The sequence below is a fragment of the Daphnia magna genome, linkage group LG9, assembly GCF_020631705.1.
Source record: "Daphnia magna isolate NIES linkage group LG9, ASM2063170v1.1, whole genome shotgun sequence".
Lineage (NCBI taxonomy): Eukaryota > Metazoa > Arthropoda > Branchiopoda > Diplostraca > Daphniidae > Daphnia > Daphnia magna.
Genome location: NC_059190.1, coordinates 6,723,785 through 6,867,963, shown reverse-complemented (window position 1 = coordinate 6,867,963; position 144,179 = coordinate 6,723,785). Strand labels below are relative to the sequence as shown.

At 38.5% G+C, this 144,179-nt stretch overlaps 7 protein-coding genes across 12 annotated transcripts; 3 read left to right on the top strand and 4 right to left on the bottom strand.

Moving 5' to 3' along the window:
• The first annotated feature begins 4,347 nt into the window (after window positions 1–4,347).
• LOC123475837 lies at window positions 4,348–6,238 on the top strand. Its single transcript, XM_045178926.1, has 6 exons — window positions 4,348–5,032; window positions 5,104–5,211; window positions 5,271–5,499; window positions 5,573–5,796; window positions 5,854–6,028; window positions 6,093–6,238. The coding sequence occupies exons 3-6, from the start codon at window positions 5,361–5,363 to the stop codon at window positions 6,206–6,208; spliced, it is 654 nt and encodes a 217-aa protein (XP_045034861.1). The 5' UTR covers window positions 4,348–5,032; window positions 5,104–5,211; window positions 5,271–5,360; the 3' UTR covers window positions 6,209–6,238.
• Window positions 6,239–17,243: 11,005 nt separating this feature from the next.
• On the bottom strand, window positions 17,244–20,042 carry LOC116933299 (protein ALP1-like). The gene is made up of 2 exons (XM_045179099.1): window positions 19,004–20,042; window positions 17,244–18,926 (listed from the first exon to the last, which is right to left on the bottom strand). Exons 1-2 carry the CDS (start codon window positions 19,348–19,350, stop codon window positions 18,530–18,532), a joined length of 744 nt encoding a protein of 247 aa, XP_045035034.1. The 5' UTR covers window positions 19,351–20,042; the 3' UTR covers window positions 17,244–18,529.
• An 11,324-nt stretch (window positions 20,043–31,366) lies between these two features.
• On the top strand, window positions 31,367–89,049 carry LOC116933298. Of its 3 annotated transcripts, none has more exons than XM_045178753.1 (6): window positions 31,371–31,640; window positions 37,310–37,445; window positions 49,691–49,866; window positions 57,515–57,709; window positions 64,715–64,972; window positions 88,827–89,049. In XM_045178753.1, exons 1-6 carry the CDS (start codon window positions 31,485–31,487, stop codon window positions 88,875–88,877), a joined length of 972 nt encoding a protein of 323 aa, XP_045034688.1. In that variant the 5' UTR covers window positions 31,371–31,484; the 3' UTR covers window positions 88,878–89,049. The 3 variants fall into 3 exon arrangements, with proteins under 3 accessions (XP_045034690.1, XP_045034688.1, XP_045034687.1); XM_045178752.1 differs by lacking the exon at window positions 88,827–89,049 and adding an exon at window positions 84,699–85,126 and having other exon boundaries at window positions 31,374–31,640; XM_045178755.1 differs by lacking the exons at window positions 57,515–57,709; window positions 88,827–89,049 and adding an exon at window positions 84,699–85,126 and having other exon boundaries at window positions 31,367–31,640.
• LOC123475743 (protein MON2 homolog) lies at window positions 42,128–43,197 on the bottom strand. Of its 4 annotated transcripts, none has more exons than XR_006651038.1 (4): window positions 42,998–43,197; window positions 42,786–42,901; window positions 42,500–42,712; window positions 42,128–42,420 (listed from the first exon to the last, which is right to left on the bottom strand). XR_006651038.1 is itself a non-coding variant. In XM_045178756.1 (4 exons), the coding sequence occupies exons 1-4, from the start codon at window positions 43,087–43,089 to the stop codon at window positions 42,241–42,243; spliced, it is 540 nt and encodes a 179-aa protein (XP_045034691.1). In that variant the 5' UTR covers window positions 43,090–43,197; the 3' UTR covers window positions 42,128–42,240. The 4 variants fall into 4 exon arrangements, 2 of the variants coding, with proteins under 2 accessions (XP_045034691.1, XP_045034692.1); XR_006651039.1 differs by having other exon boundaries at window positions 42,786–42,884; XM_045178756.1 differs by having other exon boundaries at window positions 42,500–42,713; window positions 42,848–42,901.
• An 8,376-nt stretch (window positions 89,050–97,425) lies between the features above and the next one.
• LOC123475742 lies at window positions 97,426–97,965 on the bottom strand. The gene is made up of 2 exons (XM_045178751.1): window positions 97,718–97,965; window positions 97,426–97,653 (listed from the first exon to the last, which is right to left on the bottom strand). The coding sequence occupies exons 1-2, from the start codon at window positions 97,942–97,944 to the stop codon at window positions 97,434–97,436; spliced, it is 447 nt and encodes a 148-aa protein (XP_045034686.1). The 5' UTR covers window positions 97,945–97,965; the 3' UTR covers window positions 97,426–97,433.
• Window positions 97,966–112,246: 14,281 nt separating this feature from the next.
• Window positions 112,247–113,462, top strand: LOC123475651. The gene is made up of 3 exons (XM_045178646.1): window positions 112,247–112,253; window positions 112,325–112,762; window positions 112,891–113,462. The coding sequence occupies exons 1-3, from the start codon at window positions 112,247–112,249 to the stop codon at window positions 113,460–113,462; spliced, it is 1,017 nt and encodes a 338-aa protein (XP_045034581.1).
• Window positions 113,463–118,815: 5,353 nt separating this feature from the next.
• LOC123475650 lies at window positions 118,816–119,352 on the bottom strand. Its single transcript, XM_045178645.1, has 2 exons — window positions 119,101–119,352; window positions 118,816–119,037 (listed from the first exon to the last, which is right to left on the bottom strand). The coding sequence occupies exons 1-2, from the start codon at window positions 119,350–119,352 to the stop codon at window positions 118,816–118,818; spliced, it is 474 nt and encodes a 157-aa protein (XP_045034580.1).
• Between the last annotated feature and the right edge of the window lie 24,827 nt (window positions 119,353–144,179).

Sequence of the window (144,179 nt, the reverse complement as noted above, 5' to 3'; positions counted from 1 at the left end):
CGTGTGTTCTTAAGTTCTACGCATTGTATGTGTTTGTAGTTGCTTGGATCAACTCCCTGTCCTAAGTCAAGCTTTCCCAATCGGTAATTATTATGTTTGTATGTCCTCATAGCATGCTAACTCTATCTCTTGTCACTTATGTAAGTTCGCCCAAGTCTAGTGTCCTTAGAAGCATTTGTGTGTGGTCCATCAGTTTAGGTGGTAACTTTCCTGCCAGTTATGCCACCCTAGGTAAAATGTCCTTTTGTTCTTTCTTATTTGATTGTTTGTTAACCCTTCTTTGTGAATATAGACACCACATATATACACATCTGAGCTAACCGACATTCTAATTGGCCAGTCATTCGTCTAACCGCTCCCTGCTTACAACAGTGGAGCCGAATTAGACAAGCTCCTGAGTTCCCTACCTCTAGCTACGAAACAGAATATGTCGGGATCGTCAAGCAGATGTTCGGTTCGTGGTACTGTGGCACTAAGGACATTATGTCGGCGACGGCGGGAGATATGACAATAGGCTCCAGCCCACTGCTGTAATGGTGCCTTCAATGCTTGAGTGACTGGGCCATCCTCTTGGTGTTCAGCCGACTGCAGCAAACTAGCATAGAAACTAATTAAAGGTGTGGCTATGTCCATTACCTTAAACTGCGCTGACAGCCACAACTTCTCCGCCGCCTCAACCGATTTTAGTTTTGAGCCATTCTTTACTCGGTGGGCCATCCAATCATCAAAGACCGGGGGATTCAGGCTGAACGAATCCTTTTCAAACTCCAGCTTATAGTCTCCTTGGATTGTCTTAGACTCTGTCGTGGATAGGCCATTTGAGATCCACTTGGTTAGGTCTCGTATCACCTGCTACGACACGACGGCTTTGGCAAGAGCATCAACCTTGCTTACCGTCGGCAATACTCTTTGTCTCCATGGGACAACCAAAGAATCGGAAGTGGACTGCTTGTGCTCCGTCGGGCCTTACAAGAAGCTAATTGTTGCAGTCTTGCTGAGCGTCTCTCGGGAGAAAGATCGCGCTTACGCTTCCCCATGCACTTTCTTGAGTCGCGACTGTTAGGCGGTGAACGGGAGCGTGATCTGCGAGAGTACGTACTTGGAGAAGGCTGCTGCACCTCGGCGGGTGAGCCCGGCTCATCGTAGTAGTACCGACGGTGGTAGTAGTACCTGCTATACTGCTCGTTTTGACGATCTTCCTCTTCCCATCTACCGATAACGTCCAACCCTTCCTCGATGTCTCCAACTACGCCTTCCATTTCTTCACCCTGCTGTGCTGTGTTTTCCAAAGGGAAAGCGTTGAGGGAAACTTGCATCTCGTCCAAGTACGAAGCCACACAAGAGTTAATTGACGGGGCGTATGAGCCCCCACGTGGTGTTGGACTTACAACTGACTTCGACTGTCTCAGAGCTAAAAAAAGGTCTGAGGTATAGTGGCACGGAACAAGGTCAAAAGTAAATGTCTTTGAAGAGCTGGCAAATAAAAGGTCTACACCCTTAGGGGCGAAACGTAATGTTTTGCATGCAATTTTATTTAAGTCTATGGAAATGCCTAAACTTCCTGTGGTGTTAATTCATGCTAACCTTTAATATAAATTTAGGGCTTTTGCTGCGTTTTCAATCCACGCTGGAATGTATACACTTTGATGTAGAAGGTAAATCGTATCACATTACAAAACCAATCAACACACTAATCCATGAGGTAACTTGTTTTAAGCGGCCGTGATTCTACGATGGCTTTCCTTTTCCAATTTCACAAGACTTTCCCAAAACCGAGGATTCAACCTCCAAGTGTACCGCTCTAGTATTGCGGCAGGTTATCAACCAAACATAAAGATTTACTTTGCGACGGTAAATGGTGGTGTTGCACGGGTCGAAATAGTCCAAATCCACAGGAATGAAGGGACGCTGGAACGGAATGAGCCGATGACGTGGAAGCGTGGCCATTAAAGGAATGCAGGGAGTTGCTCTATGACGTTTCCAATTGAAGCAATTGTGCAGATACTTCTTGATGGCCAGTCGTCCATTAATGATCCAATACTGAGACCTAATGGAGCTGAGCAATCTTTTTGGAGATGGAAGAGACAGTAGATCATGCTCTCTCATGACGATTAAACGCGTGAGTGGATGATCGTCAGAAAATTTTGGGGCGTAGTTTAAGTGACTTCCCACTCCTAATATACCTTCCTGATCCAGATATGGTGATAAGGTTATCAGCGTCAAACTCAATTTTAATGGTCTTTTGGTTTTCAAAGCCTCGATTTCTCCGGAATATATCTTCAATTGAGCAGATTTGATGTAATGATTAGCAGTGCGCTGAATGTATTTAACACCAATGGACGATTTGTCATGATCGAGCGATTTCAATTTCGATATAGAAATAAAACAAAGAATCCAAGAAACAACTCTCATCACCAAATCATAGTTGGAATTTCGTTCCAAAAGTGAGCGGAGTCTATTTTATTTAACGGGGCCGCAAATGAGCCCATTCCAGTTGGTGGCTGATACCTTCTGATCTTCGACAGAAGGTTCTGAAAGTTTTACGGTTATCGGCCAGGCGTCTTCGTCCTGATGCAGAAAGGCTGGGCCATTCAACAAACGATTTTTTCCATTATTTCCTCCAGAAATAGTCTTCTACTGCATTCATCAACTGGGACGTGTCGTCATTCATTCGGTTGAGAATGCTCTAAGATTTCAGATATTCGATTAGTGACGAAAGTCTGAAAACGACAAGTCTTTGAGGCTATCCACTAGAGGACAGTTTTAGAGTCGTACCAATAGAACATTCGATCGATTTTTATACGAATAATCGATTGAACAAACTTTGCAAGTCGCAGTGCAACAGCTGCTCCTTAGTGCTCTAATTTCGGAATGGTAAGCGGTCGAAGGGGTGCCACGCGGGACTTTGAAGCGACGAACTTCAGGTGACGAGATCTTTGTAGTAGGTTACTCGCAGATATACTACAGAGCCAAAACCTACGGTGGATGCATCGCAAAAGGCGAGCAGCTTAATATCTTTGATGTCACGGGAAGAAGTTAGAGCTCGTGGGACCTTGAACGGTTTGAGGTGTTTGAGGATAGTAGTCCAATTGTTCCATTGTTGTTGAATTACCTCGGGAATCCCAGTCAACCCCGACAAGCCACAATTCTTTTAGCAACCGTTTGACGCTTAAGATCACTGGTTATTAAAATCCCATTGGGTTCCCACACAGCACAGCTTCCTCTTGGGACCCTCCCAATAGGCTCTTGGCCTCCCAAGCTTTTATTAGACCTCCCAATGTTGTCCTGAGGAAGGTTATCGGATATGCGTATACGGCATCATTCGTAAAATTTACGCTGTTCTATTTATAATGTTTTCAGGATGCCTTTTGTATGGTAAGATTTTATCAGTATTTCTAAATTTTCGCTTGATTTGCGAAATTTTTTTTTTTGTTTTGGTTTCGTTTATTTGAATTATTTCTTAATTGTTTATCTAATTTGGGCATGGCTGTATTTATTTTGAGCGCTCTCATTTATTTCTCTACAAATAGCATCCACCACATCACTTTGCCATCCGTAATCCAGCTGTATAAGCAGCATCGTGTTGTGAGAACTGAAATCGTTTGATGTGCTGGCAACACGTAAAACGATCAATCACTCTTTTTTCAACCTTAGCCGCTATTGTGGCGGTACGGGATAGTCCCAATTCCGACCGCTAGGTGGCGAACGATAGAAGACGCGTTGGGGAAGGAGAGACCGGCAGTTGGGCGCGAGACGTAGAGCAGAGCAGGCAGAAGAGCATCGTCCTCCAACATTTCAGTTTTGTTTCTTTTGTGTTTTACCTTACCGGATTTGTGCCGTCAAGGTGTGGAATACACTACATTTGCGAGTGATCCAGCCGAACAGTGACTTTATCTTTAATTTCTTGCCATCCGGCGACATTTGGTGTCAGAAGTGGGATCGAGTGCTCGCTTCCCGTGGCTGCGACGGCGTGGTGACCCCTTGCTAAAACTGATCATTCGGCTTTATCGGAAAACATCCAGCTTGCTGAGGCAGATTTCAACATCCATCGACATTCTCCGGAAGAAAATCTTGTCGCTGAACGTGGTCCATCGACATTCTCCGGAAGAAAATCTTGTCGCTGAACGTGGCATTTGGGTGTTTGGGAGCGAATTTCATCCCGATTTGCTGGATTTTGTGGCGGATTCTTCCCATCCTTGGCGCCAAACCAACATGGCGGATCGGTGAATAGACATTTTTCGTTGCATTTTTTTTGTGTATTTTTCAATTGCTGCTGGTAATTCGTCGAGAGGACGTTTCCAAGTAGATTTCAGCCTTTTTTTTTATTTATTTATTTATTTTTTATTTTATTAATTTTTTTTTTTTTGGCTTTGTGTTGTGTGGGGTATTTTGGCGCGCTTTTTCTTTGTGTGTGAAACAACAGCGGCTGGTGTTGCAGTGGCTGACGTTTATGCGTCGCTACCGCTGACATCCCTGCTGGTTGTGCAGAAGGGCATTTTTGTAAACCAACAACGGCTAGTGTTGCAGTGGCTGACGTTCATGCGTCGCTACCGCTGACATTCCCGTTAGTTGTGCGGAAGGGCATTTTTGTTGTTATACAACAGTGGCTGGTGTTGCAGTGGCTGGCGTTCTGCGTCACTACAGCTGACATCCCCGCTGGTTGTGCGGAAGGGTAATTTTGTTATACAACAGTGGCTGGTGTTGCAGTGGCTGACGTTCTGCGTCGCTACAGCTGACATCCCTACTGGTTGTGCGGAAGGGAATTTTTGAATAAACGAAAGCGGTTGGTGTTGCAGTGGCTGACGTTCTGCGTCGCTATTGCTGACATCTCTGACGGTCGGGAATAGAATAATTTGTAGACCAAAAATAAATAAATAGATAAAAATAAATTGGCAGTCATTTTATTTCGTTCTTTGTCGAGTTCGCCTTCTGGATATCGTTTTCTTCAACTGAAAAGTGGATTACATCTTCTCGTGGATTTAGTCAACTATTGCTGCATTCTGGAATTGAATTACCTGATATTCTTGCCTTGGTAATTTATCTAAAATATCAATATAAGTAGTGAAAATTCCTCTTGGCATTGCAAAACTATTCTATCATCAGGATTGAAATTTGAATCTCGTGGCCGTAACTGTACAGTCTACTTAATTCTCCATGCTCTACTCACTCTGAACTCTTGTTTTGTCAGTGCATTGATGCTCTAAGTTAGAGGTAAATTAGTTTAAAAGAATTACAGTCAAAATTTGTATTAATTTTTTTTTTGTTATCAGTGTTGCAGGCTTGCAGCATCATAGTTTCAAAAAACAACTTGGTCGTCAACGTCATACGTCAACATCAATTTATTCAAGGTAAATTTGATAATGAAAAGGGTTAATACTGCTAGCAGCACATCTCAGGCTCACATAAGGAGAATGCGTCGGGAGGCAAATCAAAACGTGGAGGTTGCTAATTTGTCTCAGTTTGAAGTTGAACGTGACATCAACAGTATTTGTGAACCAGGTGATTTTTTCAACAATTTCTTTATTAAAACTGAATTTAATGTAATCCATTTTTTGGTGCTTCATCTTTTAAGTATTTCAAGACTACACTAAAAGAAGTTTGGAATTTTTAAAAATCCAATTTCGAGAAATGACTGCAAAAATCGACGATCTTTTGGACTCGAGACCGAAACCGTGTATTTGTACAATACAAAGAATCGAAGAAAATGAACAGCAATTCCTTTTGCCTTTGGATTCGTTCGATGCTATTGAACATCTTGAAAATTCAATGAAGGACCAACAATCTCGACAACAAATGGTAACAGTAAATATTCAGTTTTTATTATTTCCGTTTGCAACCTTTAATTTTTTTCAGATCCTTTTGCTGCTCCGTGTCGGTGGAATAAATCTCCAGAAAACGGTTTATGCAATAATGGAAAAGTTATTCTCATACGAAATTGGAACTAAGTTCACTTGGACGGGAAAATCCTCAAAAGGAATCGAGAAAGCTAAATTTTCTGATCTGAAGAATATCTATGCTGCAATCTCTGGTAAAGATCGATAAAGATAAATTTATTCTGGCTTAATAGTAACAAATTTTGCAATGTACTACAGGTGCCGTCCTCGGTAACAAAGACCTTGCTGGTGATGAGAAAACTACAGTTAAAGTGCAGTATCAAGTAACCGAGTGGCTTCGTCACTGTCAGCAGAATTTGAAAAGTCAAATGTAGTTGATGAATAAATAAAACATTTGAAAAATGTGTTTTGTTTATATGTTTTCATTTTATCATAACAATTATTGCTGAAAATCGGAGCTGGGTACGGAATACTAGCCGGTATATATATGGTTAATTTGTTTCATTATTGGAGGTTATGGGGAGATCCTCGGGAAGGTGAGAGAGGTACTGAGGAGGTTATCAGGAAGCCACCAGGTAACCAAAAAGATGGTTTTTAGAGGAATTTAGGAAGCTCACAAGAAAGACTGAGGAGGAAATTAAGAGGATCTTGGGAGGTCCTGGGGAACCAAATGTGCTGTGTGGGTTATACAAGGTCCCATCGCACTCAAGGATAAAACAACTCGTATCACCAAATCATAATTGGAATTTCGTTCCAAAAGTGAGTGGAGACTATTTTCTTTGGTGGTGCCGTAAATGAGCTCAATCCAGTTGGTGACTGATACATCTGGATCTTCGACCGAAGGTTCTTGAAGGTTGACGGTTATTGGCCAGGCGTCTTCTTCTTGATGCAAGAAGGCTAGGCCCATTAATTAACCGTTATTTTCCATTTATTTGTCTGAAAATCGTTCTCTACTGCATTCATCAGCTGGATTTTCGATACCTGGTACATGGCACCATTCAGTCGATTGAGAATGGTCTTCGATTTCGGATATTCGATTAGCGACGAACGCCTTTGATGCTATCCACTGAAGACATTTTTATTGTCGGACCAATAGAAGATTCTATCGATTTTGATACTGTAACAGATAACTTGGTTAAGGAATGTATTCGATTATCGACAGCTTACTCACACACAGCATTACACAGTAACTGCACAAACAGCAATAACAACTAGTCTGAATCACAACACTGGACTGCCCTTCTGGACGGCCATAGACGGGCTTTTGAGTCCCCTGACATCCGGCCAGAGTGGCAAAATCCATTGACATTGCACATTTACATATCTTAGCATCCGACGCTAAGCGACAAAGTACATAGGCGCTACAATAGGAAGTATCGATTGATCGAATTTCGCAATTTGCAGTGCCAAAACTGCTCCTTAGAGCTCAAATTTCGGAGTGGTAAGCGGTCAGAGGGGTGCCACGTGGGACTTTGAAACGATGAAATTCACTGTGACGAGATCGTTTTATAGTAGGTTACTCGCAGATGTACAGTATCCTGCACAAAAATCCGAACACCGATTTAATTTTTTAAAGCCACCTATTGGCGGGGTAAAGGGTTTTTGGTTTGTTTTTCTTTAAGAGGGAGGGTAGACGGGGTATGGACACATAGGGCATGGTTGGGTAAGTCTAGACATCTTTTTAAGCCTTAAGGTATTACGCTTTAAGGCAAGTAACAGGTTGGGACATTTTTGCAACCCCCAGGGTGGTGTGTTTTTTTAAACGACAGTTGGAAATGTTGGACTTAGGCTGTGTTATATTCTATACCCAAATGAATTAGATAGCTGCCTGTGCACAATGTTGTCAATACCGATGGCATATGTGTAGAGGCTCTGATTGCGACGCCGTAGATCAGTGTTCGATTCCCGATACGGAATTGCGAAAATATTTGGTATCGTTATAACATTCTTCATTCGAATTTGCTGGTAATATTAATTACTTTAAAACGAAGGGGTTTATTATTTTTTTAATTATTAAATATAAAAAAAAGCACATATTGCTCGATAAAAATTTGTTTCATATATAATCGATAATTTCTCTTAAGGTAACCACAATTATTTAACACCTCATCTGGAATCGAACACCGATCTCCAGCATCACACTCAGAAACGCTACACCTACGCCATTGACAACAACGAAAATTTTCACAGGCAGCTGAAACATAAGCTAAATTGTTTCGGTAAGAAACATTACTAAGCCCAAGCCCTAAATTTCCAACTATCGTTTAAAAAAAACACAACCCTGGGGGTTGCAAAAATGTCCCGACCTTTAACTTGCCTTAAAGCGTAATACCTTAAGGCACTTTTTTTAAATGTCTAGACTTACCCAACCCTGCCCTGACGTGTCCATCACCCCGTCTAACCTCCCCCTTAAAGAAATACAAACAAAAACCCCACTACCTTGCCAATAGGTGGCTTTAAAAAATTAAATCGGTGTTCGGATTTTTGTGCAGGATACTGTACTACAGAGCAAAAACCTACGGTGGATGCATCGCAAAAGGCGTGCAGCTAAATGCAATAGATGCAGCTTAATCGCTGCATTTCGTTTACGGTAGGTTTTCTTCGAGTACTAGGTTAACGCCATAGAAATCGTAAAGCGGAGCGATCTTCTTTCTTCTCACCAACTTGAAGAAACATTTGTTGATTATACCCTGATAGGGCCACCGGTTTCTCTCGAAAGAGTACAAGAGTAGCACCTATGTCGTTGATATGGCTTGGACCCTTTAACAACTTCATTAAAGGCGACTCCTTCATACTTGGCAGAAACATCGAAGACTACTCTATCCTTTTCGGGTCTGCGGGGGTTAACGACCCCATGATAGAAAAGGTACCAGTTTCTTCCAATGGTACCCTCCAATTCACTTTCTTTGAGAGACCGAACGAATCTTTTACCCACATAGTCATCGACTACGACCGTGTATCTCTCAACAAAGTTCAAATTTTGCGCAAATTTATTTTTGATAGGAAAGAGGCGACGCAGCTCTGTTTTGTAATTCTCGGGTAGGACAATGTCTTCTGAAATATATGGCAGCTTGACTTCATACCTGGTTCCATCGAATTTAATCGTTGCCTTCAGTTTCTTTCTCGCTAATTTGTCTTCCGACCATTCTAACGATTGAGCCGGAATAGGTATTGGAAAATTTTCCGTAACTACGGGCTGATGTCTAGTGATGTTTCGTTAGTGTGTTTTCCAAACGTTAGCGTTATCCGTTAAGTTCACGATGTCTGATTTTTTCACGTTACGTTAACGCATCAATTAACGCGTTATTAAAATGTCCCCGTTAACGCAAAATTTACGTTATTTTACCGTTATTTAATGAAAAAAATTGGCACTATCAAATCAGTGATTTGATAGTGCCATTTTTTTCAACTTTTTAGTTTAGTTCCATTTTTTTTTTACCGTGATTTGAAATCACGGTCTTGATTACTTATATTGAAATTGCAGTGATGTTTCGTTAGTGTTTTTTCCAAACGTTAGCGTTATCCGTTAAGTTAACGAACACCAAAAAAGGTCCGTTTTCACGTTATCCGTTATCGTTAACGAAACATCACTACTGATGTCTTTTCCGTGAAACGATCCAAAGGAGACATTCTTTGCATTCCCTTTGCAATTAGGCAGTTTAGATACACCCTCTCGAATTAAGTTAACGGTGGCTCCTGGGCAATTAATCCTTCTTCTTTTCTTTCTGGCAGTTTTTTGTGAAATGCCTTTTTTCGTTGCAATTATAACAGCGAAACGGAATTTTTTTTTTCGGCTTCTTCCACCATTCCCACTTTTTGCCTTCTTTCTCCTTCTTCGAAGGTTCTCTTGCCTTAGGCAGCTCGTCCCTCACTTCCTGAATCCTGAATCTTCTGCAGCTCCTTTACCTTTCCAACTGCCCCAACCACTGGCTCCCCCCTCTATACGTGGTCTTCGTAGCTACTTTCATAGGCTGTTTTGACGTCGTCCGCGTGAAGTCTCGCCTCTTCTAGGAATTCTGCCGCTTCAAGAACAGCGTTTTGAGCCCGAACAGCTCTCTGAGGTGCACTGGCTGGTCGCACTCCCTGTCTTCTTGAGTCCCCCGGTCCTCCCAGTGTTTTGGGTGGGCGTTTCTCGCCTCGAGACCTACGATCCTTTTGTAGGCCACACCCTCGAGTGACACGACAATAGCCGTTTCTTGATCGCTGTTCGTTCAACGATTGTGCCAACCAATCCTTTCGAATAAGTCTATCCACTCAATTGCGTTCTCTTTTGAAGTGCATCGTAGCCTTTCCGGTTCCTTGAAGTGGAAGATGGGCTTTCCGCCATATCGTCTAATAACGGATTGCAATCTAGTATGGTGCCCTCCAGAGACTGTCGTCTGGGCAATTCCCTGACGCTGAATCCGCCTATTCCTTGTCTCTCTGCTGCCGCTTCGTGCCGAGTGCTGAACGCTCTAGGCCTTAGGCCTTCCCACTTTTTTTTTTCTTTCCACCTCGTCGTCCCCCTCCTCCACCGGCTGTATGCTGTCGGTAACTGACGATCGATCGCTGACCCCCAGGGGTGTCGGCCGATAACCTCTTCCTTCGTCACCGACCCCTGCGTCCCAAGAAAATTTGGGTCGTTCAACTTCGTCTTCCAAGACTGCCACGCTTGATCCCTTCTAACGGTCTCCGCTTTCTACTGTCCCTTTTCCGATACCCTCTTCCTTAACCGATACGGTTTGTGCGTCGATCACCTGGACAATAAGCACTAGCACCTGTAGGATAAGCAACCCGCGGTCGTCGAACGTTGTCTGTCGTTTCTGCGATCCATGATCGCGATCGACAACCTGCACTTCCTATCGCTCCTTGTCTATGCTCTGGTTCGTTCGTTGACCCTTTTTTTGTTCCCTACCTCACGAGCACCTTGGCACTGCTCGTGTGCCTCCACCGGCTCGTATCTTTCTCTCGTCACAGCACTCTTTGCTTTCGGATTGCCATAATCCTGAACGCCTTTTGCGTCCTCGAATTCCTCATCCTGTGGTTGGGAATCGGACTGGAATTGTGACGGGTCTGGGACTTTTTGCGGTAGGGAAACATCTCTCTGGTCAACCACGTACCTTTCTGCCCCAAAGGGAGGTCTTTCATTTCTCCAGGAGGGCCTTTCAAACGGTCCTTTGGCCAAACTGATGCTGTGTTTTCTGCTTGCACTCCCGTCGAAGCTCGTGCTGCTGCCTTTGAGATGTAACTGGTCTGAATCATGTATCATAGGCTTGAATCTCCTTTGCCTCCTCCTCAGCTGCTCGTCTTTGGCTTCTTTCCTCGTCGTCTAGTATCACACTTCTCCTGTGTGACATTCAAACGAGGATCCACTGCGATCCCACTGTCAATTACACGCTCTCTCAGACCGTCGCTATGGCTTCGTGCGCAACAAGAAAAATTGAGAGAGCCGTTAAATAGTAATTTGAGTTTTAGTGACACACGTAGTGCCACAAGAATTCATGGAAATAGAGGGGGGTGTTCTTAATCATTTGGTGGGTACTGTATGTCAGACAAATGCATGTCTACCATAAAGTAAGAATTAGCAGACCAAAACCGGGAAAAGTTTAGTGCCACTGCAATTTTGGAAGACGGGTGGTTTTTAAAGAAACCAGAGGAGGGGGAAGGGATAGCTACCCCCTGGTTGTATCGAAAACCACCCGTCTTCTAAAATTACAGCGGCACTAAACTTTTCCCACCGTTCAGAGGGACAACATATTTATGGAGTCAAGTGTACTATTCTGATGCATTACAATGCCGACATGCCCCATGTTGACAGGTATTAACTTGTTTCAACCCGGGGTGTATTAAAAAAACAATATTTATTACTCATTTATAATCCATTAAAATAAATCTATTGTTAGCGTTCAATAGAGAACGAAATTTTTTATAATATTCATATTTTTTTTTTATTATATAGGTGAACAGCGGTTGAAGAGTAATTAGTTTTCGCCATTTAAGTGTTTTCTGTACACTAAAGAGCAGGCTACTCTAAAATTCAAGTAGGGATTTTAACGTACTGAAATCTGAAAAAAAACATACTTTTATTCGTTTTTACCTTACTTCAACTGAAATTATTATATTTATCACATTGAACATACTTAAAAAATTTGTAAAGTTTTTAGATAATTGTTTTTAAAGGAATTAAGAAGCCTACCTCAAATTTTTGTGAGGAAACAAAAATTGTTTCTAAGTTCTTATTCGAATCCAATCCAATATAAATAGCAAAACAAGGGATTATTGTAACTAATATATGGCTGAGTGGTTATAGCGGCTGGATAGTGATAGTGTTGTATATCGGTCAAGAGATCAATCCCCACAAAGGGAGTTGAAATAAGACTGATTTTTCTTCATTTTTAAGTGTACTTACATATTTAAATATGAAACTCGAAATTAAAGATAAGTAGGAGCAAAATTTAAGTACGATAATTAAATAAGTAGAATTGGACATTTCTTAAGTATGAAAAATAGATACTCTACCAACGCTGTGTACCACGATATAATTGATAAAAAAACGCGCAACAATTGTGGATTTGACAAAAAAATGTCATAATTTTCTATTTACAAAATTTTTTACTATAAAACTATAAAATTTTACTCAAACGTGCGCACGATAAACAACTTTAACCACAAATTGTTTCAATAAAATCTCTTGGACACAATTTTTCTAAATTATTAATTGTCTACTTGCTCTCCTGCCAACTAGCCCAAATCTCCCCTACATACAAAGTGATATCTTATATATCGAAATAATTGCATGACAACGTGCAATTTTAGTTATTTTTTCTACATTTTCTCTTCGTTTGGTAAACATTCGGTGATGAAATTAAACACATAGTGGTATAGGGAAGCATTTTTTTAGTTCAAATAATTCAAAAACATGCACTATATTCTAATAGAGTAAAGAAAAACGCGTCGTTCGGCATAAAAAAATTTAATAAAGGATTTTTTGAAGTATTTTATTTATATTTTTGGAAACGCTGGTATTAACATGGCGTTTATGGGGAGAAAAGTGGTGTACCTAATCATGTGAACGATACTTTAGCGCCCTGTGTGTAACTCCTACAATTTTTTCATGTTAAGATAACTTTTGGAGCACTTTCTCTTGTGATAGAGAAAAAAATAAAAAAAGAATTAGTCATTTCCAGTAAAAAGTTATTTAAGTTTTCCTGAGACCCGTAGCGCCATAAGAATGCCCTAAAAAAACGGGTGTGTACCTAATCGTTTGGTGGGTACTGTATGACAAAACTAATATAGGGGAGTTTAGGTAATGGCCCCTAAGACGGCGAAATCTAATTTACCAATTTTAGGTTAACTTTTCAGAAAACACCCCCAAAACGTGTTAAACAGGATTAGGGGTTATGAGCCCCAAAATTTGTGGGTTAACTAACAAAAAAAGGGTGCAACAATAAAAAAATTATTAAAAGAGTTTGGTGGAATTTAAACGCGGGACCACTGCGTGTTGATTTTGGTATAGTCAAACGCTTCAACCACTCAGCTATTATAATATATTAATTAGAATTAATGGTTGGAAACATTGTTACTGAAAACAAATGTGTCACTAAAACTAAAGGTAAACCCGGGTAGGAATTTTATCTAGGTCCAATGTTGTTGCCGATACAGAATCGGCCATTGGTTCAGGATCAGAATCGCACATCGGCCCGGGTCATTTCCAACTTGAGTCGCCAAACCTTGTCCATTTCTGCTATGCCAATATTACACATGTATTTTGGTAGAACACCGGCAAGCAGTGTTGATCCGGGATTAATTTATTAATATTGGCATAACAGAAATGGACAAGGTTTGGCGACTCAAGTTGAAATGACCCGGGCCGATGTGCGATTTCGATATGCAGCCAATAATGGCGCAAAACAACATTGGACCAACATTCAACATTCCAACATCAAAAATTAAATAGTAGCCTAAAACAAAACAATAGCTTTATTCATCGTAACATAAAGTAAAGACAGACCTAGCCGGATTTGCCGGATTTGAACCCTAGACCACTGTACAACAACTTCATCTTTCAGACGCTTTATCCACTTAGCTATTTCTATACATATCAAGTAATATGTTTTCCGGAGTAATTCCGGAATTTGGTTAAAAACTTAGAAAAAATTTCCCAGTGAAAACCAAAGTTAGTTTAAATTTAGTACGTGGTTACAGTTTTATTATTTTTACTGATTATAGATACTAATTTACACAACAATCATTTGATTTTCATGTTTAATCGTTAATTTAGACTAAAAGTTTCAAAAATACAACAAAAAATTTAATTAAGAATAACAAATTTAAAAAGCACACCCGGGTAGGAAACAATACTGACCATTCTGTTTTCTTCATCCGATGTTGATTTTAGGTCGGTTCACATCGTAAATGCGTTATCAGTTACATGAGATTGGTCCATGGTTGGAAAAATATTGGAATGTGGTTTTCCAAAAACCAAATCAATTCCATCCTGGGCCATTCTTAGAAAGTTGAGTTTTAACGATGCATGTATCCCGCTACTAAACCAATGTCGATACAATTTCGAACCTTTGCTGTTGTTCGATATCGACTAGCCAATAATAATCCAATGTCCAAAACCCAAATTTCAACGATGTATATATCCCAATATTTATCCAATGTCAATACAATTTCGAATTTTTGATGCTGTTTGATATCGAAATGCCAATAGTACCCCAAAGTCAGAAATTCAAGTTTAAACGATATATATATCTATATACTAATCCAATGTTGGTACCATTTCGAATTTTAGCTGCTGTTTGATATCAAAATGCCACTAGTACCCCAAAGTTAGAAACTCAAGTTTAAACGATATATATATCCATATACTAATCCAATATTGGTACAATATCAAATTTTTGCTGTTGTTTGATATCGAAATGCCACTAGTACCCCAAAGTCAGAAACCGAAGCTTAAACGATACATATATCCATATACTAATCCAATGTTGGTACAATTTTGAAGTTTTGCTGCTGTTCGATATCAAAATGCCACTAGTACCCCATAGTTAAAAACTCAAGTTTAAACGATATATATATTCATATACTAATCCAATGCTGGTACAATTTCAAATTTTTGCTCTTGTTCGATATTGATTAGCCAACAGTAAACCAATGTCAGAAAACGATGTTTATCTCCCGATACTAATCTAATGTTGAAACAATTTCGAATTTTTGCTGTTGATCGATATCAATTTGACAATACTAAACCAAAATTAGGAAAAAAAGATTAAATGATCTATATATTCCGATACTAATCCAATGTCGATACAATTTCGAATTTATGTTATTGTTCGATATATACCCGGGCAGAAAACAACATTCGCCAAAACTAATCCGATGTTCGTATAGGCTTGGATTGATGCACAAAAATACAAGCTTTCTATTGGCAAGCCAATGCTCGGCCAATGATGGAATTCTGCACTTATATCAGTTATCGAATGACGAGACTAGGTAACATCGTAGGACCTATGTTAAAAATTCCTCGCTAAAATTAAACCCGGTTCCAAAAACCAGTTCCAAACACAGGGTGTTTACCGTTCCCCGACTTCTACCCCAAGACTATACATATATACATACATACCAATAATATTATCGTTAAACAACAACGAAAATTCGTATCGCATCGACATTTGGTTGGTATCGTGGTATAAAGATCGTTTAATCTTGTTTGTCCAATATTGGCTTATAATTGGCTAATAAATATCGATCAAGAGCAAAAAATTGAAATTATACCAACATTGGATTAGTATATTGATATATAAATCGTTTAAACTTGGGTTTTTGACTTTGAAATACTATTGACCTTTCGATATCGAACAAGAGCAAAAATTTGAAATTGTACCAACATTGGATTTGTATAGGGATATATGAATCGTTTAAACTTCGGTTTCTGACTTTGTGGTACTAGTGGCATTTCGATATTGAACAGCAGCAAAAATGCGAAATTGTACCAGCATTGGATTAGTATATGGATATATATATCGTTTAAACTTGAGTTTCTAACTATGGGGTACTAGTGGCATTTTGATATCGAACAGCAGCAAAACTTCAAAATTGTACCAACATTGGATTAATATATGGATATATGTATCGTTTAAGCTTCGGTTTCTGACTTTGGGGAACTAGTGGCATTTCGATATCAAACAGCAGCAAAAATTTGATATTGTACCAACATTGGATTTGTATATGGATATATATATCGTTTAAACTTGAGTTTCTAACTTTGGGGTACTAGTGGCATTTCGATATCGAACAGCAGCAAAAATTCGAAATTGTATTGACATTGGATAAATATTGGGATATATACATCGTTGAAATTTGGGTTTTGGACATTGGGTTATTATTGGCTAGTCGATATCGAACAACAGCAAAGGTTCGAAATTGTATCTACATTGGTTTAGTAGCGGAGTACATGCATCGTTAAAAATCAACTTTCTAAGAATGGCCCAGGATGGATTTGAGTTGGTTTTTGAAAAACCACATTCCAATATTTTTCCAACCATGGACCAATCTCATGTAACTTATATGTATGACAGACGATTTTAAAAGACGGATAAAATTATAGCATTTAGAAAATAAATAGAAGAAAAAATTTAAAAAAATTTTTTTTGAAAAGAGGATTTATTTAATTTAAACAAACTGACTAATGAAATATGTTTAATATTTCGTCCACCAACCGTTAGCTTCAAAGCGTAATTGAAGTCTTTTTGTCATTTGCTAATTTTTTACGATAAGCGTCTTTTTCAGAAAGATTTGCCAAGCGGTCTGTGCATGGGCAAAAACTTCTTCTTTGTTTCAGGATTCTTTCGCGTCCGTCGAAATCACACAGCTTTAAGCTGGGTCTACACTAGCAGTTTTTACAGACAAATTACGGTCATACAGACATACAGACTCGATACAGGCATACGGAAAGCTTATTCCGTTCAATCTACACTAGCTATTTTCCGTAACCGTATGCCTGTATGCCTGTAAGAAAAAAAGTTTGAAATGATTCAAACTTTTTCCGTAAGTGAGAGTTTCCGTAAGCTGAAAAATAAGGTTCAACCAATGGAGAATAAAGCATATATTTTCAAATACCTTTTATTAGTACAACCACACATGACTGCAACATTGTCTGTTGATGTTCGTCTCCCACAGTCCTCGTGCGTACTTAAAAACTTGAATTTGAAATACGGGAAATCAAAAACATGGGGCCCAAACCATCTCCAAACAAGGAGAAATCTCAAAAAAAAATAACCGAAAAGTAAATACTTGAACTCTATTTGTTGCTTTATCTCAGTTTATGTGGAATTTTAATATTTTTTAGACTGAAACTCGAAACAAAAGACATGGAGAGGTTCATTTCATGTGTGAAAAATCATCCTGTATTGTATGATAATACTACATTGAAAGATTACAAAAACGGACAAATTCAAGCACAAGCCAGGGCAACAATTGCAGCACAATTTAATTGCAGTAAAAGCACCATTATAATAATGCATATAAAATGTTGGTTAAAAGTACTCGTGGTCCTTTTATTGTTGCATTCACAGCCCCTGCTGAGGTGAAGGATACATGGAAATCGTTCAAAGATAGGTGCACCAAAGAAAGGTGTTGAACAAACAGCCACCAAGTGGATCACATGCAACTCCTCCAACAATTCCTTCTTGGTTGTACAAACAAATAGTGTTTCTGTACAAGCACATTAAACAACGACAGTATATGATGCTAAACCTTTGTTTGAAGAATTTGATTATTGGCATTAATGTTATCAATATATTCATCAGGCGACAATCAAACTGTGAGGATACCAGTGATGTATCAACAGCTGAATGTGCAAATGTTGTACGGAAGGAAATGACACATGTGGTGATTGAAATAAACATAGAAGACATTGAAACAGCACCTGAAGGTTTCCAGCCTGACGAAATAGATACGTTCAGCATTTCTGAAGAGTATGCGCAGAACTCAGCAGCGCCCGATGATGAAGGTTCATACAATTTCTCCTGACAACTAGTGTTCATGCAGAGTGAATAAAAAGCTAATATTTTCATTTGAAATAGGTGATGATTGGGTGAATGACATGTCCACTAGCAATAGTACAACGGGTGATACCAATTCCACTGCGTCCGAAAGCAATGTAGCAGATCGTGATCGTGATGTCTTCAAGACGCCATCTCCAGCTTATAATAAGAATCCCACTTCATCAGGAAATGGTTAGTTGACGGTTGCTATAGTCATACACAGCGGCGACAAAATACGATACTTAAAAAAGGCCAGCCTACTAGATCTTTTTTTCGTACTTAATTTCTATAAGATACTTAATTTTTATAGGCTACTGAAAAATTCAGTAACTTGAGGTTAATTTTTGGAAAAAAGACATAGCTGTGCTAGGATTTGAACCATGGACCTTTAGATTCACTATCTTATACTTTAACACTGCGCCACTTGAGTTGTTCATGAAACACACGCTCCTGCGCGTGTGAACACAGATATACTTTTTTTCAAGAAAGCTTAATAAACTTTCAGCAACAACCTAATAATATTTTCATAAAGAATTCTCAAGGTTATTATACTCATGTGGCACACTATACTCATTTAGCTTAAGAAATAATAAATAACTGGTGGTTTACAAGAAAACACGTATTATTAGAATGGTTTGGACAAGCTGATTTAGCAACAATTATTTGTTAATTATCACATGGATCGAATCCATCATTATCAACTGCAGCATTTTGCCATGGCACGGCGCCCTCCTCCGAATTAAAGTAGTTTTTGAAAGAAACGCGGAGGGGTTTTGCTTCATGACTAAAATTCATACAAGTTCTGGAGGGGATTGATTGAAGCCCACCTTCCTCGGAACGCCAACCACCTTCGATCAACGTGCCATCGGCATTAAAATGATCAGCATACCCTCTACTAGCGTATTGTTGATCTGTTTCAATTAAATAGTTGTGCAACACAATACACGCTCTGGTGTAATGCTCAATGTTTTCTGTTTTAGCAATGATGGGCTTGCGAAATAGTTTCCAGCGGCCTGCAAGAATGCCAAAAGCATTCTCAATTACCCTTCGTGAGCGTGACAACCTATTAATTATTAAAAAAATTCAGTCCTACATATTCCAGAGAATCATAATGATTACCATACTTCACTTTAAACGTACCTATAATTAAAAATACGTTCATCCCTAGGCATCGTTCCTGTACACCGACCGGCAAATGGTTTCAGCAAATACGGCTTCAATGGAAATGCATCGTCGCCCACAATGCAATGCAGCAGGATCGTATTTGAATACGGAAGTTTGCATGACGGTGGGATTCCAAGAGTATCTTCAGCGAGTTTCTTGGAGATGGTAGATGTGTTGTACACATTTTTATCGCCTTCTCTGCCAAAGGCTCCCAGGTCAATCATCTTAAATTTATACTGCGCATCGCATATGGCCATTAGAATAATGCTATGGAATTGCTTGTAGTTGAAGTAGTCTGATCCTGCATTTGGTGGTGCCTGCATAGCAATATCCTTGCCATCAATCGCTCCAATACAGTTGGGAAAATTCCAGACTTTTGAGAATTTAATAGTAATCTTTCTCCAAATACTAGTGTCTGGAACTTTCAAATAGTCGGGGTGCTAACACCTTGTAAATTGCGATTCCAGTGTCTACTACAATTTTGCAAGCTGTGCCGTGTCCCACGCAATTACCGGCAGCTATTGTCTTCAGATTATCACCTGTTGCATAGTAACGCAGTGTAATTGCTAATCGTTCCCTTGAGTTTAAATATGTTATTAATACGAGAAATTCGTTAGTTTTGAAGTTACAGAGCATTACCAACTGATATCGGTTTCCTAATTCTTGTGATCTGCTTATTGACAAGACTACTATTACTAATTTTGTCAGCAAGAGCGTTGAAAGCTGTAGGACTCATTCTACACTCTCAATTTTTGGCTTCTACCTTTTTCCTACTTTTCAGCCACTATGCGTAGTAGAACGAAAAAGGTAGAGAAATGGTAGAAAATTTTGTTTACTTTTAGCTAGTAGGGGAATGGAAGATGATCTACCATAAAGTAAGAATTAGCAGATGAAAACGCATAATCACAACAAAAATGGAGGGGCGATTCCCAAGTAGATATTGCACTTTTCGTTGGAATATAACATAACAAAACTTGGGAAGCAAACAAACTTTCTTCTGATGACTTAGGGGAGGGTGGGGCTAGTTGGTAAAATTTTTTTTATTTCTTCTCTGGTTTCTTTAATTTTTCATATTTTGACACCCAAAAAATTGTAAAAGAAAGCTCAGATAACCAGCTTTCTCGTGCTATTTTTTTATTTGATCTACGTTGAAGAATTCATATCGAAATAAACGTTCAAAAAGCTAAAAAAAATTTGCCTACATGCCCCACTAACGGGGTAAGTTGGCAGTGGTAGTGGGGTAAGTTGTCCCCATGTATTTCAAATACGGATTTCAGTGAAATGTTGATGTTGTAAACAAACTAGAATAACATTACAATAAACAAAAATCCTATAGTTATTTTAGAGTGGGAAACTCAGAAATAAGTTGTGATAACTTACATAAAGATTAATAGCCTTAAATGCAAAAAATTTAAAAAAATATACATAATTCAGGCAAACATTTCACAGGTGAACATCGTATAAAGTGAAACACTTAAAATTTGCCAAATTTTGGCCTCTAATGCATACCACTGTTCACACTTTTTCCTCTATTGAACTGTAGCAGCGGATTTGTTTTAATAAATTATAAATGAGTAATAAATATTGTTATATGAATACACCCTGGGTTGGGGCAAGTTGATACATTGCAACATCGGGCATGTCGGCATATGCATTTTACATGCATATCTATATTTTATTTTTATTTTTTGCACTTAAGGCTATTAATCTTTATATCAGTTATCACAACTTATTTCTGAGTTTCCCACTCTGAAATAACAATAGAATTTTTCTTTATTGTAATGTTATTCTAGTTTGTTTAAAACATCAACATTTACCGGAAATTCTTATTTGAAATGCCTGGGGCCAACTTACCCCACTACCACTGCCAACTTACCCCGTTAGAGGGGCATGTAGGCAACATTTTTTTAGCTTTTTGAACATTGATTTCGATATGAATTCTTTATCGCAGATCAAATTAAAAAAAAAACGAGAAAGCTGGTTATCTGAATTTTCTTTTACAACTTTTCAGGTGTCGAAATATGAAACATTAAAGAAACGAGAGTAGAAAATAAAAAAAATGGTATCCACTAGCCTCACCCTCCCCTAAAACGATAAATTAAACAAGCTGCTAGACTTTAACAGTGAATCATTACTCAAAACAACTCATAAACCATTTTTAATATATCTTTTTTCTTTTTCGACAGAACACCGAAAACTGGGTGTTATAATTACTATTTTTTGGGTAGATTTTTCTGTATTCCGTATAAGGTTTACATGTTTTAAGTAGGACATACCTGTTTTGTGAGGTTTTTCATACTACATTATACCCCTTTTTGTATGCCCTACCAGATAGTAGGGGTTGTTAGGGGAGAGTGGGGCTAGTTGTCAGGAGGGCAAGTTTGCAATTCCTAATTTAGAAGAATTGTGTGAAAGAGGTTTTATTGAAAAAATTCGTAGTCAAAGATGTTTATCGTGCGCACATTTGTGCAAAGTTTTATAAATTTATCCCAAATAGTTTAGGAAATAGAAAATAACGAAATTTTTTGCGTCAAATCCACAATAGTTGCGTGCTTGGTATTCATCAATTTTATCTTTTCTTGGTATGCATATAATTTTTTTAAAATATTAGTTTTATAGAAAACTGTGTCCTCTATTGAACTGTAACAATGGATTTGTTTTAATCAATTATAAAGGAGTAATAAAAATTTTTATATGAATTTACCCCGGGTTGGGGCAAGTTGATACATTGCAACATGGGGCATGTCGGCATAGGCATTATACATGCATATGTATAGTACATGGCCTGTCAAAATGTCAGGGAATTGCAAGTCGAATTTTTGCTAGATATGACTTATGGTGAACAGTAGTATGCATTAGAGGCCAAAATTTGGCACATTTTAGGTGTTTTACTTTATACGATGTTCACCTGTGAAATGTTTGCCTGAATTATGTATATTATTTTTTATTTTTTACATTTAAGGCTATTAATCTTTATGTAAGTTATCACAACTTATTTCTGAGTTTCCCACTCTAAAATAACTATAGGATTTTTGTTTATTGTATCGTTATTCTAGTTTGTTTACAACATCAACATTTCATTGAAATCCGTATTTGAAATACATAGGGCCAACTTACCCCACTACCACTGCCAACTTACCCTGTTAGTGGGGCATGTAGGCAAAATTTTTTTAGCTTTTTTTACGTTGATCTTGATATGAATTCTTCAACGTAGATCAAATTTAAAAATGGCACAAGAAAGCTGGTTATCTGAGCTTTCTTTTACAATTTTTTGGGTGTCAAAATATGAAAATTAAAGAAACCAGAGAAGAAATTTAAAAAATCGTACCAACTAGCCCCACCCTCCCCTACTTGTTTTTTGCAAAACAAACCCACAGAAAAATGTAAGCATTTTTAACATTGTAAAATTAAATTGGCGTATTTATTCGAGTATTTATAGCTTATCGCAACAAGCAGTTCTTCATCTCAAGGCGAAATAATTTCTGCAAAGAATCTTATGGTTTTGAGAACTTAAGCTGTAAGCGTTTTGCACTGTACACTTACCAGATGGGACCGACAGTCAGGCAACGATCTCGTGTCTTTAAAAGCTATAAAAACAGAAAACAACTTGCCCCAGGTTTCAAGGTTAAACTCGCCTCACCCAAGGTTGCCGTTGAATAATCGATATTATGGATCTAGCTTTGGATTTTAACCGGTTTTGCATCACATTTTTATTTACTTAATTCTCCATACACGTTTGGTTCATTCGGTTAAACGTAAATCCATCCACTGCATCTACTAACTGACCATAGTTCTTGTATAAAACGTAAAGATTGAATTACCTTGCCCACAGAGTTATTTTTCCTGATGTGGAGATACTACCCTTTTCGTTGTTGTGTGCCAGTTCAACTGGCTATATCTATCGCATCTGTGTTCTATGTTTTATATCATATTTATGCTTTTAAGCTTAATTTCGATCCTGTCAAGCATTCATTGATCATGGAAGAATCGCATAGCCAACAAGTAAGTCTAGTTAACGGGAAAAAATCTTAAAGATTTAAAATTTAGCACATAAAGCTCGAAAACAAGGTGTCTTTGACTCCCAAGTTAACTACAGAAAACTTATTTTGATTCAAAATTAAGCGTATGAGACGCAAAACTGCCTCCTTGAGGTTATATTCTACACAGCTGTGGAGTACTTATTTTTCATACTTAATAAAAGGCCAATTCTACTTATTTAATTATTCTATTTAAATTTTGCTCCTACTTAACTTTAATTTTGAGCTTCGTATTTAAGTATGTAAGTACACTTAAAAACGATAAATGTTAGTCTTTGATTTGGATTCAACTCTGGACGTCTATGCAACCCGATCGCTAGTCAGCCGGTCTAACCACTAAACTATATATTCATATTAACAACAATTACTTATTTTGGTATGTATATTGGGGATTCGAACAAGAACTTAGAAAATTTGTTTTGTTTCCTCAAAAAATTTTAGGTAATTGAGAAATGTGAATGTGTGAGGTAACGTAGGCGACGGGAAATTGAAATAAAAGTAGGCCTATGAAAGCACTTGCTTTTCCATAAAATACTTAAATAAAATTTTTTTTTACAAATAAGTTTGTAAATAAAAATAAAGTTCGTTGTCTTATGGCACTTTATTTTTTAAAAGTACTTAATTCCTTTAAAAACACTTATCTAAAAATTTACTATTTTTTTAAGTACGTTCAATGTGGTAAGTAGGGGAGGGTGGGGCTAGTTGGTACAATTTTTTTTATTTCTTCTCTGGTTTCTTTAATTTTTCATATTTTGCCACCAAAAAATTGTAAAAGAAAGCTCAGATAACCAGCTTTCTCGTGCTATTTTTTTATTTGATCTACGTTGAAAAATTCATATCGAAATCAACGTTCAAAAAGCTAAAAAAAATTTGCCTACATGCCCCACTAACGGGGTAAGTTGGCAGTGGTAGTGGGGTAAGTTGGCCCCATGTATTTCAAATACGGATTTCAGTGAAATGTTGATGTTGTAAACAAACTAGAATAACATTACAATAAACAAAAATCCTATAGTTATTTTAGAGTGGGAAACTCAGAAATAAGTTGTGATAACTTACATAAAGATTAATAGCCTCAAATGCAAAAAATAAAAAAAAATATACATAATTCAGGCAAACATTTCACAGGTGAACATCGTATAAAGTGAAACACTTAAAATTTGCCAAATTTTGGCCTCTAATACATACCACTGTTCACCATAAGTCATATCTAGCAAAAATTTGACTTACAATTCCCTGACATTTTGACAGGCCATGTACTCTATACATATGCATGTATAATGCCTATGCCGACATGCCCCATGTTGCAATGTATCAACTTGCCCCAACCCGGGGTTTATTCAAATACAAATTTTTATTACTCCTTTATAATTGATTAAAACAAATCCATTGTTACAGTTCGATAGAGAACACAATTTTCTATAAAACTTATATTTTTTAAAAATTATATGCATACCAAGAAAAGATCAAATTGATGAATACCAAGCACGCAACTATTGTGGATTTGACGCAAAAAATTTTGTTATTTTCTATTTCCTAAACTATTTGGGATAAATTTATAAAACTTTGCACAAATGTGCGCACGATAAACATCTTTGACTATGAATTATTTCAATAAAACCTCTTTCACACAATTCGTCTAAATTAAGAATTGCAAACTTGCACTCCTGTCAACTAGCCCCACTCTCCCCTACAGATAAATTTTACTTCCCCCTTTAAATTTGTTATATTTTATTTGCTTTTATACAACTATTTCCACTTTCGCTTTTTTAATTTGTTATTGAACATTAACATTTTCTTTGTTATTTTGAAATATTTGGGTTAAATTAGCGATTAAAAATGAAAAAGATAGAAATTTTAGTTTAAAATCAATATATAATTATTAAAAGTAGGATTTAATTATTAACACATACTCAAATGTCTTAAATGTAAACATACTTTAGTTTTCAGTCAGAAGTTCTTAACTGAATAGCAAGGAAATGTAACATATGTAATATATTCAAATGGCTAAGCGGTTAAGGCGCTCGACTGCAAATTCTAAAAATGTATGGTCATGTGTTCAATACCCACAAAAAATTTCTCTTTTTTTCCGTTTTAGTCAATGGTAGACTAGTCTACCATTGCAAATGGTAGGCAGATGGTAGAGGATCTACTTTACCCTACTTTTAAAAAATCGACGGTTTTCCGTTCAAATGGTAGCAACTTCTACCAAAAAGTAGCATGTTTCATTTCGCTACCAAATGGTAACCAAATGGTAACCAAAAGTAGTCAAAAAGGAGAAATCAAAAATTGAGAGTGTAGTTTAGTTGTGAAACTGTTTTACATAATGAAGAGCAGCAGGTTTTAATAAAGTATGATACCAAGAATGGGTGAAGTTATGAAGTGTATCCCAGTTTTGTTGCGTATTGTGTAGACGAGTCCACCTACGACCTTCATGAATTTTTGTAAATGAATAACCATGAAAGATTACCAAGAGAATGTTTCTTTCGATGTTCACGTTTCTTCATCATTTTTCTTATCTTCCACACACAGCGGCGACAAAATACTTAATTTTTGATACTTAAAAAAGGCCAGCCTACTAGAATTTTTTTCGTACTTAATTTCTATAAGATACTTAATTCTAATAGGCTACTGAAAAATTCAGTAACATGAGTTAAATTTTTGGAAAAAAGAGTTAGCCGTGCTAGGATTTTAACCATTGACCTTTAAATTCGCTGTCTTATACTCTACCGCTGCGCCACATCAGTTATTAATTATACAACTAATTTAGCTAAAAATTACATAAGATAGAAAAAGTGATAGAAAATTTTCGGAAATTTTTTTTACACATTTACAAACATGTGATTTTGCAGCTAACCAGCTAAAGTTTTTAATACATTGAAAAGTAATGATCATACAAAACGTATTTCATAAAATTTAAGTGGCATATATTTCAGAAATTAAAGAAAATTAACATTAAAAAATTTTAAGCGTGGTTCAAAAACCCAGAAATCCCTTAGATTAAATAACTGATTTGTAGTTATAACTAGTAACTTAGTTCAGGCAACCTGTCATGAGATGGGCTTGTGTTTGCCAAAAAATAGTTAGCCTTATTGCTAAATTTAAGTTTGGTTCCTTAAGATTAACACATGGTTTTGAGAACGAAGAAGTTTTAGTCACCGATACTTGTGAAAAGGTGATGTTACCAAATATAGGGTTTTTGTAAAATTTTCATTGCATATTAGACCTAGTCTACATAACAATAGAGACCATTATTTAACAGTGCAGTCAATGCATTTCATATGATTAAAATGACTGATTGTATATGTTGACTTGAAATAAAAACCTGACCGATTGGGCACTTTCAAAGATTTGCCAGTTGTTAAACCAAGGTGACATCAGTTTGCCAAATTATTGTAATAATAAGTATTAATAGCCAAAGTCCTAATATTATTGTATAATATCATTTTAAAATATTTATTAATCCTAATTTAAAGATTGTTAGTTAATCCTAATAAGCATATATACATCAGTAATTCAGTAAGCTACGCAGGATACTTTAATATTTTAAATACTTAAAAAGCATTTTGTCATACTTAAAAAATTTTTTCAATGCTTAAAATCGATAGGATAGGTATGAAATTGGGTTTCAGTAGGGGAATCAAAATTTTAAGTATCTTTTTTCAAAATCAGGTATCATTTAAGGATACTTAATTTTTTCAGTAGCTTTTTCCTACTGAAAGACCCTTAATTAAGTATTCAGTCGCTGCTGTGCATAAGTGCTAACAGCAAAACAATTTCTGTGGTATAACAAACTGGTCTAAACTAAGATCCATGGCGTAAAATTAAACAAAAGACACAAATAAGCGAATACTTGAGGAAGAACGAAATACTTCGAGATTTATTTCATGAACACTAGAAGCAGACATTTGAGTTGACATGTGCAGGAACTACAAAAAGGTTGCCCCATCTTCTGCAACGCCCATTTTCCGTATGATGTCTGTAAACCTATGTGCAGTCACTGCAGTGTAGATTGCGTTAGGGAAAAACTGAAATAGCGTGGCAGTAGGCCTGTATGTCTGTATGTCTTTATGACCGTAACTTGTCTGTAAAAACTGCTAGTAAAGACGCAGGTTTAAATAGTTGCCATAGTTTCCAAAAGTTTTCATGTCGCGAAAAAATATGGAAAACGAAAAACTTGAGAAAAAAGTAGGGGTTGGGGGAAAGGAAACAATTCAGAGGTTAGCCTTTCCCCGACTTTTTTCTCAAATTCTTTGTTTTCCAAATTTCGCTCGCAGCAAAAAATACTGAAATCATGGCAACCGTCTCGCTTTTACAGTCAAAACAAACAAAAAAAAAGTTGCGTGCTTTTTTTTGTTTGTATTTTGCAATTAAAAACTATGCCATATAGCGCTCATAAGGAATTTATATTTTTTGGGCTACCGGGGGGGTGCCTCTTTTTTGTGGAGGATACTGTACAGTATCCTGCAAAAAAATCCGAACACCGATTTAATTTTTTAAAGCCACCTGTTGGCGGGGTAAAAGGTTTTTGTTTGTTTTTCTTTAAGATGGAGGGTAGACGGGGTGATGGACACAAAGGGCAGGGTTGGGTAAGTCTAGAATTTTTTTTTAATGCCTCAAGGTATTACGCTTTGAAGCAAGTAACATGTCGGGACATTTTTGCAACCCCCAGGGTGATGTGTTTTTTTAAAACGACAGTTGGAAATGTTGGTTTTAGGCTGTGTAAAATTCCTTGCTCAAAATAAATTAGAGAGCTGCCTGTGCACAATTATATTGATACCGATGGCATATGTGTAGAGCCTCTGGATGCGACGCCGTAGATGTTCCCCCGATATTCCCGATAAACAATTGCGAAATATTTCGTAATATTATAATAATCTTCATTCGAATATGCTAATCATTGATTAATTTTTTTAAAACGAAGTGAATTATTATTTTTAAGTTATTTAATAAACAAAAAAAGCACATATTGTTCGATGAAAACTTATTTTATATATGAACGAGAATTTCTCGTAAGGTAACCACACTAATTCATCACCTCATCTGGAATCGAACACCGATCTCCAGCATCACATTCAGAAAAGCTACACCTACGCCATTGACAACGACGTAAACTTTCACATTCAGCTGGAACATAAGCTAAATTGTTTCGGTAAGCAACATTTTCAATCCCAAGCCCTAAATTTCCAACTGTCGTTTAAAAAAACACACCACCCTGGGGGTTGCAAAAATGTCCTGACCTGTAACTTGCCTGAAAGCGTAATACCTTAAGGCATTTTTTTTAGGTCTAGACTTACCCCACCCTGCCCTTTGTGTCCATCACCCCGTCTATCCTCCCTCTTAAAGAAAAACAAACAAAAACCCATTACCCCGCCAATAGGTGGCTTTACAAAATTAAATCGGTGTTCGGATTTTTGTGCAGGATACTGTACAACTTAAGTACGTGGATGGTAGAAAAATGTTGTGAAAAGTTTAAAAAGATTTTGAAACATTTGATATTACGTCCTAAAATTTTGTTTTCGAACATCACCGATAGATAAAAATTAGTATAGTAAACATTTTTATTTTCAATTTACGACTAATTCGAATGGTTTAAAAAAGTCCGTGAACACAATAAAGTTATGAGCAAAAATTTTATTTTACGATATTTTTATGTACAATTACTTTCTTTTCTCTCTATTTGTAATACATTTTTAAAAACTGTTTTTTTGGATTCTAATATATGGGGTTTAAGCCCCAAAAATTTAGTGTTACAAACAAAACGTATTTTAAATCCCAGTTATTTCGTATCGGTGACAATTTTTTCGTGAATAAAACCCCCGAAAAAATTGTAACCTTTTTAACAGTGTAGGGGAGGGTGAGGCTAGTTGGCAGGAGGACAAGTAGGCAATTCTGAATTTCGAAGAATTGTGTACATAAAGAGATTTTATTGAAATAATTCGTGGTCGAAGATGTTTATCATCCGCAAATTTGTGCAAAGAAAAAAAAGAAGTTTTTTCGTCAAATCCACAATAGTTGCGTGCTTGGTATTTATCAATTATATCTTTACTTGGTATGCATATAGTTTCTAAAAAATATGAATATTGTAAAAAAAATTTTCCTCTATTGAACTGTAGCAGCGGATTTGTTTTAATAAATTATAAATGAGTAATAAATATTGTTATATGAATACACCCTGGGTTGGGGCAAGTTGATACATTGCAACATCGGGCATGTCGGCATATGCATTTTACATGCATATCTATATTTTATTTTTATTTTTTGCACTTAAGGCTATTAATCTTTATATCAGTTATCACAACTTATTTCTGAGTTTCCCACTCTGAAATAACAATAGAATTTTTCTTTATTGTAATGTTATTCTAGTTTGTTTAAAACATCAACATTTACCGGAAATTCTTATTTGAAATGCCTGGGGCCAACTTACCCCACTACCACTGCCAACTTACCCCGTTAGAGGGGCATGTAGGCAACATTTTTTTAGCTTTTTGAACATTGATTTCGATATGAATTCTTTATCGCAGATCAAATTAAAAAAAAACGAGAAAGCTGGTTATCTGAATTTTCTTTTACAACTTTTCAGGTGTCGAAATATGAAACATTAAAGAAACGAGAGTAGAAAATAAAAAAATGGTATCCACTAGCCTCACCCTCCCCTAAAACGATAAATTAAACAAGCTGCTAGACTTTAACAGTGAATCATTACTCAAAACAACTCATAAACCATTTTTAATATATCTTTTTTCTTTTTCGACAGAACACCGAAAACTGGGTGTTATAATTACTATTTTTTGGGTAGATTTTTCTGTATTCCGTATAAGGTTTACATGTTTTAAGTAGGACATACCTGTTTTGTGAGGTTTTTCATACTACATTATACCCCTTTTTGTATGCCCTACCAGATAGTAGGGGTTGTTAGGGGAGAGTGGGGCTAGTTGTCAGGAGGGCAAGTTTGCAATTCCTAATTTAGAAGAATTGTGTGAAAGAGGTTTTATTGAAAAAATTCGTAGTCAAAGATGTTTATCGTGCGCACATTTGTGCAAAGTTTTATAAATTTATCCCAAATAGGCCTAGTTTAGGAAATAGAAAATAACGAAATTTTTTGCGTCAAATCCACAATAGTTGCGTGCTTGGTATTCATCAATTTTATCTTTTCTTGGTATGCATATAATTTTTTTAAAATATTAGTTTTATAGAAAACTGTGTCCTCTATTGAACTGTAACAATGGATTTGTTTTAATCAATTATAAAGGAGTAATAAAAATTTTTATATGAATTTACCCCGGGTTGGGGCAAGTTGATACATTGCAACATGGGGCATGTCGGCATAGGCATTATACATGCATATGTATAGTACATGGCCTGTCAAAATGTCAGGGAATTGCAAGTCGAATTTTTGCTAGATATGACTTATGGTGAACAGTAGTATGCATTAGAGGCCAAAATTTGGCACATTTTAGGTGTTTTACTTTATACGATGTTCACCTGTGAAATGTTTGCCTGAATTATGTATATTATTTTTTATTTTTTACATTTAAGGCTATTAATCTTTATGTAAGTTATCACAACTTATTTCTGAGTTTCCCACTCTAAAATAACTATAGGATTTTTGTTTATTGTATCGTTATTCTAGTTTGTTTACAACATCAACATTTCATTGAAATCCGTATTTGAAATACATAGGGCCAACTTACCCCACTACCACTGCCAACTTACCCTGTTAGTGGGGCATGTAGGCAAAATTTTTTTAGCTTTTTTTACGTTGATCTTGATATGAATTCTTCAACGTAGATCAAATTTAAAAATGGCACAAGAAAGCTGGTTATCTGAGCTTTCTTTTACAATTTTTTGGGTGTCAAAATATGAAAATTAAAGAAACCAGAGAAGAAATTTAAAAAATCGTACCAACTAGCCCCACCCTCCCCTACTTGTTTTTTGCAAAACAAACCCACAGAAAAATGTAAGCATTTTTAACATTGTAAAATTAAATTGGCGTATTTATTCGAGTATTTATAGCTTATCGCAACAAGCAGTTCTTCATCTCAAGGCGAAATAATTTCTGCAAAGAATCTTATGGTTTTGAGAACTTAAGCTGTAAGCGTTTTGCACTGTACACTTACCAGATGGGACCGACAGTCAGGCAACGATCTCGTGTCTTTAAAAGCTATAAAAACAGAAAACAACTTGCCCCAGGTTTCAAGGTTAAACTCGCCTCACCCAAGGTTGCCGTTGAATAATCGATATTATGGATCTAGCTTTGGATTTTAACCGGTTTTGCATCACATTTTTATTTACTTAATTCTCCATACACGTTTGGTTCATTCGGTTAAACGTAAATCCATCCACTGCATCTACTAACTGACCATAGTTCTTGTATAAAACGTAAAGATTGAATTACCTTGCCCACAGAGTTATTTTTCCTGATGTGGAGATACTACCCTTTTCGTTGTTGTGTGCCAGTTCAACTGGCTATATCTATCGCATCTGTGTTCTATGTTTTATATCATATTTATGCTTTTAAGCTTAATTTCGATCCTGTCAAGCATTCATTGATCATGGAAGAATCGCATAGCCAACAAGTAAGTCTAGTTAACGGGAAAAAATCTTAAAGATTTAAAATTTAGCACATAAAGCTCGAAAACAAGGTGTCTTTGACTCCCAAGTTAACTACAGAAAACTTATTTTGATTCAAAATTAAGCGTATGAGACGCAAAACTGCCTCCTTGAGGTTATATTCTACACAGCTGTGGAGTACTTATTTTTCATACTTAATAAAAGGCCAATTCTACTTATTTAATTATTCTATTTAAATTTTGCTCCTACTTAACTTTAATTTTGAGCTTCGTATTTAAGTATGTAAGTACACTTAAAAACGATAAATGTTAGTCTTTGATTTGGATTCAACTCTGGACGTCTATGCAACCCGATCGCTAGTCAGCCGGTCTAACCACTAAACTATATATTCATATTAACAACAATTACTTATTTTGGTATGTATATTGGGGATTCGAATAAGAACTTAGAAAATTTGTTTTGTTTCCTCAAAAAATTTTAGGTAATTGAGAAATGTGAATGTGTGAGGTAACGTAGGCGACGGGAAATTGAAATAAAAGTAGGCCTATGAAAGCACTTGCTTTTCCATAAAATACTTAAATAAAATTTTTTTTTACAAATAAGTTTGTAAATAAAAATAAAGTTCGTTGTCTTATGGCACTTTATTTTTTAAAAGTACTTAATTCCTTTAAAAACACTTATCTAAAAATTTACTATTTTTTTTAAGTACGTTCAATGTGGTAAGTAGGGGAGGGTGGGGCTAGTTGGTACAATTTTTTTTATTTCTTCTCTGGTTTCTTTAATTTTTCATATTTTGCCACCAAAAAATTGTAAAAGAAAGCTCAGATAACCAGCTTTCTCGTGCTATTTTTTTATTTGATCTACGTTGAAAAATTCATATCGAAATCAACATTCAAAAAGCTAAAAAAAATTTGCCTACATGCCCCACTAACGGGGTAAGTTGGCAGTGGTAGTGGGGTAAGTTGGCCCCATGTATTTCAAATACGGATTTCAGTGAAATGTTGATGTTGTAAACAAACTAGAATAACATTACAATAAACAAAAATCCTATAGTTATTTTAGAGTGGGAAACTCAGAAATAAGTTGTGATAACTTACATAAAGATTAATAGCCTCAAATGCAAAAAATAAAAAAAATATACATAATTCAGGCAAACATTTCACAGGTGAACATCGTATAAAGTGAAACACTTAAAATTTGCCAAATTTTGGCCTCTAATACATACCACTGTTCACCATAAGTCATATCTAGCAAAAATTTGACTTACAATTCCCTGACATTTTGACAGGCCATGTACTCTATACATATGCATGTATAATGCCTATGCCGACATGCCCCATGTTGCAATGTATCAACTTGCCCCAACCCGGGGTTTATTCAAATAAAAAATTTTATTACTCCTTTATAATTGATTAAAACAAATCCATTGTTACAGTTCAATAGAGGACACAATTTTCTATAAAACTAATATTTTTTAAAAATTATATGCATACCAAGAAAAGATAAAATTGATGAATTCCAAGCACGCAACTATTGTGGATTTGACGCAAAAAATTTCGTTATTTTCTATTTCCTAAACTATTTGGGATAAATTTATAAAACTTTGCACAAATGTGGGCACGATAAACATCTTTGACTATGAATTATTTCAATAAAACTTCTTTCACACAATTCGTCTAAATTAAGAATTGCAAACTTGCCCTCCTGCCAACTAGCCCCACTGTCCCCTATAATCATATTAATTTAAGTATGGTAAAAAAAGAATAAAAGTATATTATTTTCTTACGCTGTATATATTTTGTACGCTTTTAATTTTAAAGTACTATTCAGTGTACATAAAACACTTAAATGGCGAAAAATAAGCACTCTTCAATCGCTGTCCAGTAGGGCCTATAAGAAAAGGCCAACGAAAACAATACATATTTCTTTGTTCTAAGCGGGTATAAAAAATATAAAATTCTGGAAAAAAGTAGGCTACATGGTTGTGCAGCAACCAATCTTAGCCACACCAATTATAATTCTTTGATGGAGTTACATAATAATAAAAAGACTTAAACTATCAACACTAAAAACTATATAGATAGTTCTAATGTAAAAATATTAGAGAAATTTCAACACGGGTTTTCTCATTAGGAAATTTCTGTACTTCTTGTGGAAATAAAAATCGTAAATCCGTAGAAGTTTAACTAGAAAAGATACATAAATGCTCTCTAAGAAATATGTCGGGAAAAATTCCGAGATTACATTTCGGTACATTTTTACCGATATACTTGTCGGTTTTTCACTGATTTTACGCCAAAATCCCTACAATATGATTTTTTAAAGTCTAAGACAAATATCCGACAATCAATCACGGTATTCCGATTGAAGGACAAACATATTAGGGCGGGTTGGCGATCGTAACAAAGAAAAGTAAACAAAAGCATTGCCAGAGGCCTTGCCTAATTACCTAACTGATTTTTATCCTAGGTGTGGGGGACATTTTTGTTTGTATTGTTTTTGTAAGAATGAAGGATTACAAAAAAAAATGTAGTTTTCCCTTAGGTTTGGCAAATTGGTTAATCTAAAAAAAAAGGATTTTTTAACCGGAAGGCACATTTTTTCCATTTTGGCCTCAAGATGAAGAGAATGATTGCAGTTGTTAATTTGCAATTCTTTTTTCGACAATTCGACAATCGTAAAATCAATTTATATGGAGCGTTAATGGCCAAAAGTCTAATTCATATACATAACATATAAGATTTTCAATGCTATGAAAATTTTCCCGAAAATTTTTCTATCACCCTACACATGTCTCACAATATAGTGCATTCTATAATGCACATACGATAGTCAATGTGGCACAGTGGTAAAATATCAGACTTCTATGAAAAAGACTTATGGTGCTATGGTTCGAATCCCCCAATAACCACCAGCTCAGAGCTAAACGAATAGTAGTAGGTCGAAGAGAGATAACAGTTTTAAACTATCGACAAAAAATTAAATAGTTTGCATTAAATAAAATATTAGAAATAAAAATTTTTATGTTAATGTTATTCAATAACAATTAAAATAATGTCTTAACCGTTTATGATATTACAAAGTACTGCATGATGATGAAGGACTTCTGCACACATTTAGACAGACAGACCTTGAAAATACAAGAATACAGTAGGGGTAGAAGGGGGAAACCAGACGTCTGGACCTTGAGAATGAAGGGGGTGAATACACCCCCCAAATTTTGGGAAAATAAAGGTAAATCGACAATAGTATTCGGATTACCACTGTTTTCCCAATTTTAATTGTCGGTAAAAACATGCCAACAAAAAAGTCTGGACGTTGATTACCGAGTTATTTCTCGGTAAAAACCCCGAGATATTTCTTAGAGAGTGTGTGACCGATAAACACCTTTGACCAAACGTTATTTCAATAAAATCTCTTGGATACAGTTCTTCTACATTAAGAATTGTCTACTTGCCCTCCTGCCAACTAGCCCCATTCTCCCCTACTTTCGCCATTTACCTATTTTACCGTAAGTACCAGGTACCCAGGTACCCAGTACCCAGTACCACCCTCTACTTTGTACTTACAAGCGCGCGCTGAACAAAGGTTCAGCGGGTGGTACTGGGAGTATGCCAGAGGGGGGACACCGCGCCGATTCGCTTAAAATTACACATGTGTCGACAAAAAATTAATTCAGGGAATTCATATCATAAGTTAGTACAAGGGGATTTCTAGCATCTACAGAAGAATGAAATCCGTAGCAATGCCAACAAACGGCATGCAAATGGTTCAAGCTGTTTGTGTACAATCAAAGAAATAAAAACACCCTTTCTCCATAAGCTAACATGTAAGAAACACCATGTTCAAAGATAGCTGGGTTTTACTTTGACGGAAAAACCAGCAGTCAGAAAAATTTTTCAATCTCACCGCTAAATAGAAAATTGTCTTAGCTATTAAGCGATATAAATGTATAAGAAATAGCTTATATGTTAGACTAGAATAAGCGGGTCGGAGTCCTGCGCATTTAACACGGGCGCTTATGGTAAAACGCAAAAGCGTTCAAAGTGAATGACGGTTATTATATAACAACAAATTCACAGACATTCTTTTAGTTGTTGTTATACATTACGGCAACAATCAAAACAGATTAAATTCATTCTTCTCATGATAAAATTTAATTTTTTTAAATTTTTCTTATACGAATAATCTAGCTGTGTTTAAAGAAAACTAAATCTGAGCATTTGAAATTGATCCCAGTGCCCCTGGTGGCACGAGCACAAATCTTAATTTTCTCTGTAAAACATTTGAGTGTAACAACTTTGGCGTATAGGGAAGCATTTTTTTAGTTCAAATAATTCAAAAACATGCACTATATTCTAATAGAGTAAAGAAAAATGCGTCGTTTGGCATAAAAAAATTAATTTAAGGATGTTTTGAAGTATTTTATTTATATTTTTGGCAACGCCGGTACTAACATGGCGTTTATGGGGAGAAAAGTGGTGTACCTAATCATGTGAACGATACTTTAGCGCCCTGGGTGTAACTCCTACAGTTTTTTCATGTGCAGATAACTTTTAGAGCAATTTCTCTTCTGATAGAGGAAAAAAGAAAAAAGAATTTAGTCCTTACCAGTAAAAAGATATTCAAGTTTTCCTGAGACCCGTAGCGCCATAAGAATGAACTAAAAAAAACGGGAGTGTACCTAACCGTTTGGTGGGTACTGTACCTATTTGTAAAACAAAAACTTTGCATTTAAGTATTTTATGGAAAAGAAAGTGCTTTCATAGTTTTATTTCAATTTCCCGTCGCCTACGTTACCTCACACACTCACATTTCTCAATTTCCTCACATTTTTGTGAGGAAACAAAAAAAAATTCAACTTCTTATTCGAATCTCCAATATACATAGCAAAATAAGGCATTAGTAATATGAATATATAGATAAGTGGTTAGAGCGGCTTACTATCGGTTATGTTTCATAGAGGTTCAGATTTCGATCCACATCAAAGACTTGATTTTTTTAGTTTTAAGTGTACTTATATACTTAAATACGAAGCTCGAAATTGTAGATAAGTAGGAGCAAAATTAAAGTAAGATAATTAAATAAGTAGAATTGTCCTTTTATTAAGTATGAAAAATAAGTACTCTACCACCGCTGTGTAGTTATTGAAAGAAATTGACCATATGAGGCGTCAGATTGAGTCCATTCTTCCTCGAAAGACAGAAAACGTCCAATTCTAGATTTTTGATAGAGCCATTTTGAAGTCTTTACGTTGTCTGCTACATTTCTTATTTAGCGACTACAGAGTGGCCATATACCTACATAACAAAAGAATGCTTCCAAATAATGGGGTTTTGTAAAAAAATATACAAAATTACGAATAGTTCACGAGTAGTTCACTAGTAATTAACTTGAATTAGTTAAAACTAACTAAATAATCATCCAAAACATTTTATCGGACGTTTTAAGGATCGATCTTATTTTTATTCCCGTAATTTCCTTGAATTCCCCTGATTTCCCTAAATTTTCTTAATTTCTTCCCCTTTCTACGCTTTTTCTCAAGGAGTGAACCTCAAGAAATAGAGTCGGTGACCACTCGCTCTTAAGAAATACATGCATGTTTTTGTGTACTGAATTGCATTGTACTTTATAACTTTAAACCATTTACAACGGTTTTATTGATGCATTTCAGTTTAAGCTGAATCATAGCACAAATTTAGAACCACAACCGCAATCACTATCAAAATACAACCTGATGGAAGAGTCTTATGGAACAAAGTGGATCAAAACTTCAGAAACAAACTATGAGTTACAGCTCTGCACAATTGGTAAGACTCATCTTTTGCCGTGTACGCTGATTAAGAATGAAAATGGTAGAGGAGAGTGTAATCAATTGAAACGCGGGGCAAATGAAACAAAAAATCTAGCTCTCGACGTATGAAAGGTAGAGATTTGAAGAAAATTTGGGTAATAGGAATAGGGGCTGCTGATTTTTAGAAAAATTTAAATTAGTAGCTCCCAAAGTTTTTTTAGTTTTCTCGATAAAATTAAATTTTGACTTCCGCTTGATTATTTTCGTAGTTTTATTTTTTCAATATAACCCAATAAAGATTAAAATCAATTATTAAAAATAGTACCAAACATAGAGGGATGTTTCGTTCATTGCGTCGACTTTTCCCATAAGGCTTGGTCGTCAGTTTTCCAGGGTTTCTTAAGCATTTTCATTTTCAGTTTTTAAGTGATACAACAGAGGGCAGAACAGTAGCTAAGGAAAAACACCTCTCTAAAAACGGATGTGTTTTGAAAATGGTAGACAAAATTTGTCTAGCGCGTTTTCTTTACAAATTGTTTTGAAAAAAGCAAATAATTTGTATTGAAAAGAGGTTTACCGTTCAACCGCTTTCATAATCCTCCCTGAGGGTAACTCCTCTTGCGCTCCAAGAAAAAAAAACGCTTCCTATCCCCACTTTTCGCGAACGCCAGACACCTTCATCAAGCGACCGCTCATTACTGAAAACAAAAGTAAAAACTCACCCCTCTTTTTTCAACTTCTATCCCAAGACCTTCAAGGCCACTGCAATTAGGTCTTAGGTTAAGCTAATAATTGAGTTGAAACAATAATACAAATTTATTTACAATTACCCGTTGAGATGCCTAATTTTTTATTTATGCTAGTTGAGAGTACAAGTAATTTTTTTACTAAGAACCATGCTCGCGCTACAATAACAACTGAATTTTAAAATATAAAACCTAATATTTAAAACATTTAAAAATTGTCCCCGAAAATATTCTATTAGGCATCATAGGACGTAGATTATGGTAATACTTCAGTTATAATATTGTGTAGATCCTACTGAAGTTGCACAGTGTTAGAATATATGCCTACGAATCTAAAGGTTCAAGGTTCAAAACCTGTATACGTACAGTATCCTGCACAAAAAGATGAACACCGATTTATTTTGAGAAAGCCATCTGTGGGTAGAAAAAATTAATAGTATTCCTTTTTAAGGAGAGGTAGGGTGGTTTTGGCGCAAAATCATTATAAGGGGGGTTGGGTAATATCTGTCCAGACACATTTTTTTGCCCTAGGTATTAAATGTCTGGAAAATTGTAGACTGTATCATCGGTAGACTCCCCTACCCCCCGGCTAAGTAGAACAATTTTTGCGATACAAAATAGAGTCTTTCCATTACTCGTTATTGTAATTATCGGGTCGGGTAATCGGGTAGCATATGGAAACACCAAATTATTTTTCTCAGTATGCTAGCTAAGTGTTAGCAAATTGATAGTGGCTTATTGGATACGTTTCCGTCGGCGACGCGGGAGATCCGCATTCAAAGCTTGTTTGCATTAATAGATTTCAAAGCAAATGTAGCTAATGAATATAATTTAATAAATCTTTGATGGACTAAATAATATTTAAAATTTTAAAAAAGTATTTATATATGATTAATAATTATTGAATTCGTAGAAAATTCAATATTTTCATGACAGGAATAATAATGTAAACAGTTATCTCATCCAAGCCTAGAACGTGGATCTCCCGCGTCGCCGACGGAAACCTTTCCAATAATCCACTTACAATTTACTAACAGATAGCTAGCATACTGATAAAAATAATTTGGTGTTTCCATATGCTACCCGATTACCCGACCCGATAATGACAATAACGAGTAATGGAAAGACTCTATTTTGTATTGCAAAAATTGTTCTACTTAGCCGGGGGGAAGGGAAGTCTAAAGATAAACAGTCTACACTTTTTCCAGACATTTAATACCTAGGGCAAAAAAAGGGTGTCTGGACTGATATTACCCAACCCCCCTAATAATGATTTTGCGCCAAAACCACCCTACCTCTCCTTAAAAAGGTAAACTATTAATTATTTTGACCCACAGATGGCTTTATAAAAAAAAAATCGGTGTTCACCTTTTTGTGCAGGATACTGTACGTACCAACATGGTCTCCACGTACGTACGGAGAAGTCCGTACCAGAAAACGGCACCATTTCCAGGGTTTTTATTGGCTCAGTGGGATGGTCACGTGACCATTCTTTCAAGCCACGCAGTGGTGGGTAGGCCCCTAGTCCCTACCCCCGAAATCTCAGCAGCCGCCGTCGCATTTGAACCGGCAATTGTTTGTTTTTTTTCGTTTGTTGTCATTTTCGTTTTTAATGGCGGCCTGCTGTCATTTCAAATGAATAAATATATTACTTTTAGAAAAGGGCTGACTGCTCGTGAAGAGAACGATGGAATTTATAGATTCGGCTGGGAAACTTGTCGAGAAAGGTATAATTGTATTCTTATATCATCATGTTCATCATGATCTCATATTCATATATTATGTTTCCCTAGTACAAAACGTGTTATAAATACTCTTTTTTACTTTTTCGGCTTTTTTTCTTTTTTAGATAAACTGACACGAGAGTTTGGTACCTTCTCTAACAGGCATAATTTCAATCTAATTAATTGTATCTGAGACTTTTTTACCAGATTATTTTACTAACAGGGTTTGTACAACTTCAATCTGGATAAAAATAGATTGAATTCTAATAGATTGAACTCCTTCTATATTTACTGCAGGAGCCCTCTTTTTGCCATAGCAAAACTGTTGGCAACTGGTCTTGTAAATCTGAACAGGGTAGAAGTTCTTTGGCGTCCTGTAACAAATCACCTGCTTGAAGTCATCATCCACCCACTTAACTGCTTGAGAGAATGGGGAATAGATGTCATTACTACGTTAGTTAGATCAGTAATTCAATATGATTATTATACCCCTTTAAAAGAAAACCAGGTAACTCTCCGAAACAGTTGGGCTAATTGTGTTTAGGCAGTTGAAGAATAGTGAACTCTATCCCTTATTAATTTTACAGAGATTGCAGACGTTGTTAATATCACCATTAAATGAGCTGTCTAGTACCAGTTTTGCAGACGTGCAGCAAAAGCAAGTTGATTGTGTGCTCCATTTGCTGCACAGCTCTGGTGACATAATCTCTTTTGGATGGCCCTTGTTTCTTAATATCATAGGAGCTATCAACAATTCTCAAGGGTAAAAATCAAAGTATTTATCATGTTATACCAATTACTTTATCACATTGTTTTATTTTATTTAGTAAATTGTCTTTAAAGTAACTGAAACAATTTATATAGTTTAATGTGTGTTGTGGACAATAAACGATGCACTTTCATTTCCATAAATCAATTGTTTTTTACTTTAAATTTACTATTTTTTAATGCATGACAGCGATGGATAAAGTTTTTATGGCTCAATTTTTAATTTTTAATTTGAGCCACATTAAAAATTCATTTTTTCTGTTTGCCTATCGTGTTTTGTCATGCTTAAGTCTAGAGAGATTGGATATTGGTTACCTGGACTACCATAAAAGATTTCGATTTAGGTTTTAATTGTAGATTGCATTTATATTTGTATTAGGCGCGTAATCAAAATGGCCGCCATAATGGGTGTAAGGAAGGGGTTACTATTATTGTAATTTATAGTACCAAAACTATGGTTATCTAAGTAAATTTTTACACCAAAACATGCTGAACGTTTTAAGGTATCTTAATTATGTATTATTTTATTGATTTACTGTATATTAAGACCCAAACGATGTGCCCAAAGTTTGACAGTTTTGGTTCTTTTTCCCTCCCCCCGCAAAAAAATTTTAATTAAAAAAATTAATTACGGCTAAAATATTTCTTGCATGTAATAAACACAAACATCAGTCGATAGACCTTGAAAAGAACTATCTTTTCCATGTATTTTTATTGAAAAATGTTGAAAAGAAAAAAATTGCTTTAACATGACAGTTTTTTTCCTTTTTTTCCAACCAGCGCAATACTTGACCCAAGTGAGAAAGCGCAAAAAAATTTTCATGTTGAAGCAATTTTTTCCTTTTCAACATTTTTCAATAAAAATACATGGAAAAGATAGCTCTTTTCAAGGTCTATCGACTGATGTTTTTGTTTTTTACTTGCATGTAATATTTCAGCCGTAATTAATTTTTTTAATTTAAAACTTTTTGCGGGGGGAGGGATAAATAACCAAAACTGTCAAACTTTGGGCGCATCGTTTGGGTCTTAATATACGGCAAATCAATAAAGTAATACATAATTAAGATACCTTAAAACCTCCAGCATGTTTTGGTGTAAAAATTTACTTAGATAACCATAGTTTTGGTACTATAAATTACAATAATAGTAACCCCTTCCTTACACCCATTATGGCGGCCATTTTGATTACGCGCCTAATTCAAATATAAATGCAATCTACAATTAAAACCTAAATCGAAATCTTTTATGGCAGTGCAGGTAACCAATATCCAATCTCTCAAGACTTAAGCATGACAAAACACGATAGGCAAACAGAAACAATGTATTTTAAATGTGGCTCAAATTAAAAATTAAAAATTGAGGCATAAAAACTTTATCCATCGCTGTCATGCATTAAAAAATAGTAAATTTAAAGTAAAAAACAATTGATTTATGGAAATGAAAGTGCATCGTTTATTGTACACAACACACATTCAACTATATAAATTGTTTCAGTTACTTTAAAGACAATTTACTAAATAAAAAAAAATAATGTGATAAAGTAATTGGTATAACATGATAAATACTTTGATTGTTACCCTTGAGAATTGTTGATAGCTCCTATGATATTAAGAAACAAGGGCCATCCAAAAGAGATTATGTCACCAGAGCTGTGCAGCAAATGGAGCACACAATCAACTTGCTTTTGATTCACGTCTGCAAAACTGGTACTAGACAGCTCATTTAATGGTGATATTAACAACGTCTGCAATCTCTGTAAAATTAATAAGGGATAGAGTTCACTATTCTTCAACTGCCTAAACACAATTAGCCCAACTGTTTCGGAGAGTTACCTGGTTTTCTTTTAAAGGGGTATAATAATCATATTGAATTACTGATCTAACTAACGTAGTAATGACATCTATTCCCCATTCTCTCAAGCGGTTAAGTGGGTGGACGATGACTTCAAGCAGGTGATTTGTTACAGGACTCCAAAGAACTTCTACCCTGTTCAGATTTACAAGACCAGTTGCCAACAGTTTTGCTACGGCAAAAAGTGAGGGCTCCTGCAGTAAATATAGAAGGAGTTCAATCTATTAGAATTCAATCTACTTTTATCCAGATTGAAGTTGTACAAACTCTGTTAGTAAAAAAATCTGGTAAAAAAATCTCAGATACAATTAATTAGATTGAAATTATGCCTGTTTGAGAAGGTACCAAACTCTCGTGTCAGTTTATCTAAAAAAGCAAAAAAGCTAAAAAGAGTATTTATAACACGTTTTGTACTAGGGAAACATAATATATGAATATGAGATCATGATGAACATGATGATATAAGAATACAATTATACCTTTCTCGACAAGTTTCCCAGACGAATCTATAAATTCCATCGTTCTCTTCACGAGAGGTCGGCCATTTTCTAAAAGTAATATATTTATTCATTTTAAATGACAGCAGGCCGCCATTAAAAACGAAAATGACAACAAACGAGGAAAAAAAAACAATTGCCGGTTCAAATGCGACGACGGCTGCTGAGATTTCGGGGGTAGGGGCTAGCCTACCACTGCGTGGCTTGAAAGGATGGTCACGTGACCATCCCACTGAGCCAATGAAAACCCTGGAAATGGTGCCGTTTTCTGGTACGGACCTCTCCGTACGTACGTGGAGACCATGTTGGTACGTACATTATCCTCCACAAAAAAGAGGCACCCCCCGGTAGCCCAAAAAATAAAAATTCCTTATGAGCGCTAGATGGCATAGTTTTTAATTGTAAAATATAAACAAAAAAAAGCATGCAACTTTTTCTTTGTTTGTTTTGACTGCAAAAGCGAGATGGTTGCCATGATTTCAGTATTTTTTGCTGCGAGCAAAATTTGGAAAACGGAGAAATTGAGAAAAAAGTCGGGGAAAGGCTAATCTCTGAATTGTTACCTTTCCCCCAGCCCGACTTTTTTCTCAAGTTTTCCGTTTTCCATATTTTCTCGCAACATGAAATTTTATTGGTGACAGACGATTTTAAAAGACGGATAAAATTATAGCATTTCGAAAATAAATCTAAGAAAATTTTTTTTTGTTTTTTTAAAGAGGATTTATTTAATTTAGACAAACTGACAAATGAAATATGTTTAATATTTCTTCCACCAGCCGTTAGCTTCAAAGCATAATTGAAGTTTTTTTGTCATTCGCTAATTTTTTACGAAAAGCTTCTTTTTCAGTAAGATTTTGCCAAGCGGTCTGTGCATGGGCAAAATCTTCTTCTTTGTTTCGGGAATCTTTCGCATCCGTCGAAATCACACAGCTTCAAATGGTTGCCATGGTTTCCAATAAGTTTTAATGTCGCGAGAAGATATGGAAAACGGAAAAACTGAGAAAAAAGTCTGGAAGGGGGAAAGGTAACAATTCAGAGGTTTGCCTTTCCCCGACTTTTTTCTCAATTTCTCCGTTTTACAAATTTTGCTCGCTTTTCGTTTTTTTGTGATCGTGTGCGAGCGATTGATCAATTACTCAGATCGAGATCGAGATCGAGATCGAAAGGTCGTTGATCAATTTTGATCACTAACAGAACGCCATCTATGATTTGCGAAAGCAATTTCAAATTGTCTTTGCAGACACACATGCCAAAATGAGATAAATCAGCGGTAGATTTTAGTTTGATAGAGGTCTCTTTAATTCCCATTTGGTTTACCAAGAGGATTTAGACACCCTTTATTTCCCAACCTCCTTTTTCATTTTTTTATTGCAATTTGCGTCTAAAATACTTCACATAAATTTACGCCGTAACCTGGGAAAGGTGTGCGTTCAAATTGCTTGAGGTAAAAATTTTTTGTCATTTTTAAAATACCTAAATAGCATTCACGTTAGTAGTTTATGTGGGAAAGGGGCGGAGCTTGACGAATCGTTTTTGGGTATAAGTAAATAATCAGCTTGTAAATTATACGTGTAACGCCGGGAAAATTAAAATTCTACAAATTCTTTGATCGAAAAATGATCGATTGAGCGAGCGATCGATCAATTTGAAAAAGTGATCAATTGAGCGAGCGATTGATGGGAACGCGACAGTGAACCCCCCAACAGTGGCCCCCGAGGGTACCCCGACACCAGCCCCTCCCCGACACCATCCCCCTTCCCGACAGTAGCCCCCCCTCCCCGACATTGGCCCCCCTCGTTTTTGCAGGGGTGGGCTACAGTCGGCGAAGAACGCGACACTAGCCCCCCCCCTGGCAATAGAAGCGAGGGGCCTGTGTCGTGTAGGCATACGACACCAGCCCTCCCTCTTTAAATCATTCAAGTACAGGGGGGGGGGGGGGCAGTGTCGTAGTATTATACGACACCAGCCCCCCTCAAATTAATTCAATCGAAGGGGCTTTTGCATTGGCAGTCAACACCAGTCTCCTTGTCAGTGATTTAGTTGAACATTGTTATTTCAGCCATTTGTGAGCTAATTTTATGATTTTTTTATTTCTTGTTTTGGAATATCGAATCTTGCTGCTACTATTGTTTGCAGGTTGTGTTAATTTTTAGCAATTTCTTTGTAACGTAACGACGTACGTGTAATGTAACAAACGAACACTAAATTAAAGTAAATCAGTATTTACTAAAAAATTAACACAACCTTTGATTTTATTCATTAATTTTATTTAAATCACTGACAAGGGGACTGTTGTCGACTGCCATTGCGACAGCCCCTTCGATTGAATTAATTTGAGGGGGGGGGGCTGGTGTCGTATGCCTACACGACACAGGCTCCCCCCCCCCCGCTTCTATTGCCAGGGGGGGCTGGTGTCGCGTTCTTCGCCGACTGTAGCCCCCCCTGCAAAAACGAGGGGTGCCTATGTCGGGGGGGATGGGACTGGTGTCGGGGTAGGGGTGGGGGCTGGTGTCGGGGGGGACTGGTGTCGGGGTAGGAGTGGGGGCTGGTGTCGGGGGGTCCACTGTCCGCATGCCGCTAATTTTAAATTTTTAAAAAATATTTTAATATTTTTTTGGCTCAATTATTTAATGGAAAAATTTTTATGAAAACTCAAGGGGAGGGAGCTTTACGTAATAGTATAATTTTAAAGCTAAAATATGTTTTTAAATGACTTTTCCTGGTGCTAATTTTAAATTTTTAAAAAATATTTTATATTTTTTTGGCTCAATTATTTGAGCTAAAAAATTTTATGAAAACCCAAGGGGAGGGAGCTTTACGTAATAGTACAATTTTTACCGCAGTAGTCTACCTGTTCTGACTGCTAGATTTTTTTATTTTTATTTAATGGGGATTCACATAAGCTTCCTAACGGGAAAAATTCACGGTGCAGCCCCCCCCCCTTCACAGTGATTCAATTGCCCTTACATCTAGGCGATTAAAACACCTGAAGCGACCTTCCTTTTTTTGCAATTTAAGTCCCTCTCAACTCTACTTTTAAAAATACTATTTTGTAGCTGAAACGATAAGCTACAACCCTGTATAATTTTTAAGCCAAATTATTCACTTTTTCCAGGAAGAACAAAAAACAAACTAGTGTATCAATCTACCCCAGTCTCCCCTAATAATAAAGTAATAAATGAGTCTATAGGCTTATTTTGTGCATAGTAAAATTATTTTCACGAAATTGGTAATAAAAACTACTTGTTTTAAATAATGTGTTTATCTCATGGAACACTAACTAAAAAATGACATACAGCTACCTATTTTAAGAAACGCATATGACTATTTCATGGTAGGGGAGAGTGGGGCTAGTTGGCAGGAGGGCAAGTAGACAATTCCTAATTAAGAAGAATTGTGTCCAAGAGATTTTATTGAAATAATTTGTGGCCAAAGGTGTTTATTGTGCGCACATTTGTGTAAAATTTTTTTGCTTTATCGCAAATAGTTAAGTAAATAGAAAATAATGAAATGTTTTGTGTCAAATCCACAATAGTTGCGTGCTAGGTATTTATCAATTATATCTTTACTTGGTATGCATATAATTTGAAAATAATACGAATATTATAGAAAATTTTGTCCTCTATTGAACGGGAACAATGGATTTGTTTTAATCAATTATAAATGAGTGATGAATATTGTTATTTGAATACACCCTGGGTTGGGGCAAGCTGATACATGTCAACATGGGGCATGTCGGTATACGCATTATACATGCATACAGTACCCACCAAACGATTAGGTACACCCTCGTTTTTAGTGCATTCTTATGGCGCTACGGGTCTTCGGAAAACTTAAATATCTTTTTACTGTTATGGACTAATTTTTTTTCTCTCTTTTCCTCAATTAAAAGAAAAAGTGCTCTAAAAATTATCTTTACATGAAAAAATTGTAGGAGTTACACCCAGGGCGCTAAAGTATCGTTCATATGATAAGGTACACCACCTTTCCCCCCATAGACGCCATGTTAATACCGGCGTTTCCAAAAATATAAATAAAATACTTCAGAACATCCTCAAATTAATTTTTTATGCCAAACGACGCGTTTTTCTTTACTCTATTAGAATATAATGCATGTTTTTGAATTATTTTAACTAAAAAATGGTTTCCTATACCCCAAAGTTGGTACACTCAAATGTTTTACAGAGAAAATTATGATGTCTGCTTGCACCACCAGGGGCGCTGGGTTCCATTTTAAGTGCTCTCATATTTTTATCAAAAAGGCAATACAAATTGTTTATTTTTATCATAAGAAGAAGGAATTTGGTGCCAATCTCATTAAATTTATCAATAGCCACTTTAACGGCGTTGACACTACGACCAACTGAAAGAGAAATTTGACGAAGACATGCATCTTCCTCTCTCAGGGCTTTAATTTTTCTCTTTCCCAAAGCGGTAAGATCACTAGCTCTTCCCATTTGAACTAAAAAGGTTAGCTTTCTGATCTCTGGTCACTCAAGCTGTAACTGACAATAAATGAACATTTCGAGACATTTTCAATAGTTCAATTAAAATACCGGGAAAAACGAGAAACAAAACCGTCTTTGTTTGAGTCAAGAGGGGCAGGAATAACATTTTTTAAAATGAAGGACAAGATTTTTCTTGTCATTTGATTACTTTTTATATTTTCTCCCGCCAAAAACCAATTAAAATATCATTAAATTCCACAACTCCAACAAAAGTACGAGAGTAGGGGAGAGTGGGGCTAGTTGGCAGGAGGGCAAGTTTGCAATTCCTAATTTAGAAGAATTGTGTGAAAGAGTTTTATTGAAATAATTCATAGTCAAAGATGTTTATCGTGCGCACATTTGTGCAAAGTTTTATAAATTTATCCCAAATAGTTTAGGAAATAGAAAATAATGAAATTTTTTGCGTCAAATCCACAATAGTTGCGTGCTTGGTATTCATCAATTTTATCTTTTCTTGGTATGCATATAATTTTTAAAAAATATAAGTTTTATAGAAAATTGTGTCCTCTATTGAACTGTAACAATGGATTTGCTTTAATCAATTATAAAGGAGTAATAAAATTTTTTTTTAAATCAAACCCCGGTTTGGAGTAAGTTGATACATTGCAACATGGGGCATGTCGGCATAGGCATTATACATGCATATGTATAGTACATGGCCTGTCAAAATGTCAGGGAATTGTAAGTCGAATGTTTGCTATAGATATGACTTATGGTGAACAGTGGTATGCATTAGAGGCCACAATTTGGCACATTTTAGGTGTTTCACTTGATACGATGTTCACCTGTGAAATGTTTGCCTGAATTATGTATATTATTTTTTATTTTTTGCATTTAAGGCTATTAATCTTTATGTAAGTTATCACAACTTATTTCTGAGTTTCCCAGTCTAAAATAACTATAGGATTTTTGTTTATTGTAATGTTATTCTAGTTTGTTTACAACATCAACATTTCACTGAAATCCGTATTTGAAATACATGGGGCCAACTTACCCCACTACCACTGCCAACTTACCCCGTTAGTGGGGCATGTAGGCAAATTTATTTTAGCTTTTTGAACGTTGATTTTGATATGAATTCTTCAACGTAGATCAAATTAAAAAATAGCACAAGAAAGCTGGTTATCTGAGCTTTCTTTTACAATTTTTTGGGTGTCAAAATATGAAAAATTAAAGAAACCAGAGAAGAAATTATAAAAATTGTACCAACTAGCCCCACCCTCCCCTACTTCAGATTTTGATCCCAGCGCCAAGCAGCTGGTGGCGCAAGCACAAGTCATAATTTTCTCTGTAAAACATTTTAGTGTACCAACTTTATGGTAATTTTAGGGGGAAATAGGGAAATCACGGAAATTTAAGGAAATTACCTTTTTACCTACGGTAACCTATGGTCTTTTCAGACATAAATTCTTTAAAAAATTTAAAGAATTTACGGAAATCATGGAAATAGAAAACACAGCAAAAACGGAAAAATTTATCGAGGTTCAACCTGGAAAAGAGTCGGCGATCCCTTGTTGCCACCCCAAAACGTTGCACTGGGAATCGCACATTACATTTTTTGTTGTTATTTAGAAATATTTGTTCTTAGTTAACGACTAAACATGATAAATAGGGAAATTATTGTGCAAAACTAGTATCTAATTGTAAACACATTGTCGGATGTAAATGTAAGCTTACTTTAGTTTTCAGTGACAAATTTTTTCGAAGTTTTCAACCAAATATCATTTATACTCAGAAAAATGTATAATTTTAATACATCTTTTTAGCTGAGTGGTTAAAGGGTCTGACTGGCAATGTCGTTCAATTTTAATCCTAATAGGTTCAATCCCAACCGAAAACTAATCTTTTTCGTTTTTCAATGGTTAACATGGGTGTTATTTAAACCACTTTTCGCAGACCTTCTTACCGATTTTAGACAGCATCCCCTACATGACTTATTTCACCTTCAGTATAAACATAGGCTATAAACGAAAAAAACCAAGTAAAATAAAATAAATTAAAACGAAGTCCGTTGTCCAAAAGCCGTATCTCCCACTGGGTATTAACAGGATGCCCGAACTCCACTAGTTTTTGGTGACATTGGCTTATGAAAATAATTAGTAAAATTTTACTATGGTGCTATGGGGTTTTTTCTGATGTTTCTTTTTGTTTATTCGTACGGCTTTAGAGTACGCAAATACACAAAAACTAGAGCAAGATCATCCTTGCGTTATTCGTCTAATCCGTGATCATTATCTGCATCATCCAGCACCTAGAGATCTCCCGTACCATTTAAACAAGCCTGAAATACTTGACCCTTCTGACGGGCAATCAAAAGGAATTCTACATTTTCTGCGGAACCAGGTAAAATAGATAATGGAAGGCGGAAGGAATGTAAACATTAAAGTTTTTTGCTTCTGAACTATTGAGCAAATGCCATGAAATGATAAGACTACAACAAAATTAAAGATAAACGTAAATTATAAGGATAATAGGGGAGAGTGGGCACAGCAGCGGTAACCTACTTTAATGTAAGTATTTCAGTAGGAAATTTCCTACTGATTGATTAAGTAGGTCGGAAATCTACTAAATTTGCAATTTTCTTACTTAAAACGAGTTTTCCAAGTCACTTACTGTAAATTGCAAATACTTATATGTGGTTATGCTACTTACACTTACCATCCCACTTATAAATAAGATGGTAAATGGCATTTTAAGTATGAAACATTCGAAATAAGTACAGTGGGTACCGAAAGTATCCGTACGGCTGAGAGGATCAGTAGGGAAAACGCGTTTTTCAAAACGCTCCCATAAATAGAATTCTCGGTGGAATTCAATAAAAAAATTTCGTAAGGTTAATATTAGGGTGGGGTTTCATGTGATTTTTTTTTAGAATTTTTCAACAACGCGATATGTGGTTTGTATCGCGTTCCAAAAGTATCCGTACGGCCGAGAGGCCTAGTAGGGAATGGGCTTACTTTGGAAGCCTGTTATTCGGTAACTACCTAATATTATAGGGTGGGAAAGTTCTTAAAAAAAAGAGCTGCATTAGCTCTATATGTGATTATCAGAACATATTTTTTGAGTTTCATTTATAGTAATGAAATTCAATATGAAAACACGGATTATAATTTTTCCGTTTTTTCTCCCTCGATTCCCCTTCACCAGTGTTGCCATATCCCAAAATCATTACCCTTTCTCTTTTTTCCGTTTTCACGGAAGTCGGAAGAAAAAAATTAATAAAATATATCCCAAAATCATTACCCTTTCTCTTTTTTCCGTTTTCACGGAAGTCGGAAGAAAAAAAGAGAAAGGGTAATGATTTTGGGATATGGCAACACTGGTGAAGGGGAATCGAGGGAGAAAAAACGGAAAAATTATAATCCGTGTTTTCATATTGAATTTCATTACTATAAATGAAACTCAAAAAATATGTTCTGATAATCACATATAGAGCTAATGCAGCTCTTTTTTTAAGAACTTTCCCACCCTATAATATTAGGTAGTTACCGAATAACAGGCTTCCAAAGTAAGCCCATTCCCTACTAGGCCTCTCGGCCGTACGGATACTTTTGGAACGCGATACAAACCACATATCGCGTTGTTGAAAAATTCTAAAAAAAAATCACATGAAACCCCACCCTAATATTAACCTTACGAAATTTTTTTATTGAATTCCACCGAGAATTCTATTTATGGGAGCGTTTTGAAAAACGCGTTTTCCCTACTGATCCTCTCAGCCGTACGGATACTTTCGGTACCCACTGTATGTTTTAATTTAAGTATCTTTATTCAAGTTTTGCGAAACATACTTTAGGGGAGAGTGGGGCTAGTTGGCAGGAGGGCAAGTTTGCAATTCTTAATTTAGCCGAATTGTGTGAAAGAGGTTTTATTGAAATAATTCATAGTCAAAGATGTTTATCGTGCGCACATTTGTGCAAAGTTTTATAAATTTATTCCAAATAGTTTAGGAAATAGAAAATAACAAAATTTTTTGCGTCAAATCCACAATAGTTGCGTGCTTGGTATTCATCAATTTGATCTTTTCTTGGTATGCACATAATTTTTAAAAAATATAAGTTTTATAGAAAATTGTGTCCTCTATCGAACTGTAACAATGGATTTGTTTTAATCAATTATAAAGGAGTAATAAAAATTTGTATTTGAATAAACCCCGGGTTGGGGCAAGTTGATACATTGCAACATGGGGCATGTCGGCATAGGCATTATACATGCATATGTATAGAGTACATGGCCTGTCAAAATGTCAGGGAATTGTAAGTCAAATTTTTGCTAGATATGACTTATGGTGAACAGTGGTATGCATTAGAGGCCAAAATTTGGCAAATTTTAAGTTTTTCACTTAAAACACTATGTTAAAAACACTTAATATGATGTTCACCTGTGAAATGTTTGCCTAAATTAGGTATATTTTTTTTAATTTTTTGCATTTAAGGCTATTAATCTTTATGTAAGTTATCACAACTTATTTCTGAGTTTCCCAGTCTAAAATAACTATAGGATTTTTGTTTATTGTAATGTTATTCTAGTTTGTTTACAACATCAACATTTCACTGAAATCCGTATTTGAAATACATGGGGCCAACTTACCCCACTACCACTGCCAACTTACCCCGTTAGTGGGGCATGTAGGCAATATTTTTTTAGCTTTTTGAACGTTGATTTCGATATGAATTCTTCAACGTAGATCAAATAAAAAAATAGCACAAGAAAGCTGGTTATCTGAGCTTTCTTTTACAATTTTTTGAGTGTCAAAATATGAAAAATTAAAGAAACCAGAGAAGAAATAAAAAAAATTGTACCAACAAGCCCCACCCTCCCCTACCCATTTTTAATACTTACATTTAAAAGCTGTATCAAAATTAAGTATCGTTTTCCCAAATTTAAGTACTTTTTATACCATTTAAGTACTTTAGTTAAGTACCTTGCACAGTGAAGCAGGTTGACTAAATCAAAGTCGTTAAAATTGCAAGTATCTTGTAACTCTGACGAATTTTAATGATCAAACACTACTCATGAACTGTCAATTGAAAATCCAACAATTTTTTTTGAACACATCAAATTCCATCACAGGAATACCGGGAAGTTTATAATGTTGCACTGTTAAAAAAGGTAATGATTTTCGGTAGATAATTGAACATTATTCTTTCTATCTTTTTCTATTTCAACTAAGAAAACGATATTTAATTTAATCAAATTAATATTAGTATAAATTTATTCAAATTATAACTATGAACTTCAAAAATTTTATCAATTGGTGGTGTTTGATTACAGAATTTTAGCACGTAAAATCAAATGATACCATTTCTTAAAAATTTTTCTTAAAATTTTTCTATCACCCAACAGACCTTTATAGTATATAGTGCTATGTTTGCAACATGTATATTATCGAGTGTAGCTCAGTGGTAAAGCATTGGAATACGATTCTGAAGGTCTGATGTGCGAATCCCGCGATATGCAATATATTTTTTTCATTTCTGAACCCCATTTATGGATATATCTTTATAACCACAACAAATTTCGATATGATAGAAGTCATTTGCTGAATTTTTTACTAAAGATTATATAATTGCCCTATAGAAAAAAAAGTATGCGAATGAATTTTAAGTAGGCTAGACCCTTTATTGAGCCTACTTAACTACTTACAACATTCTTACATGAAACAGGTTTTTTTAGTAGGAAATCTCGTGTAAGTATGGGCGGAATTTAAGTATCCAAAGCCATGTAAGAGACCCTGGCACCTCTTAAGTAGGAAACAATAAGTAGGGAGCCGCTGCTGTGGGGTTAGTTGGCAAGAGGGCAAGTAGACAATTCTTAATTTAGAAGAATTGGGTCAAAGAGATTTAATTGAAATAATTTGTGGTCAAAGGGGTTTATCGTGCGCACATTTGTGTAAAATTGACACCTTCATCGAGCGACCGCTCATTACAAAAAAAAAATTGAAAAATCACCCCTCCTTTTTCCAACTTCTATCCCATGACCTTCAAGGCCACTGCAATTAGGTCTTAGGTTAAGCTAATGTTTGATTCTTAGAAGCCCTTTGTTTTTTTTCCTACAGTCAGGTTACTTCTATTCTATTAGGGGAGAGTGGGGGCAATTGATACACTTTTTGGTTTTTTGTATTTCTTGAAAAAAAAACTGAAAAATTTAATAAAAAAATTATATAGAATTGTAGCCTATTATCTCAGCTACTAAACGGTATTTTTTAAAATGAGAAAAGATTAATTTTAATAGTAGTAAATTGTAAAAAACTGAGGTCACTTCGAGTGTTTCAATTGCCATTGTTGCAGGGCAATTGAAACGGTGTGTCGACGCAATTGCAACGTGGGTTTTCCCATAAGGAAGCTTCTTTATACCCACATAAAATGAAAATCACGATATCTCAGCAGCCGCAACTGCTAGTGTGATCAAATTTTACCAATAGGTACAATGTGATTTACAGATTTTTAAAATATGCTAAAATTATATCGTAATTTAGTTTAAAATATTTAAATAATAAAATTTTAAAAAACCATTAAGCAGCATGCTTTTTTTAATAAATCCCAAACAGCGAATACAAGTATTATAGTTGTGTTAATATGATGATTTACATTTGTTTAAATGAATTACGTCAAATACTTGCAAAAAAAATGCAACCACTCGCAGACAGGGAATATAAACAAAGTGTTTCAATTGCCCTGCAATAGGGTCTTCGTTACATTTAATTATTTAAAATTATTTAAGAATGCAGGAAAAATTAAATGACATTAAATTGTAGAAAAATGAATTGCAAATCACATGAAACTAATTTTATTACTAAAGCGTAGCGTTTTAGGGGTTAAAACAAAAAAATTGAAAACGCAAATTTAACAGACGGAGATCAAAAAACAGTTTTTTCGAGATATTTTAAAAAGTTTTAAATACAAAAACTCGTAAATTTTTCTAAACTTGTAAACTCCCTCATTCTATTAACCCTAATTTTTTCAAGAAAATCCCTCGGATACGGCGAGAGAAACAATTTTTGTTTCAATTGCCCTGTGTCTCAATTGCCCCCACTCTCCTCTACTCTAGTATATATATATATATTATTCTATTATATATATAGTATTCTTTTACTCTGGTAAAACTGTAGGAAAATAAAACAAAGGGTTTCTAAGAATTCGGCAACTCTGGTTGATGCCGCAAAAAAGGAATTTCCATAATTACGTTTTTTAACCTACTCTAAAATCGTTAAATAAAAAGAAAAAAATCTGAAAATTAGGTTGCAGGAAGAACTAACGTAGCTCTTTTTTTAAGCCCTTTTGCGTCTTCGTAGCCCTAGCTGTTTGTTAAAAAAAAAAGCCAAAGTGACCTCATTTGCATAAGGTCCTCTCAGCTTTCTAAAGACTTTTTCATCGAATTTTCACCCACCGTTCCCATTAAAATAAAATTCTGGAAAAAATAAGGGACGTTCTCACTATTTATGAGAACGTACACACAAAAAATTGTACCATTTGGGTGAAAATTGTGGCACTGAGAGAACCGCAAAAACGGCGTTTTTGCATAAGGTTCTCTCAGGCTTCCAAAGACTTTTGGTAGGTACTGTATGTGATATGCATATAATTAATAAACAATATGATATATAATATATTATAGAATATTATAGAAAATTTTGTCGTGATCAATTAAAAAAATAGTGCGAGGAAGCTGGTCATCTGAAATTCGTTTTACATCTTGTTGGGTGTCAAAATATGAAAAATTGAAGAAATGGGAGACGAAAATCTAAAAAAGTGACCAACTAAACTAACCCCGCCTTCCCCTAAAAATTAGGCTTTGTAAAAAAATTAAATATCAGCTAACTCACACTATTAATAAGTTGACTCGTTTTTTTGGGCGTCATAAATCCTGAAAGTCGATTCTGCCATAACAGGTGCATAAAATCCCGAAAAATATTGAATTGGAAATCAGTCCTAAAATCAAGGATTTTTAAATTATAAAATCGGTATTTTTGAGCCCCCAAAATTGGGGGTTAAAATGGTAATATCACTGAAAAAAGAAAAGGATTCAATGGGGCTTAAACACGAGGTCTCTTTATTTCAACTCCAGTTGTCAGTCATGTTAACTACTAAGCTAGGAATGTTATACATTGAGTTATGATTTTATTTAAATAATGAAAATATAAAAAAAAAATCTCACTTAAAAATTAGGTAAGTTACACAGCAGCGGCTCCCTACTTATTGTTTCCTACTTAAGAGGTGCCAGGATCTCTTACATGGCTTTGTATACTTAAATTCCGCCCATACTAACACGAGATTTCCTACTAAAAAAACCTTTTTCATGTAAGAATGTTGTGAGTAGTTAAGTAGGCTCAATAAAGGGTTTAGCCTACTTAAAATTCATTCGCACACTTTTTTTTCTATAGGGCAATTATATAATCTTTAGTCAAAATTCAGCAAATGACTTCTATCATATCAAAATTTGTTGTGGTAATTAAGGTATATCCATAAATGGGGTTCAGAAATGAAACAAAAATGCCGTAAACCAAGGTATTCGAACACCAGACCTTTTGAATCGAAATCCGATGCTTTACCACTGAGTTACACTCGATGGAATATAAGTAGCAAACATAGCTTCAAATACTATAAAGGTCTGTTGGGTGATAGAAAAATTTTTGGAAAAATTTTTAAGAAATGTTATCATTTGATTTTACGTGATGAAATTCTGTAATCAAACACCACCGATTGATAAAATTTTTGAAGTTTATAGTTATAATTTGAATAAATTATTTAATTAATTTTAATTTAATTAAATTAAATATCGTTTTCTTAGTTGAAATAGAAAAAGATAGAAACAATAATGTTCAATTATCTACCGAAAATCATTACCTTTTTTAACAGTGCAACATTATAAACTTCCCGGTATTCCTGTGATGCAATTTGATGTGTTCAAAAAAAGTTGTTGGGATTTTCAATTGACAGTTCATGAGTAGTGTTTGATCATCAAAATTCGTCAGAGTTACAAAATACTTGCAATTTTAACGACTTTGATTTAGTTAACCTGCTTTACTGTGCAAGGTACTTAACTAAAGAACTTATATGGTATAAAAAGTACTAAAATTTGGGGAAACGATACTTAATTTTGATACAGCTTTTAAATGTAAGTATTAAAAATGGGTAAAGTATGTTTCGCAAAACTTGAATAAAGATACTTAAATTAAAGCATACTTATTTCGAATGTTTCATACTTAAAATGCCATTTTCCATCTTATTTATAATTGGGATGGTAAGTGTAAGTAGCATAACCACACATAAGTATTTGCAATTTACAGTAAGTGACTTGGGAAACTCGTTTTAAGTAAGAAAGTTGCAAATTAAGTAGATTTTCGACCTACTTAATCAATCAGTAGGAAATTTCATACTGAAATACTTACATTAAAGTAGGCTACCGCTGCTGTGTACACTTAGAACATACGAGTTCCAAACAGTTACAATCTATTTACTGATCAGATACCAAATTTGGACAAATATCATGCACATTCCGTAAAACGGATTTTAAAATTTCAAATATCGGAGTAGTCGTCTGCTTTTCGTCGCTCGTTCTGAAAAGTGGATTTTTAAATGGCGAATATCGGAAAAGTCGTTTGCTTTTCGTCACTCGTTCTGAAAATAGGCGACGGCTCCCTGTTTTTGGGTGGCCTTTCCGTTTCATGAGTTCACTTAATGGACGATTTTCGGAACAATTTTTAACAGTGCACCCATGCATTGGCTGTTATGCGATATGTTTCGCATATTTCTACTTTTAGTACCCTGAAGGGTAAAAACTGGCTCAGGTGTATATTATTTAGTGGTCTCCCCGTTTCACGCCGCCGGAGCGTTTAGTAGTCTGCACTCCAAAAGAAGCCCTTTTTATTTTGTTCATGATTTATTCAACAACTATTGGAATGAAAATTGGTCGTAAAAACTTGAATTTGTTTTAGTTTTTTATTCTCTTTTTATACAAACACTTATATATACACTATTATTATTTCCTGCAGACAAATGGATTTTTTATCGAATGTGGTGGTTATGATGGCGAATACCTCTCAAATACCCTTTTCATGGAGAGGGTACTGAACTGGACAGGTTTGCTGGTTGAAGCTGATAGGAAAGCTTTCGATCAACTTGCAACTCGTAACCGAAAGGCCTTTATTGCACCTATTTGTCTCAGTACAAAACCTTATCCAATGCAAGTAAGACTATTTACTATTTTTTATTATACGTGATAGAGAGAAATATGAAGATAAAATGGTTGAGAAAAAGAAGAAATTAATACCTTTGTTTTTCGTTGATTAGTTCGAAGGGTGTAAAACCTCCTTTGCGACACAGCAGCGACTGAATACTTAATTAAGGGTCTTTCAGTAGGGAAAAGGTACTGAAAAATTAAGTATCCTTAAATGATACCTGATTTTGAATAAAGATACTTAAAATTTGGCTTCCCCTGCTGAAACCCAGTTTCATACCTATCCTATCGATTTTAAGCATTGACAAATTTTTTTAAGTATGACAAAATACTTTTTAAGTGTTTAAAATATTAAAGTATCCTACGTAGCATACTGATGTATATGCTTATTACACTGTAAAAAAGTAATTCGTTTTTCGAACGAAAAAACCTTCGAATTGTCAACAACCCAGATCGAAGGTTAATAACCTTTGAAAACTGAATTAGTTTCCACGTTTCGATTTACGCCAAACGAAACTTTCATTTTTCGAAGTATTTAACCTTCGAAAAATGAACAGCGGTTTGAGAGTAGGGGAGACCGGGGCTAGTTGGCCTGGTTGTTACACACCCTGTCTTACCACTTGTAATTTTTCCTGTAATGATAACATTTATGGCCTAGCTGATGCTTTGTTATCTTATCTAAATTGTAGCGTAAAAAAAAATGCTAATTTAGAAAAACTTTCTGCCCAAAAAACAGTTTTATTCGGACACTTTCAGCTGGCAACTTACCCCGTAAGTGGGGCAAGTTGCCCGTGAAGTCGGGGCAAGTTGGCCTTACATCTTTGCAGAGCACTTTGAACACACGTATGAATTTTCATCTTCTCCTCTGTCATCCACACACGACTCGCACGCCCATAAGCAACATTTTTTAATTGTACAACGAATCCAATCTTCTTTAGTGGTCGAATAACGCCCTCCGCATTCTGGGCAAAATGATTCTTTTTTCTTGACTTCTTTTTTTTCCCGCTTTGCTGGCTTGCTTTTCTTGAACTCATCAGCTTTAGAGTTGGGCGGCTGTTCAGATAACACAATCTTCCTTGCGGCTTCTCGTAATTGTCAAAAAAGGCGTCGCAGTTGTGTTTGTTGAAAGATGATGTTCTTGCCAAGGAGGTAGCCTCGGGTTTCCTAATTGACAAAGTATTATGTCTCTTAAGAAATGAGCTAAACCAGTCAGGGCCAGCTAAGCATTTTGCAGTCCACGACAAGGGAATTTTGATGTTCATTTTGGTGGCCAATTGAAATGCTAGCTTCCTAACGTCCTGTGGTGACAATCCAAAATAAATATCTGCTGCTCGATGCAAATATTTCACTAGTATAGCCCCCTCCTCATCTGTGAAAACCTGCTCGACAAAATGTTTACGTTCATTAGCCTAACTTACTATGCCTATAGCCTAAACTCAATGTATTTCTTACCTGAAGAATCTTTGAATAACCATATTTTTGTTTACAGGGTAGCTCATTCTTATTCTTGTCTACGTATCTAGCAAGACTTCTTCTGGGAATCTGAAACATTTCTCCCACCTCAGTTATTCCTCTTCCTTCTGTAAGAACAACATCAAAAATTGCTCTTTCGATAACCCCACTAGGCGTTTTTCCCCTGTCAGTTTTTCGTACATAGTTCCTCATGCTCGTGTAATACTAAAAAAACAGAAGATTTTGACACACAAATAAACAAGGTCAGAAGCTAAAACAAAAGGCCAACTTGCCCCAAAAAAAAACAGTCAACCTACCCCATGGGTAGGGGTCATTGTTTTCTTTAAAATAATTTACTTAAAAATAAATTATATTGAATTTTAGAATTGACTGACCCTTAGCTAAAAGACTAAGGTATCTAAAGAAAAAATTTCATTAACATCCACTACATACCTTATTTCTGAAAAAAAAATGCACGGAAAAAAAAATTTCGCGGCGAAGCGTAAAACGGTTTTCGCAGTACAACGTCAGCATTTAAGTGCAGACAAAAGTAAAATTTTGTACAGACCATCTAGTGATATTAATTAACACTTCGGCTATCCTGAAAAACTCTACTTTTTAAGTGGCGTTAAATAATACGCAAAAGAGCGACTTACCCCTAAGCCAACTAGCCCCGGTCTCCCCTACTTATACTTAAATACGAAAAAAAGTAAATCTTCGTTGGGGTTTGAACACTGTACCTTTTTGCCACAAGATCCCTAGTCACCCGCTCTAACTACTTAGCTATTAGTTATTAAAATTAATATATTATTTTGCTATGTATATTGGGGATTCGAATAAGGACTCTTATTTCAGTACTTTAAAATCCCGTTATACCGTCGATATTAGACAGTAGTTTGAAAATCGAAGGTTTCAAACATTGAAATAACGAAAAGGTTTTTACGTTCAAATTTCGCAGTGTATTTTTTACGTTTTTCAATTTTCGAAACCTCCTACAAATTTTCGAAGGTTGAAAACCTTCGAAAAATAAAACCCTTAATTTATAAACCCTTAATTATTATTCTTATCACAATGAACATATACTTAAAAAATAGTAAAGTCTTTAGATAAATGTTTTAAAAGGAATTAAGTACTTTAAAAAAATTAAGTGCCATAAGTCAACCTACTTTATTTTTATTTACACACTTATTTGTAAAACAAAAAGTTTTCGTTTAAGTATTTTATGGAAAAGCAAGTGCTTTCATACTTTTATTTCAATTTCTCGTCTCCTACGTGACCTCACACACTCACACATTTCTCAATTACCTCACAATCTTGTGAGGAAAAAAATTTATTTTCTAAGTTCTTATTCCAATCCCCAAAACACATAGCAAAATAATGTGATATTGATATGTATATATTGCTGGGTGAGGCTGACTAGCGATGCTGTTGCATACAGGTACAGAGTTCAATCCCCACCAAAGAATAACTTTTTTTTCGTTTGTACGTGTACTTACATACTTAAGTACGAAGCTCGAAATTACAGTTAAGTAGGAGCGAAATTTAGGTAGGATAATTAAATAAGTAGAATTGGCTTTTTATTAAGTTTGAAAAATAAGTACTCTACCACTGCTGTGTAGTCTCGTCATTCGATAACTGATATAAGTGCAGAATTGCATCATTGGCAGAGCATTGGCTTGCCAATATAAAGCGTGTATTTTTGTACATCAATCCAAGCCAGTATGATCGTCAGATTAATCTTGGCGAATGTTGTTTTCTACCCGGGTATATATATCGATACTATATATATATATACACACATAAATATATATGTAGGGGAGAGTGGGGCTAGTTGGCAGGAGGGCAAGTTTGCAATTCCTAATTTAGAAGAATTGTGTGAAAGAGGTTTTATTGAAATAATTCATAGTCAAAGATGTTAATCGTGCGCACATTTGTGCAAAGTTTTATAAATTTATCCCAAATAGTTTAGGAAATAGAAAATAACGAAATTTTTTGCGTCAAATCCACAATAGGCCTAGTTGCGTTCTTGGTATTCATCAATTTTATCTTTTCTTGGTATGCATATAATTTTTAAAAAACATTAGTTTTATAGAAAATTGTGTCCTCTATTGAACTGTAACAATGGATTTGTTTTAATCAATTATAAAAGAGTAATAAAAACTTTTATTTGAATAAACCCCGGGTTGGGGCAAGTTGATACATTGCAACATGGGGCATGTCGGCATAGGCATTATACATGCATATGTATAGTACATGGCCTGTCAAAATGTCAGGGAATTGTAAGTCGAATTTTTGCTAGATATGACTTATGGTGAACAGTGGTATGCATTACAGGCCAAAATTTGGCATATTTTAGGTGTTTCACTTTATACGATGTTCACCTGTGAAATGTTTGCCTGAATTATGTATATTATTTTTTATTTTCTGCATTTAAGGCTATTAATCTTTATGTAAGTTATCACAACTTATTTCTGAGTTTCCCACTCTTAAATAACTATAGGATTTTTGTTTATTGTAATTTTATTCTAGTTTGTTTACAACATCAACATTTCATTGAAATCCGTATTTGAAATACATGGGGCCAACTTACCCCACTACCACTGCCAACTTACCCCGTTAGTGGGGCATTTAGGCAAATTTTTTTTTAGCTTTTTGAACGTTGATTTCGATATGAGTTCTTCAACGTAGATAAAATTAAAAAATAGCAAAAGAAAGCTGGTTATCTGAGCTTTCTTTTACAATTTTTTGGGTGTCAAAATATGAAAAATTAAAGAAACCAGAGAAGAAATAAAAAAAAATGTACCAACTAGCCCCACCCTCCCCTACACTCCGATACCCGGACGTATACATCGCAGAAACTTGGATTTCTGACATTGGTTTACTGTTGGCTAACCGATATCCAAAAACAGAAAAAAATCCAAATTGAATCGAATTTGGTTTCGTAGCGGGATATATGCGTTTTTAAAACTCGACTTTCTAAGCATGGCCCAGGATGGAATTAACTTGGTTTTTGAAAAATCACATTCCAATATCATTCCAACCATGGATCAATCTCGTGTAATTTATAATGAAATTACGATGTTAACTGACCTAAAATCAACATCGGATTAATAAGGGAAAATATTGTTTCCTGCCCAGGCTTTGTTTTGTATAGATAGGGCTAGCTGGCAGGAGGGCAAGTAGACAATTCTAATTTAGAAGAATTGTGTCCAAGAGATTTAATTTAAATAATTCCTGGTCAAAGGTGTTTATCGTGCGCACATTTCTGTAAAATTTTATGGCTTTATCGCAAAAAGTATAGAAAATAGAAAATTACAAAAATATTTTGTCAAATCCACAATACTTGCGTGATGCTTGGTAGTTAACAATTATATCTTTACTTGGTACACATATAATAAAAAAATGAATATTATAGAAAATTTGGTCTACTATTGTACTGTAACAATGGATTTGTTTTAATCAATTATAAATGAGTAATAAATATTGTTATTTGAATTCACCCTGGGTTGGGGCAAGTTGATACATGGCAACATGGGGCATGCCGGCATATGTATAGTACATGGCCTGTTAAAATGTCAGTGAATTGTAAGTCGAATATTTGCTACAGTTGACTTATGGTGAACAGTGGTATGCACAAGAGGCCAAAATTGGGCACATGTTAGGTATTTATCACTTTCTACGATGTTCACCTTTGAAAACTTTGCCTGAAATAGGCATATTATATTGACTGAAATTCCCATTTGAAATGCATGTGGCCTACTTACCCCACTACCAATGCCAACTTACTCCGTTAGAGGGGCATGTAGACAATTTTTTTTAGCTTTTTGAACGTTTCTTCCGATATGAATTCTTTAACATAGATCAAATTTTAAACCAGCACGAGAAAGCTGGTTATCTTAACTGTCTTTTACATCTTTTCGGATGTCGAAATATTAAAAATTAATGAAACGAGAGAAGAAATAAAAAAATGTAAACCACTTCGAATCAAAAGAATTTGAGCCGTTTACACCAAACGTGAGTAGCTGTTAACAGTTTGCGCACACGCGGAATATCAAAAAGGTACAAAGCTGTTAACGAACAAGTTTGTAAAGTAATTTTTTTTATTTAGTGAGAGATCTTAAAGCGGTTAACCCCCCCAAAAAAAAAAAAAAAAAAACACAAACAAAAGAAAATGTACACAAAAAAACCTCTATCGTAAAAAAAACGATTGTTTTAGTAAAAATTTATGAATGACAAAAAGTGTTGTGTGGGTAATTTGGTAACTAAGGAGTAGAATGAAGATGTTATAATTTCTTTTTAGCCTATCTATACATATAGCATAAAAAGAGTATCACTTATTTGGGGTTGTCAACCCCGAAAAATTTGAGAATGTACGAAATTTTGACTTTTTTTTGAAAATTTTGGGGTTTTAACTACTATTCACTATTTTTCAAATTCAATGCAAATTTTGTTGACAAATAACCCTGAAATTTTTTAACTTTATCCCCGAAATTTCGGGGTTTGTATACAAAGAAAAAGATATTTTCGAGGAAACGACGCAGGTATATTATTACATATAATTATTACAAATATTATATTATTATTATTATAACAAATAATAAATAGTGGACCAACCCCCTATAGGAGTAAGTTGGCTCTTTTTTGAAGGGGATAGTTGGCTCAAGTTGTTTCAGTGTGATGAAACAGAATTTTTCGTTTTGTTTCTTCTTTAACATAAGAAATGAGGATTTAGGAATTATATTCGAAAAACAAACAATGCTTCTCTTATATATATCTCCCGACCTTATTGGAAGGGCCATTAAGTTGGCAAAAGAAGAAAACCAAAAAATGTCTAAGGCATTTAGTATTAAAATAAAGACGAAATCGGCATTGAGTGTAGCGCTGATTATTCTTCCAGTTGTGTTGGATAGATACAGTGCACTGGAATCGGCTATCAATGGTCATGCGAAATTACTTGGAGCAACTTGCCCCGTTGGTATGGGCAACCTGCCCCGGAGACGGGGTAAGTTGCCCATTTAAGGTGTCCCAATAAAACATTTTTTTTCATCATGATAGCATTATTTATTGTATTTCTTGTCTGAAGACATTTTATAGATAAGATATTAATTAATATTATGAATATAAGTTTGTCTCATTTTGATGAAAAGTAAAGGCTTGAGACGCATCTAACAAAAAAGTGAGCCAAGTAGCCCCGGTCTCCCCTACATACAAACAGGAACGAAAAGAGGCAGGATGAAACTGATAGACATTAAATTCTTCAGTTTTCATATCATTATTCTTCAGATAAATATCAGCAAATACAGCTCAGTGGTAAAGCATTGTACTATGAATTAAAAAATCTAGTGTTCGAGACCCATGTCTTACTAATCTTTTTTTCATTCCGTAACTATAATACCCCACAAATTTAGGGTTAATAACCCCAAAAATTTCGTATTGCGATACGATACAAAGTTTTCGGGGCTAAGAACCCCAGATCTCATTTGCCGAATTTTTCGAACAATTACCCCGAAATAGTGGTGTACTTTTTTAACAGTGTACTCATAAATAACCACTATTTTCACAGGTACTGTACGATGCAACTAATACGCTGCTCAGTTCTATAATCGAAAACAAGCAGAGGCTCTCCAGGAACGGAGAAAAAAATCCAAACCAAGGTTCATCCAATAACGAGACAGAGAATGTTTATAAAATACAATGTTTCCCATTGTATTCCATATTGGTTGCTATCGGCAGAACGGAAATAGATTATTTCAGCCTTGACGTGGAAGGGTCAGAATTCAAAATTCTAAAAACAATACCTTGGCACAAAGTTGACATCAAGGTAATGCAAGTTCAGTAATTTATAATTTTTTTACTTTTGCAAATTTTAGTAATAATTATTTTTCAAACATACTTTATCATACAACCTACACTGTTAACCTTTTCCACAACTATTTGAGGGCTATAACCCCGAAAAAAATGACATTAGTTTCGTAGATATTTGCCCCGAAAAGTTGTATTGATATATCTGCACAAGGACTACTTTATGGTTAAGGCATAAAAACTTGAATACCTCCTATGGTGGTGATGTGTTACCTATAGCGACAACCAATCCGAGAAAAAAAAAGTGTTACGACTGCGCTCTCTGGCGTTTGCTACTGCTACTGAATCGAAAACATAAATATAAGATTAAGCAATAACAGGCTTTCCATGTTTTTTAAAATTAAGAGAAGAGAAGAGGGGGCTAGTTGACAGAAGAGCAAGTTGGCAATTCTTAGTAAGTTAAGTTAAGAAAGTTAGTTAAGAAGAATTGTGTCCAAGACATTTTATTGACATAATCTGTGGTCAAAGATGTTTATCATGCACACATTTGTGTAACATTTTATAACTTTTTCGGAAATAGTTTAGCGATAAAAAAATTAAAAAATTGTTTGCGTCAAATCCATTATCGAAATTTTTATTTGAATACACCCTGGGTTGGGTACATGATAATACCTTGCAACATGGGGCATGTCAGCATTATAAAATAGCCTGTAAAACCGTCAAGGAATTTTAAGTAGAATTTTTGCTAGATATTAGTTACTTTAAAGATGCTTATAAAGAATTCTAAGATAATTTAAGAAGCATATAAGCCAATTTATATTTACAAAATCAATGTTATATGATCATAAGCAGTAAAAAAAACATTTTGCATTGGAATCATATGCTTTTAATGTTTTTCAGAAAAATTTTTAATCACCCTACCCGTGTTACTTCTAGGTTAAGAAAAATTAGCATTATTATGTATGTGCAGCGCAGTAACCATACGAGACTGTGACCTCAAAGTTCTATGGTTCAAGAGCTATCAAGAAAATGTCTTTTTTCAAAATTAGCCTTAAAACAGTAAAAAAAAATTACATAAAATTGCTAGTTCCTATTCCGCCGTATTAGCAGTGTTCTGTCAAATAAGGAAAAACTTGATTCGTTTTGTAAACGAATACGAAAAGCAGTACAAACGAATAGGAATAACGAATAACGAATTAAAAGGACATTTTATTCGCAAATAGGAATAATATTCGAATAAAGAATAACGAATAAATTTTCGATTAAAATATCCAAAGTCATAGACCCATGGTTGCTCCACTATGGCCATTTTCCCTCTCAGGAAAGGGGTACCCTCTTGCGAGGAACACTATACGAAAAAACGAGGATTTTAGGGCAGAGCGTAAGAGTAATTTTCCACCTGGTGCGAGCGCCTTCTGGCTAGAAATGAGTCTCTGCGTGGATTGAACACCAACACACCCGCAAGAGGCGCTCTTGTCGGGTGGAAAACGTCTAGTGTTCCCCGCAAAAGAGTACCCCTTTTCTGAGAGGGAAAATAGCCATAGTGTCTAATCAAATTTTTCTGCATTTTCTTTTTTTTTCTTTTTCCGTGATTTTCGTAAATTCCTCAAATTTCAGGAATTTCTATAATTTCCCAAAATACCGCAGATTTCTGTAATTCCCGTACTTTTCCTTAAATTTTGGCGATTTCACTATTTTTCCGTGATTTCTCTATTTTTCCGTGCATTTCTAGCTTTTCCAACTGTTACCAACCGGATAAACTCTGGAAGAAAGAACCGAAAGAACAAAAAAAAAAGAAAATTATTTCGTTTTGTTTTATTTATAATTTCAAGCCACATTTATTGTGAAAAAATCGGGGTAGGTGGGCAGAATATGGTATAATCGGGCCAATCGGGTCGAAATACTCGATTGATTAGGTTTTACCATAAATCGATTGGTTGCAATCGGGGTTGCATCGCTGATTACGTGTACCCTGATTGAACCCTGAAAGTCCCGTCCCAATGCCCTGAAATGTGAAACACGATTGGCTAGTGGTTGATCCCTAGTTGTTTATCTTAGTTGTTTAAGGATGTTCAGAGTTGCCCCGATCGGGCTCAATTTCTGAGTGGGAACAGATTTTGGTCAAATTTTTAATCTGGGTTCAAATCTTTGGCAAAATGATTTTGATCTCTCCCGGATAAAAATTTTTTGATCTCCAAACACCAAACGCGATCAATTTTTGGAATCCAAAGTGATATCTATGAACATTTTATGCAATCAGCATGACACAGTAAAAACATAACGTTGTCGACATTCAATTATTTTTGTCACCGTCGTCTGCAGAGTTTTAGATTGCTGAATGAAAAGTGAAAAGGCTGAGAGGTACAATTCTTACTGTTAGACGGATAAAATAATGATCTGTGATCTTGGAAAAAATTGAGCGGAGATTAGATCTTTTTCCACGTGAGTTGAGCGCAGATCAACTCTTTTAACCTTGATCGGAAAAAAGATTGATCTGTGAAAAGACGATCGGGGGGCAACACTGAGGATATTGACCATATGAGGCGCCCCAGATTTAGTCAATTCTTCCTCAAAAGACAGAAAACGTCCAATTCTAGATTTTTCAAAGTACCATTTTCAAGTCTTTACGTCGTCTGCTATATTTGTAATCTAACAATTACAGAGTAGCCATATAGCTACATAACAAAAGAATGCTTCCAAATAATGGCGTTTTGTAAAAAAAACGAAATTACCAACAGTTAACGAATAATTCACATGTAATAAACCCGAATTTAATAAAACTAACTAAAAAATCATCAAAACACTCAATCGGATGTTTTAAAGATACATATTTTTATTTCTGTAATTTCCTTAAGTTTTCGTGATTCCCTAAATTTCCGTACTTTTCCTAAATAGATGTTTTTCACTCCTTTATCGGGTGGGTAAAGTTGGGACCGAAGCGGCTGTTGCGCTTTGGTACAACACCACTAGGGTGTCAATCCTGACGCACGGCAACGTCCTTCACGCGTCGTATGCCCAATCCCCAAGTCTTTTCTTTTTTCATGGAAAGCAGACTGCCGTCTGCTGTCTCAATTGAATTACCTCGAAATTCGAAAGAGACTCATGCCTTGATTAGTTAAAAACGTGTTTTTTGTGAGTCAATAGTGTATATTTGAAGAATTTTGGACTGATTTGTCTTTTAAATTATGATGTTTATAACTGATAATTTTTTGCAGGGCTTTAATTTTATTGGTATTACCGAAAAACGAGATTTGTGAACATGTCCTTGGGTCAACTACATAGCGGTTGTAGAGTACTTATTTTTCATACTTAATAAAAGGTCAATTCTACTTATTTAATTATCCTACTTAAATTATGCTTCTACTTATCTGTAATTTTGAGCTTTGTATTTAAGTATATAAGAAAACTTAGAAACGAAAAAATGTTAGTTTTTCCGTTTATATATTTTAAAAAAACTGCGAAAATGTCGCGAAATCTGCAGCAGGTCTTTTTCAGTTGCCACTGCCACTATAAATAGCTTGAAAAAAATACGCGGAAAATTCCACATCTACTATTCCGCGTCAGTTAGTACACAAAATAGAATAGTAGATGTGGAATTTTCCGCGTATTTTTTTCAAGCTATTTATAGTGGCAGTGGCAACTGAAAAAGACCTGCTGCAGGTTTCGCGACATTTTCGCAGTTTTTTTTTTAAATACTTAAATATTTTATTATTACGTTTTGTTTATTGAGCTATATACGGATATTGTTTGCACATATCAATCAGAATGTTTTTAATCGAAAATAATATTTTAAAGAACAATTAAGAGACTTTTAAAAAGTTAGTCCCATAAGAGCCCATATAAAAGTACCCTACATAGTTACACACACTGCCAGCGTTGCCAATTTCAGCCATTCCAGTTTTCGTCCCATTTTTGCAGACGAGGGCTCTCTGAGTACGCCTATCATATACTCCTATACCTTGACAGAGATTATAAAAGTGATAACAGATGCACATTGAATACTGATGACTTACAGCTGTTGTTGATTGTAAGAGTTTCAGGAGTTGTTGTGGGAGAAGTTTCGTCATTTTGATTTAATTCAGATAGAGACGTCGGTGGCATGTCAAGAATCTGACTACAGTCTTCAGAAACAACAACATATTCTGGTATATGATGAAGTTTCACAATTATATCTTTTGCTCCGTTCAAAAACACTGTACTTATTGATGTAACGTCAACTGCAAGGTCAAATTCTTTGTCGTATTGACTAAGCATGTTATCTTCAACGCGTATAATCAGTGAACCGCCCAAGTCTGTTACAGATATATCAAAAATAATTTCTTTGTATAACATGCTTCGAAGCAATAGCAAATCACATTGCTTAGCACTGGGTTTTGGCGATGTATATAGGGTAAAAACGCGAATTCGGACACAGGGCAGGTTCTTTCTAATTCCGGACACAAAAATACATTTTTCCCCTTACTGTTATTGCAGTCGCAAAGAAGATTTAATACAAAATCTAATGGGAAAAAGCAAAAGCGAAAGGGGAAATGCGTTATTCAACTAAAAAAAAAACTTATAAATCCTTATAATACCCGAGAAAATGCTAAATAAAATCTAGTCGTTTTGATTACGGGCGACCTGTCTAGATTGTGTACTAGCTACTAGCTAACTCTCCGACGGCACAAAGAATATCAAAGAAAAAAATGTATTAATCCTTAAAATAATTATACTAAATTGTAGAATATGAAAAGCTCTTTAAAATGCTTCCAAGTCTGGCTAATGAAGTGCAAAATTAATCATAATTTCAGCAATATAAAGAGACACTCAGTTTTGCTAATTTTGGACAGACAATGCTAATGTCAGACACATTTTTTTTTTTTATTTGAAAAAAAATTTTTGCTGATATTTTTACATCAATCGACGCAGAATTTTAAGACGAATCGATTAATATACAATGTTTTTATGTTTTTTTGTGTCCTTTTGACGCAATTCACAGAAAAATACATTAATGACTCTGGATCTAGCCTGAGCACATCCATAAAACTCTTTTATAAAATAAATTTTCATTGATTCATAAACAATTAAATAATCTTAAAGCCAATAGGGTTTTTGATTTTTAGAAGACAATTCCCTAATTTTACTATGCCCTGTTAACTACGAAACGGCTAACCCTTTCGAAAATGTTCTCTCTTATTCGGACACATATATTTTCGTAGAAATTTTAACAAAATACCAATAGATTTAACTTTTTAACTTTTGTTTTACCCCTTTGCCCAGGTGTAAGAGGGATTTTAGTGAAATCCCTTACATTTCTGTAATTGAGTTTCCTTTTATTTTTTGCATAAGCTCACATGATGCTAATTCCGGACAGCAGACTGCAGCAGACTACACAAAATCAAATGCTTTTATTATTATTGATAGACATCTGTGATAGCTCAGCGGTAGGGTGTTGGGATCATAACACTAAATTCGATGGTTCAATACTGATTAAGACCATTATATTACTTTTTCAAATTTTCCTTTTTTGCTTATTTTTTGTTAAATTTTTAAGTCGCTCTATATGTCTTAAACTTAAATTACCCTAGCCAATATTGATACGGTTACCTTCCCTGAAGTGTCTTTTATAAAACTATTCCATTCGGTAGTACATTTGTTGCAGAAAATTCATCTAATTCGTAATTGCATTCTCATTTTTGTTACATAAGCACCCGTGTTGCTAATTCCGGACAGTAGACAACAGCAGATGACACGAAATCACATTCTTTTATTATTATTATTATATGATATGTGTGATAGCTCAGCGGTAAGGTGTTGGGCTCATAACAACAAGATCAATGGATCAATATGCATTGAAACACAAAATTTGTTTAATTTTTTCCTTTTTATGCGTATATTTTGTAAAATTTTTAAGTCGCTTAGTATGTCATAAATTTAAACTATCCTAACTAATATTTATATGGTTACATTCCCTGAAATTGCTTTTACAAGAAAATACAATTTTTTGTCTATTTTTGAGGAAAAATGTTTGTCTAATTCGTTATTGCATTCTAATTTTTTTACATAAGCTCCCATGTTTCTAATTCCGGACAGCAAACCACGTACGTGAAAAAAAAAAAATAAAATAAAAAAAAATAAATAAATAAAATTACTTCGTTGCTAGACAGAACCGAACGCTCAACCCTTGAAAAGGTAGAGCAACGTCTTACGCTAGAGCCATGTAAGACAAAGTTTTTTCTGTATTGTATAACATGTCATTTAGTCAATTTCTGCTGTCCGGAATTAGCGTCACAGTAGCTTATGCCAAAAACAAGAAAAACTCGATGATGAATTAGACGAATACTTTCCACCTGCTATAGTTATGATTTTAACAGTCTGATAAAGTACACTTCACGGAATCGAATTGTATAAATATTGGTAGGGATAATATAAATATTAGACACATAAAGCGACTTGAAAATTTTTTCAAAAAGGCGAAAAAAAATATATTAAAAAAGTAAAATTCTTATTTCTGCAATCAGTATTGAACTATTGACCTGATGGTTAGCATCACAGTGTCTAGCCACTAAGCTATTACAGACACCAACTATTGAAAATGTATAGCATGTTATTTTATATGTAGTCTGCTGTCCGGAATTAGCAACGTGGGAGCTTATGTAAAAAAAGGGAGAATACAATCATGAATTAGAATAAGATTTTCCATCAAATAAGGTGAAAAAATTCAACTGCCTTGTAAAGGCCATTTTAGGGAATGCAACCATATCAATATTAGTAACGATTATATAAATTTAAGACATATTAAGCGACTTAAAATTTTTTCCAAATATACGCAAAAAACGGAAAATTTAAAATATAATTCTTACATTCTCTGCGAGTTGTGAACAACAGATCTTTTAGTCGGCAGCGCAGCACCTTTCCGCTAAGGTATTACAGTTATCTAATACCTGAAAGAAAAAGCATGTCATTTTATGTCGTCTGCTGCAGTTTGCTGTCCGGAATTAGCAACACGGGAGCTTATGTAAAAAAATGAAAATGCAATCATGAATTAGATCAACATTATTCATCAAACATAGACAGCAAATTGAACTGTCTTGTAAAGGCAGTTTCAGGGAATGTACCCTATAAATATTAGTTAGGATAATTTAAGTTTAAGACAGATTTAGCGACTAAAAAATTTAACAAAAATTACGAATAAAAAGGAAAAAGACAAAATTATTTTTGCTTCTCAATGAGTATTGAACCATTGAACTTAATGCCATGAGCCCAACACCGTACCGATGAGCTATCACATATGAAAGCAAATAATACTAAAAGCATGTCATTTTGTGACATCTGCTGTAGGCTACTGTCCGGAATTAGCAACACGGGAGCTTATGTAAAAAAATGAAAATGCAATAACGAATTTGATGAATTTTATGCAACAAATGTGCTACCGAATGGAATAGTTTTATAAAAGACACTTCTGGGAATCTAACCATATCAATATTGGCTAGGATAATGTAAGTTTAAGACATAAAAAGCGACTTAAAAAATTTTCAGAAAATTAGAAATACAATGAAATTTGAAAAAAAATTTCTAAAATTCCGCATGGGTATCGATCCTTTGATCCTATTGTTGCCAGCGCAACACCTTACCACTATGCTGCTGTAGACATCATTCAGCTAAAATGAATAGCAGTGTAATTTTACGTCGTCTGCAGCAGTATACTGTCCAGAATTAGCAACACGGGGACTTATGTAAAAAAAATGAGAAGGCAATCGTGAATTTGATGAACATTCTTCCGCAAACATAGACAACAAATTGAATTGTCTTGTAAAGGCAATTTCAGGGAATGTAACCATATAAATATTAGTTAGGATAGATTAAGTTTAAGACATATTAGGCGGCTTAAAAATTTTACAAAATATACGCATAAAAAGGAAAAAAACACAAAAAATATTTGTCGTCTCGAAGAGCATTGAACCATTGAGCTTAGTGTTAACACCCAAACACCTTACCACAGAGCTATCGCATATATTAAAGAGCAATAATAAAAGCATGTAATTTTGTGTCGTCTGCTGCAGTGTACTGTCCGAAATTAGCAACACAGGAGCTTATGTAAAAAAAAATGAGAATACAATTTCGAATTGGATGATCATTTTCAATTATTATGGAATAAAAATTGAGCTGTCTTGTAAAGGACACTTCAGGGAATCTAACCATACAAATATTAGTGAGGTTAATGTAAGTTTAAGAAATATTAAGTGATTTAAAAAATGTTCCAATAATACGCAAAAAGCAAAATTTGAGATAAAACAATTTTTGTTATAGACTACATAAGTATTGAACCAAAGCCCTTTCATTTTACAGCCCAACACCTTACGACTAAGCTATCACGGTTGTATTTGGAGTTAAATAAAAAGGATGTCATTTTGTGCCTTCTGCTGCAGTGTAGTGTCCGGAATTAGCAACACAGGAGCTTATGTAAAAAAATTAAAATTGTAATCGTGAATTGGATGAACATTTTCCATCCAAAATGAAATAAAAATTGAGCTGTTTTGTAAAGGACACTTTAGGGAAGATAACCATACAAAAATCAGTTAGGTTAATGTATGTTTCAGAGATATTAAGTGATTTTAAAAATGTTCCAATCATAGGCAAAAAACGAAAATTTGAAAAAAAAATACTTGTAATGTACTACACAAGTATTGAACCAAAGTCCTTTCAGTTTGCAGCACAACACCTTGCCACTAAGCTATCACGTTTGTTTTCCTGGTCAAATAAAAACCATGTCATTTTGTGCCTTCTGCTGCAGTGTAGTGTCCGGAATTAGCAACACGGGAGCTTATGTAAAAAAAATGAGAATGCAATCACGAATTGGATTATCATTTTCCATTCAAAATAGAATAACAATTCAACTGTCTTGTAAAAAAAACTTCAGGGAATCTAACCATACAAATATTAGTGAGGTTAATGTAAGTTTAAGAAATATTAAGCGATTTAAAAAATGTTCCAATAATACGAAAAAAACGAAAATTTGAGAAAAAATATCTTTTTAATGTACTACACGAGTATTGAACCAAAGACCGTTAAGTTCACAGCCCAACACCTTACCACTAAGCTATCGAGCCTGATGTGATGATCAAATAAAAAGGATGTCATTTTGTGCCTTCTGCTGCAGCGTAGTGTCCGGAATTAGCAACACGGGAGCTTATGTAAAAAAATTAAAATTGCAATCGCGAATTGGATGAACATTTTCCATCGAAAATGGAATAAAATTTGAGGTGTTTTGTAAAGGACACTTTAGGGAAGCTAACCATACAAAAATTAGTAAGGTTAATGTAAGTTTCAGAGATATTAAATGATTTTTAAAATTTCAAATAATACGCAAAAAACAAAAATTTGAAAAAAGAAATTTCAATGTTCTCATATGTATTGATCCACGGATCTTTTAATTTGCAGCCCGACACCTTACCACTAAACTAACATAGTTATTTAGGAGCTCAAATAAAAAAATTGCAATTTTGTGCCTTCTGCTGCAATGTACTGTCCGGAATTAGCAACACGGGAGCTTATGTAAAAAAATGAGAATGCAATCGCAAATTGGATGATCATTTTCCATTCAAAATGGAAAAAAAATTAAGCTGTCTTGCAAAGGACACTTAAGGGAATCTTACCATACAAATATTAGTGAGGTTAATGTAAGTTTAGGATATATTAAGCGATTTAAAAAATGTTTCAATAATACGCAAAAAATGAAAATTTGAGATTAAAATAATTTTTGTAATAGATCACACAAGTATTGAACCAATGCCCTTTCAGTTCACAGCCCAACACCTTACCCTTAAGCTATCATGATTGTATTTTACCTTAAATAAGAAAGATGTTATTTTGTGCCTTCTGCTGGAGTGTAGTGTCCGGAATTAGCAACACAGGAGCTTATGTAAAAAAATTAAAATTGCAATCGCGAATTGGATGAACATTTTCCATCGAAAACGAAATAAAAATTGAGGTGTTTTGTAAAGGACACTTTAGGGAATCTAACCATACAAAAATTAGTAAGGTTAATGTAAGGTTAAGAGATATTAATTGATTTAAAAAATGTTCGAATAACACACGAAAAACGAAAATGTGAAAAAAAAAGTTCAATTTTCTCCACGAATATTGAACCACAGATGTTTCAGTTAGCAGTCGATCACTTTACCACTAACCTATCACTGTTATTTTGATGTGCAGAAATAAAAAGCTTGTGATTTTGTGCCTTCTGCTGCAATATACTGTCCGGAATTAGCAACACGGAGGCTTATGTAAAAAAAATGAGAATGCAATCGTGAATTGGATGAACATTTTCCATCCAAATTGAAATAAAAATTAATCTCTTTTGTAAAGGACACTTTAAGGAATCTAACTATACAAAAATTAGTAAGGTTAATGTAAGTTTCAGAGATATTGAATGATTTTTAAAATTTTCCAATAATACGCAAAAAAAGAAAATTTGAAAAAAGAAGTTTCAATGTTCTCCACGAGTATTGAACCAGAGATCTTTCAGTTTACAGCCCAACACCTTACCACTAACCTAACATAGTTATTAAGATTCTCAAATAAAAAGCACGTCATTGTGTGCCTTCTGCTGCAATGTACTGTCCGGAATTAGCAACACGGGAGCTTATGTAAAAAAAGTTAGAATGCAATCGTGAATTGGATGAACATTTTCCATTCAAAATGGAATAAAAATTCAGCTGTTTTGTAAAGGACACTTTGAGGAATCTAACCATACAAAAATTAGTAAGGTTAATGTAAGTTTATGAGATTTTAAGTGATTTTAAAAATGTTCCAATAATAGGCAAAAAACGAAAATTCGAAAAAAAAATATTTGTAATGTACTACACAAGTATTGAACCAAAGACCTTTCAGTTTGCAGCCCAACACTTTTCCACTAAGCTATCACTGTTATTTCAATAGTCAAATAAAAAGTATGTCATTGTGTGTGTTCTGCTGCAGTGTAGTGTCCGGAATTAGCAACACGGGAGCTTATGTAAAAAAAATGAGAATGCAATCGCGAATTGGATGAACATTTTTCATCAAACCTGGACAACAAATTGAACTTTTTTGTAATGGCGCTTTCAGGGTATCTAACAATATGAATATTAATAAGGTTAACGTAAGTTTAAGACATATTAAGTGATTCAAAGTTTTCCCTAAGTACACAAAATATAAGGAAATAAAAAAAATCATTTATCCAACATGAGTGTTGAACCAACGAACCCATTGTTAACAGCAATGTACTCTACCGCTGAGCTATAATAGTATTATTATTTCGAAATAAATAGCATGTCATTTTGTGTCATCTGCTGTAGTCTGCTGTCCGGAATTAGCAACACGGTGGCTTAGGTGAAAAAGGAGAAACGCAATCACTCATTTTATAAATATACCAAGACTTTAAACATTACGATTTCCACAGTTTAACATAGGCCATACTTACGAATGTAGTGATATCAATAATGGTCGATGAAATGTCAATTTAGGAGGCATTTTTGTGATTTGTAATATCGGACATTAAGCCCAACTAGCCGTAGTTTCAACGCCATTTTCTTGAAATTTTCACCACTTGAAAATTTTTAAATTTATATCTGTTAATTGTTAAACTATTGGCTACTTATTGAGATAAATTAATTATTGTATTAATTCCATAGAATTATGTGTTTTGGAAGAGTGCCGATCTAGTGTAATTTGGGTTTGGGCAGACGACATTTCGTTTTGACAGATCATTGTTATGATTATTTTAATCATTAATATCTCGTTTTTTTCTCATTGCACCCCCTTTAATGTCTTAAGCAATTCGATTAAGAATATAAAATTGAATCGAATGAATCAATTAGTTTTTAAAAATATTACTGTCCGAAATTAGCAAAAATGTCCGGTGAATTAGAAAATTTGTCCGGAATTAGCAGATCGGCCATACACACATTTCCCATAAGGAAGACTCTTAGCCAAAACAGTGTCCGAATTCGCGTTTTTACCCTAGTTTTACTCGAACGGGTGATTTCAAATCACCGAACTTTACACAGATTTTCCTCACCATGCTAGAAATGAACTTGAAATTTCAACTTACTAATCTTCTTTCTTATCGTTGCTTCTGAAAAATGGAGTATTCGAGCAATTTCTAGCATAGGGGAGAGTGGGGCTAGTTGGCAGGAGGGCAAGTTTGCAATTCCTAATTTAGAAGAATTGTGTGAAAGAGGATTTATTGAAATAATTCATAGTCAAAGATGTTTATTGTGCGCACATTTGTGCAAAGTTTTATAAATTTATCTCAAATAGTTTAGGAAATAGAAAATAACGAAATTTTTTGCGTCAAATCCACAATAGTTGCGTGCTTGGTATTCATCAATTTTATCTTTTCTTGGTATGCATATAATTTTAAAAAAATATTAGTTTTATAGAAAATTGTGTCCTCCATTGAACTGTAACAATGGATTTGTTTTAATCAATTATAAAGGAGTAATAAAAATTTGTATTTGAATAAACCCCGGGTTGGGGCAAGTTGATACATTGCAAGATGGGGCATTTCGGCATAGGCATTATACATGCATATGTATAGTACATGGCCTGTCCAAATGTCAGGGAATTGTAAGTCGAATTTTTGCTAGATATGACTTATGGTGAACAGTGGTATGCATTAGAGGCCAAAATTTGGCACATTTTAGGTGTTTCACTTTATACGATGTTCACCTGTGAAATGTTTGCCTGAATTATGTACATTATTTTAAATTTTTGGCATTTAAGGCTATTTAATCTTTATGTAAGTTATCACAACTTATTTCTGAGTTTCCCACTCTAAAATAACTATAGGATTTTTGTTTATTGTAATTTTATTCTAGTTTGTTTACAACATCAACATTTCACTGAAATCCGTATTTGAAATACATGGGGCCAACTTACCCCACTACCACTGCCAACTTACCCCGTTAGTGGGGCATGTAGGCAATTTTTTTTTAGCTTTTTGAACGTTGATTTCGATATAAATTCTTCAACGTAGATCAAATTAAAAAATAGCACGAGAAAGCTGGTTATCTGAGCTTTCTTTTACAATTTTTTGGGTGTCAAAATATGAAAAATTAAAGAAACCAGAGAAGAAATTTAAAAAATTGTACCAACTAGCCCCACCCTCCCCTAGTTGCCAAATTGACTTCATTTACGGATGGAAAATTTTTCTGACTATAATTACTGCGTTTCAATGTTTCCTTACTTAAATGAGTTGATTCCAGATGAGTATAAAATGAGAAAAACAAACTTTACAGCATATGATAGTAATTGGGGATGACATGCAAATCATGACAATAAAAAAAGGAATGAAGAGGCACATTTAAACTTAAGAATTTCTCTTGAATTGACAGTTCATGCGTAGTGTTTGATCATCAAAATTCGTCCAAGTTACAAGATACTTGCAATTAAACGACTTTTATTTAGTCAATCTGCTTCAGTGTGCAAGGTAGTAAACTAAAAAACTTATGGTATTAAAAGTATTTAAATTTGGGGAAACGATACTTAATTTTGAAACAGCTTTAAAATGTAAGTATTAAAAATGGGTAAAGTATTTTTCACAAAACTGGAATAAAAGTACTTAAATTAAAGCATACTTATTTCGAATGTTTATTACTTAAAATGCCATTTCCCATCTTATTTATAAGTGGGATGGTAAGTGTAAGTAGCATAACCACATAGAAGAATTTGCAATTTAAAGTAAGTGATATGGAAACTAGTTTAAAGCAGAAAAATTGCAAATTTAGTAGATTACTGTCCTACTTTATTAATCAGTAGGAAATTTCCTACTTAAATACTTGCATTAAAGTAGGTTACCTCTGCTGTGTATTATTTTTAGAACAAATTTGAAACTTTCGACTTTCAAAGTTTAAGAGTAATCCCCAGAAGGTTTTTTTTCTTTCCGTTTCTAGTTTTTGCCCAGACAACGTTTTCCTTTTAACCTATAAAACAATGAAAGGGATTACAATAAAGGTCTTGTATGATTCCTCTTCATTTGTCTACAAACTGGTTACATTATTTTTTTCCTAGCTCCCTTTTATTAGATGAAAACAATAAACTTCCATGAAGACCCACGCTAGGGGCAAATGGAACACCTTGTTTTGCAATCGTATAGGATGAAAAAGCTTCCCTGATCAACGTGGGGCCGATATTTAGTAGTGGGCAAAAAGTGAATGAACCGTTACCCACCGGATCCAATTTTTTAGCCGAAAGACCCACCCATTTGCCCAAATACCTACCCATTAAGTGGGGCCGAACACTAGTTTTAAGGACTCCCTTTCCGTATGCGCGTTCCCTTTCCTACATTCTGGTAGTTTACTATAAAGGAAATTTTTTAAAATAATATTTACATTTTTTATTAATTATATGCATATCACATGAAAATATAATTAATAAAGAACAGACGGGCAACAATTGTTGATTTAACGCAAATAATTTCGTTAATTTTTAATCACTAAAATATTTGCGATAAAGCTAAAATAGTTATAATACAGCTAAATAATAAAATATTGAACATGTGCACATGATAAACTCCATTGACCACCAATTATTTCAATAAAATCTCTTGGAGACAATTCTTCTAAATTAACAATTGCCAACTTGACCCTCCTACCAACTAGCCCCCTCTTTCCTACATCTGTTTGCCTGTGCATAAAATATTATTCTTTATAAAATATTTTTTTATCTTGCTTTTAAAATTTTCTTACTCGGAGGAACAAAACCCATTTTTGTTTTCATGTTCCATTCCCCCCCCCCTTCTGTCCTCTCAAGCATGCAAATTGGATCATGTGGCAATTGAAAAAAATATGTAGCTCTCTACTTATAAGAGAATGGGGACCTGTAGTGATGTGCAGAGGGGTGTATTGTCAACTGACCCCTGCAAACAGAACTTCTGCTACCTCAACCCCATACACTCAATCCCTAAAACAGTTACTTCTTACATTCTCTCCCCAACTTTAAACAAAATAATTCCACAGAGGTTCTCATACATAACGAGACTACAAAAAACCAAAACATAACCAAGACATGATCTATAATCCAAACAATACAACTAACGCCTGCAAGAGAAATGGGATGAGTGAACAACTTCAGGTATGCGATTAAATGAATGATTTTGAGAAGAAATGATAAATTAAATCAGGAAGAACGTTATGTCCCAAATGTTCCCTAAGCACAGACATGTATATAATTGCTGAGGTCTATAATTAGATGTTATATCTGGGCGGAATAATTTATGACGCTGTGCGGCACAGGTGCGCCAAATAGCTCCATCTGTTTCCTGATTCTCGTACCTCTCCCTTTTCCTCTTGAAGTGATCTGAATATTTTCTTCACGCACTCCCGGCGTTAGAAGCTCCACTACATCGTTTCGCCTGACTGCTATTGCTGGCGCTCCACCAGTTCTTGGTTCGGGAATTTCTCCCTCGGCACCCAGGTTTTGATCTTCCAAAGCTTCGGTTCTGTTGGGTAGCGGGTCGATAACGGGCTCGTCTGGGCTGTCCGGCAGTATCGGTACGACGGTCATCGGTGATTTTTCCGGTTCTTTGATAGCACTCTCCACTTCGCTGCTCGGCATCTCCATCGGTTTACTATTACTCTCAAATTTCTTGAAGAACGATGCGTTTCTCGTAAGCATGTTACTTCCTTTTCGAACTGTAACCATAGTTCCATTAACGCGAATCACTTCTTGTATGTCCTTACCGAACGCTGGGCGGTCTTTCCGAAGTAACCTCTTTTCCTGCTTGACCAGGACAAAATCGCCAGCTTCAAGTCAAGAGTCCTTGACATGTCTAGTCCTGTCTGCTTGAATCTTCATCTTGCTTGCGTATTTCTTGTGGTGTATCGCTACCTCCGAGAGACGACACCTGAGCTCCCTGGCTAGGAACAGTTGCGATGGTGTTTTACCCGTTGCTGGATGGACTGAGTTTCGGTAGCTCCGCAAAAACGATGATAGATTTTCTCTCCAACTCCGGTTTTCAACCCACGAAGTTTTTAGAACCTTGCCTATGTTTCTCATGAATCTTTTCACCTGGCCGTTGGCTTCGGGCCAGGCTGGCGTTACCCGTCGATGGACGAAGCCCATCTCATCGGAAAACTTTCGAAAACCTTCACTGTTGAACTGCGGCCCGTTGTCGCTTCTGATCACCTTCGGCACTCCGAACGTCGCAAAAATGTTGTCTAGTTTAGGCTTGACGTTTACGAAGGCAGTCTATCTTACCTCTTCGGTTAAGGGAAACTTGCTGAAGTCATCTGTGAGAACCAACAGCGTTGTTCCATCAGGAACTGAGAAAAAATCCATGCTCGTTTCTTGCCATGACCCGCTCGGCAGATCAGCTACAATTACGGGTGGTCTGGAATTTCGGGAGGATGATGCTTGGCAAGGCAAGCATCCCTTGATGGTGTTGGTCACGATTTCGTCCAATTTTTTTAAACCAAACTTTTCCTCTCAGGACGCTCTTGGTCTTTTCAATCCCGAGATGGCCCTCGTGCGCTAAGTCCTCGACTCGTTGATGTAGGCCTGCTGGAATGCACAGTCTTGAGCCGCGAACGACGAACCCATCACTGGACACTGTTAATTCTTCTTTCACTCTTTCGTATTGGGATTTTGCTTCTGGTGACACAATGCTCCATTTTCCCGACAGGAGCGCTTCCTTCACCTCACCCAGTTCCAAGTCTTTTTCCATTTCTGCCAGGATCTTTTCGTGTGACACTCGTTTTGGCCGCATTGACTATACTATGAAGTTTACATGGGCCTCCGCGACTTCCGCTTGTTTTGTTGTTTTCGTGGAATTGCCTTCCGGGTGTCGAGACAGGTAATCTGCTGCACTGGTTTCTCCAGGCGTGTATGCCAGCGTCATGTCGAAATCTTGCTTTCTCAACATCCAGCGCTCCAGACGAGAGGAGAGCTGAGCCGGGGGTTTGTTAAAGATGTGAACGAGTGGTTTGTGGTCTGTAAGTACCACAAATTCTTTTCCCAGGGTGAACAGTCGGAAATGTTCGGCTGCCCAGATGACAGCTAGAGCTTCTCGATCAATCTGAGGGCATCTGTTTTCAACCGGGCTGAGTGCTCGGCTGGCAAATGCCACAATGTGAACGCCTTCATGGGATCGTTGAGTCAGCACCGCTCCCAGTCCAACCGGGCTGGCGTCGACAATAAGTTCTGTTGCGCGTTTGAGATCGAACGACTCCAGCGTCTCAGCGGTTGTTAGTGCCTCTTTCAACTGTGTGAATGCTCGTTCGGCGTCCTTGGACCAGGAGAACTCCACGTCGTTCCACGTTAGCCTGCGAAGTGGCTCGGATAAAGAGGCATAGTTGGGAATGAACCTCGAGCAATAGTTAGTTAGACCAAGGAAGCTTCTTACTTCCGACTTCGAGTTGGGTTTTGTTGCTTTGAAAATTGCCTTTACTTTACCGGGATCCATTTTACAGCCTTTTTCTGACAAAATTAGCCCAAAAAACTTTATTCGATTTGTAAACTGCTCACATTTCTTTTGGTTTACTGTGATGCCGTGTTCAGCAAGCCTTTTGTCAAGACCGCTTATTCTTTCACTTAACTGCTCATTTGTTTCAGCGGGCACAAGAATGTCGTCACTGGTGTTCATGACTCCCTTTAGGTCACTCACAAGTTTTCTAATTAAGTTGTGAAAGAGTTGGCTTGCACTGTTAATGCCGAAGAACAGCCGCTTGTAGCGTCGTAGCCCGACATGCGTGGAAAAGGTCGTGATATATCGCGACTCTTCGGAGAGTTCCATTTGATGGCTAGCACTGTTCATGTCCCGCTTCGCAAACCATTTAGACCGTTATACTTCATGCAAAATGTCAGCAACAGTCGGCATGATGTGTCTCTCGCGCTTAATGGCTCTGTTCGCACACCGCATGTCTACACAGATTCTGATTGGGTCCTTAGGATCTTGTCTCGGAACACACACGATTGGTGAAACCCATGGTGTTGGACCTTCAACATGTTCGATGACGTCCTGTTCTTCCAGCCACTTCAGCTGGGCTTCAACTGCAGGCCTTAGGTGGTAGGGAATCCGTCTGTGTGGCTGGGCCACTGGTGGAACCGTGTCATCTATGTGCAACTTGATTTTATAGCCCTTGATCTTACCAATTCTATCCACCACCGAAACTTGATTTACAGTTTCATAGGTGACACTTGGGTCTAGCTTGAGGATTCCAAGTGTTTCGGATAGTTTCTTGCTTAGGATGCATCCACTTTTATGCTTGTTGACCACGTAAACTGTACTCGTTGTTTTATCGTTACAGCTCTGAAATGTGGCCTGAAACTGGCCTTTTAGTTTTAGTGGTTTCTTTGATCCATATGGCATTGTTTTCAGATTTGCTTTCTCAAGAGAGGGCTATTTCCTGTTGTTATAAGCCCTTCTGTCCATGAGCGTTACTCCTGCACCGGAGTCTACGATGAATCTGATCGTAACGCCATTCACCTGGATATTCACCACTGGATGTTTCGCCCCACCTATACTGTTAAGGGTGAAGGCTTGATCGAAATCGCTTTCCGAGGATGAGTCCGTCAGGCAGTCGACTCGTTTTACAGATGCTCTGCCCCAGGTTTCCGGCTGATTATTCGGCTTTACAACCATAGAAAGACATTTCGCAGCAAAATGATTAGGCTTACCACATGATCTGCAATTCTTTGTCCGGGCTAAACAAGCTTCCATGCCCTCTTTGTGGTAATCTCGTCCACAGAACTTGCAATTTCTCTGCAATTGTTGGCTGTTGCCACTTCTGCTAGTGCCAGAAGTTCGCCCGCGGCGTTTCATAAAAGCTACTTCGGCCACCTGCCCGCGATCCTCCATTTCGTTCACTTGGAGTTTGACGACCTCTGCAGTCCTGGCAAAGTCTAGTAGGTTGGCCAATTTCCATTCTGGCTTCCGCAGACCCTCTTTTCTGAGACTGCTCGATCTGCAACCAAAAATGATCTGGCGTTTTATAGCTTTGTCTATGTCTGCAAAGTCACGCTCTTCGGTCAGCTGTCGAAGACGTGTGCAATATTGATCCACCGTCTCGTTCTCTTCCTGGTTAGTTTTGAGGAAGACATATTCACCATACTCTGGGTTTCGTTTGGCTGTGAAATGTTCCATTAAGGCACGTTTTGTTGCATCGTATTCTGTTTCCTCCGCTACATCACCTTGTGTTTCTCTCGGCGTGATAGTGAGGGTGTTCACCAGATCAAAGATCTTCCCGCCGCCACAATGGATGAGCAGCGCGCGAAGTCTGGCGTTGTCTGGGACGCCTGATGCCAAGGCGAATAACTTGAATCTCTTGAGCCATGTCACCCACTTTGCACCAATGTTTGTGCGTGCAGCATCACAATCAAAATGTTCAATACCTGCGATAGTACCTTGTAACGTCTTCAGCTTATTCTCTTCGTCGCCAAAATGTAGTGATGTGCAGAGGGGTGTATTGTCAACTAGCCCCTGTAGACAGAACTTCTGCTACCTCAACCCCATACACTCAATCCCTAAACACAGTTACTTATTACAAGGACCAATAATTTTTAGAAATAAATCCAGGACTAACCAGAAATTTTTTGTAAAAATTAATAAGATGTATTAATTTTTCTACTTATCATGTTTCAAAATATTTAAATATTTAAGCATTTCCTCTCATAGATTAAAATCTAGATTTTTCATTTAATTTCACCTTTTTCCAATGGGCACCACACTTCTCAGATTTTATTTATGATTCAAATCACTAAAATAATCTGCCGATTTTTTTTTTCAGACACTGACCGTAGAATGGGATCACACACCTGAGGGGGAAGCTGCCATCAGTCATCTCATGCAGAAAAATAAATTCGTCAAGTTTGGGAATATTGAAATGGCTTATTCACGTGAAGTTCTTTACATAAAAGATTTTCTAGAGAGTCTTAGACTTTATGAATAATCATATGATACGATGAATTTCTAAATTTGTATTCTGTGTTAAAATATTATTGTATCAACGGACTTCGTTGATAGCGATTCCTTGATACTTGGCAGAAGCATCGAAAACTTTTTTTAATTCCTGGGGTTTACGACACCATGATGGGAAGGTACAGTATCCTCTACAAAAAAGGCTCCCCCCCCCCTTTTAGCTAAAAAAAAAAATTCCTTATGAGCGCTAGATGGCATTGTTTTTAATTGTAAAATACAAACACAAAAAGCATGCAATTTTTTTTGTTTTGACTGCAAAAAGCGAGACGGTTGCCATGATTTCAGTATTCACCAACCACAGCATCAAAACTTGCTATCGATTTTTAAAACGGCAGGCAACACCAGAAACGCCACCTACCTTTTACTCTTGTCAACAAGTAGGCCTTTTAGTTAGATTTTGTCCCAATAAAAAAAACTTGATACGGCTCAGTAAAACTGATGCCCCACCAAACTAGGGAAACGAATAAGGCCCAGCCGTAAAGTGGGGTTTACGAAGAATAGGTCATTAGACCCCAAAACCATATAATCAGTCGCAAAAATTACAACTTTCAGTAAATCAGTGGTTTAAAGCATTTTTTTATACGGGTGCAGCCAGGAACCTTTTAAAAATAGATATTTTAAATCAGATAGCGTCGGAACATCAATTGAATTGCTCTGAGTCGGACGTAGAATATACGATTCGCACAATAAAAAATTTTTCACTTAGCGTTAGTTTTCCCACCTGTTGTTTACGGTGCCATTATACACGACCAAGAATTTATCGTCACGAACGCTATATCAGAATCATGTATATTGGGTTTAGATGCCGCAGACAAACATGAGTTTTTGACGGCCACTCTAAAACTATATTTATTGCCCGTGACAAACCAGAAGAAAATCGGGAAGTTAAATAAGATGGTTTATGGCCGACGAACCACGAGCCAGTGGTTGACGTAGCCATGACTTTAGTTAAAAGGGTTTTTATCGCTCCTAGATCCTCTCAAGTTGTAAAGCCCACATTACAGGAGAAAGGTGATAAATCCGGTACCAGCTCTCTCTTTTTATTTTCCCATATTATGGTTTACCAGAGGGAATATATATAGGAAATTTCGTTAATGCTACAAAAGAAGCATGGCCATTCGTCAGTGGATTGACTGACGAACCTATTTCAGGTCATCTGGCATACCTTAGGACTTATTTTAAACTTAAAAATCATTACTACTGGATTACGATGAGAAAATATATAAAAGAGTATTATCCTGCTTGCGAAGTTTACATAACAAATACCAACTCTACTCTTAGAGTTTCCTTTTCCCCAGAACTAGCTAAATTTCCGTTTCAAGTGATCGGGATAGATTTTTTAGGCCCTATCCAACCCGTGTCCCCTAACGGAAACAATTGTATATGTGGGTTATCACTGGTTATTTCACGAAGTGCATAATTGTCGTTGCCCTACCGGACCAAACTGTCCGTACTATGGCAGAATGCGTGTATAAACACGTTGTATTAACCGAAGGCCCCCACTAGCCATCGTCTCAGATAAAGGACCGAATTTTACCTCAAATATATTCACAACCATTATATTTGCAATCCAAATGTATGCTACACAGCAGCGACTGAATACTTAATTAAGGGTCTTTCAGTAGGCGCTGAAAAAATTAGGTATCCTTAAATGATACCTGATTTTGAAATAAGATACTTAAAATTTGGCTTCCCCTACTGAAAACCAGTTTTATACCTATCCCATCGATTTCAAGCATTGTCAAATTTTTTTAAGTATGACAAAATGCTTTTTAAGTATTTAAAATATTTAAGTATCCTGCGTAGCATACTGATGCATTTGCTTATTAGGATTAACTAACAATTTTTAAATTAGGATTAATTAATATTTTAAACTTTTATTATACAATACTATTAGGACTTTGGCTATTAATACTTATTATTACAAAATTTTGGCAAAATGATGTCACCTTGGTTTAAGAACTGGCAAATCTTTGAAAGTGCCCAATCGGTCAGGTTTTGATTTCAAGTCAACATATACAATGAGTCATTTTAATCATATGACAATTCCTGCATCGACTGCACTGTTAAATAATGGCCTCTATTTGTAGGTAGACTAGGTCTAATATGCAATGACAATTTTACAGAAACCTTATATTTGGTTACATCACCTTATCACAAGTAGGGGAGGCCGGGGCTAGTTGACTCACCGGGTAGGTTGCTCATTTCTAATTTAAAAATCCGTTAATTACCACCTGCTGTTTTCAAAATAGCCAATAGTTTCAAAATCGACAGTTAGATGGTCTGACGTTGTTTCACTTTTTCTACTGTGAAAAAAAAACGAACAGCATACGAAAAACGTTTTCGACAACTGCCAACCAACTTTTTTTTCCTCCGTGCTTTTCTTTTTCCTGGCGTAGGTAAGTGATTTAAACTTATAAGCTTTAAATGGATGAATTCATCATTCATTCAGCTTTAATTGGCTTACATTAAAATTTTTATTGACTGTTCGCAAACATTTTATAAATAATAAATAGTGGACCAACTCCATATAGGGGTAAGTTGGCTCTTTTTTGAAGGGGATAGTTGGCTCAAGTTGTTTCAGTGTGATGAAACTGAATTTTTCGTTTTGTTTCTTCTTTAACATAAGAAATGAGGAATTACAAATTATATTCGAAAAGCAAACCATGCTTCAGCATCTCCCGACCTTATTGGAAGGGCCATTAAGTTGGTAAAAGAAGAAAACCAAAAAATGTCTAAGGCATTTAGTATTAAAAATAAAGACGAAATCTGCATTGAGTGTGGCGCTGACTATTCTGCCAGCAGTGTTGGATAGATGCAGTGCACTGAAATCTGCTATCAATGGTCATGCAAAACATGTGAAGAAAATGTCGACGATTACATGTGTGTTTTGTGTGCTGATGTGAAATTACTTGGAGCAACTTGCCCCGTTGGTATGGGCAACCTGCCCCGGAGACGGGGTAAGTCGCCCATTTAAGGTGTCCCAATAAAACATTTTTTTTCATCATGATCGCATTATTTATTGTATTTTTTGTCTCAAGACATTTTATAGATAAGATATTAATTAATATTATAAATATAAGTTTGTCTCATTTTGATGAAAAATAAAGGCTTGAGACGCATCTAACACAAAAGTGAGCCAAGTAGCCCCGGTCTCCCCTATCGGTGACTAAAACTTCTTCGTTTTCAAAACCATGTGTTAATCTTAAGGAACCAAACTTAAATTTTGCAATAAGGCTAACTATTTTTTGGCAAACATAAGCCCATCTCATGACAGGTTACCTGAACTAAGTTACTAGTTATAACTACAAATCAGTTATTTAATCTAAGGGATTTCTGGGTTTTTGAACCACGCTTAAAATGTTTTTATGTTAATTTTGTTTAATTACTTAAATATATGCCACTTAAGTTTTGTGAAATACCATTTTGTACGATTATTACACTTCAATGTATTAAAAACTTTAGCTGCAAAATCACATGTTTGTTAATGTATCAAAAAATTTTCCGAAAATTTTCAATCACTTCATCTATGTTATCAACAATTTTAGCTAAATTAGTTCGTTCAGTTAATAATAATAACTGATGTGATGTAGAGGTAGAGTATAAGACAGCGAATCTAAAGGTCCATGGTTCAAGTCCTAGCACGGCTCACTATTTTTTCCAAAAATTAACCTCAAATTAGGTAGTTTATAAAGCTACTGAATTTTTCAGTAGCCTATTAAAATTAAGTATCTTATAGAAATTAAGTACGAAAAAAAAAATCTAGTAGGCTGGCCTTTTTAAAGTATCAAAAATTAAGTATTTTGTCGCCGCTGTGTATGTGTGAAATACAACTGTTTGCAATAAAGAAATTTAATCTGCCAATCAGCCTAGAATTGCCTGTTAAAAAGAAAAGAGAAGGTGCAGAATAACAAAAATATTAATTTGTTCTGTATAGCCAAAACAAATAGCGAGTGGCGTTCGACTCCATTCTGCCTTCCCTCAGTAGCGTGCCCACCCGTCTCTTACAGCCGCATGTCGACAATGGAGCTGCAGCCGTTGAGAACAACCCCGTCGCTAGCGCTCATAATGGGTCCTGAATGGCCACCCTGGATTACGGAGAGAAGCGTGACCCACAGGGAGATCATTTTTATATTCACAACCAATGTACTCGCAATCCTAATGTATGCTATTATGTGAAATACAACTGTTTACAATACAGAAATTTAATCTCCAAATCAGCCTAGAGTTGCCTGTTAAAAAGAAAAGAGAAGGTGCAGAATAACGAAACAATTAATTTGAAAACAAAAAGAAAAAGAAAAAATAAAACAAAAAAAAAACCAAAACCAAAACAAAACCAAAAACAAAAACAAAGTCAAAAACAAAATCAAAGACCAAAACAAAAACGAAAACAAAAAAACAAACAAAAACAAACAAAACCAATAAAAAAAATAAAATAAAACAAAAACAAAAACAAAAGGTATCCTCACTTGGGTAGACACTCCCGATGTATAAACGACTTCTAAGAATAAGAAAGGAGTCAACAAAACGTAAAATCAACCCAAACGATATAGGATACAACCAATAAACGCAGATAAAATTACCGAAAAAATTATAGTTGATGGGTCAACTGTAAGCTCGTCTATGCCTTCCGTATCTCCTTGCTCCATATTACCCTTGCTCACATTGCCTTTACCTAACTTCCATTCCATATAATTTCCGCCGCATTAGAAACCCCGGGGAAACGCCGCGGGCAAAATTATAGTGCGCCCTCTACGATTTTCTCATCTCTTCTATGCATAAGGCAACATAACATACAGAATCAATCAAACACATCACGATCAATTTCGCAGGACAACTTACTACCGTCCCGAACGCATCACCATGGAAACGACGGCAGTGGAGTGCGATATAATGAGATAGTCAAGGCAATGCAACGAACGGCCAATGATGAAATCAGAAAATAAATGGGTGTTTAACCAAGAGCCGGACAACGTAGGATATTGGCTAAGAACCACCACTGTGGTTACAGTTAACTGCATATTGTCGCGGGTGAAAAGGGGTAAACATTATCTCCTAACACAGATGATTCACCCGCTCGTTGGACTATGTTGCGAGCGTGGGAATGATTCATCTTCAGTTATCTGTACTAAAGAAGATACGGAGACATGCGCTCCGGAAAAGGGCGTATATTGTATTTCGGTATAAATACCAGCGTAAAATTCAGTTAAAGTGTAGTTCCCTGGAGTCTTCAGATGCTCTCCGAGTTTGGTATGGTCATCCCTTATTGTTATTAGTTAAAAGTGAATAATTGTCTAGATTTAAGGTCATCACTACTTGTATTGATTTATGTTCATGTGACACAATACAAAGCCAGTGTGACAATTGGTGGAGATACAGTCCGTTACCCGTGAGTAACAAAATCGTGCTTTAAGTGGCAATTGTTAAGAACGCAGCTCGTTACCAGTAAGTGACGAAGTCGTGCGGCAGTTGTGGTTAGCTGATGCCGACGAAGAAAAACCCACGACTACCCAGTTGCCCAAGAGACCCCAGCCGACGATTACACCCACTTCAAGAACTGTCAAGCGCTCCCGAAGAGGCTTTACTCACCCCAGACTCATCATCGGAGAGTGGAACTTCCGTTGTTGGTGAAGCCCAAACTCTTGAAGGGACCATTTCAAGAGAGCCCCTAATTGAAGAAGCTGACAGCCAGGGCGAATCAACCGAGGCTGAAGATTTAAACTCGGATCCAGAAACCGAGGTCGTGTTGAGAGCCGCAAATCCAGTTGTTCCAGTAGGCGGACAACAAGTTATACTGCCAACAGGGCATATTATACAGCAGCAAAGACAAGCTATGACAGCTGTCAGGAAATTCATCAGCCCGCCTATATTTCGAGGTGGTCCCGATGAAGATGCGCGCCAATGGATGGAGCGTTATGAGACGATTTCTTCCCACAACGGATGGGGCGATGCTGAAAAACGTAACAATTTCAGCATGTACTTGGATGACACGGCAAGGAACTGGTTCCTGTGCGCAAGAGTCCCGAACGACTGGAACGACGTTGCGGCTCAACCTGCGGCAGGAGGAAACCCTGCCACGCCTGCAGTTACCGGTCTTCGTTCGATGTTTTTAAAAGAGTTTCAACCTGATAACTACGGTCTTTTTCAAGAGACAAGGCTAAGGAGCAGAACACAAGGAATGGACGAACCAGCCGTTAGGTACTATTACGAAATCCTCAACCTTTGCAGAATGGTCGATCCAAATATGACGGAAGCACACCGATTGGAACATCTTTTTCGAGGACTTCGACCGGCTCTTCTTAGAAAAATCTATCCGATGAAACCAAAAACATGTGAAGAATTTTTGACACTGGCAAAATCATATACAGAAGCATCGCTCATGTCCGAAGCAAGAGGATGGAAAGACGCAGCAATGGAATCACAGAGACCCCCTGAGCAGTTACCGAACCTTTCCGTCGTCTATCCAGACCAGCAGGCAGAATTTATGAAATCAATGCGCGAATTAATCCAAGAAACCTGTGAGAAATTAATGGCAAAGGAGAAAAACGAGCAAGGAAAAGCAAAAGTATCCTTTAACACTAAGGGACGTACCATTGATGGTAAACCGAACTGCTTCTATTGCAAGAAGTCCGGACATATCGCCCGGCACTGTTTTAAAAATCCGGAATCTCCAAATTACAAAGCTCCGAAACTGGATGGAGCATCGGCAGCGACGCCAACGGCGAACGCAGCAGTTAACCTGGCGACTCAAGATCCTAACGAGCAGGAAGAAAAGCACCTATTAAATTTCGATGGAACAAACTTGATTAAAGAACCTGTGTTTTGTGGTGAGGTAAAGGCAACGGCAGTAATTGACACTGGTGCTGCTGTGACAGTGATCTCTCCCGATTTATTGAAGAAAACACAATTCATTCAGCAGCCATGGGATGGTTCTGGAATTATCCTCGCAAATGGATCACGAGTAATGCCCCTTGGAGCAGCCGAAATTCTCGTGACGCACAAAAACAGATCTGTGAAAGGAAAAGCAATAGTTATGGCAATGTCAGGAATGGAACTGTTAATGGGAAATGATTTCCTCGCACAATTTGGATCGATACGGATTAATTACCAGGCAGAGAAACCTCTTCTCACCATGGGTGATTTTCCGCTTGCGGCTATCTCTCTTCCAGCCGAGGAAGAATCTGAAGCCACCGTGTTAGTGTCTAATGAACGTCAGGAAATTCCTGCGTATTCAATTAAACCAGTTCCAGCAAAAGTGTCGAGCAAAATGGAAGGTGCTTGTGTCTTGAAACCTTCGAATTCGCTTATGGCCACAACAAGTCTGTCTACGGGACACGCCATCGTGCAGAACGACCTGGAAAATATTCCCGTAGCAAACCTGTCCCCCAAATCAGTATGGCTGGAAAAAGGTGTAACTCTGGGCACATTAGAAGAATTCCAAGAGGGGGAAAACGCCGAAGAATCTAATGAAGCTTTAGGAGAAGTGAGTCAAAAAGAAGAAAAATTATTGGATAATTTGAAAAGCAAAATCGGAAAAAACCTTGATGAAAATCAGAAAAGTGAGGTATTGAAAATCCTTAGAAATTCCATCAGTTGTTTTGCCTTTGATGAAGATGATTTGGGACACTGTACGTTGGTGGAGCATGACATTAACACTGGAGTTAACCCTCCAATTCACCAGCTCCCTTATAAGAGTGCCTGGAAAGAACGAGCAGTGATCCAAATACAGGTGGAGGGAATGCTACGTCAGGGAATAATTGAACACTCGGACAGCCCTTGGTCTTCGCCTGTAGTCCTAGTAAAGAAGAAAGATGGAACTTGGCGTTTTTGTGTGGATTACCGAAAACTTAATGCGGTTACCGTAAAAGATTCCTATCCACTGCCTCGGATAGCTGATACATTGAGCCGCCTGGAGGGCGCTACAATTTTCTCCAGCATGGATCTTCAAGCCGGATATCATCAGGTTCCAGTTACCAGCAGGGATAGACCGAAGACAGCGTTCATAACGGCGGATGGATTGTATCAGTTCCGCGCTCTTCCATTTGGATTGACCAATGCCCCGGGCACCTTTCAGCGGGCAATGGATATTATTTTGGCTGGACTTCGATGGACGACGTGTTTGGTGTACCTAGATGACGTCATCGTCTACTCAGCAACGTTTGAACAACATTTGGAACGACTTCAATCAGTGATGGATTGCCTTGCGAGAGCCAATCTGAAACTGAAATGGTCAAAATGTTCATTTGCCGAGAATAACCTAAAAATATTAGGACACGTCGTTACCCAGGAAGGTGTTGGCCCGGACCCTGAAAAATTAAAGGCAGTGGAAAAGTTCCCATGCCCGGCAGACGGTCACTCGACAGCAAACAAAATCAAACGAGTGCAAAGTTTTCTAGGATTGTGCTCCTATTATCGACGTCACATCCAAGATTTTGCAGCCATTGCACGCCCGCTCACATCGCTAACAAAGAAAGACATTCCATTCATTTGGGGAGTAGATCAAGTTAAAAGTTTCAACGCTCTAAAAATAGCACTTACATCGGCTCCAGTGCTCGCTCATCCAAACTACGAGTTGCCAATGGAAATTCTACCAGATGCCTGTGGTTTTGGAATAGGAGGTGTGTTAGCCCAACGCATCGATGGAGTCGAAAGACCAGTGGCATACGCAAGCCGATTGCTATCTAAATCAGAAACGAATTATTCAATCACGGAAAAAGAGTGTCTTGCATTAGTGTGGTGTCTTACCAAGTTCAGATGTTTTGTGTGGGGCTGCCAAGTGAAAGTGATCACTGATCATCAAGCATTGTGTTGGCTAATGAGCAAACGGGACCTCGCTGGACGTCTAGCACGTTGGAGTCTTTCACTGCAGGAGTACGATATAACTATCGTATATCGTAGTGGAAAGGTTCACGACAACGCCGACTGCCTATCACGAAACCCACTTCAGCAGGTGGAAGAAATGGAAGATGACCGTTGCTTTATCGTTGCAGCGGTCGGATCAGAGGCATCGGACATCTTTTCTCTCGAAGACGATGATTCAGTCGTCAGCAAACAGAGAGCTCATCGTGAGTGGAACGAAAAAATCTTGAATCTCCAGGAAGGCAAGAAAAGGGTGAAAAACTTTGTGCTGTGCAACGGAAAACTTTACAAAGAAACGTTTAAGGGTGGAAAAAATTACAGAAGATTATGTGTACCCGCGGATTTTCGCGAAAAAATTTTGCAAGCTTTTCACGATGACATTGTTTCCGGCCATTTAGGCATCAAACGAACTCTCCAGAAAATTGGCAATAGATTCTTTTGGCCCAAAATGAATCTTGACATAACCCGCTACGTTCAGAGTTGCGTGAGCTGTCAAGGAAGAAAAGGAGTTCCAGACCGACCTCCAGGATTCCTGCAATGCATAAAAGTAGAAAGACCTTTTGAGAAATTGGGTATGGATCTGCTAGGTCCATTCCCTTTGTCTCATAAGGGTAACAAAATGATAATTGTTGCAGTGGATTACCTTACTAAGTGGGTCGAATTAAAGGCTATGCCAACCGGCAAAGCAGATGACGTCGCTGAATTCTTCGTTAACCAAATTTTCCTACGCCATGGAGCTCCAGAACAAATCATCACCGACCGAGGAAAATGCTTCGTGGCTGAATTAACCCAAGCGGTGGTCAAGAAGTTACACACCAACCACAAGACGACATCCAGTTATCATCCTCAAGCGAATGGGGCGGTGGAAAGAATGAATCATACGTTAGCAGCGATGATTTCTATGTATGTTAGTACAGACCAGCGTGATTGGGACGAGACCCTGCAGTACGTGTGCTTCGCGTACAACACAGCTAGGCAGGAATCCACCGGATACTCTCCATTCTTTCTCCTGTATGGACGCGAGCCGAAATTGCCAATCGACTTGGAGCTGGGTGCTGATGCAAATCCATTACCGTCCGAAGATGACGCCACTTTAGACTACGCTGATCGCCTATTGGTTGAATTATCAACAGCAAGAGAAATAGTGAAAATTAGAATGGAAGAAGTAAAAAATAAGCAGAAAGAAAGGTATGACTCTTTTCACCGGGAGTTATCCTTCCGAGCAGGAGATTTAGTGCTAGTCTACAAGCCATTTAGAAAAGTGGGAAAATCCGAAAAACTTCTCCATCGATGGTTAGGACCTTTTAAAGTGTTAAGGAAAACCACACCGGTGAATTATGAAGTAATATCAGCAACGGGACGAGGAAAAACGGATATTGTGCACGTCATCCGTATGAAGCCATTTTTCGAAATTCCCATAGAGTGGCAACGACCACAAGAGATTCCTCCCAGCAATTCAGAGGAAAACGCTGGAAAAGAACAAAAAGATAAAGAAGCCGAATCAGAAGATGTACCTGTTGGGGCCAATCCCCAAACAGTAGCAGACGACGAGGGAACACTTTCCGCACATCCCACAGCAGACGGCGTTACGGTAGTACCTCCTGTCCCGGCCGGAGAAACGCCGGCAACAAGACCCATCCGTAATAGAAGACCACCGGCTAGGTACCTAACTTGCTTGGTCCCATTCCTGATGCTCCTGGTAACAATTACTAGCCCGCCAATGGCCATGGCCCTTATCCTGCGGGAAAATACAATCTTCAAGGAACATGTAGATGTCGCTTTTAGTGAATCAGCATGGACAATTGTTACGGACCTCGATTTAGGACCGGCCGGAGCAGCAATGGCTTATTTGCAGCAGAAAATTCTCCAACAGCAAGCAGTGGCAGAAAAATGGAGGCTGACTGGATCTCGACCTCAGAAAATAGCAGCCAAAAGGATGTTCAGCAAGTTAAGAAGCTTCACAAAGGACCTGGAAAGCGTGACTGAACAATTAACGACCGTGAAAGAAGCCCTAAACACCAACCCGAGAAACCGACGTAGTCTCATCGACGGAGGCGGGTCAGCTCTAAAGTGGCTTTTTGGTGTTTCAACGCAGCAAGACCTAGAAGAATTAAATGGTCAAGTGCAACGGGTTAAGCTAAACCAAAAGGAAATGATACACATTATGGAAAAACAAGCTACTGTGCTGAACGAATCACTGTGGGAATCCAGAGCCAATGCTCAGTTGATCAAGGAACTCCGAGGACAGTTCGCAAACCTGCAAACGGTTACGGCGCAAATTTTAGAATGGAATTCAAAATTGGAAGAACTTGACTTAGACCATTTTGAGTACTTCTTCCAGCTAGATGACACCTTTGAGGCAATGTACCAGATCCTACAATGGTTACACCAACTCGCTGACAGCCTCAATATTGGATTCAGCCTATTAGCAAATGGACATTTAGCACCACAAATCATCGCTCCAGCAAGATTCAATGCAGTTATAAAAAATGTTAACAGACAGTTACCTAGAGGATGGTCCATTTCCAGCGATGAGTTTTGGGTCGCTTATCGAGAAGCCACAGTCACGGTAGCAGCACTGGAACATCAATTCAGAATATTTATCCAAGTTCCTATCTTCGATCACGCTCAACAATACAAACTATTTCAAGTTATAAGCCTGCCAGGAGCTGCAGATAATGGAACGCATAGCGTGAGCTTCAGCAACTTACCCGGCTTTCTTGCAGTGGCCGCCGACCTCGAGACATTTCTGGAGCTGTCCAAGGATGATGTCCGGGAGTGCAGCAAGATCGGCCGGCCGTTGTGTAAATTCCATACGGGCATCAGCAAAAGGAACGCCCGCAAGTCTTGCGCCATAGCGGTCTTCATGAACGACGTCCCACGAATCAAGACGCAGTGCCGGAAGAAATTTGCAGACTGGCGAGGACCCGAAGCGGTGTACATTGGAGCGAACCAATGGGCATTCTCGGCGACGAAATCACACGACATCGTCTTCTCATGCCCAGCCAATGTCGGACAACCGCCCCTACGAACAGTTAAATTACCAGCAGTTGGAATCTTTGAGGTACCTTTGGGATGTACAGCGAGAACGGAGGACTGGGTATTTCCAGCCAGCATGGAGGGAAATATCGAAGCGCCAAATTTACAAGCTGCGGTTCTACCATCGGTCAATGTCTTCTCCCAGGATCCGACGAGCAACAGCAGTAGGCGGCACATCGTCATCGAGATTCCGCGGGGGAATACAAGCTCCATCGACATGATAAGCGAATTACTCCAACGTAACGACCGCGCCAGGTTGGCAGCGGAAATGACGGGAGAACAGATCCATAACCTCGTGGCTGAAGTGGACAAACACACTGATGCATCTTTTGCCCGATATCCCTATGAAATGATAATAGTAATGTTAGTACTAAGTATAGGAATAGTATTTTTGAGTTATAAATATCACTCACTGAGTGAACGCTTAGCCGCTCACGAACAGCTCGATGTGGTCAGTCTACCACCCGGAGACCGCGGGAGGGAAGAACTAGAGATGCAAAACCTATAAAAAACTCGTCCTTTCAACCTATTAATTGTCTAGGGTATAATTAGCTTATTGCCTAGTAGAAAAAACAAAAGTAGAAAAAGTTCTTTCAAAAAACAAAATGTATTAAAGAGTTCATGTAAAATACCAGGATACACAGAATTAGTTAGTGGCGTCTTCCGACCGCAAGGAATTCAGCGCCTCCAGCGCCCCCAAGCGAGCCTCCAGTCGGGATTCCACGCTAGAGTACAGGATCTCGGGGTAAAAATCCGAACGTCGCGGATGAGGATGGTAAACATCCTCACCCGACTCCATCCACCACAGAAGCCGCGCGTAGTTGTGGGAATAGAGATCACGATAACGGGCGTAGCCAGGATACGTGCTAGATGGGGAGAAAAAGAAAATAAAAAGAAAAAAAATGTGTCCAAAGCAAATAACAAACTTACCTGTAGTAAAAGTCACCTAGCTCCCAAACTTCTCCAGCAAAGGGAATGAAGTCCAAACAGGCATCCGTTTCCTTGGCATCGATTAGAAGCGCCTCGAAAAGCTTCTGGTCTAACACATCCAGTCGGCAGTGACGGCTCACAGGGTCGCAAAAAACAATTTCGGCGAACCGCACAACGGCAACGTCGAAATACCTCCGGTTCTCCAGAATTTCAGAAAAGGTGAACATCTTGGAGGACCTGTATTCAGCAAAGACCAAAAAACTACTGTGCCGGCAGAAGGATGCACCCGAGTTTTATTCAGTTTCAATAACCTTCACGGATCAAATTATTACCTATCAGTTCCAAAAATTTTTTTTTTTTTTCTCCCTTTCAATTTTTATCGGGGTTATAGTTAGCGTTAACAAGAGTGACCTTCCAGCCGTTATCACGGGTAGATTAGTACAGTCGGGTCGCCTGTCTTGAAGAAGGGGGACCTGTCGCGGGTGAAAAGGGGTAAACATTATCTCCTAACACAGATGATTCACCCGCTCGTTGGACTATGTTGCGAGCGTGGGAATGATTCATCTTCAGTTATCTGTACTAAAGAAGATACGGAGACATGCGCTCCGGAAAAGGGCGTATATTGTATTTCGGTATAAATACCAGCGTAAAATTCAGTTAAAGTGTAGTTCCCTGGAGTCTTCAGATGCTCTCCGAGTTTGGTATGGTCATCCCTTATTGTTATTAGTTAAAAGTGAATAATTGTCTAGATTTAAGGTCATCACTACTTGTATTGATTTATGTTCATGTGACACAATACAAAGCCAGTGTGACAATATTGGAAGAAATCATTCTCTCACGAATCCCTATCCCAAAACCATCAAACATTATTTTGGATCGAAAAATACGGAAAACCAACCGATATCGCCATTCGAGAATTAGAGAAAGGTGTGGGATTCTGGTTCAAATCTTCAACGAACGGGACTTGGATCCTCCAAGACGACAAAAAAAAATTGGACTTCCACGTACGGTTTATGTCACGGTGGGTGTCAAAAAGATACACAGTTGGACTTTAACCGGAGAAAACCAGTTGTTCATCATTAAATACCCATTAGGATCAGCCGCAGTTACATTTCCGCCACCTCATTCACCCCCTTTCACACCTAAAGCTAATTTTTGCATTAGCACCCTTCTTTTGTTTCCCCCCCCCCCCTCATGTATTTCCGCCGTAGTCAAAGACGGAGGGAGAAGCAGCAACGATAGCAGTCTCATTCGTTTTCGTTGTGGTGGACAGTCGCAACCTGTCGCTCTCTTTTTTTGTACTTTTAACCTCGTGTTCGCGTGTAATACATCGCAGCGTGACCTTTTGCCACTGAGTTAACCACATTTCGACTTCATTTATTTCGGTGGTTTACATTTTGGTGCATCGAACGGGAAACTTCATCGTTCGTGTTTATCTTCGCCATCGCCTGTCCATCCACGTGGTCATTCATCCCTGGGTATCCCGGCTCATCATTTGAACACTTGAACAGGACGTAAGCATTCGTTATCTGGCAGTTTTGTCCGACCTATTGTGGTTGGTCAATTCTTCTCAGTATTTGCATATTTCGTCCTATTTACCATCGTCGATACCTTTTCAGGGCCATCGATTGGTAATTTTCGGTGTTCACCACACATTTTCAATCGTCGATACCTTTACAGGGCCGTCGATTGATCATATCGTTTTCATTTGTGCACATTTCAATCGTCAATACCTTAACAGGGCCGTCGATTGTTCATTTCGTTTTCGTCGGTGCACATTTTCAATCGTCGATACCTTTACAGGGCCATCGATTATTAATTCCGTTTTCGCCCGTATTTAATATTTTCATCGTCGATTCCTTTACAGAGCCGTCGATTGTTAATTCCGTTTTCGCCCGTCTTTCATATTTTCAATCGTCGATACCTTTACAGGGCCGTCGATTGATAATTGCCTTTTCGTCCGTCTCGTACATTCTCAATCGTCGATACATTTACAGGGCCGTCGATTGATAATACACTTCATCCGTTTTGTTTACTGTTTATCGTCGATACCTTGTCAGGGCCGTCGATTATACAGTGGTGATTCGCAGAGGAAACTTTAAGGTACCGGAGACTTATTTACCTAGCGAAATGGCTCAACAACGGACACGTGACGGCAGCACAACTAGTATGCCAGATATTGGTATTCCGGGTCAGCGTAACAGAAATGATACTAAAGTTGGCAGTCAAAGTGGATCATCAGATTCCAGAAGTCAAACGTCCCGTACACCAGAAGAAAGAATTAAGGCAATCGAAGCGGCACGTGTCGAAAGAGACACATTGGTCGCTATTCTTGAGGAACAGTGTCGCGAAATTGAACAACTGGTGAACAACCGTGGTCGTCGTTCCATATTAAAACACCTGAAGACACAAATCCATAGCCGCTTGGAGCAAGTGCAAAATGCCCATTTCTTGTACACCCGAGTCCATAAATATCAACCCCCCAAAAAGGAGCGAAAAATAACAATTTTCTAGCGCTGCAAAATTGTTTTTGCGCATAGTGTTATGCATCGGCACAGCGATTATACAAAGATTTAGAAACATTTTTTTCGTCACAACTCTACGCATACTTTCAATCAATCAATAATGACAGTAAGCGCAAAACCAATTTTGTTGCGGTACTTTTACTTTTCGCGCCTTTTTTTTTGGGGGGGGGGAGATATGTATGGACTCGGGTGTACAATCAACAATAATGAGAAGCTAAAAAGCCGATGACAGATGCCTTTACTTATATTATAGGCATAGAAATTCATGCCCGAGGAGCATCACAACAGGTGAATCATTACCTTTGTGATCGACGTGACTCGCCCGTTTCTACTGTCAGTCGTGCTACTCTTAGCCATGATGATGAAGACTCTTTCGTTACGGCTGATGAATATCGTTACAGTCAGCAACCGCAAACGCATGATCCAGTGCTAGTGCGTCCAATGGATAGGACTATCAATCGATATAGATCCGATACCTCTCGACCTGTATCAACGATTGGGAGCCCGCCCACGTCTGAGTATAATCTTAGACCATTAGAGCAATCGGGGAGAGGTGGTCCACCACCTCCTTTAATGCCATCGTTCAGCAGCGATGATTGGATTAACAGGCGTACATCTCCACCAAGGGGAGCTTCAGCGGGGTTCAGCCCAAATTGGCTAATGAATGCGTTACCACAGATAAAGATAACGCCATTCAATGGCGATCCAAAGGAATGGCCAACCTTTATCTCTTCGCTTAGGGACATGATCCATAATGTGGTACCATCGGACGCTCAACGCCATGCTTTCTTAAAGCAGTTGCTCACTACAGAAGTTCGTTCCTACATAGCCGAATACTTGGATGACTCCGTCCACTTATTATGATGCCTTAGTAGAACTGAAAAGCGATATGGTAAACCTCAAGTGGCTGCTCGGAGCCACTTGATGGCTCTTATGAATCTTCCTTCGATCCGAGATGATGATTCAGAAACACTAGCCAAGCTCAACCGAACTCTTCATGGAGCCATGCATGCCCTGAGGACCGGTGGATATGAGCAAGACTTGGAATCGGGAATGACTCTAGAACACGTCGTCTCTCGTTTACCTCCGCGAATGAGAAGTAGCTGGGGCGTGAAAGTGTATCGGATGACCCCAACACGAACTACTCTCAAGGATCTAGAAAAATTGATAGACTAGATGGTGATGGGTGAATTGATGGCCAGGCCGTCTACTCATAGATCACCAGCTCCACAGAAGGAAAAGAAGGCGGGAGGTGCTAAGCCTTCCACCAACCCAGCTCCTCTCTTTGGTAAAGGTCCTGTTGTCTTTCACACATCCACATCTTTACCAGTCAAGAAACCGCAGCCAAGTAAACCCTCTGAAAGTCATTTATCATTGCCATCGACAAAGAAAAGTGTTCTCAAGAAATGCCTTTATTGTGATAATGCGCATTCGATAAAAACCTGTTTCACATTTAGGGATCTAAATGTGACAGCTAGAGTGGAGTGGGTGAAGGAGAACCGACTATGTTTTAGGTGTCTGATCGGAACACATCGGGGAACTGAGTGTCCCAGCGAAATCGTCTGCAATATTGGGAACTGTAATCAGCGACACCATCGCTTACTGGACGGAGCGCCTCGAGTTTATCCCGTGAATACTTCAGCAACTAAAAATACAGTCCAGTCATCAGCAAAGTCGTCCGATAGTGGCGCAATGACCATTAAAAACAGGGATACGGCCATCAACACTTCCCTAGCTACCGTTCCCGTGTTACTTCAAGCTAACGGAGTGGAAATAGAAACTTTTGCTTTTCTAGATCCAGGAGCAACCGTTAACTTAATTCGAAAGGATGTAGCTAAACAGCTTAAATACAAATGGAATGCAAAAAGTGTATCCTTTGGGTCGTTTCACGGCCAAGACCCTCAATTTCAATCCACTACGGTTAGTCTGATCGTTAAGGCTCGTGACAGAACCTTCGAAGCTGATTTAAAGCAGGTTTCTGCTGTACTCATTCAGTACTTGAAGTTACCATGCCCACCGAAGGAGTTAATGGAGATCCGAAGTCGTTACCCTCATCTCAAAGACATGAAACTGCTTTATGTTGGAGAACCAACCATCCTTATTTGAGCGGGAAACCAATCGCTGCACCTACGTCTCGATGAAAAACTACCTCTTGTCGGAACCGACGTCCCTTTTGGTTTATTGACGCCATTTGGTTGGACATGCGTTGGTGATTTAACTGTAGGAACGCATCAACATACTTCAGCGGCTTGTCGTTCAAACAAACCATTGCTGACGGTGCAAAAACTCTGCTGCAGTGTACAAGAATCGCAGACTGAAGCGCTACTTTTGCGTCAAGTTGAGAAATTGTGGGAAACTGAAAGTTTTCCAATGGTAACTCCAGCTCAACCGTTAGAATCAGCCGAGGATAAACTGGCGAGAAAGAAATTGGAAGCGACTATTCAATTCGACGGAACCAAATATGAAGTGGGACTACCATGGACTTAAGATGATATCGCACTACCCGAAAATTACAACAGTGCATTACGTCGACTTTTTTCTATTGAAAAGAAATTCGCACACAATTCTAACTTTGCTGAGAGATGCAAAGCCGTGATCGATGACTATGTGGCAATGGGATTCGCTCGGCTTCTAAAAGAAAGTGAATTGAAGGGCATCTTTTGGCGAAATTGGTACCTTCCCCATCATAAAGTCGTAAATCCTCGGAAACCCGAAAAGGTTAGAGTGGTCTTCGATGCTTCGGCCAAGTATCAAGGAGTTGCACTCAACGAAGTACTGTTAAAGGGACCTAACCCTATCAACGACATAGGTGCTACCCTTTTACTCTTCAGAGAAAGGCCGGTGTCCCTATCTGGGGATATTCAACAAATGTTTCTTCAAGTTGTCGTGAAGAAAGAAGATCGCTCCGTTCTACGATTTCTATGGCGTCCACCTGGTTTTTAACCGAAGATGAGGCTAGTCGAGCAGTCAAAGATTCTACGGCATTGCTAAAAAAGGGAGGATTTCATCTAAATCAATGGCTCTCTTCATCTCAACGGGTATTGTTTCGCATTCCAGAAAGTGATCTTAATCAACCTCACCTGAATTTGGATCTAGAAGATTTACCTATGGAGAGAACCTTAGGCGTTTTATATGACAGCGAAAGTGACAGCTTCGTCTTTGATGTTAAAACTGAGGTTGAAGCTAGGACTAAGCATCGGATCTTGAGTGCAGTGTCTACCTTGTATAACCCACTGGGTTTTTTATCACCAGTGATCCTTAGCGCTAAAAGAATTCTACAAGAATTGGGGCTTGTCGGGGTTGACTAAGATGACCCAATTGTGATGAATTGTGACCCAACGACCCTAAGTAATTCAACACCAGTGGAACAAGTGGACTACAAATCTTAACCATCTCGAAGCGTTCAAGATCACGCGAGCTCTAACTTCTTCCAGTGACATAAAAGACATTCAGCTACACGCTTTTTGCGATGCATCCTCCGGTGGGTTTGGCTCTGTGGTGTATCTTCGATTAACCTATCGCAAAAATATCGTCACCGTAAATTTCGTGACGTCAAAGTTCCGCGTGGCACCACTTCGTCCGCTTACCGTTCCGAAATTAGAACTCCAAGGAGCAATTGTGGCACTACGCCTTGTGAAGTTCGTTCAATCGACCCTTCGTATTGCAATTAACTAAATCGTCTATTGGTCTGACTCCAAAACTGTCCTTCAGTGGATAGCCTCAAAGACTTGTCACTTTCAGACGTTCGTCGCTAACCGGATATCCGAAATCTTAGAGCATTCTCAACCAACTGAATGGAGACATGTGCCAGGTATCGAAAATCCGGCTGACGAGTGCAGCAGAGGACTTTTTCTTGATGAGATGATGGAAAATTTTCGTTGGGTGCATGGCCCAGTCTTCTTGCGGCAAGAAAAAAACGCCTGGCCGATAACCATCAAACTTCCCGAACCTTCTGTCGAAGACCCAGAGGTATCAGCCACCAATTGGGTTGGGCTCGTTTACGGCCCCGCTCCAGACATAAATATCCAATAAATATTCTCGAAATTGAAATTATCGGATCGTAACATATCGTGCATTGGTGTTAAATACATTCATCGCGCTGCTGATCATTGCATCAAATCTGCACAATTTGAGATATATTCCGAGGAAATCGAAACTTTAAAGGATAAAAGGTCATTAAAATTGAGTTCGATGCTGATAACGTTATCACCATTTCTGGATCAGGAAGGAATACTGCGAGTAGAAGTTCGCTTGAATTACGCCCCCCTTTCGTTCGATGTCAAGTACCCAAAAATCCTTCCTCATGATCATCCAATCACGCGTTTAATCGTCATGAGAGAGCATGACCTACTGTTTCATCCATCTCCAGAAAGACTACTCAGCTCAATAAGGTTACAATATTGGATCATTAAAGGACGAGTGGCTATTAAGAAGTATCTGCACAAGTGCATTACTTGCAAACGTCTTAGCTAATCCCTGCATTCCTTTAATGTCCCCGCTTCCGCGTCATCGACTTATTCCGTTCCAGCGTCCCTTTACTCATGTGGGATTGGACTTTTTCAGCCCATGCAACATCACCATTTATCGCCGCAAAGTAAAACGATATGTTTTGCTGATAACCTATATCAATACTAGAGCTGTACACTTGGAAGTTGCAGCCTCACTTGACTTATCGTCTTTTTTTATCGCCTTTGCATCGTTCAGCGCCCGAAGAGGTCGTCCGTCAGTCGTGTATAGCGACAATGGAACTAAAGTTGTTGCTGGGGACAAGACAGGCCAACAAGGCATCGAGCGTCTCAAGGAGCAGAATATCGTTGGTCCAATGGTGAAACAAGAAATCGAATAACATTTCTCACTACCATTAGAGCCGCATTTCGGGGGAGTGTGGGAAAGCCTTGTGAAATCGGCAAAGGTGGCTCTGGAAGCCATCGTGGAATCGCGTCCGCTTACTGAAGAATTACTGCGTGGTTTTGTGATTCAAGCCGAATCACTACTGAATGGACGTCCACTGACTTACGTCAGCGTGGACCCTCGAGATCCAGAACCACTTACCCTTAATCATTTCTTGTTAGCGCAGAGCTCGCCAAATACCGAAGATGACGTCATTGAGGACGAAAAATTATATTCTCGGAAACACTGGGAAGCTATGCAAGTGATGACGACACACTTTTGGCGCCGATTGCTTCAAGAGTATCTTCCCACACTTACTGACCGTCGAGAATGGCTTTTCGATAAGAAAAATTTGGCTGTGGACGATACCGTTCTTGTGGTGGCCCCGAATTCTGCTAGATGACATTGGCCTGTTGATCGATAAACCCGAATCATCCCCAGTCCAGATGGAATCGTCAGGTCGGTGTTCGTCAAGACCTCTACTGGAGAATAGGCTACCACCACCCGGTGTCCAAATTATGTTTATTAGAATCTGATGTTACTGATGAATGATTGTGTTTTCTCTCCATAATCAGTAACAGGCACCGCTGTTAACGACAGAAGTCGTGAGAGTTTATTTTAATTTTAATTTACGTTTCGTGTTTATGTGTCTGTGTGTGTGTGTGTGTGTGTGTGTGGGATCGGGCCATTGCCGAGGGGCAGACAAGTCTCAACTTGTCTTATTTAAAAAAATATTTTTTAATAGAGAGGAATGGTAATGCTGGCGAATTGGAGCTCGCCAAATTCCTTTCCTTTAATTTAAATGCGGTTGCCGCAGGAGGAGTTGTGAAATTGGGAACAAAGGGCGGAGCTTCAAGAGGACAGCACAGTCCCGACCTGACTGGCAAGCTGACCACATCTAGACCTCGTTTCAATCTGTGCATTTTTTAAATCTGAGTTTTGGCTTCAAAGGTGTCGCATTTTCGGTGACAACGTCAAACTTTGTATCCCTTGTGCAATTTGTGGGATTGTGTGTATTATTTGTTGGTGTCCATGAGGGCATGCCAATCTGGATACTCCCTTCCATTTCCCGACCAAAAGTATTGTAACGCGGGGAGTTGACTTGAAGACCCGGGTAGTGACAAAAACACGTTTATTCACTGTAAACGTACACAACACTACAACAGATATAAGTAAAATGGGGAGCTAGCAAGGGACACATACAAGTATTTCTGCTTTTTGGGGTCCGCAGCTATCGTGGGAAATATCCACCGACAAGACTGCCGGACATCTCGGGTAGGGTTACGGGAAATATCCGATAACAGAACGCCGGACGTGACAACTAGTCCATGGGGCCTCAATAACCACAACATTTCCCTCCCTAGATAGCGAGGCGTCCCGACCGCTATTATTTATGTTAACGAGAAAACAAATCTAAATTTTCAAGATTTTTTATGAGTTTAAAATACTACAACCCATTACACTATTGTTCCCCACTAAGAACTATGTTTTAAAGCTTTTCTTACTTTTATTTGGATAATAGTTCGGTCGGGCTAGCAAAAAGTGTATGTTGAACCCCAAACAAATTGTAATAAGTTGTTTTTTACATGAGCTGTGTTTATATCCCTTTGATCTATGCCCTGTTAAAAAGCTCCCGAAAAATATTAATATTTAGTGTACTTATTTTAATTTTTAAAATATGCGTGTTTTTGTGATTCGATTAAAACTATTAAAATACAAGAAAATAGAAATTTGAAAAAATGAACTTTGTTAGTTATTCCCTCATTTATATTCAGGCTAAATTTTGTTTACATAACCTTAAAAGTGTGAAATTCACAGCCGCTTTTAGCTGGTCACCTCCTTTTTTTCCCCCTTAAAAACGCGTCCGTGTTTTACACGGCTCTTATGTAAAAATCATGACAACGAAAATCGTTGCCGATAGTGAACTAGAGTTCGCTCCTCATCCGTTAAGGTCTCATTTTAATCGGCGGTTTATCCTTTACCACCCCAATAAATGATTTCCGGGAGCTAGTTTTACTTTTCAAGTTATTTCATGAAATATAAACCCAATTTTCCCCAAATTTTCTTACTACACGTTCTAGTTTCCACCACACCCGCAGTGAGCGCTGTGGCATTCTGTTATATTGTTTACATGTATCCAACAGTGGCCATCCAGTGGCGGAAACTAGAACGTGTAGTAAGAAAATTTGGGGAAAATTGGGTTTATATTTTGTCCTTACCTTGTCCTTACTGCTTAGTTTGTCCAGCCTTTCAGTTTGACAGGTGGACTTTCATTCAAGAGCTGACCAGTTCTTCGAGCCTTACCATTCATGAAATTTTTCAAATCTTTTCGACCCGTCAGCTAGATTTTTTGTCACCAGCTGTCTAGTTTGTCCGGTCTACCAGCCCGTCAATTGAACTCTCATAAGTGCTATCCGTTTGTCTGGCTTTTATTGGCTTGCTAGCTAGGCTTTAACAGTACCAAGAGGATGAAGGTGGACAAATTATTACGCAGTCAAAGTAGGGAAGCGGAGGCTTTTCGCCAGATTTCGATCCACCAAGCTGCAAGGGACGCGGCAGCTGCTGTCGCTGTTGATACTATTGTAGAGCACGATGATCAACATAATTGTTAATTATATTAAATAAAATTTCAATTCTTCATCGTGAGCTGAGCTTGCTTGAACAATTGAGATTGTTTGTAAATGAAGAGTGAGGTTATTACTGATGTGTTGACTTTGTTTATTGAGCTCTTCCTCCAGCAAGAACTAAAGTGGTGGGCGTAGAACACCAGTCGTATAACCTCACACCCCACCCTTTTTTTGTAAAATTGGGGTTAAACAACAAGATGGGTATATATATATGTATTTTTTTCGTTTTCTGCCGTTCTGATATACGCGTTTGTCGTTTAAGCCTCTATTTCAGCCACCGATAGTGTTATTATTCTCACCGCGATAGTTGTGATAGTTTCCTCCATGGTTGCTCTTGTTGTATCCGTTGTAACTGAAATAATACTTATCATGAGAATATTTTAGAAAGGATTTAGGCAGGGGCGAAAGGGATTTTAACCCAGTTAATATCATCACTCTTTATTTACAAACAATCTGAATTCATCGCTCGAAAAATATACAATTGTATGTAAATCCATTCGATATTTTCGTGGGTGTAAGAGGGGAAATGTTTATCTCTTCACAGAGATGATTCATCCGCTCATTGAACTACGCTGTGACCGTGGGAATAATTAATCATCGTAAATAATCAGCGGTAGAAGTAGATCCGGAGACATGTGCTCCGGAAGGGGCGTAATTAGCACAGCACTATAAATACGAGTGTAAAATTCAATTCAAGACGAGTTTCCTGGTTTCCGTAGAGGTCATCAGATGGTTCTCCAACTTTTCGTAATGGACATCCCCCTTTTTATTTAAGTAAAACCAATGTTTAGATCTAAGTCATCACTTGTTGTATTCATCTGTGCTCGTTTAAATACAACTCGTGTGGCAATTGGTGGAGACGCAGCTCGTTACCCGTAAGTGACGAATTAGTGCTGCTGAGTTTTAATTTTTGAGACGCAGTTCATTACCCATAAGCAACGAATTTGTGCTGCAGTTTGGCAATTATTCAAGAGGCAGCTGGTTGCCTGAGAGAAAGAGTCACGAGAACGAAGTCGTGCTGCAGTCATTGTTAGCCGATGCAGAAGAGGAAAAATCCACGGCTACCTAGTTGCCCAAAAGACCCAAGCCGACGATTACATCCGCTTCGAGAACTGTCAAGCGTTCCAGTAGAAACTTCGCCTACCCCAAACTCGCCGTTGGAGAGTGGAACTTCCGTTGTTGGTTAAGCCCAAAAAATGTGAAGGTCCTATTTCAAGAGACCGCTTCTTCGATGAAACTGACAGTGAGGGTAAATTAGTCGAGACTGCAAGAGATTCAGACTCGGATCCAGAAACTGAGGTCGTTTTGAGAGCTGCAAGTCCAGTTGTTCCAGTCGGTGGACAACAATTTTTAGTGCCATCAGAGCATATTGTGCAGCCACAAAGACAAGCTATGGCAGCTGTCAGAAAATTTATTACCCCGCCTATCTTTCAAGGTAGTCCGGATGAAGATGCTCGCCAATGGATGTAGCGTTATGAGACAATTTCTTCCCATAATGGATGGGGTGACGCCAAAAAACGTAATAATTTCAATATGTACTTGGACGATACTGCAAGAAACTGTTTCCTGTGTGCAAGAATCCCGAACGACTGGGAAGATACGACGGCACAACCTGCTGCAGGTGGAAACCCTGCGTCACCCGCAGTTATCGGTCTTCGTTCGATGTTTTTAAAAGAGTTTCAACCGGACAACTACGGACTTTTTAAAGAGACAAGACTAAGGAGTAGAACACAAGAAATGGGTGAGCCAACTGTCAGGTACTATTATGAAATCCTCAACCTTTGCAGACTGGTCGACTCGAATATGTCGGAAGCACACCGATTGAAGCATCTTTTCGAGGCCTTCGACCAGCTTCTCTTAGAAAAATTTATCCGTTGAAACCTCAAATATGTGAAGAGTTTTTAACACTGACATAAGCTTAAACGGAAGCGTCGATCATGTCGGAAGCAAGAGGATGGAAGGATATGGCAATGGAACTGCAGAAACCTCATGAGCAGTCACCAAACCTTTCCGTAGCCCAGACCAGCAAGCAGAATTTATGAAGTCAATGCACGAGTTAATCCAAGACACATGTGAGAAATTAATGGCGAAGGAGAAAAATAAGCAAGAGAAAGCAAAAGGACCCTTTAAGCCAAAAGGCGTACTACTGACGGTAAACCATGCTGTTTCCATTGCAAGAAACCCGGACATATCACCCGGTACTGTTTCAAAAATCCAGAATCCCCAAATTATAAAGCTCCGACACGGGATGAAGCGCCAGCTACGACGTAAACGGCAAATGTAGCAGTAAATCTGTCGACCCAAGCTGCTAACGTACAGGAAGAAAAACAACTGTTAAACTTCGATGAAACCAACTTGATTAAAGAACCTGTGTTTTGCGGTGAGGTGAATGCAACGGCAGTGATTGATACTGGTGCAGCCGTGATAGTGATCTCTCCCGAATCATTGAAGAAAACACAATTTGTTCAGCCGCAATGGGATTGCTCTGGATTTATTCTCGCGAAAACAGCTAGCTAAATTGTTTTAGTAAGAAATGTTTCAAAGCTTTAGCTCAACATTTCTAACTGTCGCTTAAAAAAACACAACCCCTGAGGGTTTAAAAAATTACCTGACCTGTTACTTGCCCTGAAGAAATAAAAAGCAAGGTGTAGTCTTTCCCAACCCTGCCCTGTCGTGTCTTCACCACGTCTACCCTACCTATAAAAAAAAACGTAACCCCGCCAATAGATGGCTTTCAACATTTAAATCGGTGTTCGGATTTTTGTGCAGGATACTGTACAACGTGCGTAGTGTACCAGGTGATGTCATCGTCTACTAGGCATCGTTTAAACAACCTTTGGAACGACTTCAATCAGTACTGGATTGCCTTTCAAAAGCCAACCTGAAAATCAAATAGTCAAAGTGTGCATTTCTTAAGAATTCATTAAAAGTATTAGGTCACGTCGTTACCAAGGAAGGTGTTGATGCGGATCCTGAAAAACTAGAGGTGTTAGAAAATTTTTCATCTCCAGCAGTAGGCCATTCAACAGCAAACAAAGTCAAACGAGTGCAAAGTTTCCTGGGAGAGTGCTCCTACTACCGACGTCACATCCACAATTTCGCAGCCATCGCACGCCCGCTCACAGCGCTAACAAAGAAAGACATCCCATTCATTTGGGGAACGGATCAAGTTAGTAGCTTCAACGCTCTAAAAGTAGCACTTACATCAGCTGCAGTGCTAGCTCATCCAAACTACGATTTACCGATCGAAATTCTAACGGACGCCTGCGGTTTCGGCATAGGAGATGTACTAGCCCAGCGCATCGATGGAGTCGAAAGACCAGTAGCTTACGGAAGCCGCTTACTATCTAAATCAGAATATACAAGAGAATAAATCGATTATGTGAAATGCAACAGCAATAATGAATCTATTCGTATAATAACGTGGTATTTAAAGTTACGAGTTCGTTCTGGAAGTGAATTATGTCGAAAAGCGCTACACAAGGACACGGCACATTTTGTTGACTCAATACAAACAACTGAAATGGCAAAACAACGGCGATATTTAGAGCACGACGGAATTTAAAAGCAGATTGTTGAGGGTCGATCGCCAATTTCTTTTATCGCGCCTCATTCTAGATGCATCCTGATGATGATCCCTGGTGAGCAGAAGAAGAGATCGGTGGGATGATGTGGAGTCAGCCTTTGCAAAAATAAAGTCAACCCTCAAATGGAAGATAAGATTCAGAGAAGAGGATGAAACGTTGGCCACAAGTTGTAGCGGGAAGCCCGTGCCAGAATCGGCCGCTACGACATCGACCTGCGGGAACAGAAACATGTTGTGCTTTTTTTTGCCAAAAACCACACATGAACCACAACTGCAATCAAGGTTCGTCGACGCAGCGAAGGGCAACATGTGAGAAAGATAACCGGTGCCTGAATTCTCTAGCCCGGTCTCACAGGACGGAAGACTGCCGTTCGTGGATTCCGTGCTGACACTGCGGATGCACGGAACATAGCCCTTCAGTATGCATGGCAAAGCTGCGGGCGGGAGGATATGCACCAGCTTCACAGGGAATAGAGGATTCTCCCCTAAAAATGCTTGAAAAGTGGTGACGATAGACACCACCACGTTGACGATTTCTACTAGATCTAAGACGGGAGTATTACAAACATTAACGGAGTTCCTCAAAGGGAACACCAGAGAAGCGATAAAGATTGTCACACTCATTGACTCTAGGATCGAGAGAACGTTCGTCCGTCAGGACACGGCAACCAGAGCGTGAGCAGAGAAAGTAAGGGCGGAATATCTTGCGGTCAACGGGTTTGGTGAACAGAATAGGGCGGGGAAAAACAACGCGATTTTCAGTTTCAAGCTAACGGGACTAAACAAGGACGCCCAAGAAATAAAGATTAAGGTAATTGCGAAGAGATTCCTAGCAATCGCAAAAAAAGTCACCCCGACAGAATTCTCAAAGAGCTTACAAAGCGAGTGAAAGACCTAGCCGATGATCGGTATAACCAGTCAACAAAGCAAGCAGTTTAACATTATCGTAGGCTGTAATTTCAGCTGGTCGATAATGTAGCACAAGACTGTCCCAAGCGCAAATGGGTTGGTCGCATATGCGAGCAAAGTCGGCTGGTTGATCTTCGGAATCATAAGCGAAAACAGCAAGGCAGAAGACCTTTATTGTCGGTGACAGTGGACGTCCAGAAGCCGATGACAGACTTCAAAGAATTTTGGAGTCTGGAGCATATGGGGATAACCCAACAAGAGAAGTCAGAGCCCGAAGTTCTTGAGGCATATCAGGATACGATCCAACGGACCGACGATGGGAGATACATGGTGTTGTTCCCCATCAAAATTGGCTATCGGAGGATCGAATCCAATCGGAACATAGGCCTGATACGGTTGCGTGGGCTATTAGCCAAAACACAGCTCGAATACAAGTTGAAATACCACGAAATATTTCAGCAATATCTCCGGGACGGGTTCACCGAAGAAGTGGACCGAGAATTTGTTGGTACCTGTACCTACATGTCTCACCCTCCGGTGATCAAGGTGGGGGCGGAGACGACAAAATCCGACCGGTGTTCGGTGGATCAGTCTATCAAAAAGAGAGACAGAGCATCTATAATGCGTTGGAAACAGGACCGAATCTGAACCCGGAAGTGTTTGCTGTCCTGTTGCGGTTCCGACCGAATCGGATATCCTGGACAGCCGATATCACTCAGGCATTCCTCCAAGTGGGGATTCGCCTGGAGCACGGGCAATTCATTCGGTTCTTCTGGATTTATGACCTTAGAAGGGCAGAGCCCAGACTGATCGAGTATCGATGGAAAAGAATGCCGTTCGGGTTGTCATGCAGCCCGTTCATCCTCAAAGCCGTCATATTGAAACATCTGAAGTACTTTGAGAAAGAGTACCCAAAGACCGTGAGGCAGTTACAACAGCAGTTGTACGTGGACGACTGGTTAGAAGGAGAAATGTCAGTGGAAGAGGCAGAGAAAAGTATTCGCGAAGAGAATACAATTTTTGAAGCCGCAAAGATAGAACTATGTAAATGGACCGCCAACAGCGCAGAGCTAGTAGAAAGACTGCCGGAGATCCAGTTAAAAGAGACGTTCACGAGTGTGGCAGCTGAAAATAAATCAGCAACAAAGACCCTAGGTGTAATCAAGGACCCAGCGCCGGACAAATTCAGGTCCGGCGAAAGTTCTTAGAGAAGCCCGAGAAATAGGTGACATACCCACCAAACGGAAGCTCTTCAGTCTAGCGCTGAAAATCTTTGACCTTTTGGGTCTCATCGCTCCGGTGACGTTGGTGGGGAAATTCATCATGCAACAGATATGGTTGGCAAGAACAGAGTGGGATGAACCCATTCCGACAGAGGTGATACAGCATTGGAAAACATTCATTGTCGGAATAGCCCAATTGAAAAACACAGGCAAACCAAGATGGGTCGGAGAGCATGATTGCATGCTCCACCTTTTCTGCGACGCGAGTAACGACGCGTACACTGTGGTGGCCTATCTGCAAAAAACAGACGGGGAAGAACCAGTGATGTTATGCAGAGAAACGAGGATATCGCCGGAAACCAAGAAATCCGACTCGATACTGAGATTGGAGCTTCTAATCGGGCTTCTAGTAGCTAGACTCGGGAGCTACATAGAAAAAGCCACAGACAAACGGATCCGAAGGAAGCTGCTTTAGACCGACTTAGCGATAGCTTTCTGGTGGATGAAAGGTGAGGCTGGTCGATGGAAATAGTTTGTCCATAGTTTAGTGATGGAGATATGGCGGACAGTGGAAACTGAAGAGATCAGACACTGTCCAGGGTTACAAAATCCGGCTGACGTAGCGTCCAGAGGAGCTAAGGCAGCGCAGCTAAACGCACAGAAGAGCTGGTGGATAGGCCCGACTTGGATGGGATAGGAGGACGAGTGGCCGCAGTCACCAAGCTCAGCGACCAAACTCCAGTTGCAGGAAGTGTCAGTCGAAGAAAAGGTGGAAGAGACCACGCAGTGCGCGATCTCAACCGAAAAAAAGTGGTACGAGAGATCCAGCAACAGGACGAAGGTATTTGTGTGTCTCTTCAAATGCACCGTATTTAGAGCAGTACATCTCGAAGTTACGACCGACCAGGGTATTTCCACATTAATCTTCACGCTGAGACAATTCTTCGTTCGGAGGGAGTACCTAGGGCGCTCTATTTCGAAAACGTGGGGACGTTCACGTTGGCCGCCAAATACCTCAGAGCTGCAAACAGAGACAGCAGGGTGTTTAACACGCTTGTAGATCTCAATATAAAGTGGAGATTCTCACCGATTCTAGGCCCATGGTGGGGTGGTTTCTGGGAAAGAATGGTAAAGACCATAAAACGGCTACTGTATAAGACCTACGGGAGTGATTGTATGGAGTACGATCTCTTTCAGACAGTGTTGACGGAGATTGAAGATACCATCAACACAAGACCGTTGACGTACTTAGCGGAAGACGATGTAGAACCGCTTACGCCCAAGCAACTGGTTACAGGCTACCGGCAGCAGCAACATCACCCGGTAGACGACGAAGAGAGAGAGTAATCAGACCGGGTGACGTTGACGAAGAGAGAAAGAATTAGACGGAACTTAGTGGCCCAGTTGTGGCAAGATTTCTATACTGAATACATGATGGATTTGGAGCAGTTTAACTGCCCAACGCCGAGACACCTTAAAGAGATTGCCCTGGGACAAGTCGTATTGATACACGATGATTCAGCCAAAAGAACGAGGTGTAAGACCGGGACCCACATAACACAATGCAGTCCATCCGATGTCCGACAGATGTCGGAGTCGTATGTTGAGTACATTTTTTTAATATCCTCCGGACAGCCCGATATCCGATTTGGATATTCTATGGATGTAATTTTTTTTGGTTTGACCGCCCTCAACAGCGTCGTCAGACATTCTAAGGATATCCGAATCGAATTGTTGTAAAACTTTTCGATAACAAATCACCAACAGGATTTTTAAGAAGTCAAAATGATGTCGAACTTAGGTTAAACCAGAAGTGTATAAATTGCAATTAAACAGTTTATGCTAAATATTTTTTTTATTTTAAACTTCAGCATGATTTATTAAGTTTAAATTGTTTTTTATTATTTGAAATTAAAATCCTATCATAAGTATACTTGCTTTGGATATTATTAAATGCCGAATAATATTTATTTTCTGTAAGTAAATTCCAATGGTTTGGTTTCCGTAAGCTAAACGGAAAGCCTGTGCAAACAAATTCACGACTTACATATATTTTATGTTGCGCACGTTCACGTGCAATAGAACGTGACAACAGAGATGAGGGATGGAGGGTGAATAAATGACGATGAAAAAATGACTGTGGGAAAAACGAACGGCTTTATTCTTGGTTGAAAAAGAGGGGGAAACAAATGAGAGAGAGAGAGAGAGCTAGGTTTAGTCTACTTCGCTACTTGATTACGGGGGAGGTAGACGAGATGTACTTGTTTACGGGACAAATTACTAAGATACGCTGAACTAAAAGGGGCAAGGGCCACTTCAAACTTAAACACAAAAAGGAAGGCACTTGCCACCTACAATCCTGCCCATGAGGGCAGCACTGTAAGTGACAGCGGGCCCACCTGTCCACAGGTACTAAACAAACAAAACCAAACTCCAAAAACAAAACAAGACCGAAAAGGCAAAGAAACAAAAAAAAAAGAAAATAAGGCAAACTAGCATAGCCACTGGCAAAGGCCCACGTCCACTTCTACTCCGGGATCACTTCTTGATATGCCCGTCGGGGTGCACAGAGGATCTGGTGGTGATCCGGCGAGTCGCACATTGCGCAATGCCGCAGATGGGGGCGATCGCGAGTTTTAAGTGCCCGGCCACCGACAACGGCAGGAAGCATCCGAAGCAGCGGCGTTGGGCAAACAGCAACTCTAATCGCTCCCGGTTGGTCCTCAACATAAAATCATCACATTCCGAGATTTAACGACCGCAAGCCCACATACCAGGCTTTTCAAGGTGGATCCTCAGAAAGCAGAGGATGGACGAAGTATGCTGGGGCGCGACGAACCTTGGGGCGTCCGGTTGGGAAACGGGTTTGGAAGCTGCGCTCTCGCGTTCCTTACGTAAGAGGGAACCAACGTAACTGCTAAGCAGGGTTTCGTGTTCAGAAAGGAAGTGAACGTGCACGTTTTTAAGATCCTTTGCGTTTTCCTCCAGCTCCTTGTCGAGTTTGACAACGGCCTTTTGGTGGGTTAGAACCACGTCGATGACTGCCGTTCCGGCCTTCAAAAGATCTTGTCGAAGTACCTGAAGGTTACTCGCCAACTCATCTTCACGTTCACCTGAATTCTTCAGTTTTTCTTTCACCGATGCAGCAGATGGAGGTGGATTCTTGGCCATGATGCACATTGAGAAAGGGAGGTCACTTTAACGTGTGTTCACTACAAGTTCAAGGGATAAACTGTCGTCTGGTAGTCTGGAGAAACTAAACAGTTTCCCTAAGTGGTCAAAGGCTAAACAGTAGGCGACCTGATTTTTGCCTTTGCCCTTTGAACTGGATACAGATGGCGTTGCTGTCGGAAAATTTTACACCGTTCTTGCAGTGACCTCTACGATGTTTACATTGGGGATTACATTTTTTTTACAGTTTTACATATGACTTTATATAAATTTTACATTTTACAATTTCGACATTTGACAATTTTTGACAACTTATACTTTAATTCACATCTCCTACAGAATGACCTCACGACACCGATTTTGACTCTGGCGACCCAATATTTTCGTTTTTTGCGTAAACGTTCTGCTCTTTGGCCGTAGCCATAACACATAGCTTAGTCACTGGACGAATACAGGGGTTTTTGTGGTTGCTGATCTGGACTTTTACCACTCTAACAACGTTATCCGATTCAATGGGAAGAACTTCAATCCCTTTTTCTAATGGCCACTGTCCACGTAGGGTATTCGATGAGTACCAGATCCCCGACGGTAACGTTAGGCCGTTTTACAGTCCATTTTCGTCTTTCCGTCAGGTGTGGAACGTATTTACGTAACCACCTGTTCCAAAAATGTTGGAGGATGGCCTGACTTTGAAGGAACTGCTTTGCGGTGACGTACAAGTTCTCAGCATCTCCAAGTTTTAACGGAACGTACGGACGGGCTCCTCCATGTAGAAAACGATTCGATGTTAACGGATTGGGATTTTCGGGATCCATGCTTAGGTGCGTTAGTGGCCGAGCGTTTAAGAGGGCTGCTACTTCTGCGATTACCGTTCGTAGGACCCAATCGGTAACTAAGGGATTTCCCACGCTGACTTTCATGGCCCGTTTGCACGATTGCACGATTCTCTCCCAAACTCCACTAAAATGTGGTCCGTGAGGGGGGGGAATGCCAATCAATCTGGTGGCAAGCTAATTTGGCTTGTAGCTCTTGATGTTGATTCAACAGTTCCGTTAGAGCATGGCGAAGTTCCTGTTCTCCAGCGACGAGATTGGTACTATTATCATTGTAAACGACTTTCGGCTTTCGACGTAGACTTGAAAATCGGGTAAAACAAAGAAGAAATTCCTCGAGACTGAGACCTTCTGACACTTCTAGGTGGACGGTTCTTGTTGTTAGGCACTTGAACAGACAGACCCAACGTTTTTCATGGGTACGTCCTCTTCCACCAACTCACACTGTTAGGGAGCCGTAGTAATCGACTCCCATGTAGGAGAAATATGAAAGATAGGGAGTAAGCCGGTGAACTGGTAATGATGTCATGAGTGGCGGAATGGGTTTCGATGATCTCCGCTTGCAAGGCCAGCAGGTGTTGACAACCAATTTGATGACGTTACGTCCAGAGATTATCCAGTAACGTGTACGTAAATCCGTTAGCAATCTTTCAGATTGGACGTGGAGATTCCGCGTATGATGATCCCATACAATCCGCTGCGTCATGAGTTGATCGGCTGGAAGCAGGATGGGATGGTTTGTGGAATAATCAACTGGAGCCTGCAGTATACGGCCGGCTACACGCTACGTGTGTCTTGTTTCATCTAGGAAAGGGCTGAACGTGCGTAGTTTCGACTTCAGAGGCAACTCCAAGCTCTTTCTTGAAGCGTAGATTTCTTCCGCAAATTTCAGTTCTTGAGTACGTTTAATGCAGAGTGTGAGGGCCGTCAACATTTCTTCGGCCGTCAACTCTCCCACGGCTGGCTTACAAATTCCCATCTTTGTTCTGGCGTTGGTGGCAAACCTCCTGCACCAAGCGATAACAGTTTGGATCTTCAGTAATCTGGAATACTTCTTACACAGTCATCAATCGGGTGATTTTCGTCCTCCGTCTTGACGGCGAAGACTCGAATTTCGTTTACGTCACTTTCCTCCGGCTCTGCGATCTCATCCCAAATGTCCCACTCTGAAGGATCGAGTTTCAGGAACCATGGACCTTCGTGGAATTCCACCAACTCGTCGACGTTCTTCGGGTCGATTCCACGACTACACAGGTCCGCGGGATTGTTAATTCCAGAAATGTGACGCCATTGTCTTCGATTTGTGCTCCGGAGGATATTGCCAATCCGATTGTTTACGAAGGTTTAAAATCGGCAAGTGGGATTGAACGTAAAACGGTTTCAGAGTCGGTATGAAAGGTAACTTCACGTAAGTCGATTTCGAGCTCCCGACAGATAACTAGGGTGATATGTAAGCCTTCTACAGCAGCCTGCAACTCCAATCCTGGGATCGTGAGTCCTTTTACTGGTGTTACGTGAGCTTTAGCCATGACGAAGGATACGTTGATTGACTGGTCCTCGAAGATGAAACGGAAATACGCCACAGCTCCAAATCCTTTTGTGCTTGCATCCGTGAATACATGCAGGTGCTGTTGCCTCCAACGTCCACGTTGATGTCGAAAACATCTTGGCACCGTCAGCAACTCCAGGTTCTCCAGATGCTCGCACCAGTAATGGAAGCGTTGACCCAATTCTTCGGGGATAGGGTTATCCCAGCCGATTCTTTTCTCGTACGTCCAGATGTCTTGCAGAAGTGAATTCCTTAGGAAAACAACAGGAGCGACAAGCCCCAACGGGTCGTAGACACTGGATATAATACTAAGGAAGTTCATTTTAGTGAGAACGTCATGGCTTGGCTGCTTCCGTATCTTGAACGTCAGCATATCCGTTTCCCCGCGTCACATTACTCCAATTGTTCGCTCGATGGGTAACTTTTACAAATCAAGGTCCAGTGTTGGTGAGGCCAGTCCGAGCTCACGTAGAGCCGATATCACCTTCCTTAATGACGACGTCCACTTTGTTAGGTTGAAACCGCCAAGTTGTAAGAGTTTCTTCATTTGGCGGGCCCATTTTACTTCCCCGTCTTCGGAATCGAAGGAGTCGAGGTAGTTGTCAACGTAGAAGTTTCTTCGGACGCTATCTGCTGTCTCTGGATACTGGTCACGATGATCGTCGGCAGTCTGGTTGAGGGCGAAGATACAGGTCGTTGGGGAAGATACTGATCCAAAGACGTGGGCTGTCATTTGGTACGTTAACGGTGCTTGATTACTGCCTGGCGTCCGGTACACAAAACGGTAGGCTGTCTGATCTTCTACTGGGCCCTTCACCTGGTGAAACATTTTCTCGATATCCACTTCAACTGGTGCCAGGTTCCTTCGGAAGCGTAGTAGGACACCGAGCAGGCTAACGAGAAAATTGGGTCCGCGTAACAGGTTCTGGTTGAGAGACGTTCCTCCATACTTTGGTGCTCCGTCGAATTCAACTCGAACTTTAGTCGAAGAGCTGGATGGGCTTACAACCCTGTGGTGTGGTAAATACCATGTTCTCCATGACTCCTTCCGCAACTCTTCGGTCGTGAGGAGTCTGGCGTGATCCAGGCTGATGTACTCCTTGACAACTGCGTCATACTTCTAGGCAAAGTGTCCATCTCGTTGAAATCGCTTCTCCAGAGAATAAAATCTCTTCAATGCAGTTGTCCGATTGTCCGGAAGGTTTAAGTTGTCGGTCTTCCACATTAGGCCGACTTGATACCGATTGCCAACATTCTTTACTGTTGACTCGAGGATACGTTTTTCACGTAGATCGTCTTCGGAGAGAACAGGCTGCTCCATGTCTACGTCTTTCGCCTCCAGCTGCCAGAATTTCTTGACTTACTCGTTGAGGTCTTCGGGACGTTCCTCTGATACTATGTGGGCGATGAACGGACGTTCATCTTGTGGCGGGCCCGTTTGACCACCCAGGCACCATCCAAACGGTGTTTTGAAAGCGATAGGCCAAATTGTTCCAGCCGGCGGCTTGACGGAATCCAGGTGGTCGTGGGCTTCTGCTGCGTCGAGTCCAATCAATACACCAACGTCTTCGGGTTGTTCGTTCGGGACATCAAGACCACGTAGGTGTGTCCAGGACTCCATTTGACGAGGGTTGATTGGGGGGTTCGGCGTCACCTTCAAATTGTCGACGGCGTGGGCGTGTTTAACTTCAAACCGGCTTGTTCCTGTCGACGGACGAGAAGGAGAAATCCACAACGGCAGCTTGGACGTTCGATGTTGCTCCATCATAGGAGACAACGTTGATGCGTTTAGGCTGGCCAACGAGTCCCAACTTCTTTACCATATCTCTCCTGATCAGTGTGGTGTCGCTTCCGGTATCCAAGAATCCGAAAATGTCGACCCATCTTGCACCGACGCTAATACGAACAGGCACGATCTTCAAACGTACACGTCACTTTACCGTTTCCTTCTGGGTTAGTGTCCCAAGGAATGCAGTTGATGTAGACGCTGATGGAGGTGGTTGATACGTTTTTTTCTTCAGTGGGATGAATTCGGATACGTGAAGCAGGGGATGCTGTCTTGATCCAGCCCATGTACCAATGGTACATTTGATGTCTCTGGAACACTCCCTGCGTTCATGCTTGCCGGTGAGGCACAGAAGACACCTTCCGGACTTAAATACAACTTCAGCCCGTTTCGTGGGCGTGAAAGACATAAACACGTTACAGCTGGCCAAGTTGTGAGCCCTGCCGTTACAAGCGAGGCATATCCACTGGTCAGTCTTCTCGAATGCTTTGTCCTCCGTCTTCGTTCGTCTTCCCACGGGAGCAGCTAGCGGAGGTGTGGATTCCGTTACTTGAGAGCCTTCCTCTGTCGAAACGTGTCCAATGGTTGACGTGTGAGAAGCGTTGGGTCTCTTGACTGGCTTCTACTCATCAAACCGTACTGATTTGGACGTCGACGTGTTCAGAGACTCAAATACGTTTTTACCATGTTGTTTACTCATGGATTTTACTGTTACCCAGTCGTCCAGGTCTAGAAAGTTCAATTCTGCACCTGCCTTTTTTCTCTTCTCGTTCCACTTCTCCTGCAGGAATGTCGTCAGCTTTGCTTCTATGACCATCAGGGTAGTACGGCTATGAAGTTCATGCACGTATCTCGACTGTGAAAGGGTCACCACTGCTCTGTGCAACCGGTTGGCGAAGGTCTTGAGGCTCGCAGCATTTTGGCTCTTCAAAGGTGGAATCTGCAGCAGGTAGTCAAGATAGGACTGGTCCATGACTTCGGTGCGGCCGTAGACTGCGTCGAGACGATCCCACACCACGGAGTACATGGTTCCATCAGCAAGGCACTCGCCTATCTCGTTCCGTACTTCTTACGACAGCAGCTCTTCCAACATGCACAGGAGGGCAGGAAACCGTCGTATTCGTTTTCGTATAAGGCTCGAAATTTGGCCTTAAACCGAGCCTAATTCTTCGGATTTCCATCGAATGGCTGTATCGTGAAGTTCAGGGTACGTGGACGACAACAGCAGCCACCATGAGGATGGTTTGAGCTGCCATTAGCAGGCTGCTGCTCAGAGGACGTGTCCGAAGAGGTTTCGTCCTCAATGGAAGGGCCGCAGGCTGGATGCATGATAGGCAGTGGTCTTGAAGGCTGCTCTAGTAAAGAGATGTAGGCGTCAAGCAGAGTTCTGCGATGCAGTACTGTGGCTTCGAGTGACTTCAAGGTAGACCGGGCGGAAACGTCTTGCCTAGCTGATAGAGTCTGTGGTCGGCTAGGTATGTGTGCTCCTTGGTCGATGACTTGCTCCTTAATCGTTCTCAGGTGCACCTTGCTGGCACCAATCTCCGTTCGAAGGCCCTCGATTTGTGCGTTTAAGTCTAACTTAACCGTTTCAATCTTCTGATCCATGTCGTGCAACGTCTTACGTGAGTCTTTAACCAACTGAGTGTTGGCGGCGATTTCAGGGGACGTGACATGGGAGCTGTCTATGAGTTTGCCTAGTTGCTCACCCATACCCTTTAAAGCCTTACTCAACTTTTTTGTGACTGACGTTGCGTTGGCTTCCATCTGGGTCTTTGTTTGTTCCAATTTTACTTCCAGCTCCAGCATTTGCTTCTGGATGTGCAGGTCTAACTGGCTGGTTTGTCTGGGAAGATCGGTTGGCACTGACCGAGTAGACCTCTTCTGCGATAACGTTGTGCTAATCGTGACGTCTGAAGCCGACGTCCTAATAGAACTGAATAAATGACGAGATGACGTGGCATACCTAATGGCGAAGTTGAGGATTTCCACGTGGTCAATGTCAAATTGTACCTCCCAGTTTTCAAACGCTTGACATTGTTGATCGGTAATATCGGGCAAGCTTTCCATAAACTTGTGTTGAAGATCTTTGACGTCTTCCCGTAGATACGAATTTATTCGTCTCGCCATGCTGCAACTTGCAACTTCTTGAGCCTGATGGCTCCCATCTTGTGATCTGCCACTGCTTTTCTGAGCTGATTCGTTAACTTCGTGTGGGTCGCCTTTCTTCTCCCACGTTTCTGCTTGAGATCGTTGTCTGGGAGGAGGGGGCCTTCATTCTTCACTGCTTCTGGCTTCATTTCGTCTTCTATAGAGATATTGCCGCCCGACTCAATAATCTCGGCTTTTGCTACGGCTTCACTAATGACGTAGACACGTTCAAAGACAAGGAAGTAGTCACAGGTAAACGGATGTCGATGATTCACGTAGATACAGCGACGATACAGTCTGATACGCAACGCGTGGTAGACCGGGCTCTGCCTTCAGACTGGCGTTGACATATGCCAAAGTATTGCAATAAGAAATACCCGACCACTGAATCTTAACACGTTTACTGAATCTTAACACGTTTTTACTAGGGATGACAAGAGAAATGCACGTGTTCGTTCAATCCCGGGTTTCGGCACCATTTGAAGCGCACGTTCACGTGCAATGGAACGTGACACCAGAGATGAGGGATGGAGGGTGAATAAATGACGATGAAAAAATGACAAAGGGAAAAACGAACGGCTTTATTCTTGGTTGAAAAAGAGGGGGGAACAAATGAGAGAGAGAGAGAGAGCTGGGTTTAGTCTACTTCGCTACTTGATTACGGGGGAGGTAGACGAGATGTACTAGTCTACGGGACAAATTACTAAGATACACTGAACTAAAAAGGGGCAAGGGCCACTTCAAACTTAAACACAAAAAGGAAGGCCCTTGCCACCTACAATCCTGCCCGTGAGGGCAGCACTGTAACTGACGTTTTATTCATATTTTGTAATAAAATAAAAAATTTAAACCATCTGGCAAATAGATAACTACTCCTTTATTTTTTCAATTTTTCGTATTAAATTCTGGACTTAAAATAAAAATACGTTCAAGGGAAAAATTTGAATACGGTTAAGTTCTTCACTTTTGGAAACAAAGAAATTTTGACAATTAAAAATGGCACTTAGCGATCGGCCCCAATTGGTTCTAATCGAGTTAACCGGCCCACACCGATAAAGTGCTTTCGGGACTGAATTGAGGTGCCACTTTTTCAACCTAGGTGGTGCGGGGAAAAATTTGAGGTTAACCCGTTGCCCCGACGCAATTTTTAAAAAATGCCGTTCTTTCGGTCTCAGAGTAAAAATCGGGGCAAGCGGGTAGAACGAGCAAAAAGTGCCCCGATTGGCTCGAGGCCGATCCTTAAATGAAAGAATTGAAAATCTTCTTGGCTGTTAGAAGGAGGTCCATAGAATATAATTTTCGCATATCCATTGCACTTCCAAGGTGACAAGCCGACGGACATCCCTGAAACTACCCATTGAGTACATAAATATCTAACGGATTTTCGGCCATGATTCGGACATCCGACGGCAGAAATGTCCTATATGGGGAGGGTAGGGAAACTAATCCCCGGGAATGATGGAAACACGAGGCGAGTAAACGTGCTCATCGCAGACAAATTCAGAGGAAAGGGGTCAATCGTGATAACGAGAGACCCGAAAAGCTTATACTTTGGCTTTTTTTAGCTTTTTAACAGTTAAGGCTACGAAGACGCAAAAGGGCTTTAAAAAAAGAACTCCGTTAATTCTACCTGTAGCCTAATTTTCAGATTTTTTTCTTTTTATTCTGGGTAGGTTAAAAAACGAAATTATAGAAATTCCTTTTTTACGGCATCAACCTGAGTTGCCGATTTCTTAGAAACCATTTGGATTTTTTCCTACAGTTTTACCAGAGTAAAAGAATACTGTATATAATAAAATACTATATATATATACCAGAGTAATAGAATACTATGTATAAATATATATAGAATTCTAGTTGTTGTCTCTGCGTAACACTGGTTGGTTGGTTGCTGGTTGCTTGGTTGCTGCAAAAACAGCTGCGTTACGTATTCCAGGACTCTATCCGACATGTTTTCTGATGCATTCCTGCTGCAATGACCGTTTCGGGTGTGCAGAGTTTGCTACTAGGTGGAGTTAATTGAATGAAATGGAGAGTGCATTGCAATCACCAGCTTCACATATAATCTAATATTTTAACCGTTTAGCCTAATAATGTATTTGTATCAAAAGAGAAGATAAAAACTAATTAGTTGTATTGTCTTTCAACAGTGCCGGGCAATTCAACATTTAGGTATTCAGTTTATTATTCAGTATTAGCTTTGGGATGTGGCAATAACAGTGAATTGTTATAGAGCATAACGGAGCGGGTTGATGTTCAGAAGCAATCATGCTAATCACTGGAGCTTTCACTCTTTTACCCAATTGCAATTTTTTAGATTGGGAGATTTAGGGTGGAGGTTATTTTCAGGATTATTATTCTGAAGGGCCAGAACCTGCTGGCGCAGAGTTGTAGTTGGGACTTACGGGGGTGAACCTACCAGACTGTCTTTGCGGATATACCTTAGGAGTAAGTGCCGTAGCACGCTATTAGGACAATAGCTCTCGCCTTATCAGGCTACGACTAGATGTCGTCGGTATTGCCTTCGCCTTGTCGGGCTTGGGCAGTGCCGAGTATGTTTGCAAGCCTCATCGGGCTTGCAGAGATTTGCTGCCGCTCGAGTATTACTCGTTGCGGTGATGACTTGGGATGCCCGTAAGGTTCAGTGACGTTTCTGTCGGTGGCTGGCTCGGCAGGAGGTTCGGCTACGGGATGGTTTTGGGTGAGGCTGACGACTGGAAGGCTAAGGAGAGCGATGGCGGCGAGAATCCTGACCTTAACTGCTACTTAAGAATAAAGGAGATTAAAGCCAAAGACTGGACACGGTGAATCGGTGAAGAAGAGTTGATGTGTTGACATTGTTAAACAGCCCCTTATATACATGGAAAAACTACACGGTTGTCTAATCTTGATTGCGCGCCCGATCTTGGAATAGAGGGCACCAGTTGATGATAATGTTTCTTGTCGGCTATCGATCGGGAACCTTCTTGATAGCCCCGCGGGAACTGAACCAATGCTCTGGCGGGATGAACTCAGCAGGCTCCGCCTCAATGAATTCAACCTTTACCTCATTCTTTTAATGCTCAACAGGTGTCTCCATATACATGGAAAAGCACTCCTGTAGTACCTATATCAGTGTATTGCGCTCCAGCTTCTCAACTACGGCTCTTGCGAGCCTCAGGTCGTCTTAAGTCGTTTCGCCTTGCTCATCGACTTCTCTATCCTCGGTGGGGCGGATAATGACTGAGGATGACTCGTCTGAGTCTAGGTTGCTCCGGTCAAAGAGCTGTCTCCCGGGCGAGAGCTGTGAGCTTCGTCCAATGGAATTTCTGACACTCCCCCCGTTAGACAAAGGTCTAACTGAGCCTGCGGATGCTCACTGTCCTCGTACAGCACTGTGTTCTGGTGATCGTAATCAATTTGGCCCACGTGCTGCTCTGGCGGGTGACGTCATTTGCATAAGGTCCTCTCGGCATTCTAAAGACTTTTTCATCGAATTTTTACCCACCCTTCCCATTAAAATAAAATTCTGGAAAAAATTAAGGACGTTCTCACTATTTATGAGAACGTACACACAAAAAATAGTACCATTTGGGTGAAAATTGTAGCACTGAGAAAATCGCAAAAACGGCGTTTTTGTATAAGGTTCTCTCAGGCTTCCAAAGACTTCTGGTAGGTACTGTAAGTCTTCAGCAAAATCCGCATCCACATAACCCAGTATACTCTCAGATTGGCTAGCATCGAAACACAGACCATACTTGGCAGTTCCTTTTCAGTATGCCAGTAGGTGTTTTGCAGCAGTCAGATGTTCCATGTTGGATTTTCAAAAAATTTGGCAAGTACGTTGAGAGCTTGTGCCATATCTGGCCTAGTGGAGACAACTAGGTACATAACATCTCCAATTATTTCTCTGTAGCAACTGAATAGAGGGTCTGACGAACTGTTCACTTCTTGAGTTTGGATACTTTTTTACAGTTTCACATTTAGATCACTTGGAGTGGATTTGGCGTTGCAGTTGATCATTTTTAATTTTTCAAAAAGTTTTGTAGCGTAGTCATTTTGATGTAGGATAGTGCGGCTGTTCGATGGATCTCGTACTATGTCGATTCCTACAAATCTGGTAGCTGGTAAGACTCGAATTTCAAAGAATTATTCGAGGTGATTTGTGAGATCTGTGAACGTCGATTTGTTGTTGAAGAATACTAGTGTGTCGTCAACATAAATGATCACAATCAATAACTCCCCCTGTTGATGGCGAACAAATTGGCAAGGATCTGATTGACTCTGAGTCAGACCAAATTTTAGTAAAACTGGTGTGAATATCTCGTGTCAGGCTCGTGGAGCCTGTTTCAATCCGTAGATACATTTGTTCGGTAGCTCTTCAGTTTAGCAGTAAAAGGTTGAGCGGATTCGAGATAGGATATCCTTAAACGTATATTGATGCTAAGGATACAGTTGGCTATAGTGTTGTAAGGACTACAGCGTCACACCTTATTTGTGGAACGAATACGGCAGTGTTGTACGTACTGTGGAATAGAGTTGGGGCACACCTTATGTGTGTAGAGAAAACTGACGGCACGTCCGTCGGGGTAGGCTACAACTAGGCAAGAGACTGCCTGTGTCCTAAACTTAGGGTCTACTGAACATTCTAGCGTCTTTTACGCGGGTTAGGGAACAAAAACACAGAACAGAGGGAGGAGGGGGTAAAGGTAAAACAAAAGAGGTTCATAAAGCGAACACGTAAATAGGCCTCTAGTGGCCGCTTCTACAAATAATAAACTAATAAATCAAACTTTTCGCCGGAACATCCTCCCTTGAAGCCGGTGTAGCGGGAACGGAATCACCGGATGAGCTAGACTCCAACAGCGCAAACGTGTCGATCCCTAAACGAAATAGTCCTATTTGAAGTTGTACGTCTACGACTCGAACTAGTCCATCTGGTCCTGGGAATGTATTCACAATTCGGCCGATGTTCCATTGCCCAAGCCTTAGGCCATTGTCTATCTCAAAGACGATATCGCCAACCTTAAAGTTGGGTGCTTCATTAAAACGTGGAACGCTCGAACGATGGCTTTTGTAAAACTATATTCCGCGGGTAACAATGGTGGTCGTAGCTCCTCGTAGGGCAATTTAGCTCGCTCGGCTCGTCCACCGAGTCTTAAAAGACCGTCTTTCCCCAAAGATGGTGCTAGGGAGAGTAAACTTGAGCTGGGTTGAAGCCATTTTCGTTTCTTGAGGCAACGGATCTCTTCGCTGTATGCTTCGGATTGGCATCTTTTTACGAGATCGTAGAACACATTATCCAGTCCAACCAAAGCTGGAATATGTTCTATTCCGATCTTGAGATTTTCCCAATCGAATGTTGCTGCAGTGACAGTGATCAGATGTGATCTCACCGCCCGTATTTCTTCTACCACAGCGATCCATGGTAAATCGGCTAGCCAGTTCACCTCTTCTTCTTGTAGGAATATCGGTCCATTCCACCAATACTTTGGAAGGGCTTCTTCTTCGATCGTCGAGTGGGTAGCGATATCAGCTGGATTTTTCTTGCCTGGTACAAAACGCCATTCTTCCGGTTAAGTCAGTGTTTGGATTTCTCTAACCCGATGACTCACAAACATCTGATATTTCGATGTGGTCGCCCTAATCCAGTTTCTTACAGTGCTGCTATCAGTCCACAAATAACGACGATGTAAGACTCGGGTGAGTGCACCTTGCACCGAACGCGCCAAACGGGCTGCTTGCAGAGCAGCATTTAGTTCTAGCTTTGTCACCGAGATCGTCTTCTTAGGTGCTAGTGTTGTTGTTTCCCTCACGTGCCGTACTAGTACTCGTCCATCTGAGTACTGATTCCGAATGTAAATCACGGCAGCGTAGGCTTCTTCCGATGCGTCTCGAAAGGCGTGAGGTCTCGATCGGACAATATTCTCTTTATCTGGACATAGGCAGCGAGAAATGTTGATGTTGTTGAGCTACGTTAAGGTACTGAACCATTCGTCCCACCAATCACGGTCTTCATGGCTGACGTTATCGTTCCACTGGAGCCCTTTTGTTCCAAGCTCTCTAAGCTTGATCTTGGCTTTCACGATAAGAGGCGTCGCCATCCCTTGTGGATCAAACAGACTTGCCACTTTACTTGCAATGCCGGCGCGAGTGTAGATTAATTCGTCCAACCCGCTTACTCTGAAATTGAACGTGTCTGATTTCGGGTTCCAGAAGACGCCAAGGACTTTCTCAGAGTCGTTACTGCTTAATAGAAGTTCAGACAGATTTGAACTAACACATATACTTGTAGGTGCGACCGTTGACCCTTGAAGCTACATGTCTCTCTTTGCTTAAGTTTCTTTAACACCTACAGCTTCTTCAATACCCTCCTCCTTTGACTTGGCGGAGCTAAGATAGTCGTCAACGTACATCCTTTTGTTTATTGCTTCGATTACTCTTGGATCATCACTGAAATCGGAAGCAATTCTTCGGGTGGTACTTATCGAGATGAACGGCGAACAGGTAGCACCAAAAGGGAGTTTCTTGATTTCACAGACGCGTGCTTCTTCCTCTCCGTTTCTTCTCCAGAGAAACCGGAAGTACCGTGCGTCTTCTTGTCTCAGCCAAATACGGCTAAACATAGCTTCTATGTCAGCTGCCCACGCGATCTCACCTTCACGAAACTTGAGGATGACTGATGGCAGTGTGGTTTGCAAAGCCGGACCTCTGAGAATACTGTCGTTCAGGCGTTTTCCCTTGAACGGTGCTGCAGCGTCAAACACGACGCGTAGCTTTGTACCTTTTCTCACCCCATGGTGAGCGAGATAATACTTCGGTGGGCCGCAGTCGGCATCTTCCAACACAATAGCATAGCCCTCTTCGAAGTTCTTTTCCATGGCCTTTGTATACTCCTGTCAGTAATCGGGTTCTTGTTTGAACCGGTGCAACAGGGTTGCCAATCTTCTTTCAGCAAACTGGCGGTTATTCGGTAAATCAGGCTCCCCAATCTTCCAAGTGATGGGTGTCTCGTAACCGATGGCTAATCTGCGTGTTCCGCTCTCTAGAATGTTTATAGCTTGTCTATCTGTTTCGGAAACGCAATCAATCTTGTAATCCGTCCCAAAATCTTCGGTATCGCAAAAGCACCTCATATGCTTCGCCAACGCATCTCCTTCTTCTTCGATGTTTGCGAATACTGAATGCATCCTTACCGCCAGATTTCTGATTGTAGTCCCCATTACTCCTCTTACGATCCATCCAAGACGAGTGCGGATTGCTGTTGGTTCGTTTTCTCGTCCAATACGGGATTCAGTAGCTGTCGTCAGGTGTGCTTGATCTATGCCGAGAAGAATATCCACGCGTCCGCCATTACTTTCCATAGGAAGGTCTGCCAAGTGTCTCCAACGTTTTTTCAATGTGTTCCAATCCACAAGCGGCACAGGACTCGCGACGGTAGGCATGGTCGAACCTTGCAGTGTAACTAAGTCGCCTGCTGGCAGTCTTGCTCTAAGTTGAATAAGACGTGAAGTGTACTTCTCTACGACTCCTCCAGCGCCATCCACGGAGAGTGTTTGTGGATATCCACTTAGCTTTAACCGACGAATGAATCCTTCCCTGAAAAGGGTGCTGTCGCTACATTCGTCGAGAAACACGTTAGCTTTTACAGTTCTTCCCTCAGCATCCAGGACCTCAAGTTGGATGATGTAGAAGTATAAACTCATAATATAACAGTGTATTCACATTGAATACAACTATATTTGATTCTGTTTACATGTAAGAGTATAAACTCATGGTATCACAGTGTATTCACATTGAATATAAGTATATTTGATTCTGTTTACCTGTAGAAGTATAAACTCATGGTATCACAGTGTATTCACATTGAATACAAGTATATTTGATTCTGTTTACATGTAGAAGTATAAACTCATGGTATCACAGTGTATTCAAATAGAATACAAGTATATTTGATCTTGTTTACATATAGAAGTAAAAACTCAAAGTATCACAGAGTATTCACATTGAATAAAAGTATATTTGATTCTGTTTACACGTAGAAGTATAAACTCATGGTATCACAGTGTATTCACATTGAATTCAAGTATATTTGATACAGTTTACATATAGAAGTATAAACTCATGGTATCACAGTGTATTCCCATTGAATACAAGTATATTTGATTCTATTTACATGTAGAAGTATAAACTCATGGTATCACAGTGTATTCACATTGAATACAAGTATATTTGATTCTATTTCCATGTAGAAGTATAAACTCTTGGTATCACATTGTATTCACATTGAATACAAGTATATTTGATTCTGTTTACATGTAGAAGTATAAACTCATAATATAACAGTGTATTCACATTGAATACAAATATATTTGATTCTGTTTATGTGTAGAAGTAGAAACTCATGGTATCACAGTGTATTCTTATTGAATACAAGTATATTTGATCCGGTTTACATTTAGAAGTAAAAACTCATAGTATCACAGTGTATTCGCATTGAATACAAGTATATTTGATTCTGTTTACATGTAGAAGTATAAACTTATAATATAACAGTGTATTTACATTGAATACAAGAATATTTGATTCTATTAACATGTAGAAGTATAAAGTCTTGGTATCACAGTGTATTCACATTGAATTCAAGTATATTTGATCCCGTTTACATAAAGAAGTATAAACTCATAGTATCACAGTGTATTCACATTGAATACAAGTATATTTGATTCTATTTACATGTAGAAGTATAAACTCTTGGTATCACAGTGTATTCACATTGAATTCAAGTATATTTGATCCCGTTTACATAAAGAAGTATAAACTCATGGTATCACAGTGTATTCACATTTAATTCAAGTATATTTGATTCTGTTTACATGTAGAAGTATAAACTCATAATATAACAGTGTATTTACATTGAATACAAGTATATTTGATTCTGTTTACATGTAGAAGTATAAAGTCATGGTATCACAGTGTATTCACATTGAATTCAAGTATATTAGATCCTGTTTACATATGGAAGTATAAACTCGTGGTATCACAGTGTATTCCCATTGAATACAAGTATATTTGATCCGTTTTACATATAGAAGTAAAAACTCATAGTATCACAGGGTATTCTAATTGAATACAAGTATATTTGATCCGTTTTACATATAGAAGTAAAAACTCATAGTATCACTGTGTATTTACATTGAAAACAAGTATATTTAATTCTGTTTACATGTAGAAGTATAAACTCATGGTATCACAGTGTATTCACATTGAATACAAGTATATTTGATTCTGTTTACATGTAGAAGTAAAAACTCATAATATTACACTGTATTCACATTGAATACAAGTATATTTGATTCTGTTTACACGTAGAAGTATAAACTCATGGTATCACAGTGTATTCACATTAAATAAAAGTATATTTGATTCTGTTTACATATAGAAGTAAAAACTCATAGTATCACAGTGTATTCACATTGAATACAAGTATATTTATTTCTGTTTACATGTAGAAGTATAAACTCATGGTATCACAGTGTATTCACATTGAATACAAGGATATTTGATTCTGTTTACATGTAGAAGTATGAACTTATAATATAACAGTGTATTCACATTGAATACAAGTATATTTGATTCTGTTTACATGTAGAAGTATAAACTCATGGTATCACAGTGTATTCACATTGAATACAAGTATATTTGATTCTGTTTACACGTAGAATTATAAACTCATGGTATCATAGTGTATTCACATTAAATACAAGTATATTTGATCCTGTTTACATATAGAAGTATAAACTCATGGTATCACAGTGTATTCACGTTGAATTCAAGTATATATGATCCTGTTTACATATAGAAGTATAGACTCATGGAATGACAGTGTATTTTCATTGAATAGAAGTATATTTGATTCTGTTTACATGTAGAAGTATAAAGTCATGGTATCACAGTGTATTCACGTTGAATACTAGGATATTTGATTCTGTTTACATGTAGAAGTATAAACTCATGGTATCACAGTGTATTCACATTGAATACAAATATATTTGATCCTGTTTAAATATAGAAGTATAAACTCATAATATAACAGTGTATTCACATTGAATACACGTATATTTGATCCTGTTTACAACTAGAAGTATAAACTCATGGTATCACTGTGTATTCACATTGAATACAAGTATATTTAATACGGTTTACATATAGAAGTAAAAACTCATAGTATCACAGTGTATTCACATTGAATGCAAGTATATTTGATTCTGTTTACATGTAGAAGTATAAACTCATGGTATCACAGTGTATTCCCATTGAATACAAGTATATTTGATTCTGTTTACATGTAGAAGTATAAACTCATGGTATCACAGTGTATTCGCATTGAATACAAGTATTTTTGATTCAGTTTACATGTAGAAGTATAAACTCATAATATAACAGTGTATTCACATTGAATACAAGTATATTTGATTCTGTTTACATGTAGCAGTATAAATTCATGGTATCACAGTGTATTCAAATTGAATTCAAGTATATTTGATATTGTTTACATAAAGAAGTATAAACTCATGGTATCACATTGTATTCACATTGAATACAAATATATTTGATTCTGTTTACATGTAGAAGTATACTCTCATAATATTACAGTGTATTCACATTGAATACAAGTATATTTGATTCTGTTTACATGTAGAAGTATAAACTCATGGTATCACAGTATATTCGCATTTAATTCAAGTATATTTGATCCTGTTTACATATAGAAGTATTGACTCATGGCATCACAGTGTATCTACATTGAATACAAGTATATTTGATTCTGTTTACATGTAGAAGTATAAACTCATGGTATCACAGTGCATTCACATTGAATACTAGGATATTTGATTCTGTTTACATGTAGAAGTATAAACTCATGGTATCACAGTGTATTCATATTGAATACAAGTATATTTGATTCTGTTTACATGTAGAAGTATAAACTCATGGTATCACAGTATATTCACATTGAATTCAAGTATATTTGATCTTGTTTACATATAGAAGTATAGACTTATGGTATCACAGTGTATTCACATTGAATACAAGTATATTTGATTCTATTTACATGTAGAAGTATAAAGTCATGGTATCACAGTGCATTCACATTGAATACAAGTATATTTGATTCTGTTTAAATGTAGAAGTATAAACTCATGGTATTACAGTGTATTCACATTGAATACAAGAATATTTGATTCTGTTTACATGTAGAAGTATAAAGTCATAATATAACAGTGTATTCACATTGAATTCACTTAAGATGATATTACTTAAGATGATACAACCATGCACTTATATACCAAAAGATTGAAGGTTAAGAAAGGAGGGGTTTACAATAACTTTTACTTTTATCATAAACTTTTATCCTCGGGGAAGGTTGCATTCGTGACGATCTTCTTGCTTGGTGGAGTTGCTGTTGCTGGGAGGAGTTGCTGCGGTCTATTACATTCCTTCTCCATTCGACAAGAAGAAATTGGTCCCCCAATTTTCCTCTTTGTCATCTTATTTTATTCCTCTCCTTACTTCTTTTTGGCATGTGGCGTGACAATGGCTAGATGAAAACTTGTTTTTACCTGTCACCAGCTTAACCTATTTTCTTTCCTTCACCGTTTTCCTTGTTTGCTGGGCTATGTGTATATGGTTGGAGACCAAATACAAGATATGTGTCCTGTACCGTTATTCGTTGCCTTTAGGCTAATAAGAGTGTTAGTTAATAAATGATGGTCTACGTTCCTTTTTACTGGAATGCTACGACAGATTTCAATCATTTTTTTTTCTTGTATGCTTTTCTTCTCTTTTCTTCCTTTAGTTCTTTCTTGACGCTCTTTGATGTCGGTTCTTTGTTTTCCTGTCTTCGTTCGTTTTTGTCTTTGCTTGTTATTGCTTGTTGCTATTTTTATTATTATTTTTATTTTTTTAAGAATAGTGGTTTTTAGATTCAGTTTCCGTTGAGCATCTGCGAAGGTCTTCCCATACCATTCCATAACCCACAACGTAAGTGCAAGTCGTGTGTTTTCCTGTGCATTTGCGAGATTGATCAGATTCCCAGTTTTCCTCCATAATAGGGTAAATACTACGTTGTTTCGGTGCGCTTGGTTGAGCTGGGCGCGATTGTGAGGGTCTTTCCATGGTAAGAGGTGTTGCAGCCGTCATCCTAGTGAAGGGTTGTTCTATTATTTCTTCTGGTGGTTGAATTTTTGATTTTGTGATTATTGAAGTTAATTCGTGTGCTTCTTCCATATTGATTCCGTATCGTCTTAATCTTCTAATTTGACGGAATTTTTCCATGATTCTTGTGAAAGGGTCACAAATGATGAATATGCGTAGTCATACGATGAATATAATGAATCCGATAATAGATAGGATAAGAATTTTCAATGTGTCGAACCATGAAAACATGGTACCTATCTGATTATCCTGCTTTTCTGACATCACTTTGTCAGGAACTGATTTTGAATTTGATTCCTTTATTAGGCCTACTAAATCGTTTAGGTTAATGAAGTGCTCCAGTTTTTCCAATTTTTCAGCCTTGTAGAAGTCTACTGTCAGACGAAACTTTTTAAAAAATGCTTTTTTTTTAAGTAAACAGAACTCATTGAAAGATTCAATGTGAGTGTGGCTTATCATTTTGCTCTTTTCGTTGAAAAGCATGGGGAAATGTTGGTGTGAGTAGTATGGCGAAGGTTTTTAGTTGGGGATAGAAGTATAGTACCGCAGGAAGTACCGCTACCGCGTTACCCGAAAAAAACTGTGCGGTGAAAATGACCGACTACCGCTATCGCAGCCACGGTAGTTTTTTAAAGTACCGGACCCAACCCTGCTTCAGCTTAGCAGTAAAAGGTTGAGCGGATTCGAGATAGGAATATTCTTTTGTTGAATATCATTATCAGTTAACGAGGTGTTGGTCATCGGCATGGGTAAAATGTTTTCTTCTCTGTAAATAGTGCCCATCTACGAAAACCTCTCTTCTTGTAACATGGTTTCTTTAAATTTCTCAAATCTGCGGATATCTCGGCTGATTTTAATCTTCTTCTTCTGTCCGGTATCCCATATTCTAAAGGCCTTGGTGGTGTCACAGATACCAACAACTATTCCTACTTTGCACTTTGAATCAAGTTTTTGATGCAGTTCTTTCAGAACATGGTAGTACGCCTTGAAACCAAAAATAAACAGATTAAAAATGTCAGGTTTGATATTAAAATATACCTCATATGGCGTTACAGTGTTTCCTTCCATAAGTGTGCGATTCAATACGTAGTTGGCATGATGTACTGCTTCCGCCCAAAGAAACAGTGGAACTGATTTGGCGTAGAGCATGCAACGTGCGGATTCCATTACTGTTCTTTTGTACCACTCCGCCTCACCATTTTGTTCAGGGGTATATGGAGCAGTAGTTTGATGCACTATTCCTTCTTCTAGTAGCCAATTCTGAAAGTCTTTGCCAATCCACTCTCCTCCTCCATCTGTTCGAAAGATTTCCACTTTGCGGTTAAATCTGGTGTGTAGACTTACAGTCAAACTCTTGAATTTTGAGATAGCCACGTTTTTTGATCGCAGAAAATTTAACTTAGTGTAGCAGGTTGCATCGTCTTTGCATGTCATAAAGTATCTCATTCCTCCTGGTGACACCATTTGCATTGGGCCGCAGAGATAAGCATGAATAAGCTATGTGATTTTGATGAGACCCTACATTACGTGTGCTTCGCGTACAACACAGCCAGGCACGAATCCACAGGATATCCTCAATTCTTTCTCCTCTATGGACGCGAGCCATGATTGCAAATCGACTTGGAGCTTGGCGCAGATCCAAATCCATTGTTGACAGAAGATTGCGCAACAGCAGATTACGCAGATCGCCTATTGATCGAATTATCGACAGCTAGAGAAATGGTGAAAACTAGAACGGAAGAGGTGAAAAAAACAAACAAAAAGAGAGGTACGACTCACACAATAGGGATCTGTCCTTCCAATCAGGAGATTTAGTGCTAGTGTACAAACCATTCAGGAAAGTGGGAAAATCCGAAAACTCCTTCATCGATGGTTGGAACCTTTCAAAGTGTTGAGGAAAACCACACCGGTGAATTATGAGGTGATATCGACAACAGAACGAGGAAAAACGGATATTGTGCATGTCATTCGTATGAAGCCATTCTTTGAAGCTTCAAAGGAATGGCAACTCCCACAAGAAATAGCTCCAGACAATTTGGAAGAAGCCGCTGAAGAAGAACAAAAGGGAGAGCAAGAAATTGAATCACAAGATGTACCTGTAGTTACCAGCCCTCAAGCGGTAGCAGACAAAGAAGAGCAGTTACCGAAAATCCAACAGCAGATGGCGTCATGGTAGCGCCCCCCGCTCGAACTGAAGTAGCAACAGCTCAAAGGCCGATCCGTAACAGAAGACCAACGGCTAGGTACCTTACATGCTTGGTACCATTCCTGATGCCCTTGGTTATAGTCTTCAATCCATCAATGGTTATGGCAGTGATCCTGAGAGAAAATACAATTTTTAAAGAACATGTAGATGTCGCTTTCAGTGAAGGACAATCGTGACTGACCTCGATTTAGGGCCGGCTGGAGCTGCAATAGCTTTTTTGCAACCGAAAATTCTCCAACAGCAAGCAGTGGCAGACAAGTGGAAGCAGCAAGTGTCTCCACCCCAAAAATAGCAGCCAAAAGAATAGTCAGAAAATTACGAAGTTTCTCGAAGGAACTGGAGAGCGTGACCGAGTAATTCAGGACCGTGAAAGAAGGCTTAAACACCAACCAAAGAAACCGACGTAGTCTCATCGATGGAGGTGGTTCAGTTCTCAAATGGCTTTTTGGCGTTTCAATAGTAAGACCTAGAAAAATTAAACAGTCAAGTGCAACAGGTTAAGCTGAATTAAAAGGAAATGATACACATTATGGACAAGCAAGCTACAGTTCTGAACGAATTATTGTGGGAATCCAGAGCCAACGCTCAGTTGTTTAGAGAGCTCCGAGGCCAGTTCGTGTCCCTGCAAGAAGTTACAGCACAATTTTTAGAGTGGAATACAAAGCTAAAAGAACTTGACTTAGATCATTTCGAGTATTTCTTCCAGCTGGACGACACATTTGAGGCGCTGAATGAAATCCTGCAAAAGCTATACCAACTTGCCGATAGTCTCAATATAGGATTCAGTCTATTAACAAATGGGTACTTAGCCCCTCAAATAGTTTCCCCATCACGATTTAATGCAGTGATTAAAAATGTCAAACAACAATTATTTAGAGGATGGTCAATTTCTAGCGATGAGCTTTGGGTAGCTTATCGCGAATCCACAGTCACGGTGGTGGCACTGGAACATCATTTCAGGATCTTCATTCAGGTCCCTATCTTCGATCATGCTCAACAGTATAAACTGTTCCAGATTATCAACCTACCGGGGGCGCTTACCAAACTTTCATGCAGTAGAAGCTGACCTCGAAACATTCCTGGAATTTTCCAAGGACGACGTCCGGGAGTGCAGTAAAATAGGCTGACTGGTATGTAAATTCCGTACGGGCATCAGCAAACGTAACGCTCGCAAGTCCTGCGCTAGAGCAGCATTTATGAACGATGTACCTGGAATCAAGAGGCAGTGCCGGGAGAAAGGTGTAGATTGGCGAGGTCCATAAGTCGTATACATTGGAGCAAATCAATGGGCTTTCTCGGTGACGAAACCACACGACATAGTATTTTCATGTCCATCCAATGTTGGACAACCGCTGGAACATAATCTAAATTGTTTCGGTAAGCAACATAATCAAGCCCAAGCCCTACATTTCCAACTGTGGTTTAAAAAAACACACCACCCTGGGGGTTGCAAAAATGTCCCGACCTGTAACTTACCTTGAAGCGTAATACCTTAAGGCACTTTTTTAAAATGTCTAGACTTACCCAGCCCTGCCCTGTCGTGTCCATCCCCCCGTCTACCCTCCCCCTTATAGAAAAACAAACAAAAAAAACCCACTAGCCCGCCAATAGGTGGCTTTAAAAAATTAAATCTTTGCTCGGATTTTTGTGCAGGATACTGTACCTTTGGGTTGTACGGCGAGAACAGAAGATTGGGTCTTCCCAGCCAGCAAGGAAATATAAAATCCCCGAAACTGCAAGCGGTGGTGCTGCTATCTGTCAACGTTTTTTCTCAGGACACAACCAGTAACAGCAGCGGGAGGGACGTCATCATTGAAATCACGCGGGAGAACACGAGTTCGATAGAAATCATTGGTGAATTACTCCAACGCGATTACCGCGCCAGGTTGGTAGCTGAAATGATGGGGGAACAAATTCACAACCTTGCTATCGAAGTGGTTAAACAGATGGAGACATCTTCTGCCTGATATTCCTATGAATTAATAATAGTAGCTTTAGTATTGAGCATGGGAATAATATTTTTGGGGTAAAAACTTTACTTACTTAGTAAAAGAATAGCTGCTCACGAACAGCACGATGTGGTCAGCCTACCACCCGAAGACCGCGGGTGGGAAGAATTGGAAATGCAGAACCTGTAAAACAATAATTCACTTTTCCGTAGTTATTATGTACAGTATCCTGCACAAAAAGGTGAACACCGATTTATTTTGAAAAAGCCATCTGTGGGTAGAAAAAATTAATAGTTTACCTCTTTAAGGAGACGTAGGGTGGTTTTGGCGCAAAATCATTATAAAGGGGGTTGGGTAATATCAGTCCAGACAGCTATTTTTTGCCCTAGGTATTAAATGTCTGGAAAAAGTGTAGACTGCTTATCGGTAGACTCCCCGGCCCCTACCCCCCAGCTAAGTAGAACAATTTTTGCAATACAAAATTGAGTCTTTCCATTACTCGTTATTGTCATTATCGGGTCGGGTAATCGGGTAGCGTATGGAAACACCAAATTATTTTTATCAGTATGCTACCCATCTGTTATTATATTGCTAGTGGCTTATTGGATACGTTTCCGTCGGCGACGCGGGAATTCCGCGTTCAAAGCTTGTTTGCGATAAAAGTATTCAGAGCAAATCTAACTGATAAATATAATTATATAAAATTTTGATGAGATATATTATATTTAAAATTTTGAAAAAAAGTATTTATATACGATTAATGATTATTTAATTCGTAAACAATTACATTTTTTCATAAACGCAATAATTTTGTAAACAGTTATATCATCCAAGTCTAGAACCCGGAACTTCCGCGTCGCCGACGGAAACGTATCCAACAAGCCGCTAACAATGTGATAACTAACAGCTAGCATACTGATAAAATAGTTTTGTGTTTCCATATGCTACCCGATTACCTGACCCGATAATGACAATAACAAGTAATGGAAAGACTATTTTATGTTGCAAAAATAGTTCTACTTAGCCGGGGGGTAGCGGAGTCTACCGATGATACAGTCTACACTTTTCCAGACATTTAATACCTAGGGCAAAAAAAAAAGGTGTCTGAAATGACATTACCCAGCCCCCCTTATAATGATTTTGCGCCAAAACCGCCCTACCTCTCCTTAAAAAGGTAAACTATTAATATTTTCTACCCAGAGATGGCTTTTTCAAAATAAATCGGTGTTCACCTTTTTGTGCAGGATACTGTACCTGTATTCATCACGTTCCATTGTGTCAAATTTAGCCTATTAGCCCTTTAGCGTAAGAACTGGTGAAAAAATGAGTTGTGTTTTAAAAATGTATTGAAATCTCAAAAAAGTAATACCGGATTGCAATTGACAAAGAAAAAACTTATAAGGCTTCAGATTCCGTATTCTCCCCCCAGAAGTAAAAAACTTGCAGTGCGACTATGCGGTATGCCAGCCAAGCCTCCACCGTAGAGAACAAAACTGCTGGATGGAAGTCGGAACGTCGTGGGGTCGGATGATAAACATCTTCACCTGACTCAAGCCACCACTGAAGTCTAGCATAGTTGTGGGAATAAAATTCGCGAAACTACACGTAGCCGAGATACGTGCTAAAAGAGGAAGAAAGCAAAAAACAAAGTTAAAATCATAAGGAAGAAATTTCATAGAACACAAAGAGAAACATACCTGTAATAGAAGTCCAATTCCAAAACTTCCCCTGAAAACGGCGTAAAATCCAAACAGGTACCCGTATCCCTAGCCTCGTTTAGGAATGTCTCAAAATGCCTTTCATCTTTCAAGTTGAGGCGACGATACTGGCTCACAGAATTACGTAAGGCAATCTCAGCGAATCGCACAACGGAAACGTCGAAGTACCGTTAATCGGACAATACTTCGGAAAGGGTGAACATCTTGGAAGACCTGTATCACACCAAGACCAAAAATGAACTGTGCCAGCAGAAGGAATGTGCCCGATTTTTATTCAGTTTCAACATCCATCGCGGATCACAATAATTGCCTATCAGCTCCATTTTGTGTACAATTTTTTATTGGTGTTATAGTTAGCGTTAACAAGGGTGACCTTCCTGCTGTTATCACACGTAGATTAGTACAGTTGGGTCGCCTGTCTTGAAGAAAGGGGACCTGTCGTTTGTGAAAAGGGAACATATTTATATCTTCACAGAGATGATTCACCTGCTCGTTGAACTACACTGCAACCATGGGAATGAATCATCACTAGAAGTAGATACGGAAACATGCGTTTCGGAAGGGGCGTAATTAGCATAGAAGTATAAATACGAGCGTAAAATTTAGTTAAAGACGAGTTCTCTGGTTTCCCTAGAGGTTTTCAGAGGCTTCTCAAACTTTTGGTAATGGTTATTTCCCTTTTTGTTTAAGTAAAACCATTGTTAAGATCTAAGTCATCACTTGTTGTATTCATCTGTGCTCGTTTAAATACAACCCGTGTGACAATATTAACTTATGTGTCTTCACAGCAATAACTGGGGAATCTAGAATATCACTGCGATCGTAATTACACAGGGCTCACGATGACATTTCTTCGTTGTCCATACTATAGAGGACCGCTGTCTCGACAGTGTTTCTGTTCGTGCAGTCCCTTTTGTAAAACGTAGCGAAGGTCGATTCTCGCTCCCAGTGACCCTGGTTTAAAATGGACTGGATTGGGATCACGGCAACCATCGCATTAGAGCCTGCAGCTCCTCTTGTGGAGTGGGCCGCAAATATGGAAGTGTCTAATCCTGCTTGTTTCAATTTCTCTTTGATCCAGCGACCAATAGTGGAGCTACTAGCTTTAGAATCTGATGTATCCAGAGATTGTGTTTCAGCGGATGCCATATCAGAGCAGCGTAACATGGTAGTGAGGGCAACAAGCGTTACTACCTTCCTAGATAGTTGAATTAGGGAGAAATCGGCCATTCCCTTCACCTCAAAATGAAACAAAACTACCCTTGGGTCCCATGTGTGGTTGTATTTGGGTGTTGGCAGTCTTTTGTTATAAATCCCCCGTAGCAGTTGAACGACCGAAGGTTTTTTAACGATGCTTGTGCCTGCTGAGTCTTCACCGCAACTTATCCTCAAGGTTGACGACAGCATGTAACGTGACACATTCAACGTCCTGTAGCTCTTGCCGGAATTAAAAGTCTTCGTGAGGTAAATTAAGACGTTGTTTAGGCCTCCTCGATTCTAAGTCTACTAAAAAATTGGCTGGGCCAGGAAGGTAGACTTTCTTGGTGATATAACACACTGCTGAGGTGTTGTCTGCCAAGATCTCTACCGTTATACTGCGTCTTTGGACAGTAAAATATTGTAAGGCTCGAAAGACGGCAAGTAATTCTAACGCATTGATATGTCTACTACACTCATCTGCCGTCCACGGGCCCACAGTATTCAAGTCTTCACATACTGCTGCCCACCCTGTAAGAGAAGTGTCTGATGAAAGACAAAGATAAGGAGCTGTCTCTATCATCGAGTGACCGGTAACAAAATCTGCCTTAGTAAACCACCGGAGCAGGTCCTCTGATACTTCGAGTGTAATCTTGATACGTCTTTGTAAACTGCCCTTTTCTTTCTTCGTTTCCGTTATGTAAAGCGCCTGAAGATCCCGCTGGTGGGCCTGAGCGTAGTTGACGGATGACGTTGCCCAATTTAGGTTGCCTAAAACCTTGGCGACGTCACGCAGTGTGGCAATTCCTCCCTTTTGCCTCGTAACACAGAGCCGTTTTATATCTTCCACTTTCTTCTCCGTCAGGTGAAAAGTTATGGAGACTGTATTGATGATCAACCCTAAATGGATTGCGAGGAAACTTGGATAGATTTTTCGTAACATACTATAAATCCTAGAGATTCCAAGATGGTTTTGGGGAGCCGAACTGCTTCCTTGGTAGCTATTTGCGATGATCCGATCAACAATAGATCGTCCAAAAAAATCACTAAGTGGAGTCCTTTACGCCGCAGAAAGGCAACCACTACCCTAAGTAGTTTGGTAAAAGCCCATGGGGTCGAACTTAGACCAAAGAGCATTGAGACATATTCGTACAGAGAACGCTCCTATCGAAAGCGGAGATATTTACGATGACCGTGGAAAATAGGGATTGTGAAATAGGCGTCTTTAAGGTTGACTTTTGCCAACCAGTCTCCTTCTCTAATTGTATCTTTAACTGTGTTGAACCCCTCCATATTAAAATGGCCATGAACAACGTGTTGGTTTAGCGCCTTCAAATTAATAATTGGACAAAATTTTCCTGGTGTTTTCTTTGGAATAACAAATAAATTGCTAATGGATTCCCCCACTTCCGATATAACTTTCGTGACAGCTCTTTTTTCTATCAGAGTGACTTCTCCTTGGTCACACAGGGATGTATGAACCCTTTCCATCACACTATTTGGTGGGATGCTTGACTGGGCAGGGACCGAAATAAACTCGAATCTTAAACCGATCCCCACCGTTCCTAAGACCCACGGGTCTTTTGAGAGACGCTCCTAAGCTGCTACAAATAATGACACCCGGCACCGAAGGCACCAGGAAAAGCAAGAAGGTTGAAATACCGGTTGTTGTTGGACTGTGAGCTACCACCATATGCCGCTGCTGAAGTGGTTGCCATGGCTGGTCTTTGGAGTGGCACAACGGAATCCACACCACTTTTTTTCACTGGCTTGAATATCCATGGTATTCATTGTCTTCATCTGGTCCACCAGCTCACCGATGAATTTCAGGCCAAACAGATGCTCCTCACCGTCCGCTTTGAGAATCTTCTTGTGGTCCAGCAAACTGGTGAATTCGGGATAAATCTAGGACAAAATGTTACGTCAGTGTGCTTTGGTGACGTC

Excerpts from the sequence above, each read along its gene's own strand:
- LOC116933299 (XM_045179099.1), bottom strand. The coding sequence starts at position 19,350 with ATGCAGGCACCACCAAATGCAGGATCAGACTACTTCAACTACAAGCAA. Across the intron at positions 18,927-19,003 it reads GAACGTATTTTTAATTATAG|GTTGTCACGCTCACGAAGGG; the intron begins GTACGTTTAAAG and ends AATAATTAATAG.
- LOC123475743 (XM_045178756.1), bottom strand. The coding sequence starts at position 43,089 with ATGAATAAATATATTACTTTTAGAAAATGGCCGACCTCTCGTGAAGAG. Across the intron at positions 42,714-42,847 it reads TTTGGTACCTTCTCAAACAG|GGAGCCCTCACTTTTTGCCG; the intron begins GCATAATTTCAA and ends ATATTTACTGCA. Across the intron at positions 42,421-42,499 it reads CCCCTTTAAAAGAAAACCAG|AGATTGCAGACGTTGTTAAT; the intron begins GTAACTCTCCGA and ends TTAATTTTACAG.
- LOC116933298 (XM_045178752.1), top strand. The coding sequence starts at position 31,485 with ATGTGGAGATACTACCCTTTTCGTTGTTGTGTGCCAGTTCAACTGGCT. Across the intron at positions 49,867-57,514 it reads TACATTTTCTGCGGAACCAG|ACAAATGGATTTTTTATCGA; the intron begins GTAAAATAGATA and ends TATTTCCTGCAG. Across the intron at positions 64,973-84,698 it reads GGCACAAAGTTGACATCAAG|ACACTGACCGTAGAATGGGA; the intron begins GTAATGCAAGTT and ends TTTTTTTTTCAG.
- LOC123475650 (XM_045178645.1), bottom strand. The coding sequence starts at position 119,352 with ATGAACTTCCTTAGTATTATATCCAGTGTCTACGACCCGTTGGGGCTT. Across the intron at positions 119,038-119,100 it reads GGAGGCAACAGCACCTGCAT|GACCAGTCAATCAACGTATC; the intron begins GTATTCACGGAT and ends TTCATCTTCGAG.
- LOC123475837 (XM_045178926.1), top strand. The coding sequence starts at position 5,361 with ATGAAAAGGGTTAATACTGCTAGCAGCACATCTCAGGCTCACATAAGG. Across the intron at positions 5,500-5,572 it reads CAACAGTATTTGTGAACCAG|TATTTCAAGACTACACTAAA; the intron begins GTGATTTTTTCA and ends TCATCTTTTAAG. Across the intron at positions 6,029-6,092 it reads TATCTATGCTGCAATCTCTG|GTGCCGTCCTCGGTAACAAA; the intron begins GTAAAGATCGAT and ends AATGTACTACAG.
- LOC123475651 (XM_045178646.1), top strand. Across the intron at positions 112,763-112,890 it reads AGTGGACCGAGAATTTGTTG|GACCGAATCTGAACCCGGAA; the intron begins GTACCTGTACCT and ends CGTTGGAAACAG.
- LOC123475742 (XM_045178751.1), bottom strand. The coding sequence starts at position 97,944 with ATGTTCACCTTTTCTGAAATTCTGGAGAACCGGAGGTATTTCGACGTT. Across the intron at positions 97,654-97,717 it reads CTAGGTGACTTTTACTACAG|CACGTATCCTGGCTACGCCC; the intron begins GTAAGTTTGTTA and ends CTCCCCATCTAG.